Genomic DNA, 143,613 nt, shown 5'->3' with positions numbered 1-143,613 from the left:
AAAAAGGGGCATGGCAGACCACGCCTATCCCAGCTGCCAGAACAGACCCCTGGGGGCCATGGCTAGCCAATATAAAATAGAACTGCCCTGAGGATGCTCTCACTTGTGTCAGAGGGTCAAGGATCTAGGGGGGTTGCAAAAATAATTTAATGCAATCTCAATCTTTCAACAAGCACAGCATGGTCTGGGGTCTCATTTTCCTAGCCCACTGGCCGCAGAGGGATGCAAGAGAGACACACAAGAAAGGAAATAAATGTGGCTGATATGCTGATTTAGCCACACCCCGTTGACTGCACATGGCCAATGCCCCTTAATCCAGAGGACTAGCCTACACTGTTTCTCTGTTTTCTGTTTCGCCTCTCATACCCACCAGAGGTCGCTAGAGCTCTCCCATCCACAGCTGCAGGGGAGTGGCTCATTAGGGCTTGCTTGGACCAGAGTCAATGCAATGAACTGAAATGCCCATAGTTGTTCTGAGTAAATCTCAGACTCACTTCCACAAGCGCTGGAGATCACAGGCTGTGACCAGCGTTGCCACCTCTGAGATACAGGAAAAGCAGCCACTGGAACCTCTGAGAGGCAGGAAAGCCAGCCACTGGTCAGCCCTCACCCACCAGCAGAAAGGGGCCTCATGGTGATACAGCTAATTATTACTAAAGTGTTTTAGAGAATAATTGTACATACACACACACACACACACGTATTTGTGTGTTATTTTATCATTTGTCTTACCTTATCCTAACCTGGCGCCGCAGTCTGGACCATGGGGTGTGAATAAGGCTACGTTTTAGTCACGGGTATTTGTAGTAAAAGTCATGGACAGGTCATGGGCAGTAAACAAAAATTCACAGCCCGTGACCTGTCCATGACTTCTACTATATTCCCCTAACTAAAACTTGAGCCATGGGTACTCTGGGGGGGACGGTCCAGGGGCGCCACGAGTGCTGGTGGGGCGGGTGGCAACGCGCTGCCCGGGACTCCTGCTGGTGCTGGGGGAGGGAGGGCAGGTGGTGGCGCATGGCCTGGGACCCCTGCTGCTGCCAGGGGAGGGGGCCCGGGCAATGGTGCGCATCTCAGAACCCCTACTGGTGTTGGTGGGGGGCAGGTGGCAGTGCACGGCCTGGGACCCCTGCTGGTGTTGGGGGAGGGCGAGAGTTGGCAGGGCTGTCAGGCTCCCTACTGGGCTCTGCGTGTTCCTGCAGCTCCTAGGGGTAGGGAAGGCCAGGGGAGCTCCCTGCAATGCCCCTGCCATGAGCTCCAGCTCCTCAGCTCCCATTGGCTGGGAATCGCAGCCAATGGGAGCTGCAGGGCCGGTGCCTGGGAGCACGGGCAGCGCACGGTGCTCCCTGGCTCCTCTACCTATGAGCTGCAGGGACATGCCAGCTGCTTCCGGGGAATCTCCACAGAGGTAAGCGCTGCCATGCACCCCAACCCGCCACCCCAGCCCCAACCCCTTCCTACACCCAAACTGACCCCAAACTGAAGGATGTGGAAAAATTGGAAAGAGTCCAACGGAGGGCAACAAAAATGATTAGGGGACTGGAACACATGACTTATGAGGAGAGGCTGAGGGAACTGGGGATGTTTAGTCTACGGAAGAGAAGAATGAGGGGGGATTTGATAGCTGCTTTCAACTACCTGAAAGGGGGTTCCAAAGAGGATGGATCTAGACTCTTCTCAGTGGTAGCAGATGACAGAACAAGGAGTAATGGTCTCAAGTTGCAGTGGGGGAGATTTAGGTTGGATATTAGGAAAAACTTTTTCACCAGGAGGGTGGTGAAACTCTGGAATGCGTTACCTAGGGAGGTGGTGGAATCTCCTTCCTTAGAAGTTTTTAAGGTCAGGCTTGACAAAGCCCTGGCTGGGATGATTTAACTGGGGATCGGTCCTGCTTCGAGCAGGGGGTTGGACTAGATGACCTCCTGAGGTCCCTTCCAACCCTGATGTTCTATGATTCTATGATTCTATGACCCAGCAGCAGACAGTGCTGCTGGCCCAGGGGCTGACTGATCTGCTTGGGCAGCCACACTGGCCGCTGCAGAAGTCATGGAGGTCACGGAAAGTCATGGAATCCATGACTTTCATGACCTCCATGACAGACATGTGATTTGTAGCACTCTAATGTGAAAAAAACACAGCACATTGAAGCTTTTAACCAGCAAGGCAGTAAAAACATGGCCAACTTAGCTGTGACCAAGGGAAATATTCTATTTAAATTTTCAGTGGGGACATTTGAAGCAGGGGCTGTATGACAGTTAGCTGGAGACTTTCCATTGTCCTCATGAAAAGACTGTTTGCCAGGCTGGCAAGCCAGGAACTTCAGAAGTGGAAGCATTATTAAACAGCATCTGCGAAAGATTTGTTGTGGCTACTGCCCCTTTGAGCTGCAAAAGCCCAACAGGTCAGGGATTTATTCCATTAATCTATCTATTGTGCTGATGTATCTGAGTGCTTCACAATCTGTAATGTATTAACCCTCACAACACCCCTGTGAGCTAGGGAAACATTGTCCTCATTGTATGGGAGGAGGCACAGAGTAGCTAAGTGACTCGCCCAAGGTCACAGGCAGTCTGGGGCAGAGCAGTGACTTGAACACAGGTCTCCTGACTCCTAGACCAGTGCCCGCCCCACTGGACAACCCTTCCTACCAATCAGTACTAAGCAGAGTGATACCGACACGCTACAGCTCTGCGGCTCAGGCTGCCAGCAGTTGGTATTACAGCTGCTGCCTGCACAGCCCAGGGAAGGAGTGGGAGTCGGTTGGGTTATTTTAGTCCATCATGGTTTCATATTTGTTTACAAAGCACCTGAGAACCAGCCTAAGGAGAAGACTATCCTCTCAAGTGTCTACACCAGCGTGCTCCCCAGCAGATGATTCAATGCAGATACAAAGCATGGGGGTACGTGGGGGTGGCATCAAGGCTATAGCAGACTGGGGTTAGGATGGCTGCATTACTGATGCATGCTGAAGTCTGCATGTGAATTATGCAGATCCTCCCAGAAGTGCAGCATGGGCAGTACTCAGGCCTGGGTGAATGACAGGGCTAATGAACCACAAGGCCTCATGGCTAGAAATGGCGCTAAGGGAGAGTGACTAGGGGCTCCCATTCTAATGAGTGAAGGCATTTGTTCTAACCCCGACAGGTCATGAGATAGCAGGACTTAATTCTTCAGCATCGTGATTTATAGACAAGCTCGTTTAGAGCCTTTCTAGAGATTTAAATATTGATTAACTATTTCCTAGTCAGTCACTGCTAGTAAAGCTGCCGCCCCCTGCCTTCCTGGATGTTTTCCTATTTTCTCTGAGGCCAGTACAATTAGCTTCATGGCACTCAGGCAATTCGGTTTTATCAGAATTAGTATTAGTAATAAAAATACCCTGTACAATATTTCTGAACTAGCTTTTCTGAGTAGGGCTCACTTCAGCTGCTTTTTCCTATGTTCTTTGATCTGGCAGCTGCAGGAGTCAACGTGCAGATCATTGAGCAGACAGCAATGGAGAGCCAGACCAAGGGGTTTAAGATGAGTCAGAGCGCACACAAGCCTGATTTGTCTCTTACATTGGTGTTTCAGGAGCTGTGCTCAGAATGAATCACAGCCACCCCAGGGCTGGCTTAAGGGACCCCACTTGCCAGGTCTGAGGCCAGGCTGCAGCCCAAATGTCTACACTGCTATTTTCAGCCCTGCAGCGGAAGCCCCAGTCAGTTGACCCGGACGCTGAGACTCGGTGCTGGGGTTTTTTTTGCTGTGTAGATGTCCCCTGGGCCTACAGTACTGCAAGCCTCAAGAGACCAAATATCCAGAGTCAGACACTCAAAAATCATGAGCTTGCCCCCAAAATCATGAGGACTTTTTATTTTATTTTACTATTAAATCAAATCAGGTTTTTGCAGCCTGGCTTTTTAACTCCCTGCTAGTCCTCTGCCTGTGTGTGTGTGGGAGGGGAGGGAGGATTTCAGGCATCTGTAGTGCACGTCTCTCCCTGACTGCTCAGATGGAGACTTCACTTACCCTCCCCTCACCCCTAAACTAGGAGAACTGCTGGCCAGTCCCCATTATTCCCCGCACAGCAGCAATACTCCTCTGCCTCCTCCTGCCTTTGGACTTCTCTACCTGGCACCCAACACCACCACTTCCCTGACTCCCCTTTTCCCTGCTGCCCGTGGCCCCAGGACCCTCTCTGGGGGTCACACATGAAGGCAGGGCAGGTCTCTGCCCTCAGCCCCAAGGCTCTCACATAGCACTCTTCCTGCATGCCCAGCCCTGAAAATCGCAGGGTCCCATCATGTCATTAGCAACAGCTTCTCCAGCAGGCACTAAAAATCCCATGATGTATGATCAGTTCACAGGAGCTGACAACACTGCCCCCTACACCCTTCCTGCTCAAAGGGGACCCCCTTCCTCACCACTGCCTCCCTCAGCCTACCTCCTACCTCCTCATTCCCCTGCACCCCTCAGCCTTCCTCTAATCCCTACATCTCCCTGTACCCCCACTCAGCCTATCTCCTGCCCCCAACATCCCTCCAAACTTGATTCCACTCTTTGCTCTTGTCTTTCTATATAGGTTTTCAGACCATGGTAATCTCCATAGTAATGAGTGCCCGCTAGTAGTGCATTAAGTAATGTCTTGTGCTGTTTGTTCTCCACAGAGGGAGAAGCATGTGGAGTGGGATGTGTCATTTTGGGAGTGTTTGGGATGGGTTTTTTTTGTTACATACACCTGTTGCCATGTGTTTCTGTTAGAGAAGACGGTCAAAGAAATGCACCTTGCCCTGAGAGGAGAAGGGAAGGAGGCTTGCGATGGTCCTTAGCCCTTGGGGAAGTTCAAACAACAATCTTGGACTGGCCTCCGTAGAAAGTTGTGTCTAACACAGAGACGAGATTCACTCCTATTGCTGGGAGTTCCATTGGGACAGAGGAACCAAGCTGTCGACGATAGTCTTCATCCTGGAGCTTTAGATGGTCTTTAGGAAGCCACGGACCACTTTGAAGATAATAGCCATGAACTTAAACTTGATATTTAGCATGTGTTCAACTCTGTTGTTTTTATTAGGTTTTCTCTGTAATGCATTTACCTTAAGAATAAATGTGCTTGCTTAGAAAGCGCCGAGTGGTAACTTGTAACTGCAGGCAATACACTGTCCATAGCCCTTGGAGAGAAAGCAGCACACAGGCCCTGACCGTTGGGCAGACTGGCTTGCTGGGGATATCACAGCATAAGGCCAGGAGCTGTGCACCCTTAAAGCCCCCTGTCAGAAGGGAGGGGGAAAAGGGTCTCTGCCCAGAGACAGGTGATGGCTGGAGACCCAAGACCTGATGGAGCACTCCTGGAGCAGACCATAGACAGGTGCAGTTCCTCGGAAACTGCAACAACTGGGAACTGATGGGCAGGATTCCTTGGGAGGCTAATATGAGTAGCAAAGGAGACCAGGAGAGCTAGCTGTATTTTGAAGAAGCCTTATTGAGGGCGCAGGAAGAAACCATCCCGATGTGCAGAGAGAATAGCAAATATGGCAGACCAGCTTGGCTTAACAGACAAATCTTTGAAGAGCTTAAACACAAAAAGGAAGCTTACAAGAAGTGGAAACTTCAACAGATGACGAGGGAGGAGTATAAAAATATTGATTGAGCATGCAGAGGTGCAATCAGGAAGGCCAAAGCATAATTGGAGTTGCAGCTAGCAAGGGATGTGAAGGGTAACAAGAAGGGTTTCTACAGGTGTGTTAGCAACAAGCAGAAGATCAGGGAAAGTGTGGGACCCTTACTGAATGGGGGTGGCAACCTAGTGACAGATGATGTGGAAAAATCAGAAGTATTCAATGCTTTTTTTTCCTCGGTCTTCACAGACAAGGTCAGCTCCCAGACTGCTGCACTGGGCAACACAGTATGGGGAGGAGGTGAGCAGCCCTCAGTGGTGAAAGAACAGGTTAAGGACTATTTAGAAAAGCTGGACATGCACAAGTCCATGCGGCAATGCGTCCGAGGGTGCTGAGGGAGTTGGCTGGTGTGATTGCAGAGCCATTGGCCATTATCTCTGAAAACTTGTGGCGATTGGGGGAGGTCCTGGACAATTGGAAAAAGGCAAATATAGTGCCCATCTTTAAAAGGGGGAAGAAGGAGAATCTGGGGAACTACAGACTGGTCAGCCTCACCTCAGCCCCTGGAAAAATCATGGAGCAGGTCCTCAAGGAATCCATTTTGAAGCACATGGAGGAGAGGAAGGTGATTGGGAACAGTCAGCATGGATTCACCAAGGGGAAGTCATGCCTGACCAACCTGATTGCCTTCTATGATGAGATAACTGGCTCTGTGGATATGGGGAAAGCAGTGGACATGATATACCTTGACTTTAGCAAAGCTTTTGATATGGTCTCCCACAGAATTCTTGCCAGCAAGTTAAAGAAGTATGGATTGGATTAATGGATTATAATGTGGATAGAAAGATGGCTAGATTGTCAAGCTCAATGGGTTGATGTCTAGTTGGCAGCCAGTATCAAGTGGAGTGCCCCACGGGTTGGTCCTGGGGCCGGTTTTGTTCAACATCTTCATTAATTATCTGGACGATGGGATGCATTGCACCCTCAGCAAGTTTTCAGATGACACTCAGCTGGGGGGAGATGTAGATATGCTGGAGGATAAGGATAGGGTCCAGAGTGACCTAGACAAATTGGAGGATTTAGCCAAAAGAAATCTGATGCGGTTCAACAAGTGGAGAGTCCTGCACTTAGGATGGAAGAATCCCATGCAGTACTACAGGCCAGGGACCAACTGGCTAAATGGCAGTTCTTGCAGAAAAGGAGCTGGGGATTACAGTGGATGAGAAGCTGGATATGAATCAACAGTGTACCCTTGTTGCCAAGAAGGCTAACAGCATATTGGGCTGCATTAGTAGGAGCATTGCCAGCAGATCAAGGGAAGTGATTATTCCCCTCTATTTGGCACTGGTGAGGCCACATCTGGAGTATTGCGTCCAATTTTGCCCCCCCTGCTACAGAAGGGATGTGGACAAATTGGAGAGAGTCCAGCAGAGGGCAACGAAAATTATTAGGGGGCTGGGACACGACTTACAAGGAGAGGCTGAGGGAACTGGGCTTATTTAGTCTGCAGAAGAGAAGAGTGAGGGGGGATTTGATAGCAGCCTTCAACTACCTGAAGGGGGGTTCCAAAGAGGATGGAGCTAGGCTGTTCTCAGTGGTGGCAGATGACAGAACAAGGAGTAATGGTCTCAAGTTGCAGTGGGGGAGGTTTAGGTTGGATATTAGAAAACACTCTTTCACTAGGAGGGTGGTGAAGCACTGGAATGGGTTACCTAGGGAGGTGGTGGAATCTCCATCCTTAGAGGTTTTTAAGGCCCGGCTTGACAAAGCCCTGGCTGGGATGATCTAGTTGGTGTTGGTCCTGCTTTGAGCAGGGGATTGGACTAGATGACCGCCTGAGGTCTCTTCCAACCCTAATCTTCTATGATTCTATTATTCTAATATGGTAATAGTGTGTGTGGGATCTGTGACAGTGTGAATAAGTGCCAACAGCAGTGACAGCAAGTTCTGTGGAAGGAAAAGCCTAGAGACAAGTGTCTCAAATCTTTTCAGGAAAAAAGAATAGCAACAAGAGAGACAGGAGCAGGAATTAGGAACCACTGCAGAAAGAGCACCAATCGGAGGTGGTGGCTATGCTGCGCTTAACTGAGCTGAGCAGGGATGGGGTAGCCCCTCCAGACAAGGAGCAAGGAAAGCTCCCTTTTCCTCCTACAGGGTGTGCTGGGGGCTGAGGAGACAGTACCATGCAAACAGTCCAGCAGTGGTAGCCATGGTGGTCACTGGTTAGAGGTCCAGAGACATGAAGGCTATGTGGAGAAGGCTGCTTGTGCAGGAGGCAGGCCTGGAGCCACAGAAGCTTGGTGCCCAGGACAAAGGCCTCTGGCTCACCCAGGAGAAGAAGGTCAAGGCATACCCTGGGAGCTGGGAGGAAGGACATGGAGACGGTACCCTACCAGGGCTAGCAGGCAAACAGGTGTGGGTGTGGTGTACCCCAGCACTCTGCCTGTGGCCTGAGTCAATATGGCCGCCACAGACAGCTCTGGGATTCTGACTGCGGGAATGTGCAAGCCTGTATTTTGGGTTGTGTTACTATAAACCAAATCCAGCTTTTTCTCTGGGAAGGGCAGAGCAGGTGAATCAAACTCCCGCAGTGACTCCAAACATGCAGAGGGAGATGTCAGCCAAAATGCAAACAGAGAAGGGCAGGAGGGGAGTTGGATTTCCCACTGCGGGCAACATAGGAACCGAGCTCTGAGACAGCTGGGAAGGAGGGGGAATGATGTGGGGTGAGAACTCCTTCAGCAAGGGCCAAATCAGCCTATCCAATAAATGTGGGAGAGTGGGCAGCAGGGATTGTCACGCACGCACACATACATGGATGCTCACATGCACAGAGGATAGGCAGGACAAGTTCAGATATCAAACAACAAATCCCTCCAAAAATCACAATATAATCAGGTTTTTTAAAATTTCCTGAATTTTGGGCCAATCTCTTGATTTTTGAACTTCTGGGGTTAGCAATACTGTTAGAGTGGCCTGAAAAATGTGGGAGGCCTGTCATGACCCCAGCCAAAATACATTTTTATGCACTTGATACAGACAATTCACAATTGTATGTATACATTTATTACATAAGAATCACATTCAATTTTTACTGCATGAAAAAATTCATACCTATTTATTTTTATTGATTTTAAATGCAGAGAGAGATGGGCACCAGAATTTCCACTGAGGCAGGGTGAGCAGAAAATTCAGTTAAATTCCCTAGCTATAGATAATATTTTGTTTAATAAATCAGTAAGTTTTAAATGCAAAACATGTTTTGATAAATGTTTCATTCTTTTGTATCCAACGCATTTAAGAGTTTTATTTAACATTTCTAATTGAATTTCAATTTCCATCCAAATAGATTTTGATAGAAAACACAAGTAAAAAATTAATCATCATCTAGTAAATAAGAAATGCATCACATTTTGTAACATTATAAAAAATGTGAAAAATAAGAATCTGAATAAGTGTAAGTTAAGTTATATAATTTCTTAAATAAATGTGTATAGATATAGTGTACACTCCTGCGTAGCAAAAGAAGCATCAAATTTAGTGTTAAGGCTATATTTAGTTGCAAATCATTATATTTTAATGCTTACCAACCAATGAGAATTAACCTTTTGTTAGAAAAATAACTAAAAAGTACAAATACAAAATAAAATTAAAGTATTTATTTAAATCAAGGTTTCCTACTTGCTGATTAAAATCATTATTAAAATTGGTGATTCAAATGTCTTCAGCTTAAATCAGTCCACCCTGCAATGAGGTGATAACTAGTTTAGATTTTTAAATTTTAACCTGTTCTTGGCTAACAGTGGCGATTGTGCAACATAACCTAACAAAACAACTTCGAAAATTCTTCATGAGTAGCATTATTGTCCGATGTATTCTTCCATTTCATACAGTTCTTCTGAGCTGCAGAATGTCTTCCTTTTGCCAGACGTGGTTGAAAGCATGCGACAGGAGGACCATTAAGCTTGAGTCACCTGCAGGATGTCAGTATGCCAACATGAACTGATGATCTTGAAGAAGTACTTGTTCATAGCACTAAATCCACATTCACTGATGGCAGGCAGTAATTTCACACAAATTAAAAGGCTATTCAGAGCATCAAGACATAGTTTCACTCCAAAATCTTTGTAAGTTCAGGAGGCTTGCAAAATCTCATGAACATACAGCTGAAACTGACAGCAGAGTTCCTTTATTTCCTTTTCTCCATGCAAACCACTTTGTTCTCCAGTTGGCCAGAATACTGGATCGAGAACATTTATACTGGCTATGAGCTCTCTGTCCGTCTCTGGGCAAATTGTTTCTTTATGTTGATGGAAACTATTGGTAATATTGCATGGCATTTATTGATACATAGTGTGTCTGCTGCTTTCTGTGCTTTGAATAAATAATCACCTGGTTGTTCTTTCATGGCTTTAAAAATGTCTACTAGTTTAAGTAACAACTTGTGTGCAGTCACAATACTTACATCAGTCTTCTGTAAACCTCTGCTAGTTCCGTGCATTCTAGATGAGCATCATTCAACATTCCCAAGTCTTTCAAAACTGCATTAGATGTTATCTTTGTCTTAAGGCCATCATACTTGCTTCTCTCTCTATTGTCTTGAGACATGTCTTGGGGGGCTTCTTCAAAGCGCCTACATGAAGCTGAGTAGGAGTTCCAGGTGGCATTTGTGGTTCTAAAACTTAATGCCACCCAATGGGTGTCAAGAATTTTGCCAATCTTTGGCAATTCAGATCCAGTTTCACTGTCATATCTTTCAAGGGCTCTTTTGTCTTTTGGTGACAGGTTGTAAAGTAAATACAGAGATCCTACCAAAAATATGAAGTGGTTGACACCAGAAGTTTCATTAACTGTATCTTCAATAGCCACTCAAGTCAGTGAGCCAAACAATGCCAGGTAACAACCAAGATGGTTAATTCTAGCTTCACCAGACTGCTATTTATCCCCAACATTATGTAAGCTCCATCAAAACACGTTCCTACCCAGATTTCTTGAAGAAGAGATTTCTCTGTACCACAACTTTCAAAATATGCCAGGAGGTAACCTTTGATATCCTCAACTGTCATTTCACTAAGCTCAACCAAACCAAATAATATAGTAATTGGATTATCTTCATTTCCAAATAGGCCACACAGATAAATGATCGGCATAGAAGAGACATTATTGATGGCCATGCTTTCTTTTCATCAAAATAGATAGTTTCTTTCCTTATAGATAGTTCCTTTCCTTTCCTTATGTAGCTAACAAGTTTCTTTTTTATTTCTAGAGCAATATGACCAATAATGTCTACAGCATCGTGTTGCTTTGCAGAACTCTACCTATTTCAATTCCATTAGCCTCTTGAATACTACTAGTTTTGGATGATCAGCAAAAGTCAATTTATTGTTGAAATATAATATGCAGTCCTAAACACTTGGGTAGTTGTTTCTGCATGGCTGGAATTACTAATATTTACTGAGGTTTCTAACTTACTGTCCTGTCTTTTATCATAATTTCTTCTGCTGCAATGTGTGTTGTGCTACTGGATTATTTTTCAAAGCTGTTTCTGTCTAAAACACCTACCATTTGAGAAGATGTTATGTGTGTGTCAATCCACTTAGCCAAAAGTAATCCCTGAGGGAGCAGAGACAGAGACTGGGCACAGCATGACCGCATGCGCCAGGTCCAATACCATTCAAATTTGGCCTGGCTACTCCTCTGTCATGCCAGCAGGGAAGGGGCGCCACCATTATACTGCCAGCTCTGGTTACTGCATCCCCATTGGCAGAGGTGCGCCCCAATCCACCTTACCATCAGTAACGGAGAGGTGGTGGGACCAATGAGTGGTGTTGTGACCTGGTGCATGGGCTCCTGTGTTGTTCCTCATTGACACAGACTCTGGCTCCATCCCAAGCCACCCAGCTCTGGTTACTCCCTCCCCACTGGTGGAGGGGTGCCACTGTTGGGGGGCCTCACCAGAACCTGGAGTACTCCCAGCCCCCAGACAGTCAGACAGTGGGGAGACAGTACCTGGGGCTGAGTGGTGTGTGGTGAAGACGAAGCCTGTGTTGATGGGGAAGCAGAACTGACTCACTGAGTGGAGCAGTACAAGGCAGCATCCATCTGGCTCAAACATAAAAAAACAACCCACAGTCTGGGTCTGCGATCCCCTGTGAGAGCCCTCACTTTAATCACTGCCCATGTCTGGGTGAGAATCGGTAGCTCTGTGAGGCATGAACCCTGAGCCAGTAGCTCAGAGAGGCGTGAACCCAAAGCCGATAGCTCTGAGAGGCGTGAATCCAGAGCCCACAGATCAGAGAGGCATGAACCGAGAGCCAGTAGCTCTGAGAGACATGAACCAAGACCCGGTAGCTCTGAGAGGCATGAATCCATAGCTGGTAGCTCTGAGAGGCGTGAATCCAGAACCAGTAGCTTTGAGAGGCATGAACCAAGAACCGGTAGCTTTGAGGGGTGTGAACTGAGACCTGGTAGCTCTGAGAGAAGTGAACCGAGAGCTGCTAGCTCTGAAGGACATGAACCCAGGGCCAGTAGCTCTAAGAGGCATGAACCCAGAGCTCTGTGTGGTGTGAACCCAAAGCTGATAGCTTGGATCGGTGTGAACTGAGAGCTCTCAGAGGTGTGAGCGCTGAGGGGTGTGAACAGCCCTAGCCTCTCAAAGGCATATTAATGACACTCAGACATGGTGATGGGTCTGCAAACAGCAGTCCAACAGAGGACTGTGTGTGTGGCTGGGCATGGAGAAGCACTCCAGCTGCTGGGCTAAGTACTGGGGGCCTGCCTCTCTGTGAGGGGCAGGTGACCCTGCTGATGTTCCTAGGGGGAGAAGAGGGCTCTGGTGGGAGGGAGGAAGGCCACTACCCCTGCAGATGTCGGGAGGGGGACAATGCATAGGGTGGCACAGTGAAGCCAGGGGACCCCCCCACATCATGGTGCAGCGAGGGCCCTGAATTGCCTTACCCCAGCCCTGAGCCCAAGCACCAGCAGAGCTGCTGCCATGTTACAGCAGGATTGGTATCGATGCTCCTTTGCAACGTCTCAGTCCCTGTATCAGCAGTCACATGTGATGATCCCATTCAACCTTGCAGATCTGATGCCTTCTGTAATACACACAGCATCCCTGCAGCACAGACACAGAGCTCTGGGGCAGTTGGAGCAGCCTCCTCAGACAGACCCCTAGCATATAGGTAAATTCGCCACATACTGACACGCTAAGTCCTGGAAACACATGGCTGCTGAGACTGGATATAAAGAAACCTCCCCTACAACCTCAGCACCCCATTTGAATAAAACCACAGGAACCTTGGCAGCTGCTCTCTGTCTCACAGTGCTAGGCACAACTGTTATTAATCACCGACACCAGGCATGCCTCATTTTACTGTTGTCGCTAATCTTACAGCTGCTGGAAAATTCTATGCAGCGCAGCGTGCTTCTAACTGAGCGCAGCATGGATGCAGCTTGAGAAAGTGAGAAAGCCTATACATCTCCTCGGAAACTTTGGCTCTTCAAAGGTTACACTGAAATGTCATCAGCCTTTTGTCTTTTTTCCACTGTTAATGATTCTGTTGAATAAAGCACACACACCATTAGCTACCTCGTCTATATACTGAGTATAGGGCTCGGGTAATTCCCCAGCTCTTGTGAGTAATCCATCCGAATTTCCATCAGCGAGAGATCCATGCATGTGCCAGCTTCCCAAATGAGACACATTAGTTGTTAAAGCCCAGAACTGAGCATCAAGGGATCTAGGGTCTATACCCAGTTCTGCTACTGAAACACTGTATGAGCCTGGGCTGGTCACATAAAATGATCGGTGCCTCAGTTTCCCTAGCTGCAAAATGGGGATAATAATATGGATTTAGCCCACAGGTAGCAGGCTTTGGGGATTAATTCTTTAATGTTTCTAAATTGCTTTGAGTTCCTCATACAGAAGGTGCTAGAGAAATAGATCACATTAGCATCTCACCTAGCTCTCTCTGCACTAGCTTCTCTGCAAACAGATTATACAGGGAGAAAGAGAGAGTGCCTCTTTCTTGCACTGCTCATCTCTCTCCATCCCCATCTTTTAATATTATTTTTTTCTAACATTCAGCTGGGCACTTAAATAACCCACCAAACAGCAATGATAAACATGGACTCGAGTGCAACACAGAGCTGGTGGAAAATTTCTGCATTCTACTTTGTGAATGAAAAATATCATCAACATTTCAAATTTTAATTTAAAAAAAAAACACAGGGAACAAAATTCAGAAATGTTGGGAAATGTCAGGTTTCAGAGTAGCAGCCGTGTTAGTCTGTATCCGCAAAAAGAAAAGGAGTACTTGTGGCACCTTAGAGACTAACCAATTTATTTGAGCATACGCTTTCGTGAGCTACAGCTCACTTCATCGGATGCATTCAGTGGAAAATACAGTGGGGAGATTTATATACATAGAGAACACGAAACAATGGGTGTTACCATACACACTGTAACCAGAGTGGTCACTTAAGGTGAGCTATTACCAGGAGGAGAGCGGGAGGGTGCGGGGGGAAACCTTTTGTAGTGATAATCAAGGTGGGCCATTGTGATATATCATTGTGATATATGCCATCATGTGCCAGCAGTGCCCCTCTGCCATGTACATTGGTCAAACTGGACAGTCTCTACGTAAAAGAATAAATGGACACAAATCAGATGTCAAGAATTATAACATTCAAAAACCAGTTGGAGAACACTTCAATCTCTCTGGTCACTCGATTACAGACCTAAAAGTGGCAATACTTCAATAAAAAAACTCCAAAAACAGACTCCAATGGGAGACTGCTGAATTGGAATTAATTTGCAAGCTGGATACAATTAACTTAGGCTTGAATAGAGATTGGGAGTGGATGGGTCATTACACAAAGTAAAACTATTTCCCCATGTTTATCCCCCCCCACCCTCACCCCCCACTGTTCCTCAGACGTTCTTGTTAACTGCTAGAAATGGCCCACCTTGATTATCACTACAAAAGGTCCCCCCCTCTCCACCGCTCTCCTGCTGGTAATAGCTCACCTCAAGCGATCACTCTGGTCACAGTGTGTATGGTAACACCCATTGTTTCATGTTCTCTGTGTATATAAATCTCCTCACTGTATTTTCCACTGAATGCATCCGATGAAGTGAGCTGTAGCTCACGAAAGCTTATGCTCAAATAAATTTGTTAGTCTCTAAGGTGCCACAAGTACTCCTTTTCTTTTTGGGAAATGTGTTTACCCCCATTTTTCACACACCTCTATTAACTACCAAATCTGTGTGTTAATGTCTTTTTTCTTTTGCTTATAGACCAGCCATTTTGTATCCTGCCAAGATGCCAAGAGTTGACTTTTTTTGTTTTAGTTTTGCTTGCTTGCAACCAGCCATTCCTGCTGCACCTGAATTCAGTTTTAAGTCTTAATCTGAGTTGATATCAAGGGTTAGGTATGGTTAGGCAGGGCAGAGACCTGATTGGCTGGATGTTTTAAGTCTGAATTTTAGATAGTACTTTCACCTTGACTTCTAAAGTTGTTGAGTTGCGTCCTGTATTGGTCATATATTTAGCTGTCATTCCCTAATGGGCAATGGAAATATCCCCATCAGACTCTAAGTCTGCAGCATAAAGTCTATGACAACCCTTGGTGGCTGGTCTCTGTTATGCCATTCATTTTTCTTTCAGTCAGCCTGTCCTCCTCTTCAGGTGAAGATAAATGTCTGGAGACAGCAGCCACCATGCCTATTCTTTTGGTTTCTACTTCAGAACTGAAAATACATCTGGTGACAGATTGGGAGATTTAAATCCACTGAGTAACAGTTGCAAACGCACCCAAGTGATTTAGAAGCCTGACATCCTGCCTACTCTAGAAGGTTGTCTCACTTTAATGAGTTATATAGTTAAAGTGGTACAGCCCCCTGGTGTGGATGCAGCTGCACTGGTGAAAAGGTGCTTTACACTGGGTAGAGCTACTCCCATCAAGGCAGGGGAATGAGCTGTGTCAGGATAAGGCACCCACACTACAGCTTGTAACAGTATAACTATTTCATTAGAAAAATGACACCCTAACTGACACAGGAAGGATGCTCCAGTGATTAGTTATTCTGGGCTGGGTTCAATCCCTGGCTCTGCCACATCCTGTGTGACCATGTTCAAAACACTGAGCCTCTCTGTGCCTCAGCTGCCCATCTGTACAATGGGGATGAGAGCCCTGCCCTGCCTCACTGGGGTTATGAGGCTGTTGGAGATTGTGAGGCGCTCTCATACTACCCTGATGGGGCAACACATAAGAACCTCAGATCAGTAGTTATACTGGCAGAACGTTGAAGTGCCTAAGTCCCATTGACTCTCATCTCACAGATAAATTATTGTACAATTGTCAAACATAGAGGCCCAGATTCTGATCTCCCTGACACCGGAAGTACATTGGCTTCAGCATTTCTCCTCGTTTTCACTGGTACAAGTGAGACCAGAATCAGGTACATCTCACACACATCCACCACTTGAGAGAAACCCACAGGTCTGATCATCCTTTTGATAACCCAGCCAGTCACATTCCACCCTACTGCAATTTTACAGATAACCTCAGAAAGTGCCTGTGCACACTGGCACATTGCTAAAGGCACTCAGTGTTGTACCTGGTGGATCCCCTGGAACCAACCAATCTGAAATTGGAAGATGAAGGTGCAGGACTGAAAATCTGAGTGTAGGAACAAGGCTGCCTGAATAGCTGTCAGGAGCTCCAGCGGGCATGCAGCTCATAAAGGCAACTACCAGCTCTCTGCTGAAAAGGAGCCAGAGAATTGTGCTATGTGGTGCACACTCCATGCTGCAACTATAGCCACTTGGGATGGACTCCATCTCCAGGACCTGCTGAACATTCTAATACTTCAAACTCATATTGAACCCTTCCTCAGAGGATCTCAGAATGCTGCCCTCAGGATTAATCAAACCTCAGAATAAGCCTGTGGGCTGGGTCTATATGGAGGCATAAAGAGGTTACGTGCCTTGCCTCGGCTCCCAGAGCAAGTCAGTAGCTGAGCCAGACACTGAACTCATGAGTCCTGATTTGCAATCACTTGCTCTCCAGCTATGTAGCCCACACTCCCTCTCCACCCCAAAGAGATGCCTGAAAGAAACTGGAACAAAGGACTGTAACTACAGGGGGTGTGAGTGATTACTGGACCCAGGCCATAAGCTACAATGTTGGTCTGAAAAGGACTGGACCCAGACTAGGAAGGAGTCTAGTCTGTGAAAAAAGCTTATTGGGACATCTCTGAGGGTGAGATTTACCTGTATTCAGTTTCCTAATGTATTAGGCTTAGACTTGTGTGTATTCTTTTATTTTGCTTAGTAACTTACTTTGTTCTGTCTGTTATTACTTGGAAGCACTTAAATCCTACTTTTTATATTTAATAAAATCACTTTTGCTAATTAATTAATCCAGAGTAAGTAATTAATACCTGGGGGAGCAAACAGCTGTGCATATCTCTCTATCCATGTTACAGAGGGCAGACAATTTATGAGTTTACCCTGTATAAGATTTATACAGAGTAAAATGGATTCATTTGGGGTTTAGACTCCCAGAAATACTGAATACTGGGTGCTGGGAAAGTCACTGTTAACTGAGAAGCCCCTGGGCTATGTGAAACTTAGTTCCAGTGAATTGCAGAGAGATGTGGCCCAACCTCTGGGTCTGTGCTGAAGCTGACTGGAGTGTTAAATTCAGCAAGATGGGAGTGGAGGAAAGCCTTCTCTAGCAGGGGGGTTTGTTCTCAGTGATATCCCAGCACATCTAGTGACAGTCTTGAGGGAGTTTCTGTGACCAAACCTGTCACAATCCCCTCTGATGACTGAACGAAAACCAATGATATTTAAAAAAAAAGCTTTTTAATTACTGTCTCACCCAGCACAAGACATACATCTGGCTTCAGCCCAGGCTGATTTCTAGAGCAGCATGATTAATTCCGAGCAAACTATTTTTCAGAAGATTTGAGCCTCTCTGATTTCAGTGGGACTTGTGTAAATCACACTGAGCTCACTAGAGTTACTCCAAATTTACATGGGTGTAACTAAGACCAGAACCTGCCTTCTTTCCTGCTCGTCGACTATCTGTGGGCAGCTCATGATTTTCGTCAAATGCATTGGTTATTCCAAGGTTAGTAACGGGCATTGTTGGTGAGTTTAATCATCTCTGAGCAGTTCAGAAAGGTCTTTCCACCATCAGAATGACACTCACAACACTGACACTGCCTTGCATCCTCTCAGCCCATACCCATGTTATACCAATAAAATAAAAACCAGCAGGATGTTATTAAAGGGGAAAAGGCAAAATGCCACATTTATTGTGAATACAGAAAGAATCATAGTAAGCAGTTAGTTATAGCTATAACATTCCATTCAATTTCATATTTATTCACACATTCATTCATACACACACACACACACAGGTTCTGCAAGGTTGTTATCATAGTTACCAGCCTTAGAGTTGCTCATGCCAAGTCACTGGCCAGGTGGCCAGGACATGAGGAGGGAGCAGGGCCTTGTCAGATGCTCATCTAACGCTCCTGGAAGTTGGTTTGCAGAATCAGTAACACTTGACAGAACGATCGCTGGCAGAGTCGACATAAATGGGGCATGTACACGGCCAAAGCAAAGTCACTGACACGTGAGCAAACGCTGCCCAGTTTTTTCAGAAGAGCTCTGCATCCCAAATCAGGAACAGATTTTCAGAAGTGCTCAGCATGTCAGGTGGCTATTGCGTGCAGAGCTCTTTAGAAAATCTGGCATCAACTGTGGGTGCTGAACACTTGAAAAACTGGCTCTTTATTCTTGAAAATTTGACCCTTTGGGCTTCAGTGGTGCATCCATAAGGGCGTACGCTGGTGTGTTCTGCAGTACTCATCCAGCTGTAATTATTTCATTCTCATGAGGCAAGAGAGGATGAGATCCGCTGAAAGTTTTTCTTGCCTTTTTTTTTTTTAATAAAATTATTTTAGGTCCCAAGTCTCTTGCCATAGAAGTTCATCGGAATTTTGTCATTGACTTCAATGAGAGCAAAATGTGGCCCTTAGTTGCCAATCCAGAATGGAAGAAAACAGACATTTACAGAAGAAGGATGAGTATGTTTGCAGCACAGTCTCCAAAAAGAGTTTCAGAATGACAGCCACAGACAGAGCAATGGCCACCCCCAAATCGTAGAACAGAGCTGGTGAGTGAGAATAACTCTCGCCAGATTTAGCAGCTCAGAAATGACTATGCCTGTGCTCATGAAGGGGAAATGGAACTCAGGGTTTCAGTCTACTGCTGGAAACTTTTCTCAGAATGCAGAGAACCTGGGGCTCCCTTTGCCGGCACACACATCAGAGCGGCTTCCTACACATCTGTCCTAGAGTGGATCCCAGCCAACAGCCCCAGTGCTCTCGCCCTACTCAGCCCCTGAGCAAAGGCATTGGAGATGTGGCTACACAGCATGCTCTAAGTGGTGTCCGGGGTAGATCTGTATTCCCAGGCAGAAATAGAACAGTCACCTGCAACATGTTTATTATTTCCCTGGCATCCATTGTGATCTGCAGCACCCCTACTCGTCCTGCCCTGGGCCTCACACAGTTCTGCTACTGCACCTCAGTCCTGACTTGCAGCACCTTGTTTTCTTGTCATTGTCAGGGCGGGGCAGATATGGCCAATCATGCTGTCCTGGATGGTGACTTTGTGATGTGGAGAAATATTGATTGTAATCTCCCCAGGGCAAGGACTACCTTTATGTTCGGTATCTGTGCAGAGTTTAGCATAATGGGGCCCTGATCTCGGCCTGGGTTCCTCCAGACACTCCAGCAATACAAAAAAACAAACAATAATAATAGACACTAGATCAGCCAGCCTCAAACGCCCTTCTGTTTGAGAGAGTTAGAGCAGGTGTATGTCTGTGCGCACCCAAGCACTTAGTGTGTGTGTTTTAAACTAGCCTCTGTCAGTTCATACAGAAATTCTGGTCAAGGACAGGAAAGAAACCTTGTTAAATTGCCATCTCACAACAGCAGCTAATAAACCACAACCTGGGGCCTCCGGGAAGGTGCCTCCATCAGCTTTTCGTTGTGATTTGTAGATTAGTTCAGGGCTGGGTGTTTCCAGACATGAAGAAATCCTGCTGAGCAAAGGGGATAGAGGCATTTTGTCTCATTTTAGCAAAACTGAGGAGTCCCATCCCCCCAAGAAAGATGTGTCTAGGGACACAAAATTGGTTTCCTGCCTGTTAGAAAAAGCTAAAGGATGATATAACACAGCTCCATAGAGATCACATAGGGGCAGATTCCTTACTGGTGGATCCACTAACTTTGATAGAGTAGCACCAAGGGTGAATTTAGCTTGTAGATTCTAATAAGGCTGTTGCTGGACCATTATATCTTAATGTTTAAATCCTGTCCTTTGTTTTGCTGTAACACATTCTTAGGTGCCACTGAATGCACTTGACTTCTATAGAGATTGACTTGAAATGATGAGCTAAAAGGAAAGTGTTTCTCTCCTTCCAAGCTATCTCTGTTTTTCTTCTTACCTCATTTTAAGTTCTATGCCCTGGCAATCTCACTCTGGCAGCGTGGGCTGGGGAAATTTAATTAGATGGGGAAAATATAATGAACGTCAATTTTATGTTCGGAGAATGTGGTTCTCTAGGTTTCCTTAAGAAGAAATGAGACAATCAGTCATACTGTTTTACCCCAGCGGGAGCAGGGGACAGGCTTCAGGCAGCATGATAGGCAGTGTAGGCTAGTGGATAGGGCACTGCCAGGAGAATTGGGTTCCATTCCTGACTTGGTCTCTGACCTGTTATATGGCCTTGAATGAGTCCGGCCTTTGTCTCCCTTATTACCCCATGTTGGTCTTGTCGATCTAGAGTGAAGGCTCCTTGGATCATGGGCTGTCTGCTATCGTAATGAGAGAAAGCCTGGAGCACAGGGCCTGCCTGAACCACAGTCAGCAAAGCCAGACCATGCTAGGAGCCAAAGTCAGGCCCTGTCATAGAGCAGACGCTTGCTCACAAGTTCACTGACCGGTACATGAACTTGGCAAAGAACAGTTCAGCATTGCTAAAACACAGGCACTCCTACGAGGTGCTAGGCACTGAGTATTCATGTAAACACATTCCAGAGGGCTAGCACAGGCACATCCCACCCTAGAGTTCTCAAGTAACAGCATAAACACAATCCTGGGTGACTGTACAGGAACACACCGACCCCGAGCCACACAAGGATGGGAGGACAGGATAATGACTGGCAGGGGTGAAAGTGAGCTGGTATGGGCTGGTACGGCGTACCGGTAAGAACCCGCACTGGCCCGTACCCAGCCCACATTAAAGTGCTTTAACACCCCTGCCCCTTTTGCTCCCTCCCTCGGCCGCCGACAGGTGCGGAGGGGTGGGGGCAAAGGAAGCAGCTGCCCCGGGACCGGCAATTTAAAAGGGCCCAGGACTCCAGACGCCGCCCGGAGCCCCAGGCCCTTTAAATCACAATGGGAGCCCCAGGCAGTGCAGGCCAGGCGGCCTGGAAGGGCAGGGCTGGCTGAGTGATGCTGACCCTCCAGCCCCACCCCTTCCACCCAAGACCCCACCCCTTTGGGGGGCTGGAGCCAGCCCCCGCCCCAGTAAGGGTCCTGAGTTAGTTTCACCCCTGATGACTGGGGATGTTTTGTTCATACCAGCAGGTTCAAGGTATAGGGTGAGTAACTAACCACGTCAGGACTGTGATATGTAACTTGTTTGTATCATCGTATAAAAGAGCAATCACAGGAGGGGCATGTTTGTCCAGCTGAGGGAGCGGCAGAAATCCTGCTGCTGACTGAGCTGGTCCATTGATCGCGGGCACACGCATGAGTGTGCCTGTAGCACTTACGGGGCTCTAGGACCAGGCCTCAATGACAATAAATCTGGCTGAGCACCTTCACCAATAAACCAAGTCTGTGGTCTTTCTGGGTAGTACTATCGATGTCTGCAGAGCCAGCTGTCTGCAAAGCAGGCTATCTGCAGGGCTGGTACAGCATACGGCAAGAGCCTACACGCACGCCAACTGACAACATCTGCTACTATGTGTTTGCACAGCACCTAGCACAACTGGGCTTCCGCTCACTAGCGTCTCTAGGTTCTGCTATAATAACAATTGTTAATATTACTTGGGGCTGGGTTTCCTTAGGTCTATGGCACACAGAGCCCTGACTGTGTTAATTGGAGAAATGTCCTTTTTCTGCTTTATGTCTGCATTTAGATCATTTGCCATGTCTTTATCTTAAGGTTATTATTACTTGTTATTGGTATTATCGTATACCCAGGAGGCGCAGTGATGGACCAAGACCCTGTTGTGCTAGGCACTGTAGAAACACTGTATAACAAGACAGCCTCTGCCACCAAAGAATTGACTATCTAAGCATAAGACAAGAGACAACAGATGGATGCAGACATCCCGCAGGGGCCTGGAAGGAAACAATGACAACATTGGTCAGCATGCGGGGCAATGGTCTCAGCAAAACAGAACTTCAAGACCCTTAATGATCTGGGCCTAAGAGCTCTCCCACTCTGAGACGAGGCCCATTGCCTACTACTGCACTCTTCTGCATGACAGAGTTGTCTTTCACAAGGGTAAAGCCTATGTGAGCTTTCTCAGGGACTAGCCCAAAGGTATGGAGCTTGCTGTGAGGGGAATCTAACAACCATCACAGACATGGCCAGGTTCCGTTCCACCTGCAAAGAGCATGTCTCCAGAGAGCCTCACTCATAGAAGCACAAGAGCACATCAGGCATAATTCAGCATTTCAAAAGTCCTCACATGGCTTTTCCCCAGGGGGAGAGAGAGAACCACACGACAGCTACTAAACACCCCTTTAATGTATCTCAGCAAGATGTTCTGATACCACAGTGATGGACAAGATAAGAACCTGAATAGTTTCTCTGTTCTGAAAACTGCTCTATAATGACTTCACAGTCCATTATGCATCTGTTGATGTTATCTGGTTACGGTCATATATACATATATTTAATTATGTAACTTTTTAGTATAATTTAAATAAAAAAGCTAACAAGCTTCTGTATAAATAAATCTCCCCCCTCCCTGCCCCGCTCCGCGCCATTCTATGGTCTTGCACAATTAAAGGTGTTCAGAGGTTTCCAGTACCTTTGTCTGACAAATTTTCAATCAAGATGGGCTGTTTTTCTAAAAGCTCTGCCCTAGGAATTACCGTGGGGCAGGTCTCTGGTCTGTGTCACACAGGAGGGCAGACTAGATGATCGCAGTGGGCCCTTCTGGCCTTGGACTTGCTGAATCTATGAAGCACCCAGCATTGGCAACTGTTGGAAAAAGGATAATGGAGTAGAGGGACCATAGGTCTGGCCAATGTGGATTTCCCTATGCACTTCTATTCTTCGTAATGTACTATATTTCACAGGTAATCCACTCTGTACACAGGGGCAGAATACCTCAACAGAGGCATCACCAGCTACCTAACCAATGGCATTCTTATGTGTGACTCAGTGCTTATTAATCACTTAAGGTACATCTACACTGCAAAAAAACCCCACCAAAAACACACTCTGTGGCAGCCAGTTTCAGAGCCTGGGATGACAGGCTTACACTAGGGGCTAAAAAAAACCAGCGTAGATGTTCCCGCTTGGGCTGGAGCCAGGGCTTTGAGATCCTCCTCCCCCACTGGCTCTCAGAGCCCAAGCAGGAATGTCTATATGCTGCTCTTTTTAACCCCACAGTGCAAGCCTGAGTCAGTTAATGCGTACTTACAGACTCAAGAACATAAGAACAGACATACTGGGTCAGATCAATGGTCCATCTAGCCCAGTAGCCTGTCTCTGACAGTGGCCAATGCCAGGTGCTTCAGAGGGATTTAACAGGGCAATTATCGAGTGATCCACTTCATCCTCCAGTCCCAGCTTCTAGCAGTCAGAGGCTTAGTGCAGGGATAGTCAATTATTTTTTGTCAAGGTCCAAATTTCTTGGTCAAAGTATAATCAAGGTTCAGGCTCCAGAGAAAATAATTTTAAAAAATAACAATGACAATAAGTAAATAAAAAGAGTTTGGGGTCCATTCAAAAGCATCTTGTGGTTCGGATTTGGCCCACGATCCATCTATTGACTATTGCTGATTTAAAGACACCCAGAGCATGGGGTTGCATCCCTGACTATCTTGGCTAACAGCCAGTGATAGACATATCCTCCACGAACTTATCTAATTCTTTTTTGAACCCCATTATAGTTTTGGACTTCCCAACACCCCCCAGCAATGAGTCCCACAGGTTGTGGGAAGAAGTACTTCCTTATGTTTGTTTTAAACCTGCTGCCTATTAAATTTCACTGGGTGAGCCCTGGATCTTTTGTTATGTGAAGGGGTAAATAACACTTCTTTATTCACTTTCTCCATATCATGCATGATTTCATAGACCTCTATCATATCCTTAGTTGCCTCTTTTCCAAACTGAAAACTCCAAGTCTTTTTAATCTCTCCTCATATGGAAGCTGTTCTATACCCCTAAACATTTTTGTTTCTCTTCTCTGTACCTTTTCCAAATTCTAATAAATCTTTTTTGAGATGGGGCCACCAGAACTGCACGCCGTGTTCAAGGTGTGGGCATATTATGGATTTATATAGTGGCATTTAGATATTTTCTGTCTTATTTTCTATCCCTTTCCCAATGGTTCCTAACATTTTGTTTGCTTTTTTGACTGTTTCTGCACACTGAATGGATTTTTTCAGAGAACTATCCATGATGACACCAAGGTCTCCTTCTTGAGTGGTAACAACTAATTTAGAGTCCATCATTTTGTATGTATAGTTGGGATTATGTTTTCCAATGTGCATTACTTCACATTTATCAACACTAAATTTCATCTGCCATGTGCTTGTCCAGTCACCCAGTTCTGTAAGATTCCTTTTTAACTCTTCACAGTCTGCTTTGGATTTAACTATCTTGATTAATTTAGTATCCTCTGAAAACTTTGCCATATCAATGTTTACTCCTTTTTCCACATCATTTATGGATATGTTGAACAGCACTGGTTCCAGTACAGATACTTGGGGAACCCTGTTATTTACCTCTTTCCATTCTGAAAACTGACCATTTATTCCTACCCTTTGTTTCTTATCTTTTAACCAGTTACTGATCAATGAGAGGTCCTCCCCTCTTATCCCATGACTGCTTACTTTGCTTAAGAACCTTTGGTGAGGGATCTTGTCAAAGGCTTTCTGAAAATTCAAGTTCACTAGATCCACTTGTCCACATGTTTGCTGATCCCCTCAAGGAATTTGAATAGATTGATGAGGCATGATTTTCCTTTACAAAGGCCATGTTGACTCTTCCCCAACAAATTATGTTAATCTGTGTGTCTGATAATTCTGTTGTTTACTATAATTTCAATCTATTTGCCTGATACTGAAGTTAGGCTTATCAGCCTGTAGTTGCGAGGATTGCCTCTGAAGCACTTTTTTAAAAATGGGATCACATTAGCTTCTGCCAGTAATCTGGTATGGAGGCTGATTTAAACAGTAGGTTACAGACCACAGTTAGTAGTTCTGCAATTTCACATTTGAGTTCCTTCAGAACTTGGGTGAATCCCATCTGGTCCTGGTGACTTAGTACTGTTTAATTTATTAGTTTGTTCCCAAACCTCCTGTAATGACACCTCAATCTGGGACAGTTCCTCTGATTTGTCACATAAAAAGAATAGCTCCGATATGGGAATCTCCCTCACATCCTCTGCAGTGAGGACCAATGCAAAGAATTCATTTAGCTTCTTGGCAACAGGCTTGTCTTCCTTGAGTGATCCTTTAGCATCTCAGTTGTCCAGTGGCCCTACTGATTGTCTGGCAGGCTTCCTGCTTCTGATATACTAAACAAAAATGCTGTTAGTTTTTGTTTCTTTTGCTAGTTGCTCTTTGAATATTTTTTGGCCTGACTAATTATAGTTTTAAACTTGACTTGCCAGAATTTATGCTGCTTTCTCTTTTCTTCAGTAGGATTTGACTTCCAATTTTAAAAGCTGTTTTTCTGTATTGCTCTTTTGCTCTGTTGTGTAGCCATAGTGGCATTTTTTTTTGGTTCTCATATTTTTTTGTTTTATTTGAGGTATATGTCATAAATATAAAGGGAAGGGTAACCACCTTTCTGTATTTTACAGTGCTGTAAAATCCCTCCTGGCCAGAGGCAAAACCCTTTCACCTGTAAAGGGTTAAGAGGCTAAGGTAACCTAGCTGACACCTGACCCAAAATGACCAATGAGAGGACAAGATACTTTCAAATCTGCCCGGGGGGAACAAAGGGTTGGTCTGTCTGTGTGATGCTTTTGCTGGGAACAGATCAGGAATGCAGCCTTACAACTCCTGTTAAATTAGTAAGTAATCTAGCTCGAAATGCATTAGATTTCCTTTTGTTTAATAGCTGGTAAAATAAGCTGTGCTGGATGGAATGTATATTCCTGTTTTTGTGTCTTTTTGTAACTTAAGGTTTTGCCTAGAGGGATTCTCTGTGTTTTGAATCTGATTACCCTGTAAGGTATTTACCATCCTGATTTTACAGAGGTGATTCTTTTACCTTTTCTTTAATTAAAATTCTTCTTTTAAGAACCTGATTGATTTTTCATTGTTCTTAAGATCCAAGGGTTTGGGTCTGTGTTCACCTGTACAAATTGGTGAGGATTCTTATCAAGCCTTCCCCAGGAAATGGGGTATAGGGTTTGGGGGGATATTTTGGGGGAAGACGTCTTTAAGTGGGCTCTTTCTCTGTTCTTTGTTTAAAACGCTTGGTGGTGGCAGCATACAGTTCAAGGACAAGGCAAAGTTTGTACCTTGGGGAAGTTTTTAACCTAAGCTGGTAAGAATAAGCTTAGGGGGTCTTTCATGCAGGTCCCCACATCTGTACCCTAGAGTTCAGAAGGAACCTTGACATGGTGGCAGAGCGGTGGGATCATTTTGAGATCATTTTGAACCAGAAGCACAGCAGAATTTTAAAAGGTTTTGTAAAAGTGATTGCAGCTGTCGATTCTGTCTCTCCACCTGGGGGACAGAGCAGCAGGCATAACAAGAGGATTTTTCTGTAGGCTGAGAACAGCTATCAGAAAAAAAAAAAGGTTGTAGCACAGCAAAATTTTAAAAGCCAGTTTTTGTTTTGTTTTGTTTTCTTTCTAACTCTCGGGTGTAAAGTTAGTTAAAAACAGAGAGGTTAGGATGACAGACTGCACTGTTCAACAGAAGTTGGAATTAGCCAGATTTGAGGCTGAGGAAAAACAAAAGGAACATGAAAGACGGGTAGAACTCAGAAAGATGGAAATGGAGGCAAAAAAAAAAAAAAGAAATGGCAGCCAAAGAAAAAGAAAGGGAGGATGCCCACAGGAGAGCTATGGAGGCAAAGTTAAAAGAAAAGGAGGAGAAGAAAAAAGAGAGGAAGCATGCACTGGAGATGGAGAAGGCAAAGGCTCAGCAGAATATACCGAATAATCCAAACAATCCTTCCCCAACAATCCACAAATGGGAGTGACTATGTCCACAGTATGATGAATCCAGTGATATTGCTGAATATTTTCTCACCTTTGAGAGACTGTGCACACTCCATCAAATTCCTGAAGCTCACAAGATGACCACATTGGTTGCAAAATTGACTGGAAGAGCTCTGGACATATTCAATAAGATGCCTATTGAGGAGGCTTCTGACTATGGTAAATTTAAGGATTTGGTTTTAAAGCAATTTAAAGTTACACCTGAAACTTACAGAGTAAAATTGAGAGCCCTTAAGAGAGGACCTGGACTAAGTAATGTGGCTTATCTAAACCAGATGAAGGATCTGTTAGATAAATGGGTCAAAGGAAGGGGTGTAACTAGTTTTGAAGGAATGTGTGATTTGATGACTCAGGAGCAATTCCTGAATATGTCCAAGGAGGATATAAAACAGTGTTTATGTGATAAGAAAATGGACTCAGGAGAAAATGTTGCTTCTTATGCTGATCAATACGAGCAGTCCCAGACCTCCAGAGAGGCAGGGAAAACCGGAACAAAATGGGTGGAGGGAGGAGAGAGGAACAACCCTGGTCACAGTTGGAGCAGATACCAGAAGGGACACCCTCAGACCACACCATACTACCGGGAGCAGCCCAAGGCCCCAACTACACACCAAGGAACACTCCAGACACCTTATCATCCCGCCACACCGTTCTCCAGCAACCCACCTCGTCCCAGTGACCCATCAGCTGGACGATGTTTTAAATGTCACGAGCTGGGGCATGTAAAGGCCAACTGCCCCAAGAACCCCAACAGAATCACACCAGAGGTCCTCAGGCCCAGATACCTCCCAGATACCTCCTCAGAGCGGAGGGAAACTGTGAGTGTGGGCGGGAAGAAGGTCACCGCGTGGAGGGACACCGGAGCACAAGTGTCAGCTATCCATGCTTCCTTAGTGGACCCCAATTCAATCGACCCAGAGGTCCAAGTGATGATTCAACCCTTCAAGTCAAACTCTTTTGACTTGCCTACAGCCAAGTTGCCGGTCCAGTACAAGGGCTGGTCAGGAAAGTGGACTTTTGCAGTCTATGATGATTATCCCATCCCCATGCTGTTGGGAGAAGACTTGGCCAATCATGTGAAGCTAGCCAAGAGGGTGGGAATGGTCACCCGCAGCCAGGCTAAACAAGCTGTCACACCTAGCTCTGTTCCGGAAACTTCTACCAGGACCTGGTCAGAGGTTATGGAACTGGACCCCATGCCAACGTCTGCAACAGCAGTAGTGGATCCAGTCCCAGAGATCCAGACAGAGCTAGTCTCAAAACCGGAACCGGCGGAACAACCAGCACCAGAACTATTGCCAGCACTGAATCCAGTACTTTCAACCCCAACACCAGAGGGCCCCACTGAACCTGCACCGGCAGCAGCAGATAACCCTACACAAGAGGTTCAGCTGGAGCCTGAACCCCAACATAGTGCACCAGCGGAGAGCCATTCACAGTCAACGGAAACAACCATCACTTCCAGAGGGACCAAGCCCAGGTCCACAATCCAATGAGGAACTGATGTCTCCAGCATGGAACAGTTCCAGGCTGAACAGGAAGCAGATGAAAGCCTCCAGGGAACTTGGATGGTGGCACAGAGCAACCTACCACCTCTCAGCTCTTCTAATCGATCCAGGTTTTTTGTAGAAAGAGGATTTTATACAAGGAAACTCTTTCTGGTGGACGCCAGGAAGACAGGCACCTTCAGAGATAGTTGGTAGTTCCAACTAAGTACCGAGTAAAGCTTTTAAGCTTAGCCCATGATCATCCTAGTGGCCATGCTGGGGTGAACAGAACCAAAGACCATTTGGGAAAGTTGTTCCACTGGGAGGGAATGGGCAAGGATGTTTCTACGTATGTCCGGTCTTGTGAGGTGTGCCAAAGAGTGGGAAAACCCCAAGACCAGGTCAAAGCCCCTCTCCAGTCACTCCCTATCATTGAGATTCCATTTCAGCGAGTAGCTGTGGATATTCTGGGTCCTTTTCTGAAAAAGACACCCAGAGGAAAGCAGTACATACTGACTTTCATGGATTTTGCCACCTGATGGCCGGAAGCAGTAGCTCTAAGCAACACCAAGGCTAAAAGTGTGTGTCAGGCACTAACGGATATTTTTGCCAATGTAGGTTGGCCCTCTGACATCCTTACAGATTCAGGAACTAATTTTCCTGGGAGGAACTATGGAAAGCCTTTGGGAAGCTCATGGGGTGAATCCCTTGGTTGCCACCCCTTACCATCATCAAACAAATGGCCTGGTGGAGAAGTTTAATGAAACTTTGAGGGCCATGATACATAAATTCGTAAATGAGCACGCCAATGATTGGGACCTAGTGTTGCAGCAGTTACTCTTTGCCTACAGAGCTGTACTCCATCCCAGATTAGGGTTTTCGCCATTTGAACTTGTATATGGCCGCGAGGTTAAGGGGCCATTACAGTTGGTGAAGCAGCAATGGGTGAGGTTTACACCTTCTCCAGGAACTAACATTCTGGACTTTGTAACCAACCTACAAAACACCTCCGAACCTCTTTAGCCCTTGCTAAAGAAAACCTAAAGGATGCTCAAAAAGAGCAAAAAGCCTGGTATGATAAACATGCCAGAGAGTGTTCCTTCAAAGTAGGGGACCAGGTCATGGTCTTAAAGGTGCTCCAGACCCAAAAAATGGAAGCATCCTGGAAAGGGCCATTCACGGTCCAAGAGCACCTGGGAGCTGTTAATTATCTCATAGCATTCCCCATCTCAAACCAAAAGCCTAAGGTGTACCATATTAATTCTCTAAAGCCCTTTTATTCCAGAGAATTAAAGGTTTGACAGTTTACAGCCCAGGGAGGAGATGACGCCAAGTGGCCTGAAGGTGTCTACTATGAAGGGAAAAGTGATGGTGGTGTGGAAGAGGTGAACCTCTCCATGACCCTTGGGTGTATGCAGCGACAGCAGATCCAGGAGCTGTGCACTAGCTACATGCTGATGTTCTCAGCCACTCCAGGACTGACTGAATGGGCATACCACTCCATTGACACAGGTAATGCTCACCCAATTAGAGCCCAACCTTACCGGGTGTCTCCTCAAGCTAAAACTGCTATATAACAGGAGATCCAGGATATGCTACAGATGGGTGTAATCCGCACCTCTGGCAGTGCCAGGGTATCTCCAGTGGTTCTAGTTCCCAAACCAGATGGGGAGGTACATTTTTGCATGGATTACTGTAAGCTAAATGCTATAACTTGCCCAGACCACTATCCAATGCCACGCACAGATGAACTATTGGAGAAATTGGGACGGGCTCAGTTCATCTCTACCTTGGACTTAACCAAGGGGTCCTGGCAGGTACCGCTAGATGAATCCGCCAAGGAAAGGTCAGCCTTTATCACACATGTCAGGCTGTATGAATTTAATGTGCTCCCTTTCGGGCTGCGGAAAGCACCCACCACCTTCCAAAAACTTTTAGATGGTCTCCTAGTGGGACTGGGAGAATATGCAGTCGCCTACTGTGATGATGTGGCCATATTTTTGGATTCCTGGGCAGAACACCTGGAACATCTACAAAAAGTCTTCGAGCGCATAAGGGAGGCAGGACTAACTGTTAAGGCTAAGAAGTGTCAAATAGGCCTAAACAGAGTGACTTACCTTGGACACCAGATGGGTCAAGGAACTATCAACCCCTACAGGCCAAAGTGGATGTTATCCAAAAGTGGCCTGTCCCAAAGTCAAAGAAACAGGTCCAATCCTTCTTAGGCTTGGCCGGATATTACAGGCGATTTGTACCGCAATACAGCCAAATCGCCACCCCACTGACAGACCTAACCAAAAAGAAACAGCCAAATGCAGTTCAGTGGACTGAAGAGTGTCAGAAGGCCTTTAACCAGCTTCAAGCGACACTCATGTCTGACCCTGTACTAAGGGCCCCAGACTTTGTAACCATTCCTAGTAACCACAGATGTGTCTGAGTGTGGTGTAGGAGCAGTCTTAATGCAGGAAGGACCGAATCAAGAGTTCCATCCTGTCGTGTTTCTCAGCAAGAAGCTGTCTGAGAGGGAAAGCCACTGGTGAATCAGTGAAAAGGAATGTTACGCCATTGTCTATGCTCTGGAAAAGCTACGCCCATATGTTTGGGGACGGCGTTTCCACCTGCAAACTGACCATGCTTCACTACAGTGGCTTCATACCACCAAGGGAAATAACAAAAAACATATTCGGTGGAGTTTAGCTCTCCAAGATTTTGTTTTAGACATACAACACATCTCAGGAGCTTCTAACAAAGTGGCTGATGCACTCTCCCGTGAAAGTTTACCAGAATCAACTGGTCCAAATCGTCCTTAAGATGTGGAAAATATTGTCAGTCTTTATACAGTTAGTAGTATATTTAGAGATGCATGTGTCTTATTAACTCTGTTTTCCCCTAGAGCTCCAGCAAGAAATCACAGCCAGTGTTTCATCCTATCTGTGATTTGGGGGGGCGTGTCATAAATATAAAGGGAAGGGTAACAACCTTTCTGTATTTTACAGTGCTGTAAAATCCCTCCTGGCCAGAGGCAAAACCCTTTCACCTGTAAAGGGTTAAGAAGCTAAGGTAACCTAGCTGACACCTGACCCAAAATGACCAATGAGAGGACAAGATACTTTCAAATCTGCCCGGGGGGAACAAAGGGTTGGTCTGTCTGTGTGATGCTTTTGCTGGGAACAGATCAGGAATGCAGCCTTACAACTCCTGTTAAATTAGTAAGTAATCTAGCTCGAAATGCGTTAGATTTCCTTTTGTTTAATAGCTGGTAAAATAAGCTGTGCTGGATGGAATGTATATTCTTGTTTTTGTGTCTTTTTGTAACTTAAGGTTTTGCCTAGAGGGATTCTCTGTGTTTTGAATCTGATTACCCTGTAAGGTATTTACCATCCTGATTTTACAGAGGTGATTCTTTTACCTTTTCTTTAATTAAAATTCTTCTTTTAAGAACCTGATTGATTTTTCATTGTTCTTAAGATCCAAGGGTTTGGGTCTGTGTTCACCTGTACAAATTGGTGAGGATTCTTATCAAGCCTTCCCCAGGAAAGGGGGTATAGGGTTTGGGGGGATATTTTGGGGGAAGATGTCTTCCAGTGGGCTCTTTCTCTGTTCTTTGTTTAAAATGCTTGGTGGTGGCAGTATACAGTTCAAGAACAAGGCAAAGTTTGTACCTTGGGGAAGTTTTTAACCTAAGCTGGTAAGAATAAGCTTAGGGGGTCTTTCATGCAGTTCCCCACATCTGTACCCTAGAGTTCAGAGTGGGGAAGGAAGCTTGACAATATACATTTAGTTTGAGCTTCTTTCTGTTTTTAAAGTTTCCGTGCAGCTTGCAAGCATTTCACTCTTGTGACTGTTCCTTTTATTTTCCATTTAAATAGCTTCCTCACTGTTGTGTAGGTCCCCTTTTTGTAGTTAAATGCTATTGTGGTAGGTTTCTTTGGTATTTTCCCCCCTACCTGGATGATTCTTTCTCACACACCCTACTCGCTGCTGCCGGGGGTGGGGGGGTTTCAGTGCAGATGTAGCCTTAGGAAACCATGACACCATGGGGATTGGATTTTCAATGGGGTCTAAAGGAAATGGGTTCCTGATTCCTTTAGGTCTCTTTGAGACTCTCACCTGAGGAGATCGTGCCTAGCACATGTCCCAAGTGCAATTCACTTCCAGAAGATGGGCCCCATGTCTCGCACTTGCTGATGGAAGTGCTGTGAAAACCTGGCAAGGGAAGGTAAAGTACCTGATGATTTCATCTTCTGTTTCTGATGTTGAGTCAGGAAGGACCCCTTTGGGTAGCCCCCTTTCCCTGTCTTCAAGATCTCACATGCTAGAATAATTACACTGTGCTGCAATATGTTCTTCAGATGAAGCAACTAACCCCAGATTTCAGAACGAAATGAGGCCTGGTATCAATGCTGTGGGGATCAGTGGAAAAGGGCATTCCAACCACATAGCCAGGTGCCATTTGTACATCTGTGAACAAAGGGTTTTCAGAGAGGAAGGGGCAGACGGAGCAGAAGAGAAAGCCAGAGAGCAGGATGATGAATCAATTAGTATAGCATCTTGGGAATGCCCCTGTGCCTAAGGCTGAGATGGTGTTTTCACCCAAAGCCCCTACAGAGGGTTATGGAAAAGGAGTGTGCTTTTGTCGCCTCAAATATTGGGGAAGAGTCATGCATCAGTCACCAAACTCTCATCAAAACAAGGGTGTTAACAAAATGCAGAACAGCCAGGATTTTTCTCTTTTTCCCCTGTTTTCTGATACCATTTCTACCCTACCCCCTTCTTCCACAGAGCCTTCTTGGATTTTCCCCGACCAGCCTGGAGTTGGCAGGTATCTCCTTACTATGCTCCAGGGCTTACAATCTATCAGTGTTCATATTGCATATAACATGGGTGAAATCTGACTTCAATGGAGCAAGGATTTCACCCCATGTATCTAATCGGGAGTGCAACTTCAGAAGCAGATCAGATAGTCAGCAAAAGATGATAACAGAACCCATTACTCTAACCTAAAATAACCCCAAAATTATGGAGGCGGGAAGGGAATAAAAACCAACCAACCGTTATTATAAAACAGCTATTGAAACAACTCTCTTTTCACAGGTGATGGCAACACATAAAGCAGGTTCTGAAAAGCAAGTGGCTCCCTTTCCCCATAGGGAAACCCCCAATTTTCCTAGTATATTTCTCATACATTTGCTGCAGCATATTATAGCTTTGTGTAATGTATGCAAAGCTGGACTGATCTTGCGTGACGCAGAAGACAGAGAATGAAAGAGAGACATTTCCATAATAAGTTAGTGTTCTAAGAAAGAGATACTTACAATGTACATTCAACGTTTCCAGCTTCACATCAGATATATACATATACTAGAGAGAAAGTCACCCCCTCAGTTTGTCTGTCACTAAAGCTGTATGAGAAATGTGATTCAATCAGGTCTCAGGAACCACTCAGAGCCTTTCCCTTGTTTTTGCTTTGTGTGGATCTTTTCCTTAAGTTTCATGTTCAGATGGACCCACAAACTCACACTGAAACTCAGTCAAAACCATGAGTCTCCACTGGTTTCTATTGCAGGTGGGCCTGAACTAAAAGGCTGTATCTAAATTTACAGGTCAAACTATCTCTATTGGCCACATGGCCAAGTCCAATCACCCTGGCAGTGAACTTCCAACTGAGGGGCTGCTGTTCAGGGGTGAAGGTTCCTGGATTTGGAGCTAGGGTTTTGGTTTTGGCCCAGTTCCAGAGTCTGATCTCACTGGTTTTATGTATATAACACTTCAGTGATGTCAATCTTGATTCACACCACTACAAGTGAGTCCAGAATCAGATCCCCTGCACGTGGATAAACATATGGGAAATCTCCCTGTACACTAATGTCTTCTTCCCAGCTCCAGTATCATTAGCTACAAGACAAGCACTTGAGGGTGTAATTCATAGCTAGAGAAAGTCGTGATCTTAGTGTCATCAGCCTTTGGGTACAGCTCCCCACTGGGGTCATTGCTAAGCTCTGTGCGCTCTGGGAAGCCATGCTGCTCTTGGCTCATAGGTAGGTATTCCTGCTGCTCTACATCACTCTGACCCAACCTTGCCAAATCTGCTTTGTGGTCCTTCATTGTCTTATCAGCAGTGTGACTGTACAAGTGCGTGGGAAAAGGAGTAAGGTGGTCTTGTGTTTCTTCATTGACCTGCAGTTTCACAGAGCTGAGAGGAATATCAACCCAGTCCGTGAGTGGCCACCCTCTCCTCTTGCCATCAGTGTTCTTTTTAAGGTCTCTGAGGCTGAAGGTTGATGGTGAAAGACTGCAGGTTTCTGATACTGAAGGTGAGTACTTGCAATAAACCTGGAGGTGCAGAGGAATCTGAATCTCTGAGCAAGTCCGGAAGCCCCTGTCACTCATATAACCATCTCTGGACAGTCCTGCTGACACTGGAGATAGCTGCTCAGAAAACACCAACTGGCCCATAGGAAGCTGGACCTCCAGTGCAGTCCTGTAGTTCCCCTCACCTGTATATCCATCCTTCATCTGTCCTGCTGATGACAAGGGGGCTTCAGAGTCTACAGTGCCAGCAAACTCCAGCTGGCCCGAGGAACTGGAAGAGACCATGTTTTCACAGTAGTCTGGACCAAACCCATTGGCACAGTAACCTTCCTCCTCCCAGGCCTGGCAGCCTTCTGGAAGTAGCTGGATTTGGAGTCTTTCTTGCTCCACTGGGGAGTTATCATTGAAGGCAAGCCCAGCCACTGAGATCAGAGTGACAGAGGCACCCTCGAGGTCATGGGCAAGTGACTTGTTCCAGAGATTCACATTTAGCTCTTCATTCAGAATAGCCTGCCGAAAATGAACAACAAATCAATACAATAACAGAGACTCACATATGATGGAAATGAGCACCACAGACATGCTCATCAACACATGAATAAACTTCAGTACCTCCAACTGCAGAGAAGGGAACAATCCCGTGAGGGACTGCTCAGTGAAATCATAAACCACAAGGGAAACCTTTTGGAGTGGTTTGTTTGCTAAAGTGATTCTCTCATGGTTAGCACCAGTAACAGCCACAGCAATTCATTCCCATTCCCCTTTTCCTAGTTACTACACATGTATCAGTTTCAGCTAAAAAGACTCTACTTTCCAGCAGACACAAATGACTGCAACAATAACTTCCAGTACATAAACTGGCAGGGAACAGCAAAACAATCTGACACTGCCCTCTGTAAGGGACTGTCTCAAAATGAGGCATGGGTGAACCTGTCCTCCTGCCTAGTCATTTACACCACTCTTGTCACTAACATAAACGTAAGAACGGCCATACTGGGTCATACCAATGGTCCATCTAGCCCAGTGTCCTGTCTTCTGACAGTGGCCAGTGCCAGGTGCCTCAGAGGGAATGTTCAGAACAGGGCAATTATCGAGTGATCCATCCCCTGTCATCCAGCATGGATGCAGTTTGAGGAGGGGGTTGGGGGGGTATTGCCCCCCCCTCCAACTGCAAGCCTCGGGGCAGGTGTGGAATTTGCCCCTCACTCCAGGTCCTGTTGTCCTGGCTGAAGCTGCCCCCCTTCCCCCAATATAGACATCCAACTAGACCTATATCCAGTTCCAGCTTCTGGCAGTCAGAGGCTAATGCACACCAAGAGCATGGGGTTGCATCCCTGCTCATCCTGGCTAATAGCCACTGATGGAGCTATCCTCCATGAATTTACTAATTCTTTTTTTGAACCCATTATAGTCTTGGCCTTCACAGTATCCCCTGGCATTGAGTTCCACAGGTTGACTGTACAGTGTGAAGAAGTACTTCCTTTTGTTTGTTATAAACCTGCTGCCTATTAATTTCATTGGGTGACCCCTGGTTCTTCTGTTATGTGAAGGGGTGAATAACATGTCCTTATTCACTTTCTCCACACCAGTCATGATTTTATAGACCTCTATCATATCCCCCCTTAGTCATCTCTTTTCTGAGATGAAAAGTCCCAGTCTTACTAATCTTTCCTCATATGGAAGCTGTTCCATATCCCTAATCATTTTTGTTGCCATTCTCTCTACCTTTTCCAATTCTAATTTTTTTTTGAAGGGGCAACCAGAACTGCATGAGGTATTCAAGGTGTGGGCGTACCATGGATTTAGATAGAGGCATTATAATATTGTCTGTCTTATTATGTATCCCTTTTCTAATGATTCCCAATATTTTGTTTGCTTTTTTGACTACCGCTGCACATTGACTGGATGTTTTCAGAGAACTGTCCGCAATGACTCCAAGATCTCCTTCTTGAGTGGTAACAGCTAATTTAGAGCCCATCATTTTGTATGTATAGTTGGGATTATGTTTTCCAATGTGCATTACTTTGCATTTATCAACACTGAGTGTCATCTGCCATTTTGTTGGCCATGGTGAGTGATAAACAAAAGCAATAGTACTTTTCAATTCACTTCATACAAGTACTGTAGTGCAATCTCTATCATGAAAGTGCAATTTACAAATGTTTAACATAAGTAGTTAGCACTAGGGCTGTCAATTAATCACAGTTAACTCAAGCAATTAACTCAATTAATAAATTAATTGTGATTAATCACAATTTTAATCACACTGTTAAACAATAATAGAATACCAATTGAAATTCAGTATAAATATTTTTGGATGTTTTTCTACATTTTCAAATATATTGATTTCAATTACAGCACAGAATACAAAGTGTAGAGTGCTCACTTTATATAATTACTTTTATTACAAATTTTTGCACTGTAAAAAAACAAAAGATAGTGCAATCTTCAAACCAAAGCATGAAGAGGCATACAAATGTTTAGCATAATCTGGCTCGTAAGTACCTTACAGTGCCAGCTACAACAGTGCCATGCGAACGCCCGTTCTCACTTTCAGGTGACATTGTAAATAAGTATCAGGCAGCATTACCTCCTGTAAATGTAAACAAACTTGTTTGTTTTAGCAATTGTCTGAACAAGAAGTAGGACTGAGTGGACTTGTAGGCTCTAAAGTTTTACATTGTTTTGTTATTGAGTGCAGTTATGTAACAAAAAAATCTACATTTGCAAATTGCACTTTCACGATAAAGAGATTGCACTACAGTACTTGTATGAGGTGAATTGAAAAAATAGTATTTCTTTTGTTTATCTTTTTACAGTGAAAATATTTGTAGTCAAAAATAATAATATAAAGTGAGCACTGTACACTTTATATTCTGTGTTGCAATTGAAATCAATATATATTTGAAAATGTAGAAAAACCATCCAAAATATTTATAATAAATTTCAGTTGGTATTCTATTATTATTTAACAGTGTGATTAAAACTGTAATTAATTGTGATTAACTTTTTAAAATGAATTAATTTGTTTTGAGTTAATCGCATGAGTTAACTGTGATTAACTGACAGCCCTACTTAGGAAATATCTCAGCTTCACCCACTTTGTTATTCTCCACTCTTCCCCTCTTGAATTGGCTCGTTAGCACTGACCCCCCACTTGGTAAGGAACCTCCCATCTTTTCATATGCTGTGTATTTATACCTCCCTACTGTATGTTCCACTCCATGCATCTGATGAAGTGGGTTTTAGCCCACGAAAGCTTATGCCCAAATAAATTTGTTAGTCTCTAAGGTGCCACAAGGACTCCTCGTTGTTTTTGCTGATACAGACTAACATGGCTACCACTCTGAAACCTCTTCCCCTCGTGTCTCCTTCCCGAAGCTCCCTCCAGTGCTCTCCGTTAGGTATGGCATTCACTCAGTGATTCCCTAGTCAATCACTGTTCATCCCGACCAAACGTATCCGTGTAAACTCACAGCCCAGCAGAGAGAACGAAGAGCTGCCAGTTCCAGAGCAGGAGGCATGCTCTGTAAGAATTAGAGGGGTTGGGATGTCCAGCCAGTGTACAGCCTAACTGCTGCATGGCCTCAGCAGTGTAACAATAAAGTGCCATTTACTGATGCTTGACAGGAGTTGTTGCTCACTCACCAGTGTTTTGGGGAAGGGCATTTCTGAGACGCTTGAATACATGTAGAGCTTGAGGAAATAGAAGCCAACGGCGGTCAGCAGAAGCAGCAGGAGGAGGGCAACCAGAGCAAGAACAAGGTCCCAAAGGAAATCTGAAAAGAATTAAGAACAGTTCAAGCAGGGGGGAGAGAGAAATGCTCACACTGACCCACCTTTCGGGGCCTGATCATCTGGACTGCTACATGCCACATGGAGGTCTTACCAAGCAGTGCGAGTTACCCCCATCACTTACACCAAAGGAGGTGCTACCTGCGCCCTCTCATCAGCCAGCTGGGGCCTGGTCAGTGACTGAAAGGGTGCCCTTGCTGCACCACCGGGGGTGGTGGAGGGGGGGCGGGCTGTGAAGAATGAGGGGAGAGGGAGAACTGCACTCCCCCTGCTCCTCATTATTTTAACTCTGGACATGTACCAGTTCACTGGTGTCCAGGTTCTCTGAGCAGATGTAGCAACGTGCACCTCCAACCCCATCTCCAACGAGGGCAACTGGTCCAAAGCAGCTCTAGTGGCTGAGCCATAGGCAAGTCGTTCATGAGAGCTGTGCTCCTCTTGGTGCCTGCAAGTCACTCTTGCATCATGCACACTTTGCTTTCCTTTGCGGAGGCTACCGGAACACGCCCACAGCTGGGTCTTGTTCAATGGCAGACATGCTACAGGATGGGTGGGAGGACATTAGCACCTGAGTGCTCTTTGCAATCTAGGTAAGAGGGGCACAACATGCCATCTGTAGTTAACTCCATATCATCTCTAAGTGGCTACCCTCAGAAACAACATAGTTTGGAATGCTTAGCAAAACTCCAGCCATGTTACACCGTGGGAGCAATGACTCTCTATGCTCATGTGGCTCTGCAGATTCACCAAATTCAATCACACGGCTTATCAGGTCACCCTCCTCTCACAGACTCGGCTCTCTGTCTCTGTTGTCCTTGATGGCCATGGCCCTGACCAATCAATCCATCCCCAGATCTAAACCAGAAGTCTGAACAGGGAATACAGCAGTGGCACTGCCCTGTAGCTGTCTTACCTGCTGGACTGTCTGGAGTCTTGATACATTGCACAGACACCTTGCTTTGCTGTCTGACCACACGGGCTGTGACACAGTAATTGGTGTTTGGTTTCAGGAACTCAAATGTGTGCGAAGTTATCTTGCCCTCTGGCTGAAGGGACACCTTAAGGAGAGAGGGAGACATTGCCATGATAGCACCTGCCTAACAACTGCACCATGGAGCAAAAATTCTCTCATGTCACCCTTGTGAGGTGTCTATGCTTCCTGACTCCTGAGGGATATGACACATCCTTCAGCAGAAAGCTACTGTCATTTTAAAAACAGAGGGATTGCCAAAATAGATCAGACCAAGCGGTCCATCTAACCCAATATCCAGGGACTAGTACCAGATGCTTCCAAAGAAGGTCTAAAACAGGAGTGAGCAAACTATGGCCCATGGGCTGGATCTGGACCGCGAGCCTCACCATGCAGCTCAGCCGCACTCCGATGCTCCAGCTGGGGCGCTGGCTTGGGGGCCGCACCTTGAGGCTTGGTCCTGCTCCGATGCTCCGGCGGGGCGCTGGGTCGGGGACTGCACCACACGGCTCAGTCCGCGTCCGGTGCACTGGCTGGGGCCGCACCGTGCAGCTCCCGGAAGCCACGGCACGGCCCCGCTCCAGCTCCTATGCACTCCAATGGGGTGGTGCCTGTGGATGGGGCAGTGTGCAGAGATGCCTGGCCACGCCTCTGCATAGGAGCCGGAGAAGGGACATGCCACTGCTTCCGGGAACCGCTTGAGGTAAGCGCTGCTCGGAGCCTGCCCCAGCCCTGATCCCCCTCCCGCTCTCCAAACCCCTCAATCCCAGCCCGGAGCACACTCCTGCACCCCAAACCTCTCATTCCCAGCCCCACCCCAGAGTCCATACCCCCAGCCAGAACCTGCACCCCTTCCCGCACACCTGCCCCAGCCCAGATCCCCCTTCCACCCTCCGAACCCCTCGGTCCCAGCGCAGAGCACCCTCCTATACCTCAAACTCCTGATCCCCAGAGCCCGCACCATCTCCCGCCCCAATTTTGTGAGCATTCATGGCCCACCATACAATTTCTAGTCCCTGATCGGCCCCTCCCCCCGTCTAAAACCTCCCCAATGGACAAAAGGGCAAAAAGTTTGCCCACCCCTGGTCTAAAACCTCCCCAATGGATAATTCCACAGTAACATGGCTGTGGGATCAGTTTCTTCCTAAGAAGAGGTAGTTAGTGGCTGGTTTATGCAGGTTAATATCCATGTGCATTTTTATCTTAGCTAATGTAATTTCAGTCATTTTTCTTATCCATGAACACAGTAGCACAATGTCTAATGCTTTCTGGAATGCTGTCGAGCTGTTAGCTTCAGTATCTTGTGGCAAGGAATCCAATATGTTCATTATGCAAAAAAGCCTTTTTTTATGTCAGCTTGAAACTTGCTGCCTTTTCATTCCATTTAGTGTCCCCTTTGCATTAGGAGAAAGAGAAAATAGAAGTGTCTGATTTATCAGTCCCTCTTATTCATTACTTTATATATCTCCGTCACATCCCCTCTTCCACAACTCTTCTCTGACTTAACTACTCCTGCTCTGTCAGTCTCTCTTCATTGCCTTTCTCTGGACCTTTCCTGACTGCATTTTGCTCTCTGCAGCTTCCTGTCAGCTAGTTCCAGTGCAGATTATGTTACACCATCACTCAGGGGTTTCTAATCACCTCTAATAAGTACTTTCCATACCTAATCCATAGTTCAGTCCGCATTTCTGTTCTTGATGTCTTCCCACTTTACACATGCCATTTAATGGCTTCTAAGGCATTCCACTCTCTCTGCCCTTCACTTACAAGAGTTCCCTCTCCGTCTCCTGATTAGGGATGGGTGAACTAGTTTGGAAAAATAAGAAACCACCCCTATCCTCAAGCCTTTGCTAGAACCCAGTCCTAGAAACAAACTCAATCCCTTTTGAAATGTTCGCAGGAGTAGTTTCTTGCCCATCTCCAAACATCTGGGTCCCAGAACTAGAGGTACCAAACCACCAACAGGAAGGGTGCCAGCAGGACCGGCTCTAGTCCACCAGGAAAGCAAGCACGTGTTTGGGGTGGCACAATTCCAGGGGCAGCATTCCAGCCACCCTTTTTTTTTCCCCCTTGGACAGTTGCGCTCTCAGAGCTTGGGACGGCAAATTTTTTTGCTTGGGATGGCCCTGGGTGCCAGCTGGGATCAGAAGTTGAAGGACCAGTAATCCTGATTCTCTAAGATTTCCAACCCAAATTTGCTCAAAATTTGCCCAATTTTGACTCAGGAAGCTCAAATAAGCATCCAAACTTTGACATTCTTCTAGCCAAACCAAACCAAACCCAACCCCTGCCCCTTGTGAGGTTCACCCAGCACAATATCTGATATCACCCACCACTCTGCCCAACCTCACATCACACAGAAGTGTGTAACCTCCTCTTCTCCTCCCGTCACACTGTGAATGTTGCTTACGTTGTTGATGTGAACGCCCTTTTCGGAAAGGCTGACCCGGTACTTCCAGTTCGGTAGCACTTTCTGGACTGACTTGTAAGTGCCATTTCTCCTGCGGTAAGGGGTGAGTGGCATGGACAGATTTACGGTCAGATTCTCTTTCACCAATATAAGAGTCAGGTTAGGGGGACCCACAATCGCTGTGAAAATCAAAGAGAAAAGGCACAACTTGTTTCCTTAGAACCAATCACCTTCTTTTTGTAGATTCCTGTCCTAGAGTTTGGTAACTTCATCCGCTGTCATGGTAGGTCTGGCAGTAGTGCTGCCGGGTGGTGACATATGCCATGTCTGGAAGCTACAGAAACTATCGCAAATTTTCAGTTGGCTACCGCCCATTAGCACCTGTTTCCTGCTAACCTGCTCTGTGCTTCTCAGCTTACACGCATCTCAGGCCTCATTAAGCCTACTGCTGCCTCTAGGCAGCCTGAAAGTCCAAGGAATTTAAGTCTCCAAGGAATTTTTGAATATTCCACTGGAACTCTGTAGCTCAGTGGCCACCAACCGCTCAATCGCGATCGACTGGTCAATCCAAGAGGATCTCCCAGTCGAATGCGATCTCTGGCAGTTCAGTGGGGCTGCTGCTAAGGCAGACTCCCTGCCTACCCTGGCCCCACGCTGCTCCCAGAAGCGGTCAGCACAGCCCCGTGGCCCCGGAGGTGGGGGGGCAGGGGTCTCCCTCCTCGTGCTGCTCCTGCCTGCAAGCACCTCCCCCACAGCTCCCATTGGCTGGGAGAGCAGCAGGGGTGATGCTTGCAGAGAGGAGTGGTGCATAGAGCCACATGCCCACGCCACGCCCACCCCCAGGGACCACACCTTCCGGGAGCAGTATGGGGCCAGGGTAGGCAGGGAGCCTGCCTTAGCCTTGCTGCGCCCGCCCCCGACCTGGAGCCGCCAGAAATAAGTGCTGTCCAGCGAAAGGCTGCATACCAACCCCCCTCCCAAAGCCAGCACCCCAAACCCCTCCTGTACCCCAAGCCCCAGCCCTGACCCCCCTCCCAGAGCCAGTTCCTTTGTACCCCCTCCTGTAACCAACACTCTGCCCCAGCCCAGAGCCCCCTCCTGCACCCAAACTCCCTCCTAGAGCTTGCATCCCTCACCCCCTCCTGCACCCCAGCACCCTGCCCAGGCTCAGCCCAGAGCCCTCTCCCACACTGCAAACCCCTCGGCCCCAGCCCAGACCCTGCACCCCATCCCGAACTCCAACCCCCTGCCCCAACCCAGTGAAAGTGAGTGAGGGTGGGGGAGAGCGAGCGACGGAGAGTGGGGGGATGGAGTGAGCGAGACGGGGCTTTGGGAAGGGGCAGGGCTTCGGGGAAGGGGCGGGGTTGCCCCTTAGATTCCAAAAGTGATCTTGGGTGTAAAAAGGTTTCAGACCACTGCTGTAGCTCATGGCCTTGCTGGGCAAAAGAGTTAAGCGCATTTTATCTCAAGAGCCAGATGGGCTGGCTTTTCCCAGCAGGAATCTACAACTCAGACTTGGAGTTATAGTATGAATTAAATCTTCAAGTAGAGCCAAGGCTCAAACTCTGGCTGCACATAGACACCTGAGATGGGACTTGGGCTTCAGGACTGCTCAATCCTGAAGAGACACCCAGCTCCTGGGATGACAGGATTTCAGTAGAGTAGCTTTGGAAATAATTTTTTCCCCAGTGTATCATTTCAATGAAATTGATTTTTTCCCCCATTTTCATTGAAATTTTTCTACATTTTTTTTTCAGATTTTGGTAGGAAAACTGATAATCCCAAACTAGAAACGTCTGCAAAAAACTGTCAGTTCATCAAAAAGCAATTTTCAATTGGACTAACCCTAACCCTAGACTTTTGCAATAGAAAACTTTAAATTGTGTCTAGAATTCCATCTTTGTGTTCATTCACTGTGTCAGTCACAAATCCTCAGCCTTCGAGCAAGAGGGGAATTTACTCAGTCTGGGTAATCAGTCAGTACCTCCATTACTCAACCAATGAATTTCAGCCTTGTCCTGAGCAAACGCTCCTAAGGGGGAAATCCAGTCCCTGAGTCTATTCTGTGCTATTCTGTTCCATCCTACCTAGGACTTAATACTGTTATCCCATCCTGGGCTATTCCACAAATCACGTGGAAGGACTGCGTGGCCGGCAGAAGATCCAGTCTCTATGGCTCCCTCACTGCTCTTAGCTTTGGTTTGATCTGGAGAGTTCAACCCAGCACCGTTGAAAGGGGAGCGAATCTAGCTCTCCATCTCGCACTCCCTTGCACCATTGTCAAAGCTCAGTAGGAGTTTCAGTCAGTAACAGAATCCTTTAACTGGGTTATTTTCAGCCAGTGTGTTTCAGTCCATTTATTCCAGCTCTTTTTCCCCATTAAGTCACGAGTTTTACAATGAAACAAGAAGTTCCCAAAGCGACTACACTTTTGTTTCACTTGAACATCAGAGACACTCAGAGTACAATAGTAGAAAGCTTGGAACAAAGGAAAGAGGCATTAACCCAGTTAATAGTGGCACCAACCACTTTTAATCCCCAATCCCTTTGCCATTCCTTCCCAAACAGCGATGCCCCTGTCCTCAGTTAATCAGCCCTATTCAATATGCAGCCTTTACACACACTACACATACCAACCAACATGCAACAATGTGAGCGTGCTCAGTGCAAATATACAGCAAGAGTGGCAACTACAGTGCTAACCATTGTGTTTCAGCTTTTGCTAATGTCTTAACCAAAACCAACCAACGGGAACATAATGCGGGACATGGAAACTGCACACTCAAAAGCCACTGGAGAGATTAAAAACACAGAAATTTTTTTAAATGCTAAGAAATGGCTCTAGTCCAGAGATGTCCCTGATTCTGCTTGGCAGTGTTCTCTGAAACATTTTCTGCTAAGTACCATAACACTTCCCTTTCACTGAGATTCACAAGTTCATAATTTTTATAGGTATTTGTGCCCACGATTTATTAATTATTATTGGTATTACTACAGTGCTCAGATGCTCTATTCTGGGATTGGGGCCTCATTGTTCTAGGCACTGTTGTAACACTGACAGACCCCGGTAGGCGGGATCAAACCTGTGACCTCTATAGGTTAGTGAATGAGCCTCTACAGCATGAGCTAAAAGCCAACTGGCTCTTAGCTAAGGCTGTAGAGGAGACTCATTCATCTCTTTCTCTCTCTCCAAGTGGTCTCGATGCCACTAGAGTGGATGGAACACCACACCCTGGAGGTGTGTGGGTTACACTGTACATAATGGAAAATTGGTCTGGGCCCCAAAGAGGTTACAATCTAAGTCTGTCAAGGATTTTCAGGAAGATTGGCCATATCTAATTCTGTCTAGACTGGACACAGAAAAGACACTGCAGGTTGCCCAATCTTCTTCTCCAGCTAGACTCCAAGGGCATCATCCTCTATTGCCAGGATTCCTATGCCCTTTCCTTTAAAGATAGTTGAAGCCATAAATTCCAACCTTATGCTCTTCAAGAGCTCCTTTTACCGCCCCAGATAGTTTCCTGTTCCAACTCTTTCTAGAAAATAGAGAGGCACTTCTCCACACAAATATGGCACCTGGCACCAAAGGGTGGCACCCGCTTCCGCACATTTTCAGAGAGCCTTCTGGATGACCTGCCAGCATTCACAAATCCTGAAGTCACTTTTGAGGCCCACGAAAGGCCATGTTGTTGCAACACTGTGTCACAGGATGACATTCTCCCTGCATCCAGCCATGATGATGTCAACATGATGATACAACAAACCATCATGTTTCACTGCAATGTGCCTCACTACGTCATGACAACAGCTGAGTTTTTCTACTGTCAGACAAAATCCCTCAAGTGGCAACTCCAGACTCTCACTCCCATGTTAAATTTACTCAGATTAAAAGGTAAAAATTAGAGTATTATGGCTGCTAACTCTACATATTCACCTTGTATCTGAAAACCAAGGTGTCTCCATCTACTTGATATACTATCACCTACAAAACTTCTGGAATCAGAATTTAGCTGTCCGGGGTTACAGGATTGGTAATTTGCAGTGTTGTTAGCTGTGCTATTCCCAGGATATTGGAGAGACAAAGTGGGTGAGGTAACATCTCTTATTGGACCAACTTCTGTTGGCAAAAGAGACAAGCTTCCAAACTACACAGAGCTCATCTTCTTCAGGACCTGAACACAAGCTCTACGGAGCTCAAAAAGCTTGTCTCTCTCACCAACAGCAGTTGGTCCAATAAAAGATGTCACCTCGCCCACCTTGTCTCTCTAGGATTGGAAATGGCTTGCACCCTGTCTCATCCAGGTTGCTGTTTTCAAATCAGGATCAGGTTGACAGTGGGTGACAGGGGTTATCATTTGACAGTTGATGAACAGCCCATATGATATGAGGAGGTAGTCTCAGTCCAGGTCCTAATGGTGGGACATACATCAACCATGTAAATCCACCATTCCAAACAGCAATATCAGCAAATGGCCAAGGAATGAATGGGCATGGAACTGAACTAACCTTTCACCCTTCAATGGGCTCCCTACAGGTTACAGTGAAGGCATTTTGGCTGGGCAGTTCTCTACCTCTAATTTACTTCTCTGCAGTCAGAGAATGAAGCCATGCAAGGTGAATCCATGTTCAAAAATGCCCCAATTCACCTCTGGCTGGCCCTAAAATGCATCTAGAGGAACACCTGAGATACATGCCTTCCCTGAGAGAGCTGGCACAGCAGAATGGCTACAAACAGGAAAGCACCTGGAGAGAATGGCTGGAGTAACCAGCTCTCCCAGAATTGACAGTGAGATATGAGCAGGTTGTGACCTCAGAGAGGATTACAAACAATAAAAGGCAGTTACATGGAAGAATCAGAAAAAAAACTCCTCCCCCAGCCTCCCCTGCTGTGACTCAGGCAACCTGCTATGCACAAACCCTCCTCGTTCACTCCTCCACAGTGATATCCTTGTGGGGTGTGGGAGAGGCTCTGGGACGCAGAAGTATGGCTTGGAAGACACTTGGTCCTTCTCTCTGTCTGGGACTCTGCATAGTTCTGCTAGCAGCTAGCTCCTTTCTGGCAGGATGACTCTGCGTGGACTCCTAGGTCTACCGCTGCCCAGCAGCTGTTTTTTGTGTCCCTGTCTAGCTGTCTGCTCTGGTCACCACTGGGGCATCTCAGCACTTTCAGTCACACTCAAAATGTGAATCTGCATTAGTGTAGAGAGAGGCATCCCCATCTTTCCAGAGAAAATGTTCCCTGCCATGGACTCTCACCCCTCCCCTCCCCAGGATCTCATGGGATTCATCAAGGACAAGACACCCAGCCAGCAAGAACCTTCTCCCACCCAGCCTTCTCCTCCCCACTTGCCCAAGCTCCCTCCTTCTCCACCCCGTCTCTGACTCAGAGGGGTATTTTTCACTATCCACTTTTAATCTGTAAACCTGCCCCCTTGACTCCATCTCCTTCTCACTTCTCAAGCTCCCACTCTCAGCCCTTCTCTCTCCCTCTATTTTCAATCTCTTGCGTGCAGGGCTTCAACATGTCCTCATTTCACCTGCCCCCCTCTGACCACTCCATCCACTCTCACTACTGCCCCATCATCCCCTTGCATAACTTCAAAGAGTGTAAGGCCAGCTGGGACCATTACACCATCCAATCTGACCTCCTGAATAGCACAGGCCATTAAATTCCACCCAAACACACTGTATTGAGTCCAACAACTTCAGTCAAACCAAAGCATTTCAGTCCTCAGGAGACTAAACCATTGTGAGGCCAGGCACTAGGAGAGAACAAGATGCCATCAGTGCCTGAGGCCCTTCCATGGCAGGGAGTTGATCAGGTGAGACATTGCCCCATGCTGCAGCGGAAGGCAAAAACCCCCAAGGTCTTTGCCAGTATGACCAGGGGCAAAATTCTTTCCTGACCCCTAGTCTGATGATAAGTTAGATCTTGAGTATGTGAGCAAGACACACCAGCCAGGCATCTAAGACAGAGGATTCTCTGTACCACCTCGGAGCACTGGTCCACCCCAACCAGTATCCTGTCTCTAGCCATGACTGATCTCTGATGCTTCAGAGGAAGGTGGGGAAAAAACAACAACCAGAACACAACTGTCTATCAAAGAAAAAAATTCCTTCCCAACCCCTGAAGGCAACCAGCTGAAGCCCTGAAGCATGAGATTAGATTGTAATGATTGTCAAAGTGTTATGAGCAATTAGGCAATCCTCTTCTCTGCATGGCCCATGAAAGAATGGGATGAACAGGGAGATTCACAGATTCCAAGGCCAGGTGTGATTGTGACCACCACCACCATCCAGCCCAACCTCCCCACCCCGAACACACACACAGAGGCCTCAAAATTTCTCCCAAAAGTTGGATTTCATCTTTCCTGTACTCCCCAGGCCCTATTCAAAACACTGCGACCTAAATCACTATCCTCTTCCAGCCTGGTAGATCATTCCCACCTTCTCGGAACCCCGTTGTCTTCTCCATCAGTGTCGACCATCCCATAATCCCTTCCCATCTTGCTCCCCCAGTGAGCACAGGAACCCATCTCCAGGAACTCAAACCCATGGGGAATCTCCCTCCACACAGTCACTGCTATGCCCCTCCTCCTGCCCTTGGGCTCCCAAAGGTCCTTACTGTCTCTGTAAGGTTGCAGTTCATTGGAAATGGCCCATTTGGACACCCAGGCTCCATCCATGGCTCTCACTCTGGCCCAGTACATTTTGTGTATGTCTTCGAAGTACAGTTTGCATGTGTGCGATGATCTGGTGCTGTTCCTCCAACAGGTGTCCACTTTGGTCCAGTTAGAAGAGCTGCACATGGAAGCAGCCACAGTAATGCAACAAGAAGGAGCCATCAGCACCCCTTACCCACCACCTCCTCCCAGCTCCATTTAATCCCCCCTCAGACAGGGAGACTCCAGAAGGAAAGACCTTGCTCAGGTGAGTCAGGTGGGAATCTTGTGGACTGAAGAGGGAGCAGCCAAGACTGATCCTCTGCTCCACCTCCACCCCATCTACTGCCATCTTGGCCCATGGAAAGGGACAGAAAATATGCTTATATTTTTACTTAATTAAAAAACAACCCTCTGGCTGCCATAGTGCCCTCCACTTCCTGCTCCGTTCCTCCCTTTCTGGTGGGAGGTTCACATGTCTGCTGTTGGTCGGGCTGCTTGGGCCAGATAAGACTTGGGCAAAATGTTTCAGACAAATAGTTAATTCACTGAAAAATGAAGTTCCAGTCAACCTGAAATTATTTTCCAAATTGGACACAAACTGTCTGAATGGTTTCTGCCCAAAGTTTGTTATTCAGGACTCAGACGCCATTCAGAAAATGGCTGCTGGTGGTGCCCTCCTTATAAACTTCAGCCCTGTGGTTAGGACACTCACCTGGGATATGGGAGACCCAGGTTTAATTCTTCCTTCTCCACCTCAGGCAGGGGGATTTGAACTTGCGTCTCCAGGAGAATGCTCTAACCACTGGGCTCTGGGATAATCTGGGGCAAGTCTCTCCTGTTGAAGCTGTTCCACTTTGAATAAATAATTAGCCATTGGAGGACAGACTTGAACCTGGGGACATCCCAGGTGCATACCCTACACATTATAAGAAGGGCACCACCACGCTCCAGGTTGTGAATCTAGCCCTTCAAAAATGTTTGAAAATATAAATTTTGGGTCAAATGAAACATGTCTCATTTGACCCAAAATGGATTTTTTTCAATTTGTAGAAAATGATCGCAATCCTGGATTCGGTTTGGATTTAACTGAATTCTTGTTTGATTTTTCAAAACTGCCATGGAACCTAAAAATCATTTATTCGCCCAGGTAAAAGAGGGAAGCCAGGCAAGGGTCCAGAAGGGTGGATAACCTGACCGTTAAGAAACTAGAACCCTAGAATGCAGAGAGGTTAAAGATGGGCCTAGGAATACACAAAACTGGCTGGAAAAGATTCAGTCTGCTCACCGCTGTAACATACCGCTGGTAACTTTGAACCTCGTATTGGGTGCCATTGCCTGAGCCGGAACCGGGCTCCCACACCAAGAGAATATGGAAATTTTCACATGTTAGCGTCACATTCTGTGGAGGAGACAGCATCCCTTGAAATGAAAACAAAGGAAAGCAGATTAATAGCATTATAACCCTACAAGAAGAGAGTGCTGCTTTCCTATTGGTCAGCTGCAGCATATGAAGGATGCCCAAAGTATAACATTTCAGCATCTAAGGAGGTCATTGCAGCATGTAGATTTATCCTGCACAATTGTCTTATTTCCTCAGCAACAACAGTACTTAGCATTAGTTCTGCTCTTAGTTATACCCATGCAATCTGAGCCCTGGTCTACACTACGAGTTTAGGTTGAATTTAGCAGTGTTAGATCGACTTAACCCTGCACCTGTCCACACAACAAAGCCATTTTTGTTGACTTAATGGGCTCTTAAAATCGATTTCTGTACTCCTCCCCCACGAGGGGATTAGCGCTGAAATCAACATTGCCAGGTCGAATTTGGGTTAGTGTGGACGCAATTCCATGGCATTGGCCTCTGGGAGCTATCCCAGGGTACTCCATTGTGACCGCTCTGGACAGCACTTTGAACTCAGATGCACTGGCCAGGTAGACAGGAAAAGCCCCACAAACTTTTGAATTTCATTTCCTGTTTGGCCACCATGGCAAGCTGATCAGCACAGGTGACCGTGCAGATTTCATCAGCAGAGGTGACCATGGAGTCTCAGAATCACAAAAGAGCTCCAGCATGGACCGAACAGGAGATACTGGATCTGATCGCTGTATGGGGAGATGAATCCGTGCTATCAGAACTCCATTCCAAAAGACGAAATGCCAAAATATTTGAAAAAATCTCCAAGGGCATGAAGGACAGAGGCTATCACAGGGACCCGAAGCAGTGCCACGTGAAACTTAAGGAGCTTATGCAAGCCTACCGAAAAACCCAAGAGGCAAATGCCCGCTCAGGGTCAGAGCCCCAGACATGCCGCTTCTATGATGAGCTGCATGCAATTCTAGGGGGTGCCCCTACCACTGCCCCACCCCTGTACGTGGACTCCTGCAACGTGGGGGGTCTTACGCAACAGGGATGAGGATTTTGGGGACGAGGAAGATGATGAGGAGGGGGAGGTTGAAGACAGCGCACACCAGGCAAATGGAGAAAGTGTTCTCCCCAACAGCCAGGAATTGTTTATCACCCTGGATCCAATACCCTCCCAACCTGGGCTCCCGGACCTTGAAGGTGGAGAAGCAGCTCTGGTGAGTGTACCTTTGTAAATATAATACACGGTTTCAAAGTAAGCGTGTTTAATGATTACTTTGCCCAGAAGACTTGGGATGCATTCGCGGCCAGTACAGCTACTGGAAAAGTCTGTTAACGTGTCTGGGGATGGGGCAGAAATCCTCCAGGGACATCTCAATGAAGCTCTCCTGGAGGTACTCCCAAAGCCTTTGCAAAAGGTTTCTGGGGAGGGCAGCTTTTATTGAGTTCTCCATGGTAGGACACTTTACCACAGCAGGCCAGTAGCACGTAGTCTGGAATCATTGCATAAGAAAGCATGGCAGCGTGTGGTCGCAGTGTTTGCTGGCATTTAAGCAACATCCGTTCTTTATCTCTCTGTGTTATCCTCAGAAGAGTGATATCATTCATGGTCACCTGGTTGAAATAGGGGAATTCTATTCAGAGGACATTCAGAGGTGGCCGTTCCTGCTGGGCTGTTTGCCTGTGGCTGAAAAGAAATTATCCCCGCTATTAGCCACATGGTGGGGGGACGGGTGAAGCGATCATCCCACAGAATTGGGTGTGGTGGGGGGTTAGTTGGGTTTGTACTGCATGTTAAACCGAAAACATCAGCCCCTCCTTTTAAAAGGCCAATGTGTCTTTTTCAATTTTAATCTCCCTTTTTTTCCTCCCACAGCTGCAAATGTTTCAATGCTGCCACTAGCATCTCCGTCCCAGAGGCTAGCGCAGATAAGAAGGCGAAAAAAACGCACTCGCGATGAAATGTTTTCTGAGCTCACGCAGTCCTCCCGCACTGAAAGAGCCCAGCAGAATGCGTGGAGGCAGACAATGTCAGAGTCCAGGAAAGCACAAAATGAAAGCGAGAACAGGAGGGACGCGCGAGAGGATAGATGGCTGGAGCAACAGGAGAGGTGGTGGCAGCGTGATGAGAGGAGGCAGGCTGCAATGCTGAGGGTACTGGAGGATCAAACTGATATGCTCCGAAGCATATGGTTGAGGTGCGGGAAAGGCACAGACCGCCACTGCAGCCCCTGTGTAATCAACCGCCCTCTTCCCAAAGTTCCATAGCCTCCTCACCCAGACACCCAAGAACACAGGGCGGGGGAGGGCCCTCCAGGCACCCAACCACTCCACCCCAGAGGACTGCCCATGCAACAGAAGGCTGACATTCAATAAGTTTTGAAGTGCAGTGTGGCCTTGTCCTTCCCTCCTCCCCTACTCCACCCCACCCGGTGCTTCCCTCCTCCCCCATCCCTCCCGGGCTACCTTGGCAGTTATTCCCCTGTTTGTGTGACGAATTAATAAAAAATGCATGAATTTAAAACAACAATGACTTTATTGCCTCTGCAAGCGGTGATCAAAGTGGGGAGGGGAGAGCGGTTGGCTTACAGGGAAGTAGAGTGAACCAAGGGGACGGGTTTTCATCAAGGAGAAACAAACAGAACTGTCACACCGTAGCCTGTCCAGTCATGAAACTGGTTTTCAAAGCTTCTCTGATGCGCAGCACACCCTGCTGTGCTCTTCTAACCGCCCTGGTGTCTGGCTGCACGTAATCAGTGGCCAGGCGATTTGCCTCAACTTCCCACCCCACCATAAACGTCTCCCCCTTACTCTCACAGATATTGTGGAGCACACAGCAAGCAGTAATAACAATGGGAATATTGGTTTCGCTGAGGTCTAAGCGAGTCAGTAAACTGCGCCAGCACGCTTTTAAACGTCCAAATGCACATTCTACCACCATTCTGCACTTGCTCAGTCTATAGTTGAACAGCTCCTGACTACTGTCCAGGCTGCCTGTGTATGGCTTCATGAGCCATGGCACTAAGGGGTAGGCTGGGTCCCCAAGGATAACTATAGGCATTTCAACATCCCCAACGGTTATTTTCTGGTCTGGAAAGTATGTCCCTTGCTGCAGCTGTTCATACAGACCAGAGTTCCTGAAGATGTAAGCATTATGTACCTTTCCCGGCCATCCCACATTGATGTTGGTGAACCGTCCCTTGTGATTCACCAGTGCTTGCAGCACCATTGAAAAGTACCCCTTTCGGTTTATGTTCTGGCTGCCTTGGTGCTCCGGTCCCAAGATAGGGATATGGGTTCCGTCTAGCACCCCACCACAGTTAGGGAATCCCATTGCAGCAAAGCCATCCACTATGACCTGCACATTTCCCAGACTCACTACCCTTGATAGCAGCAGCTCAGTGATTGTGTTGGCTACTTGCATCACAGCAACCCCCACAGTAGATTTGCCCACTCCAATTTGATTCCCGACTGACCGGTAGCTGTCTGGCATTGCAAGCTTCCATAGGGCTATCACCACTCACTTGTGAACTGTGAGGGCTGCTCTCATCTTGGTATTCTTGCACTTCTGGGCAGGGGAAAGCAAGTCACAAAGTTCCATGAAAGTGCCCTTACGCATGTGAAAGTTTCGCAGCCACTGGGAATCATCCCAGACCTGCAACACTATGCGGTCCCACCAGTCTGTGGTTGTTTCATGTGCCCAGAATCGGTGTTCCATGGCATGAGCCTGCCCCATTGCCACCATATGGCCAAATTGCAGGGGCCCGTGCTTTGAGAGAAGTCTGTGTCAATGTCCTCATCACTCTCGTCACCGCGCTGCCATTGCCTTCTCGCCTGCTTTTGCAGGTTCTGGTTCTGCATATACTGCATGATAATGCACGAAGTGCTTACAATGCTCATAACTGCCACGGTGATCTCAGCGGGCTCCATGCTTGCCATGGTATGGCGTCTGCAGGAGAGCAGGAGAGCAGAGTGGCAGCGGAAGCGGTCGTTCAATGACGATGGTTTGCAGACCTACTGCACTGTCTGCTGCCAGGACACAACAGCTGAGCAGGCTGCATGCTTGCCGTGTTATGGCGAGACAAGAGCAGCCGAGCAGAGTTGCAGCAGAAGCAGCCCTGCGAGACTACCAAGAGAGCAGGAGAGGAGAGTGGCAACGGAAGCGGTCGTTCAATGATGATGGTTTGCAGATCTACTGCACTGTCTGCTGCCAGGACACAACAGCTGAGCGGGCTGCATGCTTGCCGTGTTATGGCGAGACAAGAGCAGCTGAGCAGAGCTGCAGTGGAAGCAGCCCTGCGAGACCACCAGGAAAGCAGGAGAGGAGAGTGGCAGCGGAAGCGGTGGCTGATGACCTGCGAGGTGGATTCATGAGAGCAGGAGAGCAGAGTTGCAGCGGAAGCGGGAGCCCATGAGACAACATGGAGAAATTGGCTATCGAGAGAAGAGCAGGAGAGCAGAGTGGCAGCAGAAGTGGTGGTTCGATGACAACGGTTAGCAGTCCTACTGCACCATCTGCTGAAAGCAGTATGGTGCCCGCACGGAAAAAAGTGCAAAACGATTGTCTGCCATTGCTTTCACGGAGGGAGGGGCGACTGACGACATGTACCCAAAACCACCCACAACAATGTTTTTGCCCCATCAGACATTGGGAGCTTAACCCAGAATTCCAGTGGGCGGCGGAGACTGCAGGAACTGTGGGATAGCTACCCACAGTGCAATCCTCCGAAAGTTGACTCTAGCCTCGGTACTGTGGACGCACTCCACTAACTTAATGCGCTTAGTGAGGACACACACAATCGACTGTATAAAATCGCTTTCTAAAAATCGACTTCTATAAATTCGACCTAATTTCGGTTCAAGCTGAAGTTCAAGCAACCTAATATTCTATTGTGCCCAAGCGCACACGGAGTGATTAGACAAACCTGCAGTGTTCAGACCAGTCTTAGGCTATGGCTACACTATGCAACTTTTAGCAACATGGCTGTGCCGCTACAGCCGTGCCGCTAAAAGGTGCACAGTGTAGCTGCTGTTTGTTGGCAGGAGAGAGCTGTCTTGCAGACAAAAAACTTCCACCCGCCACAAGCGGCAGCAGCTTTGTCAGCAGGAGAGCGCTCCTGCCACAAAGCGCTCTTCACAGAGGCGCTTTTTGTCAATAAAATTTTGTTGTTCGGGGTGGGGGGAAGGTTTTAACACCCCTGAACGACAAAAGTTTTGCCAACAAAGTGCCAGTGTAAAGAACATCTCCGTCTAGAGCAGTGTCCCTGCTTCCTGGCCTTGCTTTGCTGGCCTGCACAATGAACTAGAAGTGTGTGGGTGGGGGAACCTAGTGCACAGTCTGCCTAGAATTAGAGCTGTTTGAAAAATGCTATAAGTTTTGTGTTAAAAAAAATAGATCAAAGTATAAAACATGCATTTCGTTTGAATTTTTTTGCAGAACTTTTAATTTTTCCCAGCAAAATTAAAACCTGAAAACCAAAAAAAATTGTAGGTTTTCTTTTTTTCCTCTTTTTTAAAAAAAACCTCCTTTATCTTTATCTTTTTCTACCACTGGAAAAAGGTGGAAAAATAGGAGAGAAAGGAAAGTAAAACCCCCAAAATGAAAAAAAATGATTTTTTTATTTGGTTTTAGTTTTCTGGCCAAAAAACCTGCAAAATTTCAACCAATCAAAAATTTCAATCCAAAGGAAATGTGTGTTGGTCAAAAAGTTATTTGCACAAGAAAAAAAACCCAGTTTGACAAAAAAAATTCTGTCATCTCCTTCTGGAGGTGGGAAAAGATTTCACTGTGTACACATCATGCATGTAGGCACACCCTATAACGTATATAATCCATATGTACACAGAGGACTCTATTGTTATTCAGTTTCTCCTTTCTGCTTCCCACACAGGTGTTTAATTATAGTTTCAAACTGCCCATGGACGGTGATGTTTGGGTTCTTTATCTCATCAGCCACACGCTTTCATCGAAGCATTTTTTCCCTAATAAATTCTCAATAGCTTATCAGTAACAAGGTTCTAAGCTATGCAGAGTTTTGAATGACTTGTCCTGTTAGGATATTAACAAGGCAGGCTGTCAGAAATCTTTTGTTTTGCTTATAGCAAAGGTCAGCCTTTACTTGGACTCTTCAGTAGCAAAGCCACTGCACTGTTCACTGAGCTTTTACTTTTAGGTTTTCCAGGTATTTGACAGAGGGAGATCCTATGGGGCCAACACTGCACAGCTGTCCCGAGGCTACATAAACATTTTTGCCAAGGATTGTGAATCCTTTAGTGCCCCATAGCCACCCTCTTCTTGCCAGGTCACAGTGTCACAAGGGTGCTTACCCAGTAGGAGGATCTGACGAAAGAGGAGCAGAAGCACACTCAATACAACACGCATGGTCCTGCACTGCTACCGGCACAGCCACGTCCATCTGTCCCTGTGTCCTACATGCGCGTCCTGGAGCCAGTCACCTGCAGGGAGGAATGGAGAGAGAAGAGCACAACACTCACTTGGTTACTCATGCCAAATGCAAATATCTGAGAGAACTGGAAACCAGGACTAGTGAAACACAGCCAGAAAAGAGCAAGACGGCTGGGGAAGGCATGCCCATGTCACGTGCCTCTGTGTCTGTGGTTGCCACCTACCCCCTGCAGGCACAGGGCTCACAAACCAGCAAGCCATGGTGAGGAAGCAACCACTGGTGGTGAGTGACTCACCGACTGGCTTGCCATGAGTCACACACACAGGTCCGCAGCAAGCACCCTTGCTGCTGTGTGTCACCCAGAGGCAGGCTAGCCTTCAAGCCACACGGGCCCAGGGATGGCTGATGTGAGGCCAGACACATTCCAGCCCTCACCTTTGTGATTTGCTACGTGGAGCCTGCTCCTGTGTGCCTAGAGCTGCCCATAGGACAGAAAGTGTATCCTAAGGAAGAGACGGGCAGTGTGGAGTCTGGGCTGCTGCTGAGTCAGGTATGAGGTAGCATGACAATCCTCAACAAACTTCTCCAGGTGGCCTGCAAATAGTTATAGCAGAGGGGAATTCCCAAGCAGCTCAGGGTTGGGCAGAGCTAAGGTTTTCCCATACATAACAATGTTACAAACCAAAGGTTTCTCTCTCAGGACCTGCCAAAGCTAGAAATAGGGGGTGGAGAGTGGAGTGCAGCGGGGAAGATACTGTTGTATGCAGTTGGGGCTCTGGCTGCTGAGCTGGATCCCTGCAGCAGAGAGGAGCCTTGGGCAGCCACATTCCCCATCATTTAGCATGCTGGGGGCTGAAGCACTAATCACCATTGCTGCAAACTCAGCAGAACCAGTCCTGTGACGGGGATGCGAGTCTGCAGTGAGCTGGGCACGTGCTGGGGAAATTGCTTCCTCCTTGCCGAAGTGATGGTTCAAAGGCAGAGCAGAGCTAAGGGGAAGGGAATAAAGACATGAGACCCCCAGCCCTGTGATGGCTTCATGACACATCCCCTGGTGCAGCGACACACTTTGGAAAAGGGATTCGGCTGTTTACACCACACAGTGCGAAAGCAAAGAAACCACTTCAAGCCAGGGGGTGTGGCAGCACCCCCCCACCTCACCCCCCGCACCTATGCCCCTGCAGTATGTACTACACACATTTCCCCAGGTCTTTGGAGAACAAAAACAGCTCTGTCAAAGCAGGACCTGAGTTACTGGCAAGACAGTCCTTTACATCTGGCTCCCTCCCTCCCCTCACATACCTGAGGACAGATCCTCCTCTGTCTCATCTGTCTCTCTTCCGAGTGAGCAGCCCCCACGGCTGGGCTCTGAGAGGCTTTGGGCGACGACTTGCCACAACTGCGCCGAGTGACTTTTGCGGTTCATGTCCTTTTCCTGGTTTCGTCTCTCTTCTTTTCTTCCTTCCTTGTTGATGGTTTCATGCACGGCTCAGGCGGACAGAGTGCTAATTCTATCCACACCATTGCCTCCCTCTTCTGGGTCAGCAGTGCCCTCAGGAGGTGGTGAATCAATACAGCCTAGCCTAACATTCTTTGTTGTATTTGTCAAATCCAATGGTGGCTGCCAGTTTCACTTGCTAATCTGGCACACCTCTCAATAGCACTGTAAGGTCAAAGCAAATATTTATGGCACATGCAGAAGGCTACAGCACAGCAAATCCTCAGTCTATTAACTCTTTAATACTGCCTAACACTTGAGCATGCTTGAATGTGTCCAAGCAGGCATTCATTTGGAAATGCATCTTCATTCTAAAGGTAAACGACATTTTTTTATTTTATTAAATTTGTGTGTTTAACAAGACAGAGAGTTTTCGGTTGGACCAGTGAAGAGTTTACAATACCTTGCTTGTGATTCCTGGCCAAAACCATTCTAAGAGCTGTCCAACATTTTTTGCCCTTAAAATTTGCTGTATGGTGTTGCTGCCCTGTTCGACCCCAGAGATGGCTGTGTAACGGACTCACAGGTCGTGCCCATTCTTGGCCCCATACGGTCCCTGGTGGGAACCCCCTTCAGTGTGACAGCCCCTCCTGGGGGTCCACTCTCTCTCAGGGGGGAAGCCCCTCCGCCTCCTGGAACCACACCACTCTGAGCCTTAGCACGCCTGTCTCTCACTGTGTGCCCCCTCAGGGAGTCCACTTGCTCTGGACCCCTGGGGCCTCCACTCCCAGAGGGAATAATGCAACCCTGATCTCTAGATCGGAGTGACTCTCAGCCAACTTAAAACAGGAGGGTTTATTGAGCATCTGAACCCAGCATAGGAAACTCTCAGAGCCCTCAGACCTGGCCTCCCACACCACAGTACATCTAAGTCTCCCCTGCATTCAGGTAGGCTCTGCCTGCTCTCTCTCTCTCCAGTCCCGAAACCCTGCACTTTCCAGCTGGGCATCCAATATCAGGGGCCCCAACAGCTCCTCCTCTGTCCTTTGTCTTCCATCCCAGGTAAACAGGTCGCTGGGGCCCTCTCTTCCATCCTTTGTTCCCCTCTGGCTCCAACCAGTTGGTCAGGTCACCAGGGTCCTCTCTCCTCATCCCTTTGTCCTCCCACTGGCCAGAACTAGCTGACTGCCAAGCTAGGGTGGGCCTCTTTGTCACCAGGTCACCAGTTGTTAGGATTCTCCATAGCCAGGCCATTGTCCGGGGGTCCCAGCTGCTAGGTGAGGTAACATCTGGTCCTCTACAACAAACCTTCTCCCACCACCTTGTTAAAACATGCAGCACACAGGGAAGCTGACGCGCACACATGATATTCATGTAAAACACTACAAAAATCCCCAACTTCGTCACAGGTGGCATTTCAGCAATACTGAGGAATCCCTATATATTCACAGGGCTCAGCTATCCCTTTGTGAGGCTAAGCCATGCTGTGGAGGGGAGGAGGTGGTCTAACAGCCCAGCGGAGATGGTCAGCAGGCATTATAGCTTAGCAAGGCATAACACTGTCTGATCACTGAGGGCAGTGTGCTGGGATGTGCCTATTGCTACACTTGACCAACAGGTCTGGACAGCACTACCCATGGAGAAAGGATCCTATCTGCACCCACATCCCACCCAGGCATGGCCCCTCCACTCCCTCTCCCCTTTAGACAGAACCAAAGGGCAAGAAAGCTTCCTACACCTTCCCCACTGTAGGACACCTCTAAAGGTGGGGCATCATTTGGCTGACCGCCTCTGACTTTCAGGGGACTCCTTCAGTACGAGACACCATTATTAGCACAGTAATACCCACTCATCTCTGCTCTTATTCAAAGAGTTCAAAGAGCTTCCCAGAGTCGTATTAATGGTACCGGATTTATTGGCATCGTTACAGGACCATAAACCATAGCTTGATTACTGTACCCTGAGGGCAAGCAGCCTCCCCAGTTTGCATCTAAAAACCTTGCCAGTTTCACAATGAGAATTTGCACTAATGCTTTGGGATCCTTCTGTATAGTCCTGACTTTCAAACCAATAAGCATGATTTTTTTAAAAATGGAGTTACTATAGCCTTGAAAACTTGTCATGAAAACTTATGAGCCCACACATTTAACATGATGACTTATATAAGGGGGGAAAAAGCTGTTCCACTGGCCTTGGGGTAGAATTTTGCAGAGATATCACAATATCTGCCTTGTCTAGGGGTTTTCTTTCGAGGTCATTAAACAATGGCATGATTTTTCTACAATAGGTGGAACAAGCAGAACCCAAGAAGTTTCTATTGTGAGACTCTGTGCCCCAAAGCAATAGCCTGGTGCCCCCATATTCAGCACTGTCATGTAATTAGGATATGTTTTGAACAAAGTATGTCTTGTGGGGTATCATTCTAAAAGTTTTGATCTGCTAAACATTAATTTCTCATTGACTTGTATGTGTTATCATTGTATGTGAAGTTTTGCTATGTGTGTGTGATGGGTTCAGTTACAGGAGATCCCCTTGGGACGGTCACTTGATGTGCTGAAATTACTTTTAGGCCCATTTTCTGTGCCAGCTTGGGACTCCAGAACCCTGCCTTGTTGAGCCAGACACGCTAGCCTGCTGCAACACAGACCCAGCTCTGGTCCACGCCTCCAAAGCTGCAGACTTTAACCAAAAACAGCTCAGCAGGTTACCTCTCCAGCACCCAAACACCCAGTTCCCAATGGGATCCAAACCCCAAATAAATCAGTTTTACTCTGTATAAAGCTCATACAGGGTAAACTCATAAATTGTCCGCCCTCTATAAGACTGATAGAGAGATATGCACAGCTGTTTGCTCCCCCAGGTATTAATCACTTACTCTGGGTTCATTAACAAACAAAAGTGATTTTATTAAATATAAAAAGTAGGATTTAAGTGGTTTCAAGTAATAACAGACAGAACAAAGTCAGTCACCAAGCAAAATAAAGCAAACACACACAAGTCTAAGCCTTATACATTAAGAAACTGATTACAGGTAATATTTCACCATCATAGATGTTCCAATAAGCTTCTTTCACAGACTAGACTCCTTCCTAGTCTGGGCCCAATCCTTTCCCCGGTACAGTCCTTGTTAGTTCCAGCAGACATCTCAGGCGGTAAGTAGGGGTTTTCTTATGACTGACAGCCTCTTTGTCCTGCTCCACCCCCTTTCATAGCTTTGGCACAAGGCGAGGATCTTTTGTATGCGCTTGGCCCCCACCCCTCCTTCTAAATGGAAAAGTACAAGATTTAAGATGGATTTCAGTATCAGGTGACATGTTGAGACCTCATTCTTCATTACCCACAGGTTGGCCCACACGTACACAGGAAGGCTTGCAGGTAAATAAACCCATTCACAGTTCACTGATTCTGAAGCATCCTTAATGGCTTCCACTTAATATGTTTACATCATATGTTTATGCTCAAATAAATTGGTTAGTCTCTAAGGTGCCACAAGTACTCCTTTTCTTTTTATGTTTACATCAGTAATACAAGTTTATATCTTATGTTTCTTAATTCAGAAACAGAAATAATACATGCAAACAAATAGAATGAACACACACAGTAGATTACAAGCTTTCTAATGATACCTTACAATGGGTATTTAGCATAAAGCATATTCCAGTTATGTCATATTCACATTCATAAGCATATTTTCATAAAGCATATAGAGTGCAACGTCACAGTGTGTGTTACTGAAAGATGTTGTGAAGTTAGAAACACTCACAACAAGCCTTTCAGGTACAACAATGAAGAAGCTAGACCAGGGGTAGGAAAATTATGGCCCACGGGCCGGATCCGGCCCCTCAGGGCTTTGGATCTGCCCCGCGGGATTGCCACCCCCATGGCACCACGGCCAATGGGAGCTTCGGGGGAGGTACCCACAGGCAAAGGCAGTGCGCGGAGCCCTCTCCCCCCGGGGCTGCAGGGATGTGGTGCCAGCTGATTCCCAGAGCGGTGCGGGGCTGGGACCAGGGCAGGCAGGGAGCCTGCCTTACCCTTGTGCGCACCGCTGCCACCCCAGAGCCACTCCAGGTAAGCAGCGCCAGGCAAGAGCCCGCACCCCGAACCCCTCCTGCACCCCATACCCCAACTCCCTGCCCTGAGCCCCCTGCCACACCCTGCCTCCACCCCAACCCCCTAGTGCACCCCACACCCCAACCCCCTGCCCTGAGCCCCCTGCCTGCACCCCAACCCCCTAGTGCACCCCACACCCCAACCCCCTGCCCTGAGCCCCCTGCCTGCACCCCAACCCCCAGTGCACCCCACACCCCAACCCCCTGCCCTGAGCCCCCTGCCTGCACCCCAACCCCCTCCTGCACCCCAACCTCTTGCCCTGAGCCTCTTGCTGCACCCTGCACCCCTTCCCTGAGCCCCCACACACTCCACACCCCTCCTGCACCTCAACCTCCTGCCCTGAGCCCCCTCCCACACTCTGCACCCCTCCCTGCACCACTGCCCTGAGCCACCTCCTGCACTCCCTCCTGCACTCCAACCCCCTTCCCTGAACCCCCTCGTAAACCTCACACCCCTCCTCTGCCCCAACCCTTTGCCCTAAGCCCCTTCCTGCACCCGCACTCCCTCCCGCACCCCAACCCCCTGCCCCAGCCCTACATTCATGGCCCTGCATGCAATTTCCCCACCCAGATGTGGCCCTCAGGCCAAAAAGTTTGCCCACGCCTGAGCTAGACAGTGCTAACAGCCCATCAGCAAAGACAATGGACCATGGAAAAGGTTTGTGCTCGCCTGGATACCCTTCAGCCAGCCTATGAATAATGGCTGCTATGACTCAGCAAGGCATGCAAGGGCATGTGACCAGACCACATGACACTGAACTCCATTTTGGTACCTGTATTTTTCCACAGACTGGGCTGGGAACTTAGCTTGGACAAAGGGTTCCTGCCATAGACAGTGACTATATAAGGTGGGGAAGTGACATCATGATTTGTCTTCACTCCCCTGCAACTCAGCACCTAGAAGAACCTCTAAAAGACAAAGGACTTGGAATGGGCGAGGGGAACCCAGGCTGCACTGCAAAGGCAGCCTATGCCTCAAGAATTCACAAGCCTGCTTGCATCATCAGTCAGGGTGAGATATTGCTAATTCAAATCCTATCTGTCTAGTATATTAGGCTTAGTTTGTGGTTTTATTTCCTAGGTAATCTGCTTTGATCTGTTTGCTATCACTTATAATCACTTAAAATCTATCTTTCTGTAGTTAATAAACTTGTTTTATCTTAACCAGTGTGTTTTTGAGCGAAGTGTTTGGGAAAATCTCAGCTTGTTCCCCACATCAAGGGGGAAGTGGATTAATTTAATGAGCTTGCACCATACAGATCCCTGTGCAGTGCAAGGCAGTATAATTCTGGGTTTATACTCCAGTAGGGTGCAAGGCTGGAGAGCTGGTGCTTCCATAGTTGATCCTTAAGTGGCTTTGGTAAAGCACCCAGGTAACTCAGTTGGATGTTTGGCACCACCTGCTGTTGCGTTGGGTGACAACAGGGCCTGGAGAGGCTGGCTGGTAGCAGCAGCATGGCAGTGTGAGAGAGGCCAGCCCAGATGAATTGATAGGGCACACAGTGGTTCCAACGGCTCCCAGACTGCACCCTGGGGGTAACAACATGTCACACCTATGTGTAGCTAAGTAGCTGGGTATGACCAAAATTAGGTCATTGGGTTAAATAAAAAGTGAAGAGCATGTGCACAGAGTACATGATCTGCAACATTTAGCAATTTGGACTCTCAAACAAATAGATACTGCTGACTTGTGACTGAATCTAAACATGGTAACCGTCAAATACCTGAAGCAAGATTTTAAAAAGTGTTCTGTTCAATAACAAGGGGAATAACTAAAGGAGACACTCATCAGGGAGTGATGGCTGATTTTAGTTTGTTTTTTCACAACTTAGAAATATAACCAATTTTTTTTTCTACCACTGAAATGCCGCCACCTCTGGAATGGTGGGTGATAACTATACTCCACAAACACCACAACAGAACAAGGGTTAGGAAGAAGACATAATGAAAAACATGGACTGAGTTCACACACTGATGTGATTGTACGTGCTGGAATTTGGATAAGCTAGCCCTCGACAGGAGTGCGTGCACACCATGGGACCTTTAACAACCACAACTGGAAACGGCTTCAATTGACATCTCATGTGAAATACAGCACACCACCACGATGCTGGGACGTGGTTCAGGGGAACAGCGCCCTCAGTTTTCCTTGGAGTCTCCTGTACAGGAACATACTCAGCGCAAGCCATTTAGTTGGTGACATCCAGTGAAACCACAAAACCTGGAACCATATGGCAACGACTGCAAGCTTTCAACAATGAGGACACAGTTATGCCATGAACTGGGGGGATGCAATCTCTTTAATACCAGATGAGTTATTTACATTTGATAAACATACACCACTGCTCAAAAGAAACAGCTGGTCGCCCACAGTGCTTGTGCGCGCCCTCTTGGGGGCCACATGAAATTAGGGCCCAGAGCCAAGGGAGGACAAAATTCTACATCTAGCAGTACTGTTACACTTTTCTGAAGGGAGATGACGGACAAGACTTAGGCAGCTTAGTCACAATCTACTGTCCCAATGGAGTGAAAAAGAAAGGAAAAGCTGGAGAACCCATCTAGGACTCTAGGAGAAACATCTTCTCCCCTTTTCTGGTGCAATACTGATCCCAGCAGAGCAGATATCTCACAGCAAGAGTTTACTCTGAGCCCAAACCCATGGCTGGCAGTGTGCAGGTCAAAGGCCAATGGTTCCTTTGCCCCTGAAGGAGCAGCTGTGCATGAAGGACTGGAGCTGGTGCTACCAGCCTGGGCGCCCTGCCTTCGGCGCTAAATGCTTTAAAGCAGAAACACACCACATGCAACCCCTTTCCCTTCTGCAGTTAGTGGGGGAAATACAAAAACCTGTTCACTTGGACTCAGCTCAGCTGGGCTGCAGGTAACCAGTGACTCTGTTGTTCATGGACAGTTAAGTTAGGCAGCGAATGAGAAAGCAGAGCATCCCAGCTGCACAGCAAGCAAGTTTACACATTCATGGGAGTTTTGAACATTGCTCTCCAGCAGGCACCATGCTGGAAGATTATTCCCTAAATAACCCTTTAGTACCCACGGTCCAGCCTGCCCCTTCTACCTGTCCCTTTCCTTTGTCTTTAAGAGGCAAACATAACAGAGAAAGAAAATAACTGAAAATAAAAAGTAGTGGTCTCACAGTGGCAGCCCACCTAATCTGGGCACATGCTACCACCTCCCCCAGCAAGGGCATGAGCCTTCCATTCAGAATCCATGAGAACTCTGAGGTTCCTACAGAAAGAAGCTGGTAGGGGATACTCACTCGCTCCTCTCCCATCATTGTCTGCCGGAAGACGAGAAAATTCCAGTTGAAAACATGAGCTCGCGCAGTAGCACCTGGCCACTGATTGGAGGAGAATGAGCACTTGGTCCTGGCTGGGTTAGCCTGCCCACGCTGCTCCAGAAAGGAGCTTGGGTTGTATGGGAGGGAGCATTACTGTTCTGATCCAAACAGGCACTGATGCCCATTGCTAGCTTTTAGGAAAAGGATTCTCTCCATGTTCCTGCCATGAGGGGGTCCTAGGAATTCAGCGTTACGATTTTCCAGGGCAAGCCCAGCCTCCAAAAGCCTTCTCCAGGTATCGAGCCATAGCCAGTGTCAGATGGTCATTGTGTGGGCCTGCCACCACCTGAATTCCCAAGGGAAGTCCCTCACTGCTCAAGCCCAGTGGGCACTGGGTGACAGGCAAGCCCAGGACATTGAAAACAGCTGAAAGAAAGAGAAGGGCAGATCAGAATAGACACAAAGTGCTCCATCCTTGGTCCTTCTCATCCACGTCACTTGCTGTGGCCTCTGGAGAGTTCACAGGGTAAGCAGTGAGTTTGACCCAGTACAGACTGCAAGGACAGTTTGAAAATATTTAAATCAAGATGGATGTTTTTTCTAGAAGATCTGATTTAGTTCAAACGGGAATTAATTTAGGGAAGTTCTCTATACTGTGTTACACAGGAGGTCAGAGTAGATGATCACAATGGTCCCTTTTGGCCTTAGAATCTAGGAATCTGCCCATTTTAATGAGAAATCTGCATATTGGAGCCTCCAACTAGCAGTGGATCTACAAGTGCCACTAAACTGTTTGTCTCACAAGGTCAAACTACTGCATCACATGAGATACAACAGTCACGCAACATCACCACAGTGCATCAAAAGATCTTGACCTCGAGAGGCCCTTTTTCATGATGATGTTCTATACAGTGTCAAGTTATTCCAAAACCACACTGCATCATAGTGCAGCACTGAGACAAAGGGACTCAAGACTTGAGAAAGCCATGCAAAGCATATCAATGGGGCAAACCCTGGAAATCTCAGGATGGGTGGCAACCCCTGGATGTTCGCTAGAAAGGGGCACATGTGATACAGCTTTAACACCCATCCTGTAAAGAGGATGAAGGTGACCAGTTAGGTTCCCTGATATGAAGGTTCCCATGCTACTGCAGTCACACTTCAGTCAAATGGCCATCACCAATAGGAGGCCCAGAAATACCACATGGATTTAAAGTGTGGTTGTAGACACTGTCCATCACTTACAGGGTGGTGAGAAGCACCTGTCACAGGCTACAACCCCATTAGCAAGGTAACTGCCCCAAATTAAAATGTCTTGTAGGGTCATCCACACTGCTCTCTCCACCCATGTCAACCTGGATATAGTGTTGTGTTCAGATAGCACTTACATGGCTCCTTTGACACAGAAGCAAGAACTCAAGAGTTCATCCCAAACATAAGTGGGTTTCTGTTCCCACTCTTCTAGAAGTTTACTCTTCAATTAATGGGCAGATGCCCCTGCAGAGCATCTGCATAAGTCTCCTGATGTGCAACCAGAAAAATCACATCTCAGAATGAACTCTACAGTAGCATCTACACTACTGTAGCCCCTAAGCAGCACGCAAAGGAGTAAAACAAAAACAGACCTGCTCCAGAGAGCTCCCCATCTAGGATTATGGGCCAAGAGACCACCAACACAACCATTGCTTGGTAGCAACTGCTTTGCAGCACAAGTGAGAGGCACAGTGCATCCCGCTAGAGGCTATGATTGCCACCTCTCGCATTCTCCAGGGTGAGACAGCAGATGGCTAGACTGCTCTCTCGAACCTGTGAATACATTTCCCCAATTTTTAAAAGGAAAGATTCTCATGAGACCCACCCCTCATTTTGATATGCTTTCACTACTGGGAACAGGCCTTTTGAGATAGTGCTATGCTATCCGATTACTTCTGGCACAGCTGAGATTGCCAGCTTGTCTCCCACCACTCAAGGGCTGCTCACCTGTATACGCGAAGTTGAAAGGCATCCCCAAGGGAGAGTAGTGCTTAGGTGCCACTATGGGGTGGGAAGGGTACAAAAGCATCCCATCAGTCCCCAGCAAGTTCATCATCTCAGTCCGCAGGCTGTGTCCCATGCTCACCAGCTTGGCATTCCCACCAGGGTTGAGTTTCATCAGCTTCTCTGTCAGTGCCAGGGCTATAGAGCAACAGCAAACACACATGTGGTATTCCAGAGAGGCAAACAAGAGACAGCACATCACACAGTGTAGTCTCCTTTACAAAGCACCTTGGGAACATATCCCCTTCTTAGCGAGACTAGACACGGGAGCATGGGAATTGCTCCAGGAGCAGGTGGGAGGAGACGGTTTCCCTCCTGGCTTGCATGTGGCTAGAGCAAGTGCTGCCCATACATGCAGGATGACTGAATGTGACATTCCTCTCCACAGGTTTCAGAGTAGCAGCCGTGTTAGTCTGTATTCGCAAAAAGAAAAGGAGTACTTGTGGCACCTTAGAGACTAACCAATTTATTTGAGCATGAGCTTTCGTGAGCTACAGCTCACTTCATCGGATGCATTCATTCACCGATGAAGTGAGCTGTAGCTCACGAAAGTTTATGCTCAAATAAATTGGTTAGTCTCTAAGGTGCCACAAGTACTCCATTCCTCTCCACGTTGACCAAAGAAGCTGGGAAGATTAATATTAACTCCTTAATGTCTAAGAACCACATTTGTTACATGTAATAGCAAAGAATTCAAGGTTGAAGGGGTTCAAACAGCTCTATGTGAGGCACCTGAAGAGTTTGTTTGTTTGTTTTAAAGAGAAACATTCCAAGTCTGAGTCAGAAAGAAAATACTCCTGTCTTCTCACAGCGTCATCAGGAGCATGTCATCCCCTGCCCCTCGAGATGTGTTCCCAGAAGCATGGACTGACGCAGATGAGAAACTAGAACAACCAGATCTTTTTGTTCTATAATTTCTAGAAGGTTATTGGTATTTTCTTCCCCTGTGCTTCCCATAAAATCTGCCAGTATGAGACCACACCCTACAATACATTGTCCAATGTTTTATCTGATATAGTTTTAAATGACTCAAGCAACGAGGTTTCCGCCATTTCCCTCAGGAGATTATTCCATAGCCAGATAAACCTCATGACCTCAGCATTCAGAAGTTTTTCCTAATATTCCACTTACATTTTCCTTTGCAAAGAATCACCCTAAATAATTCCTCTTCATCCTTGGCATTTGCATACTTCAAATATCTGCACACACTTACTGTATATTATTAGAAATAATTTTACCTGCCTTGAGCCCAGAGAAAAACCAAACCAAAACTGGAACGAAGAGGGAACATTCCAGTAAAAAGCTCAAGAGCCAGAAAACAGAACTCCCACCCAACTCCATACCATAGCTCCCAATATTTTCTATTCAGTCATATGCCACAAACATACATATTTTACCTCCTTCAAGTGCTACATCACTTATAGCACTGTATATGCTATAATATGTATACAATCACTCATGCCCTGTTAAATGCAGCCATCTTTTGGGTGGAATGTGGCAACTGTGTATAACAGCACATAGCTATTGTTTAGGATAGGATGTGAAGAATACCTTTTCCAACTGGAAGAGCTGCGTAAGAATTTAAGGAGGCAGAATGTATTTACCCAAGTTGGAATCTGACCAAACACTGGCCAAACTATCATAATCTTACAAAGAGAGCTTCTTTCATAGCCACAGGCTGTAAATTAGGATTATAAACAACTGCAAATTCATTTTAACTTGGGTTTATTTATTTTTTAAACAGAAAGCCCCATTAAATGAGATGGCTTGACTTTACCGATGGCTGGGATGGTGTGCAAAGACATCCCCAGGAACCATTTCATCAGCTCCCACAGCGGCCATACAGGCTTCCCATGATCCCCAAGCAGGTCTGTGAACAGCTGTGCTTCCTGCAATTAACACACACATCACATCAATGCTGGCAGGGGGTTGTAGTTAATATGCAGTGAGTGACAGGATAAGAGAAAGCTCTGAACCCCTTATTACCAGCAGCATTATCACAGTCACCAGATTATCTGCATTCTCTGCGGAGCAGGGTGGGGAGACCACATACTGCACCAAAAGTGACCAATCCCCATCCATAGCTGAACAGAAAATTATTGTTAAATACAAGACTCACATGGGGCGTTGGCAGGTTTCCCACGCACTGCTAAACCAACTGACGGGCACACCACATCCGGAAGAAAGGAGGAACTGAGGAGGTATATTTTCAGCTGGCAGGGAGATTTTGTACTGGTTGTCGGGAAATCCTCATCAGCAAGGAGGGTGCTCAACCACTGGCACTGTCTACTTTTGATGGTGTACCCCGGATAAGGCAATAAGAGGGGCAGAAGTAAATATTTTTTTAGGGATGTTCACCATTTTTACATGAATGTTAGTGCTTTTCTCTCTGGATCTGGAGAAGAGGAAGATTGATGGAATGGGACATGGCAGGGCTGCTTGGGATTGTATCTTTCAGGGAGATGAGCCTTTTTGCTATTTGCATATGTAGCCCATTAAGTATGTTATGGGATGCAGACATGAAATACTGTTGTACAGTGCTTGGAGGTCAGGACAAACACTAAAAAGAGTCAGAAGTAATAAATAAAATGAGTGAGAGAGAAGAGGGACACCAGCAATTTAAGCAAACCACAGAGCAGGTAGGTATTGTAATACAAAAGCTGTATAACACAGACCTGCCAATGAAAATTAACACTAAATTGCAGCACTGTTGACCACTATATGCTGGCTAGTACATACATCATCCACACATATACACATGAGTATGCATTAAGCACAAATAGCGTTAAGAACAAATATCATAGCAGTTATATAACCTAACTTGGCTTATACCTATACTATAATCCTGTTCACTTATGGTAAGTATCCCATAACACCTTGCATTACCTGACGTAAACCTTAGCTTAGGTAGATAGGAAAGCTGTCAGGATCAGTATCTATGAGGATTTTACCATAGTAACAGATAGGGAGTTATTCTCATGGACAAGCACTGGAATGTACAAAGGAAGAGGACAAGACATATGATTGTTCTACCCAGGTGCAAACCAAGAAGGTACTTTCACGAACCAGAACCTGGAATGCTAGTATCCAAAACAAAGATAACGAAAGGAACAGAACAAGGAACTGTGACAAACTGATGGGTTGAATTTTAGTGACATCTAAAGGAATATAAAAAGAAAAAAGAAAAGGAGTACTTGTGGCACCTTAGAGACTAACCAGTTTATTTGAGCATGAGCTTTCGTGAGCTACAGCTCACTTCATCGGATGCATAGCATATCGTGGAAACTGCAAAAGACATTATATACACACAGAGACCATGAAACAAAACTTCCTCCCACCCCACTCTCCTGCTGGTAACAGCTTATCTAAAGTGATCTTCAAGTAGGGCCATTTCCAGCACAAATCCAGGTTTTCTCACCCTTCCCCCCCCCCCCCACATACACACATACAAACTCACTCTCCTGCTGGCAATAGCCCATCCCTCTTTGAAACCTCTCTTTATAATGCGCATGATAATCAAGGTGGGTCATTTCCAGCACTAATCCAGGTTTTCTCACCCCCCCACACACACCCCCCTCCAAAAACCACACACACAAACTCACTCTCCTGCTGGCAATAGCTCATCTTACAATGTGCACAGCAATAATCCAAGTTTAACCAGAACGTCTTGGGGGGGGGTTTGTAGGAAAAAAAACAAGGGGAGATAGGCTACCTTGCATAATGACTTAGCCACTCCCAGTCTCTATTCAAGCCCAAATTAATAGTATCCAATTTGCAAATGAATTCCAATTCAGCAGTTTCTCGCTGGAGTCTGGATTTGAAGTTTTTTTGCTTTAAGATAGCGACCCTCATGTCTGTGATTGCGTGACCAGAGAGACCGAAGTGCTCTCCGACTGGTCTACGAATGTTACAATTCTTAACATCCGACCTGCGTCCATTCACTCTTCTATGTAGAGACTGTCCAGCCCGACCAATGTACATGGCAGAGGGGCACCGCCGGCACACGATGGCATACACCACATTGGTGGATGTGCAGGTGAACGAGCCTCTGATAGTGTGGCCGACGCCGTTAGGCCCTGCGATGGCGTCCCCCGAACAGACACGTGGGCACAGCTGGCAACGGGCCTTGCCGCAAGGACAGGCCCCTGGGTCAGTGGCTCTGCCGCGTGGCACGTGGCCGCTGGTGAGCATTCGCCCCAGGCCGGGGGGCTGTCCGCAGGCAAGGACCGGCCTTTCTCCCAAGATCTGTGAGAGTGTTGGGTCATCCCCCAGGACAGGCCATAGATCCTTAACAATGCGTTGGAGGGGGCTCCAGTTGGGGGCCGAAGGCGACGGCCAGCGGCGCTCCGCTACTCTCCTTGCTAGGCCTGTCCTGCAGTAGGCGACCTCCGGGAACTTCCCCGGCTCCACCAATCTGTCTCTCCACCTCCGCAGGTGGGTATTGCAGCTGCAAGAATGCTTGATAGAGATCTTGCAGGTGCCCGTCTCCGTCCGAGGGGCTGGAGCAAATGCGGCCGCATCGCAGAGCTTGGCTGTAGACGATGGACCGTGCGGTGCGGCCAGGGTGAAAGCCGGAGGCATGCAGGTAGGAACAGCGGTCAGCAGGTCTCCGGCACAGGGCGGTGTTGATGCGACCATCGTCTACTAGCACTGTAGTGTCCAGGAAGTGGACCCCCCGCGCGGACCGGATCAGGCCGAGGCCGATGGCGGGATGGAAACTGCCGAAACCATGGTGGAATTCCTCAAGGGCTTCCCCTCCATGGGTCCAGATGATGAAGATGTCATCAACACAGCGCAAGTAAAGTAGGGGCGCCAGGGGACGAGAGCTGAGGAAGCGCCGCTCTAAATCAGCCATAAAAATGTTGGCATACTGTGGGGCCATGCGGGCACCCACAGCAGTGCCGCTGATCCGAAGGCACACATTGTCCCCAAATGTAAAATAGTTATGGGCAAGGACAAAGTCACAAAGAAATATGTAACTTGTAAAATCATCCTATAGATACTAACCAGCTGAAACATGTAACTCTGGAAGCAGACTTTCTGAGTAAGGTGACTGTAACAATGCTGCACGGGTCTGCTCCTGGAGACCAGCATCACATAGAACCCTCTTACTGTACTGTATTATTATTGGCTCACAGCAATAAACCTGACTGACATTGGTTATTTGGTCTCAAGTATATTTCATAACAAACCAAAGTGTGTCAAGCAATTGACTATAGAATTTATCAACAGCATCTTTAGTTTCAGTCCTGCCCATCTCCACTTCCCAGCAGTGTTAATGCACCTCAGTCCTGACCTGCATCACCCCGCTGCTGCTGACAGCGAAAAGAGTGAAAAGAAAGCAAAACTAGCGAATTAGAAAACCATCTGCTTAGCTGAGTCTGTAAGGACTTGCACAGAAAAGGCCAAAGCAAGAATGCTAAAAGGGGTCCCTCATCTGCTAGATCACTGGATTTACAGTCACCTCCCAAGTGGCTGACACAAGAGGATAATGCTTAAAGTTACAGGAAGATAGAGGTAGAAGTGGGGAGCGAGACAGTGGAAGAAGAGAGGAGACATGCAGCTGGGTCCCAAACCTATCAAGCATGTACATGTTCCCCTCTCTGTCTACTGACAAATGACAGATTCCTCTCCGCTGCAGTATGCTTGTGTTCTGATCAGAATCAGACGCACCTGCCCATCACTGTCCCGGGAAGACATCATAGCAGACCAGATCTGGAAAGCGTACTTCATCTTGTGGATTGTTACGTGCTGAACTTGGACCCCAAACTGAGTCTCCAGGTGCTCCACCACCTTATGGAAATACAAGGGGAAGAGTGTATCCATCATGTTATGTGATACTTCACTACTCTCAGAAGCAATGAGAGATTGGTGGGTCTGGGTAAAGCTAAGGTAGCTAAGGCCAGTGGGCCAAACACAGCCCACAGAGTTGTCACACAGGATGTGGACCCCCCTGCCCCCATTTTTATTACGTAGCTGGGTACTACAAGTCCAAGGCATGCAAGTCTCCATATTCAAGGCCATCAGGTAGAGTCTGCTCCATTTTATGACGATCAGATGTTCCCTAGAAAATTTCCATTGCAACTGTCAGCTGAACAAAGTCAGGGTACCCCAAAGCTAGCATCAAGGGGACCAGAATAGAACAGGACTTTTTTAATATAGCATCTTTCATCATCAGGTACAGTGGTAGAACGCTCTACTGGGCAAAGACTGTGAGAGCAAAAGGGGAAAGGCACTCTACACACAGCTGTGGCCCAGATCCACCCTTGGATTTTATAAACGTTACATTTTTATGACTAGTATTATGGCACTTTCCCTTCTAAAAAATCCCAAAGAATCTCCACAATATAAACAAGGAGACTTTTATACAGGTAAAATATAATTATCCAAACTGGAATTTGGCAAGAACATTGAACAACCTATTCTTGTGTAAAGAACTCATGGCTCACTCTGCATGTATGACTTGTCCAAAAGCTAGACATTAGAACTGTTAGATCTTTAAGAGTCCACATAAACTGGTACTAGATATAAGTAAAAAGACCTCAGTTTAACGTCTCATCTGAAGGACAGGACCTAAGCAGCAGTGTCCTAGCACTACAATTTCAGTTTGTAATATGCCCTGGCTATTTCAGTCCTGCTCTCCTCTGTGCAGATATTGACAGTGATGCAAATTATTTGGTAGTTTTATAATTTAATTAACTCCTGGGGGAAATCTGTGCCAAAAAATTAAAATTTTTGCACATAATATTTTAAAATTCCTCAAAATTCTGCATATTTTATTTGTCAAAATAACACAATATAATCATACCAGTATCAATTATTTTGGTAATTTATTTCAAAATACCTGTCAGCCAGTATGTCTGTAACAATAAGACCAAAAAAAAAAAAATCTCAATTTTTTTGACAATTAGATTCCTTACTAGGCATATTAATGCAGAACTTTGAGTAATTCATTTAAATTACAATACAGAACTGTCAGGGACTGTCAGGGGTAATGGAAGAGCTGAGGGAGAGGGAAGGAGCCTGGAGTGAACCTGGAGGGTTGTTGGGTGTGGTTGGGAGAAGCATGGAATGGGTTTTTTTCAGGGGGCAGGGGCAGGATTGTTCGGAAGTTGGGGAGCCTCCCCCATGCAGACCCTGGCGGATCCCAAGCCTCTCCCATTCTGTCAGGCACATCTGCCCCTGTCCCCGCACCCCACATCCCGATGGGTCTCTGCAGTTCCCCACTCCCATTCAGCTCCTGGCTCAACGCTGTCACCCAACTAGCTCCTGAGCCCACGCCCCAGTCTGTCCGCCTGTCTACACATTCTGAACTCTAATCTGTGACCCCCCCTAGCAGCCCCATATGCCCCACTCTGTCCTAACAGGCCAGGTGCTGTGATGGACTTGTACTCCTGGAGGAATTTCGTGCCACTGCGCGCATACAGAATTTTTTTTCTTCACAGAAAGTGCTGTAGTTCCTCCTTTTGCCCACCAGAGGCCACTGAGACACCAGAACAACCCACTGCATTCATACTGTTGGCTGTTCTGGTGCCACAGTTGCCTCTGGTGGGCGAAAGACCGAATTGCAGTATTTCTGGAGCAGAATGTATTTTCTGCAGAAAAAAATAAAATTCTGCTGGACACATGAATTCTGCACATGTGCAATGGTGCAGAATTCCCCCAGGAGTATATAATGTGAACAAACTTCCACTGGAGATTAGACAGTCAACCGAACTCATCTGGTTTATGACTTACATCATAGCTAAGGCTGCTAGTTGGTCATGGAAGTCACGGATTCCGTGACTTTCCGGGACCTCCGTGACTTCTGCAGTAGCTGGTGTGGCTGGCTTGGGGGCCGCCTGAGCAGCTTGGACAGCCCCTGGACCAGCTGTACCAGCCACTGCTGGGGCAGTCTCGGGCCACCGCGCCACTGCCCCCGCAGCAGCAGCAGGAATTTGGGTGTGGGAGGAGGCTCAGGGTTAGGGCAGGGGCACGGGAGAGGGTGAGGGCTCCGGGTAGCACTTACCTTGGGGGCTCCCCGGGAGCAGCAACATGTCCCTCCCTCAGCTCCTACGCTCCCTCAGCTCCTAGGTTCCCGGCCAATGAGAGCTGTGGAGCCAGTGCTTGGGGCAGAGGCAACACGCGGAGCCCCCTGACTGTGCCTCCGCCTAGAAGCCAAGGGACATGTAGCTGCTTCCGGGGAGGCACACGGAATAGGTAGGGAGCCTTCCAGCCCCAACCCCTCTCCCACCAGCACCAGTGTGGGTTCTGTGGCACCCCCCCACCCCCCCCCCGAGAACCCACGGTGCCCTCCCGCCAGAGCACTCAAGATTTAGTCATGGGTAAAAGTCATGGACAGGTCATGGGCTGTGAATTTTTTTTACCACCTGTGACCAGTCCATGACTTTTACTAAAAATACCTGTGACTAAAATGTAGCCTTAATCATAGCTAATCTCAGGCTTCCTACCAGCATGCTCTTGATTCAACTGATTAGTATCCCATTCAAAAATACTAGCATATAAGAGCCATGATAAACAAGAGATGGAACAGACATAGGTAGAGCAGGTCATCTCTTATCCAACTGACTCTCTGAACCTCTCCCTCCAGGTTTGTCTACCATGCTTCTCACCATGGTATCCGAATGCCTGAATAACCAAGTCCCTCTTACCTTTCTCTGGGCCTGAAGAATTTCCCTGTCCACAGGGGACACGAAAACTGAACCCCCATCATGCTCCATGCAGTAGAATTTTACTTTCTCCAGTGACACTTTTTCATCCAGCTTCAGCCTGCAGTGGAAGGAACAATACCTGGGTCACAAGTCTCCATCTCCTGCTGTTCCCTAGATGGAAACACTGCTCACACACTTGCTGAAGTTCCTCAGGATGTTATACTACATCTGTCATGTTAGAAAGGAGACAGTTGCTACTGACATACAAATAGCTAGGTGCTGGCATTAAATATATCTGGCTGCTTGCCTCAGTGTCACACACAGTCACTGGGTCAGCAGTTTCCACATTTCTTTTCTGTTTTAAGAAAATCTTTGTCTCCCAAGATGCCCCTCCATATTAGATCGCTCAGCCAACAGCAAGCGTTAGGAACAACATTCAGCATGTGCATTGGACAGCCAGTGCGGAGGTAGACACAAAGCTGAACACGGACATGTAAAGGACACATGTGCAGCAATAAGCCAGTAAAGGGGCAGAAGCAGGGTAGAAGAACCTACAAGATTTCCCCCTGTTCTCACCACTAGTGCCTCTGCAGAAATAATTGTGGTCAGTTGGAAGTCTGTGCTTGTGTGCTGTCAGACTTTCAGTCTCTTCTCCTCCATACAGGATAGGGAGGCCTCAGGGAGCAAAAGCACAGACCCCCAACTGGCTAGTGTGCTTTTGTCTTCTGGAATGAAAGGACTACACTTGAATGTGCTGAGGTAAGGGCAGGGGGAGGGATCCAAGAGCAGCCAGTAAGGGTCATGATGGCTGGGATGAGGTGGAGCGGCTGTAAGAATCTAGCCAGGTAGGAGGGAGAAGTAACCTATAAGATACTGTACAGTGACTTTGCATTTATTTTAAGCCATTTCCCACGTTCTGGGCCCTGTGAGGAGAGCTATTCAATCAGTATAATTCACTCCCTCCAAAACTCTGCAGCAGAGGACTCACTGTGTGAAGCTTCAAATAGACAGAATGTATACCACTCACAAGGGGGAGGGATGACTGCCTGTGGGGAGTCAATGCCTATGGCACCTGCATACAGGAGATCCGATACAGAGACTAACCCCAGTGTCAGGTGCCAAGCTGGCACCGCTGCTGAAGAAGCAAATCTGTTGTGCAAGATGCGGCACATTTGTGTCCCTGAGTTTCCCCTATGAAGACTTAAAGATTTCTGCAACCTGAATTCTAAGACATCCTCTTTTGATAGACTAGTTTCGAGTCATCAGCCAGGTTGGACCAGTTACTTAACATATGGCACATGAAAGGAGTAATCAGAAATAATCAGATATATGCCTTGCTGGCCAGAAAGTGGTTGAGATCAACGATGAGTTTCACAAAGTGATAAGAGCGACCTACTTTCTGACTCCAGGCCCAGCCATGACCCTCAACATGGGCTCCAGGTCCTCAGCATAGCGACACATGGGACCCGTGCACAGGAACTCCGTCCGCACCCCCAGAGCATTGGGGAACTGACCATCATTGGGGACCACCCCTAAAAGTGAAAAGGCACACGAGTTAGTCGTTACATGGCAAAGTGCATCCTTGCAAACACAACTTCAGCCAAGGTGATTGTCAGAGAGGAGCTGCCCTTTGGATTTCCCCATATGAGAGCGCCATTCACATGCTCATATGATTCACATGCCACTTGGGGAAAAAAAGTGCTCAGCTGACACAGACCAGAGCAGCATGCCGCTTGGCTGCCTACAGTCCAGCCACACTAGGTCGTCCAGCCACTAAGTTACATGGTAATGAGAGGCTCACAGAATAATGACAGGCTGCGACTACAAGAACACCCAGCCATTTTGTTGCTGAGTCAGAAACACTGACCCTGTCAATGTCCTATTGCAAGGATTTGGTATCTAGTGTGTCAGGTCTGATGTCACCACACTTTCCCTGAGTTTAACTCATAAGAACAGCCACACTGGGTCAGACCAATGGTCCATTTAGCCCAGTGTCCTGTCTTCCTACAGTGGCCAATGCCAGATACATCAGAGCAAATGAACAGAACAGGGCAATCATTGAGTGATCCAACCCCTGTTGTCCAGTCTCAGCTTCTGGTTCCTAAAATAAAGGAGACAGGGTCAGCTTCTCTAACTTCTCAGGCCAAATTCATCTCTGGTGTAACTCCACTAGCTTCCAGGGACTTACACTGGGGAGGAATTTGACTTCCAGCATCCAGCAATAGGCTAGTACTGAAAATCCTCTCTCAAAAAGATACACACATGTCACAAGGGGGCACACAGAACACCTCCCCACACACCCACACTGATGCCTGTGGTTACCCTGCCAGTGGGAAAACATCCAGTGTCATGTCTGACTCGGGGGGAGAGAAGATGCAAATTCTCAATCCTGGACACTTGGTACCTGTGGTGGGTTTATGTCCAAAGATTCCATTGAAAAAAGCAGGCATCCGAATGCTGCCGCCGATATCTGAGCCCACCCCGATTACGGAACAGGCAGCTCCCAGGACGCAGCCCTCACCACCTGCATGAAAACAAAAATCAGAGACTTATCACTTTTCCCTATGTCCACTGCATAACGAGCTGTGGCAGCCAGCTAGCCTGTGGCAGAACAAAGGAGCTCTGCTTGCTCTCCCTGCAGAAAGTCGCAGAGTTTAAGGCCACAAGGGACCATTAGATCTGGCCTCCTGCTTATCACAGGCTGCTAACTTTGACCCAGAAACCTCCATGCTGAGCCCTATTACTTTTCTTATTTCAGTCCTCAGGAGACTAAACTGCTGGTGCCACAGGCAAAGACCAGGAGAGACCAAGGTGCCACCAATGCCCGAGGCCCATGTGAGGGCAGGGAACTGATTAGGTGAGATACTCTCAGATGAGCCTAGCAAGTGATCCACCACCTCATGCTGCAGCAGCAAGATAAACCTCCCACGGTCCCTGCCAATCTGACCTGGGGGAAAATTTCTCCATGACCCCAAATCTGCTGATCAATATGACCCTGAGCATTTGGGCAAGACACTCCGACCAGGCATCTAAAAAAGCCGATTCTCTAAACTTCAGGGCACTGTCCAACTGGCATGGCACCAACGAGCCGGTGGTACAGAGGCAGAAGCAATGTAGGAGAACCTGCAGATTCCCGCCCCGCCAACACACACACCCCTGTTCCATCCCCTGGTGCCTCTGCAAAAATAATTGGTCAGCTGAAAGTCTGTGCTTGTGTGCTGTCAGACTTTCACCCTCTTCTTCTCCATGAAGGATAGAGAGTCCACCCAGTCCAGGTGGTCCATTTCCACCTAGGAAGAATCTCTGATGCTTCAGAAGAAGTGGGGGAAAACCCCAAACAAAACTAGAATGGACCAACTGCACATTGGAGGAAAAAGTCCCTGCTGATCCCTGCAGGCAACTGGCTGAAGCCCTGAAGCTTGAGACCGGATTATAGTTATTTAAATGCAAAACTGCGAGTGTTATGAGTATGCTGAGGGCAATGCAGACAATCCTGTTCTCCCCAGGAAGAAGGGAATTAACATGGAGACCCAGATTACCAAGCCAGAAGGGACCACAACTGTCCACCACAAATCCCATGAACCTAGCCGCAGAACATCTCCCAGCAGCTGAATTAAAGCATATCTTTTAGAAAGACAGCTAATATTGTTTTAAAGACTCCAAGCACTGAGGAGTCCACCACTCCCACCAATCAGCTGTTCTAACCACCCTCACTGCTATAGGAACTTCATCTTCCAGATGCTGGATCTTGTTATGCCTTTGTCAGCGTGGCTGAAAAGTCCCCCATTCTCAGACTTCTTTTCCATGTGTAAGTACCTATGCACAGTGACCAAGCCACCCCACTAACTTGTCTTCGGGAAGCAGAATAGACTGAGCTTCTTAAGCCTCATATTGTAAAGTTTGTTTTCCAGCCCCTGGATCACTTTTGTGCCCTCCTTTGAACTCTCTCCAGTATTTCCACAGCCTTCTTGCAGTAAGGATCCTAGAACACTGTTCTATTCTATTCTAGCAGCAGTCTTACCAATGCTGCATACAGAGGCAAGATCTTTACTTCTACGTTATGTTTGTCTTTTTATACATCCCTAGATCACATTGGTCCTTTCTGCACAGCACTGCATGGAGACCTCATGTTGAGGTGATTATCTACAATGACCCCTAAGTCATTCCCTGAGTCACTACTTCCAAGACAGTCTCCCATCCTGTAGATGTAACTCACATTCTTGGTAGCCAGATGTATTATGGTGCATGTGGCTGTTCTGCATCCCCATCTTCTCCCATAAGTCAGCCACACTGGATCATTCATCCTTGGCTCCACCACTCTGACAAGCCTTACATGTGATTTTTCTGCCCCAGCCCCACCTCCAAAAGAGTCCTGAAGACAAGGATTTCTGGGGTTATCATTACCATTGTTACATATATTACAGCAGTGTGTATCTGCCCCAACCGAGGACAGGCTCTATTGTGCTAGGCGCTGTACATACACAGAGTAAGAGAGACTGCTTCTGCTCGTAACAGCTTCTCCTTCTCTCTTCCACTCAGTGACTTTCTCTTCACTCTTTGCTGACATCTCCTTCCTGCCAGCCAGCACTCCCCCATCTTCCATCTAAATTCACTGCACTCAAAACCAGACACTAGCTGATCCTGGCTTCATGCCCTAAGCTATTGAAGGCTAGAAGTTCTTTCTGTTGAGGCAGCATGTTCTGCCCCCACAGACATGAGGAGTTCCCCTGAAAGACATTGCGTCACTCAACACAACCCCTTTGGTCAGCTCTGAATGGTACTGACCACGCTCCAAATACAGTCTTGTCTACACCTGCTCAGCCAGAAGGAGGGGGGCCCGACTGTGGGCCAGAGGAGTGAAAGATAATAAGGTGATCTCTCAGGACTCTGCTAGAACCTTTCTGGCAGTGATAACCAACCAACCGAGTGGGGAGCAATCGCGCACACAGATGGAACAGGAGCCTCCAGCTACACACGCACGAGGGGACCAGTAGGAGAAGAGCAGCTTCTTGCCCATGTGATTTGCCCAATTTGTGTAAATATGTCAGAACTACTCAGTGATGTCAGCATGAAGCTACTCCAGCAAGGAAGCCCTGAAGTGACACTAGATGAGAAGTAGAGGAGATATCTGTCACTGTTCAGTGCAACAGCACCTGCATCTCCCCTCAGTTGTGCAGAAGGACATGCACTCTCAGGCTTTCAGCTCCCCGTTTCTTTACATAACCCTTAATTTGAGTTGAAACCTCAGCACAGGTCATGTCCCCTTTTTTCTGATCTCCCTGAAATCTTATCCTACACATTGTAGGGGTCAGCTCAAACCTTTGCAACAATTATAAACTCTATAGTCCTTCCTTCCCATAAGGGTAAAAGTGTCCACGGCCTTTGTCCCGGACAGCAGAGGAGCCAGGTGTCATGTCCGCCTTCCCCACCTTATTCAATTCACACTCCTTTTCAAAAGGATGTAGGATCCACATCACCACACTCCCTATGTCGAGCAAGTAATTTGGAGACTACACCACCCATGGGGACAGGTAACTGGGGACTGGCTTCACCTACTGGACTATGGTTCTGCTGGAGCAGTTTCTCCAACTCGATCTGATATTGGTGCTCGCTGTCCTCTTCTCTCACCTCATGCTGCTTCTCCCTCTTTTCTCTCTCACACTGATGCTGCTGCTACCAGTCTGCAAGCTGCTGGTTTCCAGACACACTCAATCCCTCTCTAGCTGGAGCTTGCCTGGCTCCAGATGTTGGGCTGTTCACCATTCCTGTTGCAGTGTTGTTCTTGGTCTGGACAGAACACAGTTGCTGTATCTGTCAGTCTCATCCCTGCTTCTCTCCAAGGTGTTGGCTCCAAGACTCTCCCCATCTGCTAGGCCCTCCGCCAGCAGGCTGGAGGTTCTCTTTGAACTTGGCATTGTTTCTTGACTGGTCATGGGAATAGAGCAAATCAGACATAGGTGAGAGGTTTTTCGCAGGAGTGGGTGGGTGAGATTCTGTGGCCTGCGTTGTGCAGGAGGTCGGACTAGATGATCATAATGGTCCCTTCTGACCTTAGTATCTATGAAAACTCACTAAGAGTTTGTTCTGTCTTCAGGCTGATCTCCCTTTCTCTGCATCGCTGAATCAGCCCATTTGTCTACAGCTGTTGACAATTCATTTTCCCATCTCTCTTTTCACTATTCCTTTTCCCAAAAAAAGACTTTTTTTCCCCTCTGTGTTTTTCCTTCTATAGAACTTACTTTTACTGAATTTAAGCAGGTCACACTGTTACAGTTTCCATCACTGCCACCACAGATGTCACGGGTCAGGGCAACTGCCCCTGTATTTCCCCTCTGGGGTCCAGTGAGGGCATCCACTCTCAAGCTTTCAGCTCCCTAGAAGTTGCCTTTCTTCAGTGGAGACACGTATCTCCCTCCCTCCTGACTGGGGCATCCAGGGTGAACAGTTCCCTGCCTCCACTGTGTATTTCCCAGCACAGTCAGTCAACCTAAAAAAACCTGCTTGCTTTCTCTTCAGAGACTGATAACTGAGGTACTACTACAGATATAAGTTATGACACAGCCCTTCCTATGCAAATCTACTTTATTCTTAAGGCAAAAAGCAATACAGAGAAAACATTACAATCAATAAAAGAACCTTCAGGCCTACTAATAAGCTTACCAGTGATCACCCCACCCTCTGGGTTTCTTTGTGGTTACAAGTTCACCAGAGCTTCAGCACAGAGCAAGCACACATTCTTATAAGGCCTCAAAAGAACAAGTCCTTCCAATCCTCCCTTAAGGGTCCTGGCCATTTGTTGGATCAGGCAGAAGGCCCTGAGTCATTTAAAAATCAGGCTTGTATACAGAAGTCTTTTCTTTGTCTGTTCATCGCTGCAGTTTGAACCACTATACAGGGAGTCCTCGGACTTACGACACAATTTGTTTCTCAGAATTGCATTGTAAGTCGAAACCGCTTTTCCCAAAGGAATCAATAGTATAAAAGGGGACTGGTTCCTGAACCAAGGCTTGATACACTATTTTCACCACAATAACCCAGATTTTTGTACTAAATGAATTATAGAGGACTAATGTAGGAATATCAATGTATTTATTTGATAAACAGCATTCGAATAAATGTATAAAATCACATATGCTTTGACTTTCCAGAACTTTTTGAAGGGCTCTTGGCTGGGGGCTTCTCTGAAGTCTGGGCTGCAGGTTTCTCTGGAGTCTTCTCTGGAATCTTAAAGAAAGTATCTCAGGAAGTTTGGACAGATGTTCTCCTCTTCTCCTTGTAAATTTCTCTGTAGCAGCTGTACATGTTGTATATGTCCCTATTCACAGACGCACTGCGTTCAGTGATGGGAGACAGGCTGTGCAGACAGCAAGGGAGGCAGGCAGCAAGGCAGGCAGCTGCTCAGAATGCTGGCAACATACTTTGCAGAACTGGGCTTGCTTTTTACAGAATTGTTTGTAAATAACTTTGTGGTCATATTATAATGAATGGAGCTGGAAGAAGGTCCCTTGCAGTCGCTTGTCTGATTGGCTTCCCCGGCCAGGGTAGCTTGTTGCCGGGTAGCCTTGCTGCTTGTTTTTGTTTGGCTCCCAGCCCCGGGCTCAGCCAATCAGAAAGCTTGAACAGTGAAACTGTGATTGGCTGAGGCTCAGCATGTGATGTGTGCTGTTCTCCATGCTGGCTTTCATCATAAGGGCGAAACAAGCGTCATAGGGGTGAAACAGGCTGAAAGTGAAAACCTTTGTAAGTGGCGTCTGACGTAAGTCGGGCATCATAAATCCAAGGACTCCCTGTATGCATATCCCCTCCAGGGGTGCGGGTGTTCTTCAAGGGCTGATGCCAGAGGAAGTTCATTAGCATACCCTCTCCCTACTAGGGAAGGTACATATAATGCCACACACCACATACACGGTTGCATTTTTAATACAATATACTCGAAAGTTATTAACCCTAATTCAATATGGTTTAATTTAATTCAATAAACTTATCTTATATACTGAACAAACATTATGGAATTTACAGAATATCATCAGTCCGTCACAATGCCCAACAGCCAAAACGTTCTCCTTTGAATTCCCATTGTATCAGATTGCCCACATGCTATATGACAGCTATGTGTGTGGCTAACCAGCTAACCATCTGCAGAGCTTTTAAAGTACAAAGTGATCAACAAGAGGAATTTGGCAAACTCATCTGTGCACTGCAGTATTGGCTTCCTGCCAAGAGGCACCGGCTCACCTGAGCTGCCACCCACGATCCTTTGCAGGTCATATGGGTTGTTCGTTCTGCCGTACACATTGTTGCTAGATTCATACCACATGCACAGCTCACTGCAATTGGTCACACCCAGTGGAATTGCACCAGCTTGCTTTAACCGCGACACCACCAGAGCATCTGACGTGGAGATCAAGTTGCGACGGCTAACCAGGCCAGAGGTGTTGGGCATCCCTATGGTAACAAGATAAAAACCAGATATAGTGGGTCAGAGATGCAATAACAATCCCCTTGAGATTACAAGCTATGCCAGTGCGAGATCCTATGGATGGGTGATCATTCCATATGCTGCCAAGATCCAGAAGGAGGTCTCATCCCCAAGAAATAACAAGTGCCTCATCCTACTTCCATCCCCAACAGACCAATAGTGATTTCTAGGCAAGATCACCAATTCCCCCAACCCAGAGAGAGCATGCCTGGTACCCCCAAATCCTGTAACAGTGATGCTTGGATCCACATCCTCCCACCCCAGAGAGAGGAAACTTTTCAAAAATCCTACCTTTGCGCTCCACTGGGAATAAGACTGCTATGCAAGCTGTGTCACAATCCTGATGCAATTGGGAGAGCACACAGAAGTACATCTCCTTCCTATGAAGGGCTCATCAGCAATAAGATAACCTTTCAGAACACTATCAGGACACCAGATAGTAACCTTCAGGGAATGTCTTTGCTATTTATTTTGATTAGTAAAAGGGCACCTAACCCTGAGTTCTTACATTTCAAACAAAACAACTGTAAAAATATGAAAAGATCAGAATGAAAAACAAAATCTAACTAATTGGCAGCCTACAGAATGTAAACAACAAGACAGCTAAGCACACTTAACAAAAATATGCCACCCCCGCACCATAACACTGCTGCTTCTATCCAGTGAAGAAACTAGTTAATAATCCGCTAGACAATCTCCACTTCAAAGGGGTTCTGATCTCCTTACATATAATTGGGGTGCCTTGCGCACTTCCACGTTCCACGCATGGAAGGAGAGCAGAATGGCCTGGAAGACATCTACTGTGCACACTGGAGACGATAAATGCAATAACTCTTAGGGAAGCAAGTGAGCTCATTTGTGAAGTTCAGCTACATGGGTATTTTACAGTTATTTACAGAACACCTGTAAAACCAAAGTGCTGGGCAAGGGATACTATCCACTGATCAAGTATTTTTAATGTGCCCATCTAGTATTAAAAAGAAAAAAAGTAAGAGACCAATGATCAACAGCCATGACACAGACCTGACCTGAGTGGCCAATGACTAGCAAATGAGAAATTAGGCTACAACCTCAATGCAGCTGAGCAGAAGGTATTGAGATAGCACTGAAAGTGATGGATTAAGAGGAAATGAAGAGTGTTCTGGGACGTGGTCCAGGGAAGCTCATGATAGGAGGGAGAAAGCAAATATTTAGGGAGCAATGACTTAACTTCAATGAGTCAGTTAACATTCCCACACAAAGAAAAGGCGTACTTGTGGCACCTTAGAGACTAACAAATTTATTTGAGCATAAGCTTTCGTGAGCTACAGCTCACTTCATTGGATGCATAAGCTTTCGTGAGCTACAGCTCACTTCATTGGATGCATCCGATGAAGTGAGCTGTAGCTCACAAAAGCTTAGGCTCAAATAAATTTGTTAGTCTCTAAGGTGCCACAAGTACTCCTTTTCTTTTTGCAAATACAGACTAACACGGCTGCTACTCTGATTCCCACACAGTGGGTCTAATACAGTGCCATGCAAAAGGGAGAGGAAAGAGACTGACAGGCAGAAGTTGTCTGCAGTGCTGTTGTAGCCATGCGGGTCCTAGGATGTCAGAGACACGGAGGGTGAGGTATTCTCTCTTATTGGACCAACTTCGGCGTAAGCTCGAACAACAAAAGTGGGTCTAACAAGAGATATTACCTCCCCCACCCTGTCTCTCTCAGGAGGCAGTTGAATTCAGTTTAGCCAGCTCCACTACTTGGCCTCCCTGCAAAAGCCACGACTCTCATGAGAAAGGAGCAAACTGACAACAGGCTGCAGAGTAAATCCAAACAGCGCCTGGTAAAGCTTGTGTGTAAACGCACCATGCAGCGCGAAGGCCTCCTTGACGGTGAAAGGAACCCCCAGGAAGGGAAATTTTTCCTGCAGGGAATCTTCATCTCCATGGCCTTCCGAGAGCAGTTTGTCAACATGGTGGGCCTCCTGAAGGGCTGCATCAAACCTGAGGAGAATGGTTGGGAAGGAGGGGGAGGGGAGAGAACACTGATCAGTCTCCGACTGGACTCAGATGAACCCCCAGTCCATTTCTAACCAAATCCCAACCAACATCTGAGTGGGCTGAAAAGCCCTTTAGATGGGGGTGGTCAAAGAAAGAGAAGGACTTGGTGAAAAATAAATAGGTTAAAGTGTGAAAAGCAGATAGATTGTAAAGGAAACAAACACAAAGCAACCCATTATTCATTTCCCTACCCCCATCACTAATCCCTTCACCATGGTGAGCCTTTCTCTGGCCAGCTCCTGAACAAGGGAGGGGGGTGGTGAGTGAAGACAGGACCGGGAATCAGGAAATCTGGGCTCCATTCCCAGCTCTGCCCAAACTCACTGTGTGAGCTCGACCGAGTCCCTCATTTGTAAGACAGAGGAGTTGGGGCATTAAGTTTATTAATATTTGTATAATGCCTTACGATTCTCAGACGAAAAGAGGCATATGAAGTATAAGGCAGATTGCCAACTTATTTCAATACTTTTACAGTTATAGATCAGGCTGCTCCCACACAATGAATGACAGACACACGCCAGAAATTGGTAACCTAACCAATTCTACTTTTTTCCGAAAATAATTGAACACTGTATATGTCCTATCTACGCAACATCTTTAGGGCAGACAGACCTGCAATTAAATGCATTCACCACTAGGTGTGATTGGTCCCCAAATACCATAACACCCATTCATCAATAGCTAGCGATGGATTAACCCAAATGTCTGTGTTTCTTCTGCATGTGAGTCTGCAAAAGGGATGAATGAACTAGTCCCAACAAAGTAAGAACCAACTTGAACACAGACTCAAACCCTGAAATGAATCAGCTGCCTCTGTTTCCTAAAGCCACTCAGAAGCAGCAGAATACCCAGGAGACATGCCACGTTCATGGCATTTCCAGCCTCATGGGAATTAGAAAGTACAGTATTCTCATCTAGAAGCTTGTGTTTGCAGGACTTCTGTGACTCAAGTGACACAGAAAAGTTCTGTCCATCAATACTGTAATGTAAGTAATCATTCAATTAGAATAGAAAATTAAGATAATTTACAAAAACACACACACGTGTCACAAATTTTAAAATGACCAGATTGATTTAAAACTATTCTAGATTCTGCCTGTGAATGGCAAGAAAAAATTATTCATAGAATCATAGAATATCAGGGTTGGAAGGGACCTCAGGAGGTCATCTAGTCCAACCCCCTGCTCAAAGCAGAACCGATCCCCAATTAAATCATCCCAGTCAGGGCTTTGTCAAGTCTGACCTTAAAAACTTCTAAGGAAGGAGATTCCACCACCTCCCTAGGTAACGCATTCCAGTGCTTCACCACCCTCCTAGTGAAAAAGTTTTTCCTCATATCCAACCTAAATCTCCCCCACTGCAACTTGAGACCATTACTCCTTGTTCTGTCATCTGCTACCACTGAGAACAGTCTAGAGCCATCCTCTTTGGAACCCCCTTTCAGGTAGTTGAAAGCAGCTAGCAAATCCCCCCTCATTCTTCTCTTCTGTAGACTAAACATCCCCAGTTCCCTCAGCCTCTCCTCATAACTCATGTGTTCCAGTCCCCTAATCATTTTTGTTGCCCTCCACTGGACTCTTTCCAATTTTTCCACATCATATTTTTAGCCTCTTCCTTGTTGCAAAGGAGTACAGGGGAAATGGAGCAGATATAAATAGCTGCAAGAGGCTCAGTGAATTCAGGGCTGGAATAAAAAGGTATACGGTTGATAGCCCTGAATCCTCTATTTATCCATGGAAATAGTGAGAACATGCTGTGAACGTTAATTGTTTAAACAGTTCTCACTGTGTTTTATGAACAGAATGGGCTCTGTCTTGTATTCCAACACTTTTGATCTGGAGAATGATCATTGATAGGTACATATTACTGGAATATGCATGATTCATTAAGGGCACAATCACTTGGTCAAGTTTAATTACTTGCTAGGTGTATATTGCTTATAGTTACAGAAGATGTCAGCAAAGAAAGTATGTACTATGAGCAAGAAGAACAGAGCTTCTCCACCTATCACAACCTCCCCAGGAGTCAGTGACAATTACTTTCACCTAAACTATGGGTTAATCTTGCAATTCTAACAGATGGTTGAGGCATTCAGCACTGATTCGTTGCATAAGTCATGTCTGGTTGACAAGTCACTCGGTCCTGACGTACCCCCTCCCCCAGCAAGCATGACATGGCGGGGGGTGGGTGATCACATTTGGAAAGGTGAAGAACCTCGCATGGAGGCTGGTTATCTTGCCTTGTTGCCGATGATGGCTTTTAACAGCTGCTAAACTGGACTATAGAAAAGTCCATTTCCCACCTTTCCCCTGGCTCACCTGTCCTTGACAACTGCATTGACAAGCGGGTTTATCTCCTCGATCCTCTTGATATAAGCCTGAACAACATCAGTGCATTTTACCTGCAAAAGACAACAACAACAGATACTAACTAGGTCCGGGTGGCTGGACAGAGGGTGAGTGGGAGGCTGCTGGTCACCAGGATGTTTGGGTAATTAGAGATTTGAGAAAAAGAGAAGAGGGACCTAAATTACTGCTCTCCTGGGACTGCCTTTCGGCTCCCTTGAGCCCCTATATATTACAGTTTGCAGGGTGGCGGTCACTTACCTCCCTGACCACTTCACTTCCCCCAAAACACCCATATACCCCCATAGCCATTTCCCTGGAATTCCCATTCAAATGAATGGAAAGTCACGATCTCTCCATTGCAAATTCAATACGTAGGGATCAGCTAGCCATTATAGAAATGCAGCCACCACAGCCCCACAATACAGATCACTTAGCAACCCTACACCACAGATCAGGATAAGAAGCATGCCCAGCGTAAAATGGCATGGGGAATTGGTAGAATGAAGTGACAAGAGCTGGAATTTAGCCAAGACACTTGTGTAAACTGTGCCAAATGTGCCACAGAATCTTTCATAAAAACTAATTATGTTTCCACAGCACACTTCCCACACCTTTGCCCAAAGGCTCCCTGGGGCGGAATGCGATAGCTATACTACACCAGCCACATTTGCAAAACGGTTTAGGACAAGCAATGGAAAACACCTTCACCTAATGACAGCCACAGTTCACAGCCTCAGTTTGATATTTCATCTGACTGACAGCACGTCCAGTAGCACAGCACCCCTATTGTTGTTTAAGAAAGACATTGCCTTCAATATTGAATAAGGGTGAGAATGCCCCCTACTGATTCACCACTACCAAAAATATATTGCTTTGCATTATTAGGGGTTTACTCAGTTAAAATTTAAAGAGGCCCTGACCAGAGATCTATCTGATACTAGAGCAGAGCAGGCAACTTGATTTTATCCTACCAAATAAGACTACTCTATAGTTTGGCCACCCTTTTTCATATGTGATTATGCCATTCATGTTTTCATACAAGGTATAAAAGTTTTGGTACAAGGAGGATTATGACCTATGGTGATTTTGTAGGAAGAAAAATGAAACAATGACATTTTTTAAATATATGGAACATTATTCCCTATAAGTGTTGTTGACTTAATTTTCAGTTATGCAATTATAGTATTTAGATTGTAGGCTTTTTATGGCAAGAATCTGTCTTTTCAATTGTCTGTGAAGTGTCATGCAAAAATGTATAGTACTATAAATGTACAGAGAATATACATTCAGTTGGATATTAGGTAAGATACACAAACAATTACATGGACTCCTTGCTCCAAAGACTTTTCACTTTAAAGGCAAAAAGGTACAGTACAGATAATAGAAAAGGAGTGACAAGTCACTTCCATGCCTAAATAAAATCTATCATGTACCAATGTTGGTACAGAAAGGTAGCCATATTCTACTTCAGCACTGGCTCATTTCAGTATAGGCAAGTAATCTAAACCCTGCACAAGCAGCTCATAAAGTACTTCAGGATGATAGGCATAAATGTAGTATTTAAATCTAAATGTGCTGTGACTTTACAATACACCTACTATCTCCTTAGGCAATCACATAACACTGTTATAAATATCTATCCAAGTATTTCTCCTCATAAACCTGAATGACTGCTTCACAAAGTACACATAGAAATAAATAGGACTAGTTACACAGGAAACCAATTAGCCAAATGCTCTGCTCTCTCACAAACACATATACAACTTAAATCTTTTTTTGAAAAGATTGGCGTTTGCTGTGTCTGAGGAATTTAGACTCCCCAGAAGAATGCTACCGCCATAGAATAGACCTTCTGACCTCTGCGCAGGCTCTGGACTTCCACTTTCAAAAGCACAGACGCAACTATGCACAGGATCAACTACACAATTTTTTACTAATGGGAACAGGACAGTTTTGTTCTTTATCAGATATTACACAACATGCTGCTAGATCTCTAACTGCACCTACTGCAATAGGGATCATAATGTGTGAAAGAGATGCAGCACAGATTGTATTAATGACTGGAAATTTCTAACTTCTAATCCTAGCTCTGCAGAACGGGACAAGCCACTTAGCCTGTCCAGATCTGAGTTTCCCCAAATGAAAAACATTTACTCACCTACCCTGCAGGAGTGTTGGCATAATTAATGTTTCAACTGTGCTTTGAAAGAGTAGTGTTATACAGCTGCTCTTAATAAATACTATATTATTACTGGCAGGTCTGTACCTTGGGAGATTATAGCTATATTGCAGGAACACAGCAATGGATCAGCCAGTGTATGCACTGTTTAAGATTGCATGACTCCTTACCTAGCACAAGGTGAAAACGCATGCATTCAATGCTTAATTTGTGTCAGTGCTGAGCCCCAGCACCTCCAGGCTTGGCAGTTCATAGCCCCAGCACCTCTGGGCTTGCCACATCAGTTATGAAAGTAAAAAAACTGCTTGATCTCCGGCACCTCTTTCATTACAAATTAAGCACTGCATGCATCACTATTTCATCTTAGGATAGTGGAAAAACATCTCCCTCTGAAACAATATACTGATCATCCACCTCAGTATAAAGCGCTAAAACCTTCATCTCACCCACAGCCTAGTGAATGACAACAGAAATGTAAAATCTCAGAACTGTGTACAGACAACTTTTCACATGTTAGGAAAATCAGACATTCGTTACACCCCAACTGTTACTGACATGGGTTTTGTCATGCATTAATAAGGCATCCAGTGCTCAGTGTCACAACCTTCCTAGAGGATTGAGAAACATGAGACTGATCATAAAAATGAGGAGGCTGCTTTCACACCAGATTGTGACCCATGGCAACTTTAATACAGCAGTGTGGCCTAAACCAACTCCCAGAAAACAATGCTGCATAAAGATTAATCTTGAACCAAGCGGAAGTCATATTAATGTAGATTAATACCCATTAATTGCAATGTAGACATTCCCATTGCCTCACTGGGTATGCCACCATTGCAATTAAACACCTGTGATTCAGGCTTGCAGGGCTGGGGTTGCAGGGCTGTAAGATGGCAGTATAGATATTAGGGCTCACACATGAGCCTGCGCTCCAGGACCCCATAAAGGGGCTGGTCTCAGAGCTCAGGCTCCAGTCCGAGCGTAGGTAGAATCTTCACAAAGTGCTACAGCTGCACCACTGCAGGGCTGTAAGTATATACCAGTGTTTTTCAACATAGGGTCCGCAGACTATGTCTAAGGGGTTTGCAAAAGGTGACTATGAAAATAAAGTTTCAGATCCCAGAAAAGGCATTCCGTATGTGAATACCCTGACCTACAGCAGTGTTGTCATTACCGTAGAAGCCTGCAGTTTAGCGCCCTTTCTCACGTTGCATCAAATGCCATGCCGAGCAACGCAACATTTATAGATGAATTCTGTTCAGTCAGTTTTCAGTCTAAGATTTCTATGATAGTGATCCGCAGACCACAGGTTAAATTTCCAAAGGGGTCCGCACCTCCATTCAAAATTTGTTAGGGGTCCGCAAATAAAAAGAGGTTGAAAACCACTAGTGTAAACAAGCCCTTGGATCAGTTTAGAATATATGCCAGGAGCTGCAGTCTCTGGAAGCTGCACTGCTCGTTACGGTGGACTTGTCATTTCTGCATTGTATGTTGACACATTCCCCCATCAAGGCTTGCCTCCACTGAGAATTATATGATAGTTACTTCCTCTATATAGAATTCCCAAAGGCCCCCCGTCTCTCAGAACTGCCTGTATTTCAAGGATTATTATGCCCAAATGGTATTACATAGTGTCCTTACCAGGAGAAAGCGATGGCTTGTTTTGCCAAGGACAATCAGCTCATTACTAGAGGAAAGGAGAGGTCTAGCTGGGAGTTTATGGAATTCATATGTTCCACAGGATCAGCTCTCCAGACATCCTCTCCTCCCATAGTATTGAGCCAACAGACTCTGGTCATGTCAGCCAGGTCCCTCTCTCCCCAGCAGATGCTCAGGATGATCTATCAGACAAGAGGAACAAGAGAGAACTAGTCCTTTCCCATAGGAGAGTGCACTTAGAATGCCTCTGGATGGCTCCTGGCCAAGGCAGCCTGATCAGGGACCTGGCACCCTTTGGGTCTATATCCTCTCCTGGTGCTGAGAGAAGCCCACAAAGGGAAGAAATGGGGTTGCCCTCACCCAGCACACATATATCCCATCCCACCGCACACAGCTGGCACTGGGACTCCCCCTGCTACCCACAAAGTGCAGCACCAGGTATATAGAGGGTGCCCCCCACCCCAGGCAGGCACGATGTCAAGCTATAGAGAGGATGTCCCCCATCTCTGGGGGCAGAAAGGTGCAGCAATGAGTGCATGTAGGGGGTCCCCCACACACCCGGGGGGTGGGTCGCAAGAGAGGGCGGAGCGCACAGCGGGTCCTCTCCCGCACGCGGGGACTCAGAGCCGGGGGCCGGGAGCGGCCCCTTCACTGCAGCGCACAAAGCTAGGCAGGGAACCCAGGAGTCCTGCGCTAAAGGCGCCGCTCCTGGGAGGCGAACTACAAATCCCAGCAGCCCCCGCCCCCCGCTCTCACCTCCCGGCGGCGGATGCGCCGAGCCAGCTGCCCGGCCGACAGCTGCAGCAGCGGCTGGCCCGGCGGTGGCACGCAGCGCGTGGGGGGCGCCCCGGCCAGCGGGGGCAACGTGCGGGGGCCGGGGGCGAGCGCCGCGGAAGCGCGCGCCGCCAGGCTTAGCAGCATGAGGAACGCGCGCGACAGGAGCCGCAGCACCAGCACGAGGCAGCGCTCCGCGCGCGACAGCGCCATAGCGAGGCAGGGTCAGGAGGGGGACCCACAGTGCACCTCGCGGAGCCGCTGCCGCCGCCTCTACGATCCGCAGGCTCCCTCCTCCCCGCTGGCGAGGGAGCTGGAAATGGCACCGCCCCGCAGGGCGGGGCAATAGGAAGCGCGCCCCCTAGGGAGGGGCGAGCGCTGGGGCACTTGCGGGGGGGAAGGGCGTGTCAGAGGCTGGTTGAGGGAAGGAATCCCAAGCCCTGGGCAGCACTCACTGGGGAGCCCGTGGCCAGCGACACGCCCCCCCCCCCCCCCCCGCAGCCAGGGACAGCGCTGCCAGGGCAACCCTCCCCCTGCCCACCAGAGACAACACTGCTGGGGCAACCCCCCCCCCCCCAGCTAGGGTGATCATATGTCCCGTTTTTATACAATCTACCTTGTACTTGCTGACAGCCGCATGAGATACAAGGAGCATATCAACATTACAGAAAGATAATTAGTGACTTCTGCCTGCTGCTGACAGGGAAAGCTTGTCCCAAGTTCTTGTGAACACAGGAGTTAGAGCTCCTGTTCAGATACCTGTTTTATAGCAACCTTCCCACCCCGTGGTCATCACCAGAGTTCAAACCCAAAACCTTCTGCACTAAAGCTTAGAACAGTACCACTTGAGCTAGAAGAGCAACTCCAGTATCAGCTAGCAGTGGTAGGTTATTGTCTTTTGGAGTAGCTACTGGAGAGCAGACATGGTTTAATTTATAAGCATGTTGCACAAGAGACTGACATTCAGCAGTTTCCTACTACTACCAGTGGGATAGTCGTGGTGGAGACTGCATGCTGTGGCTAGTCCACCTTTCCCCATGGCCATGTATCTGCTGAGGGTCTAAGCAAGTGATAAGAATACTGGCTGGACAGTGACAGAGACAAGCTTGTGAACGTCACCATGCTTTGAGAAAATGAGACAGGGAACTCTGCACACAGCATCCAGCCTTAGAGCAGAACAGATGGAAGTGCTGAGAAGCTGAACCTAAATGTGCCTCAGCACGTCTCATGTGGCAATTTCTCTCTCGTACAAAGGGGTTTTCCTCCCTCAAGAATGCTGAAGGAGACAGTTTCTCATTTTGAAAGCTCCCTGGGTGCAGTAAGCCACCTGTAGGAGATCTGGCTAGTCAAGGCATTTATCTAACACCAATAACGGCAACCACCTGAGTCAGTAGGCACTGACCCTCATCATATGCCACTGGTGTAAAACCTCGTGGAGCTGGCATATCCTGTCCCAGTGGATAATGTTACAGCACCAGTCACTATAGTATCTAGGCATCAAGCCTTCCTCCCTTACTTCACTCCATACAAGTAGAGTATGTCTCCTCCCCATGACATTTTAAATATGACAACACAGGCTTTTCCCTGATCAGATTGTACAACTAACCGAGATAATCTGGTTATGAAGTGCCAATACCTGATGCTTCTTATGTAGACCATTCTCATGCAGATTCTCGTGCACCTGGCCAAGCATGCAGTGCAGTATATGGGGTGATGAGAAATTGCTTCCTGATCCCAGCAGGTAATTGCCCTGAAGCATGAGAGTGGATGCTCTCATTATATTAGCTCATGCATCGGTGACTGGTATTACGCATAATGCAAACTCAGTCAAGATCTCTAGTGTAGATAGATCCGTAGTTTGATCTCAGTCTGGCTTCTCTTGAGCAAATTTCCACACCACAATTGGCCCTCTTGTTAACCATCCCAACAGCCAAGCTAAGGACTGCATGGGCCATGGAGACTGACTGCCTCAACCCTAGAGGGGACTCCTCCAAGGTAGCCCTAAACTCAGCGGAAGTTTGCACCATCACAGCTTATGTTGCTCTGTGCAATAAGGGTGCCAGTGTCCAGGGCTATCATTCTAGCACCTTCTATCAGCTAGAAACCAACACAGTAAAAAACCTGACCGATTGTAAATAGCCCCCTCCCCCCCCTTTCCTTTTCCCTGTTAGCTTTAATGTAATAGCTGCATTCATTTTTTAGCATAGCTGGGGCACTGGCCATTGGAAACCTTTAAATAATCTTTGGATGCCCACAGAAAACAAGTGGGCTGCAGTGAGCAACATGGGGGCTTGTTCTATTCACATGGTCTGTGAGCTCAGCTTCACCCAGACAGTTTATGATGTAATCAGGGGCCTCCTATTCTGTGGCTCTTCCATTGTGCTATTCTCCCTGCACTTCTAAGAGCGGGGCTGGGCCCACCATATGCGGCCTGCCAGCTACCTGAGCTCTGTTTCCTTTCAGCCAGGGGGTGGCTAACAACCCCCACCTCAATGAAACCAGGATAGTCAGACTTAAGGTGGGGGGGGGGGGGGCATGATTTGTGCTGCTGAGTCCCAACAGAGTAACACAATCGGTCTCTGGCCAGATGAGTGAACAATCCAGGGAGAGAGAGAGAGCAAAAGGATCAGCTGACTGTGCACAAAAGCCCAGGTTCAGACAGGCTGGGACAGGGAGCTGTGTTTTGCTTCTGATTGGTGGAGTGGTTGATGAGTCCTGAATACCAGTCCAAGACCCCAAATTGCACGCTTACCTCTGAGAAAGTGACAGCATCATGTCAGGAGCTCCTTGCAGAGCCTTGAGGGTTGAGAGGAAGTGGGAACCTCACCATGCATAGCACTGGTCACAGCTACAGAGTGAGTTTTCCAGCAGAGGGGTCTCTCTTCATCAGGGCTGTACAGTGTCACCCGGCCCTCAGCTGTTTATATATGGCTTGGATTTATCTGGGACTTTTCATCCCGAAGGGGCCCAAAACACTTCACAAATGAGACAGCTCATCAAGATCTAATAGGTGGCCACCTTTCCTCTGAGCCTGGTTTTTGGTTAAGACACTGGACTGGAAGTCAGAAGACTTCTGTTCAATTCCTGCCTCTGCCAGAGACTGTGTGTGACCTGGGGCAAGTCACTGTATCCATGTCTCCGCTCTCCATCTGTAAGATACCGCCTCACTTGTCATATCTCTTTAGATCAGGGGTCTCAGACTCAATTTACCTTTGGGCCAAAACCACTCCTCAAATCCTCCCAGTGGGCCAATAATGTCACTGAAGATGGTGTTCAGAAAATAAAACATTTATATTGTATTTTTATTTATAATTTCTTATAAATAATAAAACTGTCATACAACTGTATACAATTCTTCACCTGCCAGAGTTTTTAGTGTTTGCCAGACACCTGGCAACACTTCAGTTCTGTCAGTTTGTTGATGTTTGGCCTCAGTGACTGAGCAGTTGAAAACTTCACGATTGCAGCAAGGTGTGCATCAGATAGTTGTGTTCGGTATTTTGACTTGTTTACATTCATTGTGGAAAAAAGTTTCTCACAAATGTAAGGTTTCAGACTAACAGCCGTGTTAGTCTGTATTCGCAAAAAGAAAAGGAGTACTTGTGGCACCTTAGAGACTAACCAATTTATTTGAGCATGAGCTTTCGTGAGCTACAGCTCACTTCGAGAACTTTGAGACCCCTGACCTATATAGAGTAGAACAGAACCCCAAGCATTCAAAAATCATGATTGGTTTAAAAATAATAAATCTTAGGTTCTTTTTATTGGTCTTTCGGTGTCATTGTGACACACTCTATGTGACTTTGTGCAGGTATGCTGATGAGTGTGAATGTGATGTGGCTGGAATATGCTTCATGCAGGGGGTCTCTTCTGGGGTATCATTGTGGAGCTTGTAGTCTACTGAGCGTGGTCATCCTATTTATGTGGATGTATCACACTTGTATCTGGGACTGGAGATATGGAGTGTGGCTCTGAGGGCCTATTGTAATTATGCAACGTGTGAGCCATTGGTGGTGGTTTGGAAACTTGATGGCTCTCATCGACCAGGACAAGTGACTGTGGATGGCTCTGTTTGCAGGCAGGCCTTCCTGTGAGTCAAGCTGGGAGGAATGAAGGCTTGGGGTCTCAAGGACATGTGGTCATGTCGCCTGAACTGGAATCCATCTTTAACCTGGTGTTTTTCCATTGAGAAGGAGGGGTGGGAACCCAGAGGGACAAAGGATTCCCGTCTTGTACAAAAGATATATAAGTGGGTGGAACGGACCAAGGGGGAGCCATCATGAGGAATCCCCTAGCTACCACCTGAGCTGGAACAAGGGCTGTACCAGGGGAAAGGATTGTGCCCAGACTAGGAAGGTGTCCAGTCTGTGAAAGAAACTTACTGAAACATCTCTAAGGGTGAGACTAAATCTATATTCAGTTTTTATTACTGTACTAGACTTAGACTTGCGTGTTTTATTTTGTTTTGCTCGGTAATTCACTTTGTTCTGTCTGTTACTACTTGGAACCACTTAAATCCTACTTTCTGTATTTAATAAAATCACTTTTTACTTATTAATTATCCCAGAGTATGTATTAATATGGGGGGGGCAAACAGCTATGCATATCTCTCTATCAGTGTTATAGAGGGCGAACAATTTATGAGTTTACCCTGTATAAGCTTTACACCGGGTAAAACAGATTTATTTAGGGTTTGGACCCCATTGGGAGTTGGGCATCTGAGTGTTAAAAACAGGCACACTTCTGTAAGCTGCTTTCAGTTAAGCCTACAGCTGTTAGGGGACGTGGTTCTGACCTGGGTCTGGGTTTGCAGCAGGCTAGTGGGTCTGGCTCAAACCAGGCAGGGCACTGAAATCCTAAGCTGACTGGGCAGGAGAGCAGGAGCAGAAGTAGTCTTGGCACATCAGTTGGCAGCTCCCAGGGGGTTTCTGTGATCCAACCTGTCACAGTCATATCCACTAGAGTTCACATCTTCAAGCTTTTCTCCACAATGATGAGGGCTAGGAACATTTTTAAGTGCAAGCTGAGATTCTCACATAATCACCTGAATCCAGGACCTGGGACTTTGAGCATCAAATATCACAAAACACATGGAAAAAATCACAAGAGTTGGCAGCAAGGCAAAGAGGTCCTGCCTTCAAGTATTTGTTTTGTATTTGCATCGACCAGCTGTATCTCTTCACTCTGCTTGTGTCTCTGGCGGAAGATTGGGAGTCAAAGGACAAAATTCTCAGATAGAGCTTACAGAGCCAAGGGAAAACCTTGAAATGAAGGGGAATTCATTTCCTTATCAAGCTGTTTTTATGGCTGCAAACTCCATAAATCAGCATTTGTGCAGCCAGTAATTCACAGGGAATACACAGTGGGAGAACACCAGGGTTTCATGGGACAAATGTAAACCTCAGTCTCCCAGGAGGGATAGTCTTCATCTTGATAAGAGTCTGCTAAAATGTATCTTAGAGACAAAAGCCTTGCCGTGCTTAAGGTTTTGAGATATGTGATGCTGTGGAATGCTTTGGAAACAGGATATCCAAAGACTATAGTATCAGCTTTATAAATGTGATATGTAGCTTTAGTGGCCCACTAGGGATTGTAGTCCTGGCACATTGGATGAGCTATAAGGTGTGACATTATCTGATTAAAATATGACCACATAGATCATTGTTACTACCACTGTTATATAATTGCAACAAATCTTGTACAAAATGAGGCATGTAAGATGTCTATGGAAAGGTTATGATTAGCTGAATATGATTATGCTATTTGTATGCATGTATCATTTTTGTACTTCAAGTTATGAGTATTGGCTCTATATCTGGATTTCAAATGTTTGCTCCTGGGGTAACACCCACAAAGTATTTCGCAAATTAAATGGCTCATCAAGGAACACTTAACTCACAATGGACCATGGGAGATGCCTATCTACAGATAATAGATTTTCCTGCTATGACTAAGCGAAGTCATGCATGGACATGTGATTTGCTCATGTGACTCCAAACTCCATCTTTTACTGATAATTTTCCTCTAGCTGTGCTGAGGGCTTTGTTTGAAACACTAGGTTTCCCTCCACATGACAGAAGCTATAAAAGGACCTGGAAACATCTCCATTTTGCCTCTTTCTTGCTCAAGCCTCAGGACTGTGGACTTATACTAATGGGAGCATATATTGTATGTATTTCATAGAATCATAGAATAGAATATCAGGGTTGGAAGGGACCTCAGGAGGTCATCTAGTCCAACTCCCTGCTCAACGCAGGACCAATCCCCAACTAAATCATCCCAGCCAGGGCTTTGTCAAACCTGACCTTAAAAACCTCTAAGGAAGGAGATTCCACCACCTCCCTAGGTTACCCATTCCAGTGCTTCACCACCCTCCTAGTGAAATAGTTTTTCCTAATAGCCAACCTAGACCTCTCCCACTGCAACTGGAGACCATTGTTCCTTGTTCTGTCATCTGCCACCACTGAGAACAGCCTAGCTCCATCCTCTTTGGAACCCCCCTTCAGGTAGTTGAAGGCTGCTATCTAATCCCCCCTCACTCTTCTCTTCTGCAGATTAAAAAAGCCCAGTTCCCTCAGCCTCTTCTCATAAGTCATGTGCCCCAGACCCCTGATCATTTTTGTTGCCCTCCACTGGACTTTCTCCATTTTGTCCACATCCTTTGGGGGGCCCAAAACTGGACACAATACTCCAGTTGAGGCATCACCAGGGCCGAATAGAGGGGAATAATCACTTCCCTCGATCTGCTGGCAATGCTCCTACTAATTCAGCCCAATATGCCATTAGCCTTCTTGGCAACAAGGGCACACTGCTGACTCATATCAAGCTTCTCGTCCACTGTAATCCCCAGGTCCTTTTCTGCAGAACTGCCTCTTAGCCAGTCGGTCCCCAGCCTGTAGCAGTAAAATGGGATTCTTCTATCCTAAGTGCAGGACTCTGCACTTGTCCTTGTTGAACCTCATCAAATTTCTTTTGGCCCAACCCTCCAATTTGTCTAGGTCACTCTGGATCCTATCCCGCCTCAGCTTAGTGTCATCTGCGAACTTGCTGAGGGTGCAATCCATCCCATCATCCAGATCATTAATGAAGATGTTGAACGAAACTGGCCCCAGGACCGACCCCTGGGGCACTCTGCTTGATATCGGCTGCCAACTAGACATCGAGCCATTGATCACTACCCATTGAGCCTGACAATCTAGCCAGACTTGATAGTCCTTTCGTCTGATCCATATTTCTTTAACTTGCTTGCAAGAATACTGTGGGAGACCATATCAAAAGCTTTGCTAAAGTCAAGGAATATCACATCCACTGCCTTCCCCATATCCACAGAGCCAGTTATCTCATCATAGAGGGCAATCAGGTTGGTCAAGGATGACTTGCCCTTGGTGAATCCTGATCACCTTCCTCTCCTCCAAGTGCTTCAAGATGGATTCCTTGAGGACCTGCTCCATGATTTTTCCAGGGACAGAGGTGAGGCTGACCGGCCTGTAGTTCCCTGCGTTCTTCTTCTTCCCCTTTTTAAAGATGGGCACTATATTTACCTTTTTCCAATCATCTGGGACCTCCCCTGATCTCCACGAGTTTTTAAAGATAATGGCCAATGGCTCTGCAATCACATCAGCCAACTCCCTCAGCATCCTTGGATGCATTGCATCCAGACTCATGGACTTGTTCTTGTCCAGTTTTTTTAAATAGTCCTTCACCTGTTCTTTCACCACTGAGGGCTGCTCACCTCCTCCCCATATTGTGTTGCCCAGGACAGCAGTCTGGGAGCTGACCTTGTCTGTGAAGACTGAGGCAAAAAAACTATTGAGTACTTCAGCTTTTTCCACATCATCTGTCACTAGGTTGCCTCCCCCATTCATTAAGGGTCCCACACTTTCCCTGACCTTCTTCTTGTTGCTAACATACCTGTAATATACCTCTCACCTTTCTTTCTTTCTTTCTTTCTTTCTTTCTTTCTTTCTTTCTTTCTTTCTTTCTTTCTTTCTTTCTTTCTTTCTATAAATAAACCTTTAGATTTTAGATACTAAAGAATTGGAAACAGTGTGATTATTGAGTAAGATCTGAGTTATATATTGACCTGGGTCTGTGGCTGATCCTTTAGGACCAGAAGAACTTTTCTTTTGATGAAATTGGTTGTAAAGAACCACTCATCTTAAAGTCTAGTGTTTTTGGTGGTGATAGAAGGACTGGCATACCTAAGGAAACTGCTATTGTGATTTCTTGTTAGCCAGTGTGGTGAAACAGAAGTTTACTTTTGTTGCTGGCTTGGCATATCTTAAGGGCGAATAACTTCCAGTTTGGGGGTGTATCTGCCCTATTTCTCAGCAGTTTGTCCTGAATTTGGTATTCTCAGTTGTGACCCACAAACACACGGTGACATAGGGTTTCCTACATGAACTATCAACCCAAATCATCAAAGGGAATCAATGGAAGTTAGGTAGCTAAATACCTTTGAGGATCCAGGTCTAAAGTCACTGGGGGATAATTAAAGTATATCCCTTCTACAGGTAACAAGTTCCACCCCCTGGAGAAATACCAGATCTTTGGTTTGATCTTTTTCAACAAAGCTAAGAACACAAAGGATTTGAGACTGCATAAAGTAACCATCTTGTATAAGGACACTCACACTCAGTACATGATGAGACTGTGACCAAGAGGGACAGGCCCTGCACAAATGGACTGATGTACTTTAGTTCTTTCAGGGTCTCCACATGGAGGATGGGTGGCTGCCTGGTAAAATAAACCTGCCTAAAGGCTATTTATTATTTTATGGATGTAATTGTTTTTTCTCTGTAATGCTTTTGTTCTAAATAAATAGTACTTTACTTTAGGAAGTCTGGCTGGTCATTGGATAACCCTGTCGTTGTCCCTGGGAGAACAAGATGGCAGGTGCAACTGACCTGCTGAGAGTATCACAGTGGACTGCAAGAGGCTGCAGCCTCAATTCCTCGTCTGGAGGGAGAAGATTGAAGAATCCCACTCCAAGAAAAGTGACAGTTGCAGGCCTGAGACCTAAGTGGAGTGCCTACAAGGAGGCCAGGAAGAGGTCAGAGCTACAGTTCTCAGCAGTTGTGACAAGTATTCCCCAAATTCTACTTTTAAGCTCCCTCTCCTCCACAAAAACCTCCAAATTATTCAAGACAAATGGAGGAATGGGAATGGGCAACAGGGGATAGATCACTTGATGATTCCCTGTTCTGTTCATTCCCTCTGGGGCACCTGGCACTGGCCACTGTCAGAAGACAGGACACTGGGCTAGATGGACCTTTGGTCTGACCCAATGTGGCCGCTCTGATGTTCTTATGAGGAGAAATATTAATTTAGGGTAGATTAGACAACATGATTGAGATTTTGGACTAAGACAAAATAAAAGTGTCATTCACTTTTGGAAAACTCTTTACCATCACGGCCTAGGAATTTTACATTTGTTTCATTCAAAAGTCTTTTATGATATCTGTTGCACAGGATTATTTTTGAGGAGTCAGGATGCTGACTTTTGGCGTTAATTTCCTTAGCCATTGGAATGGATGCAAGCTTCATCAGCTGCTAGCAAGCTTTAAGGCACTCACAAGAACATGTGGCAGAATTTCGGAAATTCATTAAAGTGATCCAGGTGCAAAGGCTAAGCTTTACAATAGTCTCTCATTCCAGTCAAAATGCAGGGAAACTTCCACGTTCTATTGATTTTTCCAGCCCAGCTTCTGAGTTACGCACATGTTCTTGCTCTCTTTCCTTCCCCCTACCTTTTTTAGTGCACTTCAAATGGCACTGAAATTATTTCACTGGCGAGAGTGGGCAAGCTAAACAGTCAGGCCTTGAAAAATTCTCCCTGCAGGTAGTCCACATGAGCCAATACATCCTAGAATCATGCCTTGGCACAGGTTACAAGATCTGCTAGCCCCAAAGTTTAGGTTTCTTAGATTTATAGACCCAGATTTGGGGTGTGACTGGTGCAGAGTGTAGGTCCTGGTGTTGGTGGTGCAAAGGTGGCTTAAAGCTCACCTTTGCACTTTTCTAACTCTGCTACAGCATCTGTGCTGGCCACTCTTTCCTAGGTTCTTATCTGCCTACCCCCACTCAGTAATATCCAAGCAGTAATGCAACCCTTAGGTTGCTCCAGCTTGCAGCAACTGTAAACAGTTCCAAGGGGCTAAAAACACAACTGAGGACTGATGCGGAATACGAGGATCCTGGCCCTGCCACCTTACCTTCAACCACATTCCCTTTTCCCTGCCACACTGGCATCTGGGGCAGGAAAAAGTAGCTGGAGAACCCCCACTGTTGGCTGTACACTACAGGAGGAGCATCCCATACGGGTGATCCTCCTCGGGCCAAAGCAGGCCACCTGCCTAGCACAAATCAGCCATATAGTGGGGAACTTGGCTTATTAAATCCTCCAGCAGATCTGATACCCCTTCAAGCTCTGCTAGATCCACAGCTCCAGCTGGGAACATTCAGGTATTAGATAGAATCTTACAGAGTGTTGTATATAAGAATTAGAAACCACTTTGTTCACCTGGTGTTAAGGGCTAAGATTGTAAGTAACTTGAAGAGAAAATAAAATGTTCTCAATGTAGCTGTTGTTGTGAAGAGCCAGTTTCACTATTTTACAGTTTCTTATGTTCCACTTGTCCCTCCCCCACGCTGTCAGGCCTTGTGCAGAGAGGGATTCAGGTGGTGAGCAGGTTGAACTAGAACTACCTCTTTTGTGATGAGCCACGCAGATAGTCTCTGGCTCCTCCGTGCTGCATTTAAGCCAGAGTCTCCCTTAGTCTTTGTTTGGCAACTTCAGCTTTAAAGAGCAGAGCTTTGCAATTCACACCAGATTACATGTCACTTCCTTAGCACTAGTGAAATGCAGTTCCATTAGGCAAGATGTATGTTAATACTGTCCCAGTTAACAGCTATTACTACTCAGTCAGACTAACTCAATGAATGATCTGGAGTCATCCCAATAAAGCAGCTATTCCAGTTCACTACGTCCCAGTAAAGCAAAGTACATTTGGATATTTTTCATTAATTAGCACCTTTTATTCCACAGCATTTTACATGTTCTGTAAGTAAGTGTCAATACTGAGGGGAAAACAACTGCATTTTATTTATTTATTTTAAACATTAGAAAGACAGTTAAATGGGAAGCAGTAAGTGGGGAGATTATTTTACCTTGGTGAGACCACTACTCGAATACTGCATACAGTTTTGGTGCCCACATTTTAAGGAGTGTGTTGAAAAATCAGGGAGGATGCAAGAAAGAACCACAAAATTTAATTGAGGGCTGAAAAAAATGCCTTACAGTGAGACATGGAGGAACAAAATCTGTTAAATTTATCAAACAGATCAAGAGGTGACCTGATTACAGTGCCTAAGTACCTTCCTAGGGAGAAAATACACAGTATTATAGGGCTCGTTAGTCTAGCTGAGAAAGCCATAATAAGAACCAATAGCTGGAAAATGAAGCCAGACAAATTCAAGTTAGAAATAAAGGCACACATGAATGGTGAAGGTTAATTGGCACCAACTACAAAGGGAGGTGGTGGATTCTTCATTTTGGCTGGAGACTTTGAATGAAGACTGGGGCCCAAATCCTCAAAGATATGGATGTTCCTGACTTCCACTGATTTCCATGGAGCCCTCCCTCACTGTTCCACAGCACCAAGTCCTTTTCTAAGCGTTGATTTCGATGGAAGTTAGGGGCCTAAATACCTTTGAAGAGCTGGGCTTGGATGCCTGTCTTTAAGATGCTTTAGCCAAACAAGTTATTGGGTTCCATACAGAGGTAACTAGGTGAAATGTAACTGCATGATATACCAGAGGTCAGACTAGATAATCTAATGGTCCCTTCTGGCTTTAAACCCTATGCTTCTATAAATCTAAAGTGCAGGTTAAGTGATAAAAATGCAACTGTGGAAAGTGCATGTGATGTTTCACTCCATATTCTTTATGAAAATATGCTTATGATATGAATATGACATAACTGAGTTATACTTTATGCAAGATGGGTCTTGTAAGGTATAATTGGGAAGGTTATGATTTACTGAATGTGTTTATCCAATTTGTATGCATGTATCATTTCTGTATCTAAAGTTAGAAATATGGACTTTGTAATAGTTACACCTGGGTGTGTACTGGGAAGACACCCACCAGACAACAGGCCATCAAATTTGATGAGCCATCAGGAAGGAACAACAAAACCATGAAGATCTCTCCCTCCTGGGAGGCATCCGGAGACCTAACTGTGACACTACTAGATCAGGTAGTCTTGTCACCTGATACTAAACATTATCTGGGACTTCTTGTAACTTTCCACTGGAAGGGAAGGGGGGGTCAAGTTTGGGAAACAAAGAATTCCCACCTTATTTAAATCCTATTTAAGGGTGGGGAGGAAGACAAATGGGACTCCTCCTCTCCATGGCCTGTCTGCCCAAGAAGAGAGACCGCTAAAGCCACCTGAAGGGAAGGCAAAGGGCGGGTGTCCAGACTGAGACAGGGGTCCAGTCTGAAAAGAAATATAACTGGAACTCTGAACCACAGAAACTTTGCAACCTGCGTAAAATAACATTTAGGGTGAGAATTTACATTTTGTAACCTGTTTATTAAGTATACTGAGCTTAGCTTGGGTATTTTGCTTTATTTGGTCAGTGATCTGCTTTGTTCTGTCTGTTATCTCTTATCTTCACTTAAAATTCACCTTTTGGTAGTTAATAAACTTATTTCTTGTTTATAATATAACCCAGTTTATGTAATTCCTAACTGGGGTGTGGGGGGGGGGAGTTGTGCATATCTCTCTCCACATTGAGGGAAGGGGTGAATTTCATAAAACCTTTGGGTTTGTACCTCATAAAGGGAGTGGGCATCAAGGTGTTGGGGCAAGCCTCTAAGGCTGAATCTTTCCAGAGAGGATCTCTGTATCTCTGTGCAGTTGGGTGTGGCCCTGCCTGTATGGGAAGAGGCTTGTGAGCCTAGCCCAGCAAGGCCAGGTAAAGGGGACCCAGACTGGCAGAATAGGCTGAATGAGTGGCACCCCAGCACATCAGGTGACACCCCAAAAGGCCCAAACCCATCACAGTGGCGTAGTCGAGCAGGATAGTGTGCACAGGTTTTTGCCCTGAAACACTGGTGGTGATTTTGAGTGAGTTTTAAATGTGGTGACTGGATAACAGACAAAGTGGTTACTGGTTTGTTATTTTCTGTTTGCTTATTTCAGGCAAGAGAAGTAGGGACAGGAAAAATAGAAAAATGAGTGAAAGTGAATCTACCAAAATGTTGGAGCTCTGCAGATTTCAGGCAGCGGAAAATGAGAAAGAACATAAAAGATGTATGGAATTATTGGAAGCAGAAAATGCCGGGCAAGAAGCAGAAAATGCCAGGGAGAAAGCAGCCCACGAGAGAGCGATGGAGATCCAGAAACAAGCCCTGGAATTGAAAGACAAATAAATTGAGGCCCAGAAGCAAGCCATGGAACTGAGGCAACTCGAGGCTGAGGGGGAAAGGGAAGCTCAGAAGCATGAACTGGCTGTAATGGAGTGGAGGAGACAGAACCCCACACCAGGGGGCTCCACCTCTCCAAAAATCCATAAGCGGGAGCAGTTGTGTCTACCATATAGCGAATCTGGTGACATTGCTGCATATTTCATAACCTTTGAGAGACTGTGTATGCTCTATGTGATTCCTGAGGATCAAAAGATAACTACTTTGGTTGCAAACTTGACTGAGAGAGCTCTGGGTATATTCAATAAGATGCCACTTGGTGATGCTTCCAATTATGGTAAATTTAAGGACTTGGTTTTGAAACAGTTTCAGATTACACCTGAAATTTAAAGAGTAAAACTCAGAAGCCTTAAGAGAGGGGCTGGATTAAGTAATGTGGTTTATGTGAACCAAATGAGAGATTTACTGGATAAGTGGGTGAGGGGGAAAGATATTACAAGCGTTGAAGGAATGTGTGATTTGATTGCTCAGGAACAGTTCCTGAATATGTCTAGTGATGATGTAAAACAGTGTTTATGGGATAAAAAGGTGGAATCGGTCGATGAACTTGCAGTTTTTACAGATAAATATGAGCAATCCCAAGCACCCCATAGGAATAAATCACAGGCAGAGGAGTTAAATTTTGGTGGGAAACGAGGTCCCTGTTTTACCCCTGGGAAGGAGGGTGGATGGGAGGCTGGGCATTCACCTCCCCAGGTTCACTCCTCCAGTCCTCGTCCCAAATCTCCTTTAATATTGTCATTGCTGCTTACAGCGTAATAATGCTCGAGCTTGTAGCACAGTAGGGGTGGACTGGTGTGCTTTGCTTGCGAATAATGCAGCCATCTCAAAATCATACTAATGAAACCAGCGGTAGGAACAACAGAGGAGGGGCCTGGCTGGCCAAGACCCCAGAACGATGGTTCGGCAGCCACTCCGTCTATGTCGACACTCCATGGCACCAAGACTCAGAGATCAGCTCAGCTGACTCAGGCTGGTGGGGCTAAAAACAACAGTGTAGACATTTGGGCTCAGGCTGGAGCCCAGGCTCTGAGACCCCCCTCCAGTCAGGGGCCTCAGAGCCTGAGCTCCCCCACAACTTGGACTATCTAGGCTGCAATTTTATAGCCCTACAGCCTGATCCTTAGTTGCTGACCCATGCCACCCATGTGACTTTTATTGCAGTGTCGACATACCCTTACTCCCTTCAACCACCTGGGTCAAATAGCCCTCCTCCCCCCAACCCCAGGAAGCACCTTCACAGCCTGCGACTGCGGACATCTGGCAAGCTAATCGCCTTCAGAGAAACACCTTAAGAATGGGAAGCAATGACTTTGGGATGGGAGGTTAAGGGAGTAGCCAAGTGCTTAGAAAATAACGTGGTGCTGGAGGGGTTAGTGGAGATTGATTTTATAACTAATTTTGCTAAATGTTGTGGGGAAAAGAAGAAGGCAAGAGAAATATAAAAATTAAGGATTTTTTTAAGAGGAAAAAACCTCTAACAAGCTGTGCAATCTCTCTCTGATCATTTTGATAGAATGCTGCATCCTATTCTTCCAACTTCATCTGTCTTTATAGTATAAGCTCCTCATGGCAGGGACCATTTCTTTCTATGATGCAGACCTCTGGATGCTCCCATTATAGCAACACACAAACAATATCATATATCTTATATGTAGTAAATGCACTCTCAGGCTCCTGTATTCACCACCTTTGTTTGGATCTCAACTGGTGACTTACGCTGATTGTACAGAGCAGGTTCTGTCCATAACCACATGGTGGCACTGTTGCTTTGTTTCAACCTGGACTGTGTCAGATAACCTCTCAAACCTTTGAATTTTGTATGTTTAGGTTAAGCTAGAGGATCCACAAGAGTGATGATTAATTAACACTTTGAGCATGAGGTCTGAGAAGACACCATGTGAGTGCACTGGTGTGCATTATGGGGACCTCCTGATTTTATATATCTATGGTTTCTGTAGATCAGGGGTTAGGAATCTTTTCTTCTATCCGGGGTCACTGACCCACACAAAAAATCAGGTGCAGGCCACACACCGTGGGGGCACAGGGGCTCAGGGCTTCCCCCTGCAGTGGGGCAAACTGGCACTCGCGACTCCAGCCCTGCGGGGGGTGGGGGATGGGTGGGAGTGTGGAAATTGCTCATGAAAGTGAATAAATATTAATTCCATATTTGTATATTCAGGTACTCCTGATGGAATTCTGCACCAAAAATTAAAAATTATGTGCCAATAAATTAAACATTATGCACACAATATTTTAAAATTCTGCAAAATTCTGCTAATTTTATTTGTCAATAAATAAATGTGGCTCCAGTATGGCAGTGGGGAGTACAGGCCACTGGCTGCATTGAGATGGGAGATCATCCTGAAGCCCTCACTTCCCCTGGTATAGGGACTCTGCAGTGAGACTGCACCTGACCCTGACAATGCAAGGGCTGGGCCTGTCCAAGAAACAAGCTGGGGCCCTGTCCCTCTTGCCAGGTGCACTTGATGTGGGTGAGCAGGTCCAGCCCAGCAGGATCCAAGCATGGAGGGGCTTAGTGTGGGGGGATCCAGGCGTGGGGTGAGAGGTTCCTGTATGGGGCATTCTGGATGCGAGTGGCTCATTGGGAGATCTAGATGCACAGAGGCTTGCGGGGGCAGTTCCAGGTGCAGGGGCAATGGGACTCGGCAGGGGATCCTGGTGAAGGTGGTTGGCACTCAGCAAAGGGGTCTGGGTGTGGGGAGATGGGGCCTGGTGTGGGGGGCTGAGTGTGGGGGGCTCAGTGGGGAAGTCCAGGTGCTGGGGGAGTGGAGCTTGATGGGATGGGGGTCCAGGTGCAGCTGGTTGGGGATCAGTGGGGTGAGAGTCCGAGGGGGCTCCTCAGAGGGGTCCAAGTGTAGGGGGGTAGGAATTGTCAGGGTGAGGGGCCTATGGGCCTGCTTAACGGGAGAGCCCCAGCTGCTGCCAAGGGGATGCTGCATGCTGGGCTCCCACTTTCCCCCTGCAATTCCCCTATCCCCTTTTCTTCTCCATCCCCCTCCCCTCACTCCCACATTCCCTTCCCCCACCCTGTTCCACCGCCCCTTCCTTCCATACTGTCTCTTTCCTCCACCCCCACTCATCCCCCTTCCCTCATTTCCCCCCACCCCCCCTTACCCAGCCCCACTGCAGTCACTCATTGTTGCACAGAAAATAGGAAGGCTTCCAGCACACAGGAGAGGAGCATAACTAGCACTAGGACCCAGCTGCAGTGTCAGCAGAGCCCAGGCATAGCCTCCTTCAGCTGGGCAGCTCTGTGCTTGCAGAATGAGGGGAGCAGTGGCAGGTAACCCCATGTGCCGCCCCCATGCCTCGCCTCTGTTTGGGGGGGCAATCCCCACCCCCAAAAAAGTGCACCCATGGACATCCCCTGCCCCTTGCACAGTTTCTGGGCTGTTGTCTGCAGGAATTCTGCGGGGGGGGGGGCATTTTCTGCGGGCGCACAGTCCAGCAGAATCCCCCCAGGAGTACACCAGGTAATTTGGCCTATTTCAGAGGCCAAATGAAAAAGTGGTGGTACTAAGCCATAGGAAGATTTTCCGAGATTTGGCCTGTATGTGAACCAAACACATTTCAGAAGAAACATTCCAACTAAGTTGTCAGTACAAATCCATAGAATACAGTCATTTATAAACATGATCTACTGTGCAAGCTGTAATACTGCAAAAGCTTAGCTGGATACCTATCTCAGTTGTAGTTGTGGGCACCTTGACAACTCAACCTAGGTAAGACAATGTATGTCCTAATAAAAACCCATTCACCCAATAGTAAGACAATTATTGCTTACAGTATTTTTTGACAGTACATGTTGCCATTAAGCCAAATCCTAAGTTTTTCCTCCCTCTTGCCTTGGTTTGTTTGTTTGTGTGTGTTTTTTGGGGGGGAAGCATTTTTATTATTGACATAGGCTGGAAGGAATTCAGGCATAGAAAGGCTCATACTATTTCAGGAATGTTTGCTTTGCAGCACTCCCTCTGCTTCATCTGCTGTGCATGTTAGCTCCACAGGGCTTAAACTGCAGTGCCTGCCTATTTATATCCCAGACCTTTACAGCTCTGACCTCTCTTCATACGCTCTAGTGGCTATGTCATCTGAGCCATTAAAGACAAAGAAATGTATATGCAAGTTATTTCTCTAATTTATTCTTCTTTGCATCAGAAGACATTCTGCACTGTGCAGCCACCGAAAGGCAAGATGTAGCAAACTCTGCACAGTTATCTTCTCCAGGAGCTAGTGGTCACTCCTAAGTCACATGGAATAGACAAGTCTTTAAAAAACCCAAGCTCTGTATGATTTCTTACAGCACCATGTGTCAAAATTGTATCAAAATAAAAGCATGCTTCACCTCTTAACTAATACAAGTCACTCTCTACAATTCAGAGAAAACTGTCCTGTATAAAAAGGGAAGGGAAAAAACCATGAGATGACTGAGAGATTAGCTGGCTATTTTGATGAGCTATAATCCATTTCTCTCTCCACATTCCCCCTATCACCTTAATGAGCATCCAGTTCCAGATCTTCACACCCACCTCTTTCATTAAGGCTTGTTGATTTCTTGCAAAACTTGTGTTTCAGTGTCTTAGAACAGGTACTCTAAAAACCCCAGTGGACCCAACAACCCTCCTCCCTTCCCTGCCCATCATGTTCTGGTCCAGTCAATCTAATGATAGTCCAGTGATCTGCTGTGGCTGGCCAGCTCCTCTGCCCAACCCTAGTAGTAGGCGTCCTCGTAAATATCCGTGCGTAGGCAGTACAGGATGGCTGCACCCAGCATGAAGATAACGGATCCCCAGCCCAGGCCGTACCCCCAGTTGAACTCATGGTAGCTCTTGAGCATACTGCTGTCGATGAATTTGATTGGATAGAGAATCAAGGCACACACTTGGAGAACCACTGGAAATGGGGAAAAGATATCTGGTTAAAGTCTAGAAGAGGAAAGAAGTAATGCAGCAAGTTCATGCAGCAGCTGCTAGTGGCTTTATTGGTCTTGGTCACACAAATCTCCCAACCTCCTTCCCATCCAGCTTGTCTCTTGGGCAAAGTACAATCGCCCTCTTTCCCTCAGGTGTGCCTAGCCCAGTGTAAATGGTACCAATGCTGTGAACTTCTTCACCACAGTGCCGTCAGCCTGATAGGATGCCAGCAGCGTAAGCATCCTCCAAGCTCAGCAGCTATCACTGCTTGCTCTAGCTCACTTGTCAACTCCCTCACAAGAGTGTCCTGCTCGTGATAGCCCAGCATCACCGCACTTCTGCCTCAAGCCCTTTATCTCAGAGCCTTGATGCTGGAACCCTGCACCAGCACTTTTCCCTGTCTTACTCAGTAAAGCCACAGATAGTGCTGGATTCTTTTTCAAGCAGTCTTCCTCCACCTCACTTTCCATATGGGATGAAATTTAACATTAGTACGATATTAAGGCACTTGCAAGATCTAGAGCAGAAGTGTGCCATGTAGAGTTTAGACCATCTCTATTTAGATGAGAGTGTAACTTGGGGCATTTTTTGGTATTGGAAAGTCTTGGTTGGGTTTTTGGCCATGCAACAGCAGAACAAGGAGGGGTTGATTCTAAATGCTATTTTATGCACGTTCCCAGCCCAGATTTTGGAGAAGGAGAACAGGTGGGCTAAACACAGTAATATTGTGCCATTAAAGCAGTTCAAGGCAGTGTCAAACCCCTTTAAAAAGGAGCCATAAGAAGAGATAAGGAGTTCAGAATGGACTTCTACCTTAAGTGAATTAAAATGCAAAAGATTTTAAAATTCTAATTTCCTCTGCTCTCTGATGTTTTCTTTTTGCACATCAGTCACTGGAAGGGGTGAACCTGAACAGGCCAGCTTTGCATTATAGTCCTTTCCTAATCATTTTACAGCATAAGCACAACCCTGCTGCTGTGTTCGGGTTCACAGCACTACAGGGAATTTAAATCTCAGTTTCCACGGAACATTTTAGAAAAAGAGATCATTTTTATTCATGCACAATGAAAACTGGGGCCCTAAACTAAACTGCCGCTTCCCCCTGCCACTGCTCAAACAGTAACATTCTGCTTTTCAGTCCATGTCAGATTTATTTTGCCTTATGTAGACAAGATTCATGAATCTTGTAGCCACATCCCTAACAAAATACTCCAGTGTTCTTCAGTGAAACCCAACACACTACAGCTTATCACAGCCACACTGCAGTTTCTGGAGAGCCTGCTAGATAACAAGAGTGCATGGTAAGGAATTTAAACCAAGTTCTTTGCATCTTATGGGGACATGCTATGGCTAGCTGTTGGCAGCTAGATAAAGTGTGACCACACCCTGGTGAGGCCCCTACTGGTGAGAAGGAGGCTAAGGGCTGCACCTAAGGGGGGCAGACTAATGCCGCTGATCTTTAATGCAGAGTTGCAGCCCAGAAAGGCTGCAGGCCCCAAGAGATCCAGAGTTCCCATCTTGAGCCAGAGGGCCACACCTCTGCATTAAAGATGAAGCAGGTTTGGATCACATTTCACAATTCTGCAGATCTTATTTAGTCTGTAGGCTCCAGTTTTTGGAGCAATCTGATGGCCAAATCCTGCTCTGCCCTAGGATTTCAATGGAGTTCTAGGAGACTCAAGTCAGGAGAGACTTTATCCTTTAAAGTAGCCAAATTTGTATTCTCTTTCTAGAGCAGTGACTTATAGGTACCTGCAACCAAGAGGAGAACAGCAACAACTCTGTAGTACCGCCTGGGAGTGCCTAGGCAGAAGGAAACCAGGGAGGCGAGGAACGACAGGAAGGTGATAGTGGCTGCCGTCAGGATTAACACCAGCGTAGCCACTTGCCAGTCTAGAAGAGGAAAGGACACAATTGGGGAAGAACCCCTCGTTAATGAGGAAACAGCCTCAGACTCTCAGGCTGCAACAATAAAACATCCCCACACTAACCCCATCCTGAAGTCTGGATTTTCCCATAATCTTCAAAAATCCTAATGCCCAGCCACTGGTTTCACAGTACTTACAATCTACCAAGCATAGCACACATATTATAGATTAGAGAGCATTAACATTTCAGAAATGCAATTCATGGTGGGGGAGGTTTGGTGATGGTGACCATTTCTGAGCCTGGAAATCTGACACCAAGTGAAACTGAAGGAGGTCACAGAATGCTCTGCAGAAAAGCAACAGAAGAAGACTTCCAGGAAAAGTAGGGGGTAACTACAGACAAGGAGGGACTAAGACATTATGAGAAAGTTAGAAAATAGGGACACAACTAGGAAAAGGAAAGATTTAAGAAGCCCCTTGATGCCTCATATCTTGAATTTCCAAAGGGAACAGAAACTACATTTTATGGGTTCATTGTGGGTTCACCATTTTATGGTAGCACCAAAATGATCAACGGAGAGTTAAATGCAGTTCTTCTTATGATGCCTGAAAGAGTCACACAAGAACTGTAGTGCCTCTCAAAGAGACCATGGACCAAATTAATGGCTGACACAAGCAGGTACAGCAATTCCAGCTACTTCAAAAGAATGGCCCTCTGACCCCAGCCTGTGTCTAGATCTGACCTCTGTGTCTAGCAGTTTCATCCTGAGCACCTGGTCTGAGTCACATTTTATGTACCTTTAGTAATCAAGAGATGAAGAGTTAAAAACCCTTCAATCTAGTCCATGTGATTTCTCCCCATAAAGGAGCTGTATGAGGATAATTAAAAAAAAAATCTTGCCTTTTTCAAACTAGTTACAAACCACTGGGGTTAGAGCTTCCCAATTGTACTGGAGAAAAAAAATATAACTTTAGAGACACTGATATCTCAAGGTCAGCCATTAGTATCACTCTGGTTCCACCATGTCTTGCCTGACAGTCAGGAAACTAGGGAGTTTGCCTTCTTTTTAAAAATGCTCCTAGATCAGGTCTCAAACACACCAGAGCACATCTGGTACTTTTAGGTGAAACATAAATTTAAACTCCCACCCTGGCCCTTCTGTTCACCGCAGTGCTGGCTTTGCTGCAGAGGAAGGGGCTGCAAAAGGGTCCCTAACTCTCTCTGGAGAATTACTATCTTTGCTATGTTCGGTTCCTTGTTGTTTCAGGTGGTGTGTTTGTTTTGTTTTTTTGTTTTTTGTTTTTTTTGCAGTTTAATAGCAAAGTCTATTGTTCAGATCAAAAAAATATGTATATACACAGAGAATGTAAAATTAATCCAGGCCCCCTCAAAGTCTGGCATCAGGGGGATGCTGCCCATCTTTCCCTAGCCATGTCCCATTTCCTGCCTCTCTCTTCTCAGAGCAAAGGATAGAACCCAGGACTCCTGACTCCCATTCCCCCTGCTCTAATCACTAGACCCCACTCCCCTCTCAGGGCTGGGGATAGAGCCCAGGAGTCCTGACTCCCATCCCCCCCTGCTCTAACCACTAGACCCCACTCCCTTCTCAGAGGTGGTGTTCAATCCAAATGGCCAGATGACAGCAGAGTACTGGGAACTGATGAGTTTCTCTTCCGTTTCCCTGATGAGAAAAGGACTTTGGACCACATTCTTATCTCAGAGGGGGTGATCTTGAGACATCCTGACAACATGCAGTCATCTGTATGCAATCCGGCAGCTCTTGTGGGTGTATATTGCCATAGACCAATGTACGCAGATCCCACCAACATCGGTACGAATTTTGTGCAGATACGAGCCCTGCACTCCAGAACTTACTGTTTGTTTTCTAGCCAGAGGATAACGAAGGGATTTCTCTCACAATGTGGACCACAGGAATAAGTTTCTTTGCAACTGTTAATATTCTGAATGCATACCTCTCATTTTCAGGTTTGGGACAGTCAGTATCTTGCATGTCTTAATAGGTCAGGCAAGCCCTAACTTAGTCAGTTACACTCAGCTTGCCTTGCCAGTCCGCTCCATTTGGGCAGGAGACAAGTTTGGGTGGAGCTGTTCTCACTAAAACATCCAGCTCCTCTCCTGGTCTCAAGATCGTGTGCATTAGAAGTTTACAAAACCCAGAAGTTAATTGCTTTGCATGTTCTAAACATGTTTTACTGCACCAATTCCACATCACAGAGTGTTACTTTGCAACATTACAGTGATGACATCACTGAATCCTACTGCAAGGGCTGGTGAATTTAGTCTTGTTTCTGTGCTAGAAACAGGGACCTTACTCAGAAGGAAATGGGATCCTGCAACAAGACAGGTTGAAGCTTGTAGAGCAGGATTAACCAAAAATAAATACTTTCAGAACTACGTTGGCAGATACATTCTACCCCTCTCGGAACAGGGCTAACTCATGGTATGAGGCAGCCAGAAGGAAGACTCCACCTTTGCTAGAGATCTTCCACCCTCATAGGACTCAAGCAGGGTTTGCAAGTCATAGAATCATAGAATATCAAGGTTGGAAGGGACCTCAGGAGGTCATCTAGTCCAACCCCCTGCTCAAAGCAGGACCAATCCCCAATTTTTGACCCAGATCCCTAAATGGCCCCCTCAAGGATTGAACTCACAACCCTGGGTTTAGCAGGCCAGTGCTCAAACCACTGCGTCCATGCAGTGTGGACGTGCAACCATGCCCACTATATTCCTAACTAAGAACAGTAGGACAATGGAACAGATGCCTAGGGAGGTTGTGGAAGCTCCTTCACTGGAGGTTTTCAAAAAGAGGCTGGATACCCATCTGTCTTGGATGGTTTAGACTGGGGCGGACAAACTTTTTGGCCCAAGGGCCACATCTGGGTGGGGAAATTGCAGGCAAGGCCATGAATGTTGGGCTGGGGCAGGGGGTGGCGGTGTAGGAAACAGTGCGGGGTGTGGGAGGGGGTGCGGTGTGCAGGAAGAGGCTCAGGACAAGGGGACTCACAGAAGGGGGTTGGGGTGCAGGAGGGAGTGTGGAGTGAGGGAGGGGGCTCAGGGCAGGGGGTTGGGGTGTAGAAGGGGTGTGAGGTGCAGCAGGGGGCTCAGGGTAGGGGGTTGGGGTGCAGGGTGCAGCAGGGGCTAAGAGGGGTTTGGGGTGCAGGAAGGGTGTGGGGTGTGGCAGGGGGTTGGGATGCAGGCAGAGGGCTCAGGGCAGGGGGTTGGGGTGCAGGAGGGCGTGCAGAGTGCAGGAGGGGGCTCAGGGCAGGGGTGGAGGAGGGGGGTGGGGTGCAGCAGGGGGCTCAGAGCAGGGGGTTAGGTTGCGGGGTGCCGCAGGGGGTTAGGGTGCAGGCAGGCTGTGGCAGGGAGCTCAGGGCAGGGAGTTGAGGTGCGGGGTGCAGGCGGGATTCGGGGTGTGGGCTCCAGCCTGGTGCCGCTTACCTGGAGCAGCTCCAGGGTGGCAACAGCATGCACTGGGGCCAGGGCAGGCTCCCTGCCTGCCCTGGCCCTGGGCCACTCCGGGAAGCGGCCAGCACCACGTCCCTGCGGCCCCTGGGGGAGGGAGAGCAGAGGACTCCGAGCGCTGCCCTTGCCTATGGGTACCTCTCCCAAAGCTCCCATTGGCTGCAGTTCCCCATTCACGGTCAATGGGAGCTTCGGGGGAGGTACCCACAAGCAAGGGCAGAGTGTGGAGCCCTCTGCCCCCTCTCCCCCAGGGGCCACAGGGACATGGTGCTGGCCGCTTCTGGGAGTGGTGCGGGGCCCGTGGTGCCACAGGGGTGGCAATCCCGTGGGCCAGATCCAAAGCCCCGAGGGGCCGGATCCGGCCCGTAGTTTGCCCACCCCTGGTTTAGACACAACCAATCCTGGGCAAGGAGTTGGACTAGATGAACCTTCTGGTCCTGTCTAAACCAGCCATATTAAGCTCTTCACCCTGAATTGGTTGCATGTGCAGGGATAGAAGAGAGCTTGTTTCTCCAGGGCCAAGAAACAAACCCAGTCACAACAGGGCATTTCAACACAGCTATGTCTATCTCGAGACCCTGGAGGGCTAATCCACTGCTGCTCTGCACCTTGCCTTAGGTACACCAGTGCAGAGTGGGTGTGAAACTGACTGTAAAACTCTGCCTAATCAGAATGTGGTTTCTTCTTTCACTCAGCACCGGTGTACCTAACACAGGGTGCAGGGCAGCAGTGAATCAGGCACTGTCTTTTACAAGACTGGGACAACAATCCTGAAAGGAAAAGGATAGCGGTTGATGGCAAAAGCTGCCCAAGGAGAGGTGTGGGGAGAGTAAATCCTGTGCTAGGAGTTCATTCTAAGCCAGGCTGCAGCCTGTGTGAAACACAAACAAATGAAGCATCTGGAAATGTTGGGCTTTTCACTCATCTTTTATTGCCACAACAAAGGACTTTCCTGAACTCCTATTCATCAGCAATTACTAGCAGGGCCATGTCCCAAACTCCCTCAGCCCCATGTCAGCATAAGCCAGATGGAGCTGCAAGGACAGAGGAGCCTGGGGGAGGGAAAGGGCTCCTTGCATTACTTGGGGAAGAAACAGCCTGCTTTTGGAGAACAGTGCTGCAAAAGCAGGGGGAGGGGAAGAGCCCAATGGCCGATTGTTTACATAAGCAGGACTCTGCCATAGCTCCACAAAAGCTTGTCTGGCCCTTTACCCACCTCCTTCCGCAAGAGAATGCTTGCTATTGACCTGCCCTGGTACAGCGCAAGGTCCCTCCCTCCCTCCGGCTCTTGTCCTGGCACTTTCCAAGGGGAAGGGGAGCAGAGGGGGCTCTCCTCCAGCTCAAAATATTGAGCCTCTAAAGCTCAGTTTAAAGTTCAGCCCTTGAACAGTTAGGCCAGGTCTACATTAGAACTTTTCCTGGTACAATAGTGTCAGGTGTGATTTTTTTTTTTATTTTTTTAATAGTGTTTCTATATTGGCAAAAGCCCTAGTGTAGATGCAGTTATTCCAGCATGAGTCCCTTCGCAGGTATAGCTCATTTTGTCTCCCACAATTCTACAATCCTCATCTGACTCATTGCTGTCCCAGTCTTACCCCTCCTCCAGCTCTGCTACTGCACCTCAGTCCCAAAGCACAGCACCCTTTGCTGTTAATGGCTGACCTGGGGCACCCATTAGCATGGCTGGGAACTGCTAAACATTGTGATTCTGTGGTGTGGCAGGAGATGGTGATGACCAAATCACTTTTGACCTCTGGCCACCAAAGATGTCCAGATAGGCTAATGCCCAGCCTACCCTACTGCCTGCCACAGGCCCCAAGAACCTGCTTTTCATGAGGATCCTTTTAAAGTGCCTTGCAATAAACTGGCTGCAGGAAGGCAGCACACACTGCAGCCCTGTGAACTGGAAGTCCTGTGGGACACACGGTTAGTCCTGTACCCTTGGCAACTGACTCAATGAACTCTCAGTAGTGATTCTAACGTCCTTTGTAAAGCAAGCTGTGGGGCAGGTGAACTACAGTCACCACACAGAGCAGACCTACAAACACACACCTCCCTTGCTGTACCTACTGAACACATACTTCTTTGACAATTAGAAGCTGGGCAGCCATTTAGGGTCTGTCTTCACTGCAGTTAACCTGGGCTCTTACCTGAGCATTGCCCTGAACCCCTCTCCAGTCCGTACACATAAACCTTGGACATAAGTTTTGTGATGCTTTCAACCCAGGCTAGCTGGCTCATCTGGGGCTAATGCCTAAATAAGGCTTTCATTCAGGCTGGTGAACCACAATATTTACAGGGAGGATGCAGGTGGAGCCACTCATGTGCTTATAGACCTCCCGGTTCTCCCCATGTGCTGAAAAGGACAGACAAGCTCCCCTACAATTCACTCCAGGAATCAGAGCAGCTCAGCTTAATGCAGCCTCAGAAGTCCTAGCAACACATGAGGAGGCACCAGTGAGGACAGTAATTCTGGCATGGCTTTACAGGGTGGCTGCTCATACCTGAGCTAGGCTAAACTGGATATTCAGACCCAGGTGCCTAACACTTGAGTTAAATCTGCAGTGAAGACATATCCATAGAGGTCAAAGTACGAGACCGGTGTCTCATGCCAGAGAGGAGTAGCAAATAGGCACAGCTGCAACTGAGTTGGCAGGGTGGAACGAACTCCCCTGCTGCATAGGACCTACTGTGTCTCAGGTAAGGGAATGGCAAAAAGGGGTAACCTCTCAAAGAGTCTGACACCCCTAGGCCTCCTTGTGGGATGGCAGTTAAGTCATCCCATGCCAGGCCAGGTTCACTGGTCTGGAAGGAGAGCAGCAAGAAAAACAAATCTGAGGGATTCACCACAGACTGAGATGGAGGGAGGCCAACAGACCGAAGGGGACTCTGCAAAGTCTCAGCCACACAGACCAGCTGGAAAGAGGGAAACCAGAGGCCCTATGGATGTCGCCAGGGAAACCAATTCTGGGTTCCCAGAGGGGCCTATTGAGCCAGTTCTGTCATGAATATCAGGGACCCCAAAGAGACTGGTGGAATAGGAGATCCAGAATGGATGCAGCAATTTTGGCTCCATTTAATGAGGCCCAGATGTGAGATGGGGTGGGCAGCTGTACAATAAGTGTCATGCGCAAGGAAAACAGTCAGTCCTGTCAGGGATGGAGGAGAGGAGTTCCTTGGAAGACGGCTACACAAAGCTCTGGAAGTACACTGTCAAGGAGGCAATGCAGATGTGCTGTGCGTGGGACGTGCAGCAGGGAGAACAGGAGTCATTTGATGTAGATTGCCTTTCACCAGAGATGTCGAGACACTTTGCAGAGAAGGTTAGTATCTCAATTGTGGGTGAATTGAGACTGAGGGGGACACTATTTACTGCAGGCCACACAGGTCAGTAGCAGAGCTGGGAACATAACCAGATGTCTCGATCCCTATCCACTAGCCCCACCTGTCTTAAAGCATATGCAATATTGCAAGGGTGGCCAAACTGCGACTTTTACTGTGAAAGTGCAGCTCGTGGAGCTCCCCACTACACGCCACACCCTGCACCTAGCAGACTGAGAGGAAAGAAGCTTGAGGCATCTACCCTGCTGCAGGGCTTCTGCAAGAGACAACTGCTGCCTGCTGAGTGGGAGCACAATTTAAAGGTTCCCCTCCCCCCAACAGCTTGAGTCACACATCCCAGGTATGCCCCTCCTTACCCTCAGCAACCCCTCCCTGCAGCTCCCAGGTGTTCACTCCCTGGGAAGAGGCAGTGGCAAAAGGCTGAGAGCTGCAGGACGGGCTGCTGCTTTTGCTCCACGGCTCTACCTACAGCTCCTAGCTGTTTGCGCTGGTTCTCCCCATGGCCACAGCTCCCAGCTTGCCAGCTCCAGCAGCTGCCATGCAGGGAGGGGGCTCTGCAGCACCATGTAACCAAGCCGGGCCAGCAAACCCTGGCAAAAAAAAAAAAAATCTATGGGGGACAAGTGACCCCGTGTGCCCCCCCCACATCACCTATAGCTTCTGCCCAGTGGGGAAGAGGGGGGCTCGGGCCTCCAACCTGGTAGGGCATGCTAGTGTAACCCTTCTGCCTGCCAGAGTTGGCAGCAACAAGGGCCGGGTTCAGTATCTAGGGGTTCCGTTCCAATAACGCAATGCAAAACCGACTCAAGCCCCCACCCAGTGACCTGGGACAAATATATACTACCACCACTGGGTGCCTCCAAGAGGCAATACTTCCCCTCTCGCAAGCACATAGTCTGAGTGTAGCAAAAAAGCCTTTTAATAACAGAGAGAAACAATGTGGCATTATGTTGGGGAAACACAACCCATGAGCAAAAAAACCCACCCCAAGCAAATTGGGGTGTGTCCTTTCCCTTGGGTTCTTGAGTCCAGCAACCAAAATCACCCAAAGTCCCAAATGACCCAAAAGTCTCTGTCCCTGGTCAGGGCAGCCCCAGAGTTCAAAAGTTTATCTGCAGAGTTTTACCTCCCAACCTGGGTAGAGATTGGGGGGGCGGTGTTAAGGGGCACCTTACATGGTCCAAAGCTGATAGCCCCACCTCTCCATGGGGCTCCGCTCTGCCAGCCGCCCCATGAGCTGCTCTAGGCAGCTGACAAACTGCTGTGCTCTGCTCCACAAGCTGCTCTGCTCACCGTCCCACAAACTGCTCCATCATATATCTTCAGGCTCCCCCCACTACTTAACACGACACTCAGTGATTTCAGCTCTCAGTAAGTTTAGCTCTTTTGTGATTTCAGCTTGTAGTAGGGGAGCCTCAGTGCTGGTGCACCATTAGCCCAAAATGAATTCAGCTCAGCAGCCTGTAACTAAACTCCTAATGGAATCAAAATTAGCTCTGATATTCCACAGTGGAGAAAGGAAGAAGTGCAATTAGCATGTAAGGCCTTCACCAGGGGGCCCATACCACCAAGTATTAATACCTATCCCCAACCTCTCTCAATTCAGAGTTTTGGAACCCATGTCCCTTGCCTAGCGAGTGCTACTTAGTTGATGGCAAGTCCCTCCATCATAACAAAAGGCCAAGTACAGTTCCACTGTCCTTGATTCCCATAATCAGGGTAACAACAATTTATTCTTCCTGCCCCCGTAACAGAGACACTGGGGATCCCACAGCAGCCAAAGTGACCATTTGGGCAGCTATGGACTCATTCTAGGCAGGGTGGGTGTGCCTATGCAAATGAGATTGGCCCCTGAAGTTCTTTTCCACAACTTGCCACACCTCACCACCAGATGTCAGGGTGGAGCTCATCCTGACTCTGCTTACACTAGCATGGCTCGGAGCTTCAGCAAGAGCAGGGCTGAAGTCCCAAGTCCTGGCAGGCATGCCCCAGCAGCCGTCAAACATCTGAAGACTGTTGTATGTGGCTCGGAAGGTCTGTAAGTTTGGCCACCCCTGTAACATTGTATAGAAGAAACTCATTCCGAGTGTAAGACCTGCTGGAGGCAGGGGTAGGAGTGGGTTTTAGCTAGAGTGAGAGCTGTGTGAGGGGAGAAGGTTTCAGTGTGAGCACATCTGGGGGTGTAGCAGAGAAGAACTATGGGGGTCACTGCAGGAGTGAAGCTGGAAGGAAACAGCTCAGCAATGTGTAAGGGGACTGTTGCCCCCTTACTAACGTTCAGTGGGGGTGTTTTAGTTGCTAGCTCCCAGTACTAAAAAGGGGGAAGGGTCAATGGGGAATCAGGACCCTGAGACTGACAGCCCCCAGGAACAATGGGGAGAGGCCAATGCTCCACATCAGCCTGAATGACAGGGCGAGCAGGCTAATCAGGGAGTCAGGGGGCCAGGGAGGTCCTGTCCTCCATGACAGCTGGATTTGCCTGGGTCAGACAGAGTGGGGCCAAGCTCAGGAGAAAGCAGGGGCTCAAGCTGAACTGGGGAGCAGAGCTGTGCCAGATCCAGAGGGACCAGAAAAGCAGCCCAGAGAGAGCAGACCCTGTCCTGGGAGCAGAGCTGCAGCCCCAAAACCAGAGGCACAGCCCAGAGAGAGCAGACCATGTCCTTGGAGCAGAGCTGTAGCAACCAGAGCCAGAGGGGCCAGAAAAGCAGCTCAGGAAGCCGGTCAGTGCTGGGAGCAGAGTCACAGAAGCAGCCTGCAGAGCAGACCTGTTCTGGGAGCAGAGCTGCAGCAACCAGAGCCACAGGAGCCAAAGAAGCAGCCCAGGGAGCTGGAGGCAGAGCAGCAGCAGTGCAGAGACCGAGTGGTGCAGCTGGGGAGACCGGGCTGGAGCAGTCTGTAGCTGAGTGCGGTGAGCAGCTGGGGAGAGCGAGGCGGACCCTGGGCAGCGGGCCCAGCACAGGGAGACGCCTCAGCCAAGAGGCTCTGCAGGCCAGGCTTGGATCGTAACCCCAACAGGGCGGGGGTGACACTGGGAAGAAGGGTCCTACCACTTAGAGCCTGAGAGCGTGTGGCCACCACCAGAGCAAGTGTCCAACCCACAGCGTCCCTGCGGCAAAGCCAGGGCCTGAGAAGAAGGCCTGGGACTTACAAGGAACAGACTGTGAACTGCCCTGACATTCCAGAGACACTGTTTGTGATGTTCCCTGCCACAGAGAGGGTTGATGTGTTTCCTTTAACCTTTCCCATTTTTCCTTATTCTTTTTAAAATTAATTGTTGATTAAATAACTTGCATTTGCTTTAACTTGTATGTAATGGTCAGTGGGTCAGAGAAGTGCCCAGTGCAGAGAGAGTACCCCGGAGTGGGGACACCCTAGCCCCTGTCCTAGGTGACCACAGCAGGGTTGGGGGTCGAGCCCCCCAGGAATCCTGAGCCTAGCCTTGTTGGGGTTACGAGGACTCTGCCAGACAGGAGAGTGGAAGAGGAGTCCTCAAGGGCAGGGAGGCCACTGGGTAAAGGAAGTGGGAGCGAGGACTCAGATCCTTTTGCTAGCCCACTTCACTGGGGTAATGCAGAAGCTAGGAAAGTTCCCCACAATAGTGGGACTATTCCCCCACTTACAAATGCAGGAGTGGAGTCTGTATGCTGGGGGTTGTAGTTCCATCAATAAAACTTGGAGCGGGGGTGTCACCCGTTGTGCCTGGGGTAGCCCGCACTGAAAATGCCAAGGTCAGGGCAGGATGCAAAAAGGAGAGCAGATTCTCCCAAAACTGATGGTTAATACTGAAGTTAGACTCACCCCCCAGTCACAAACTGCTCCTGATCCCCCACACTGGTTATCAAGAAGCTAAAAAAAGAAATCACACAGCCCCCTTATTGAATTCCAGTTCTCTGGCTCCCAATCAGCACCTAGGTCCAATACAGTAAGAAGTTGTTTAAAAACTCTGCTCACTATATGACATGTTCTTCTGAACCCCCAAGGGCCAGTCACGTTGCCAGGTCAATATTAGGTTGGATCTTAGCCAAAATACTATGCTGCGAGCCAGTCCGTTAGTGTCTAAAACGAAAGGTTTATAATAAAGAAAAAAGAAAGAACAAGAAGAGAGCTGTTAAATGGTAAAGTAATTAAATACATTAAGAGACTTCAAAGTCCATATATCAGGTTCTTAGCAGTACTGGTGAGTTTGCTGGCTTGAAAGTCCTTCTGGAACACATCCACAGCTTGGATGGGTCATTCAGTTCTTTTTTCAGAGCTTCATTTATAGAAAGGTTACTCCAGAGGTAAGAATCATAGGAACTGGAAGGGACCTCGAGAGGCCATCTAATCCAGTCCCCTGCACTCATGGCAGGACTAAGTATTATCTAGACCAGGGGTGGGCAAACTTTTTGGCCCGAGGGCCACACTGGGACTGCAAAACTGTATGGAGGGCCGGGTGGGGGAAGGCTGTGCCTCCGCAAACAGCCTGCCCCCGTCCCCTATCTGCCCCCTCCCACTTCCCTGCCGCCCCCCTTACTGCCCCCCTCAGAACCTCTGACCCATCCAACCCCCCTGCTCCCTGTCCCCTGACCCCCCCCCAAACCTCCGCCTCATCCAACCACCCCCTGCTCCCTGTCCCCTGACCGCCAACCGGGACCCCCTGCCTCTTATCCAACCCCCTCACCATGCCACTCAGAGCGGCAGAAGCTCGCAGCCCCGCTGCCTGGCCAGAACAAGCCACGCCGCCACGCTGCCCGGCAGGAGCGGCGGGCCAGAGCGTTGGCAGCAGGGTGAGCTGAGGCTGCGGGGGAGGAAGGACAACAGGGGAGGGGTCGGGGACTAGCCTCCCCGGCCAGGAGCTCAGGGGCCAGGGAGGACAGTCCCACGGGCTAGATGTGGCCCACAGGCCGTAGTTTCCCCACCTCTGCTCTATGCCATTTTCTAAATCATTGATGAAAATATTGAATAGAACCGGACCCAGCTCCATGCCCTTCCAGCATGACTGTGACCCACTGATAACTACTCTCTGGGAACAGTTTTCCAACCAGTTTTGCACACACCTTACAGTAGCTCCATCTAGGTTGCATTTCCCTAGTTTGTTTATGAGAAGGTCATGCGAGACAGTATCAAAAGCTTTACTAAAGTCAAGATATAAGAAGCAGGAATGAAGACAAAATGAAGAAGATGCAGCTGTCTTTTATACCTTTTGCCATGTCCTTTGTCTTCTGGGGCACCTGGCATTGGCCACTGTCGGAAGACAGGATACTGGGCTAGACGGACCTTTGTTCTTACCTAGTATGGCCGTTCTTAGGTTCCTATGTCCCAAACACAAGCTTCACAGCACATGGCATTGAAAAGCCTTAGAGTTCTCTCCATAGGCAGGCCCCCCTACATGTCTTGCTGACTCATCAGGTGTAGTCCCTGGCTTTTTTCAATGGGTTCACTGTACAGCCAATGTCCCTTAATGGGCCATCAAAAGCAGGCTAGGCAGTGCTGATGCCAAGCTGTCTGGGGGTGTCACCCAGAACCACAGCACCAGTGTTGAAATACAGATATACCATACATATCTATAACTCACAATACAAAGGTGATACAAACATATAAACAAGATAATCATACTAGGCAAATCGTAATATTTTCAAAGATACCTTAGATGACATATCTGGTCAGATTCCTTGCAATTTTATAATACTGGTATCAACAATATCATAAAGTGTCTCCCAGATTCCATACAGCATCACGGGGGGGCTGTTCACAGACCTGCAGGAGTAGGGCAATACTCATGATCTCAGGCACCTCTGACATTTGCAGCAGTCTGATAGTTTGGCCAGAAGGACAGCCAACTGCTTCTCTGCTATTGTTTAAGAATCCGTCTAAGACAACTTACTTCTGCTTTGAATCTGACATCCTGCACATTCTCAGCTTGTGTTTCACAAAGGGAGAGGTCCAAAGAATGTTTGGCATGGGATCCAGCTTTATTGGCCAGCGGACCAAACTGTCCCATCTCCAGAGCAGCCAAGTCAATTAAGGGAGCAGTGAGTCAGCCACCAGCTGAAATCTACTCCCAGTGTACCACCCTGGCACAACCAACCTAACCGTTCCACCTTTACGAGAGTCGGCTGCAGTTTTCAGCTGTCCATAACTCCCAGATAAAAGCCAGTACTGTGCACTTCTCTAATGGCTTGAAAGATCCCAAACCACTTTACAAGCGATAAGAATAAAGGATTGCTTCACCCCAAACTGAAATGCAACCACCTCAGGTGGAGAAGCTGAGTGACATTACTTTGTTTAGGACAGGAAGTGAACTATAGCCAATTAAATTCCCTCTGCAGTTTTTCAGCAGACAGTGCAGTTACCCAAACTGGAATTTGTCCAGAACACTGGGGTTCATTCCCCTGCTCTTGCAAGAAGTGTGATGGGAACTTTAATAGCCACAAAGTGCTTCAGCATCTCAGCTTCAAATCTCACCCAGAAAGCGATCTCCCAGGAGCTGAGCAGCCATTGGAGCACCTGTTCTGAACCAATTCAGAGGGAAGTCTATTTTCTAGAAAGTACCAACTCCTACCCCAGCTCTAAAGCCTTTATAGGAGGGCCTGTTTGAAATTCAGGAGACTTTACTAGATGATGCTGAAAAACTGGAGGTGATGCAGAGAAGAGCCACAAAAGTGAACACGGCTTACAGTGAAGGACTGAGCTCCCTCTGTTCATGTTATGATTATGAAGGATGAAACTGAGATTGACTTGATTATAGCCTAAGTACCTTCAGGAGGAGAAGACTCTGGGTCCTACTGGCTTTGTCATCTCCCGGAGAAAGACAGAACAAGAACCCATGGCTGGAAGCTGACACCAGACAAATTAAAATGAAGGCACAAGTTTTTAACAGTGAAGGTAATTAACTTTGGGAACAACCTCCCAAGGGAACTGGTGGATGCTCCATGTCTTGGAGTTTTCAAATCCAGACTGATGTGTTTGGCTAAAGCATCTTCCAGAAAGCCAAATTAATAAGCTCAATAAAAGGGTAACTGGTGGAGTTTAATGGTCTGTGTTATACAGGTCAGACTAGATCTAATGCTCTCATCTGGCCTTAAGCTCTACAGTGCTCTAGACATGAAAGTCAGGCAAGTCCATGAAAAGAGAACGAGCCTTAATGCAGTGAAACTTCTTGTGGGTTGAATTCAGACTCTTAACAATACAGAACAAATAAGTGTAGAGCAAGGGCTGTGAATATGGGCCAGCTAGTGTTGCCCAGACAATTCAGATGGCTGAGCACTAGTTTCCAGGGCTGAATGAAGTACCAGTGGGCAGCCCCAGAGAAGTTACTCAATTCCCAGGCTCTGACGTGGTCTGGAGTCAGCCCCATAAGGTCCCCTGTTCACACCCACTGCTGTCCTGTCTGGGAGGAGCAGCAGCTGCCCAGTTGCTTTGTGGGACACTGAGGCAGACAGTCAACTGAAGGCCTTGGTATAAATCACAGGGGTAAGTTCAGAAGAGAGGAGGTAGCATAATGAATGGCACACATCTGCTTCCCCCTACCTTTGACAGTACAGCCTCCTTCCTTGAACAGAAACAAATGGACACACTTTCCTCCAACCCCCTTCCCCATTTTTCCTGGTTGAGTTGCTGCTAACAAAGAGCAAAAGAAAAGAGGTTACACTGTGAGCTCCCCTTCTGCCTCCCCCTTTCATTGCCTCAGTGCCACAACTCCTGTCCTGTTGTTTCCCCTCTCCAAGAAAACAGACCCCGGGGTGGGGAGCTCAGAAGCTTCCTCCTCCCCTGCCATTCTCCCTCCCTTATACAGCCCAGCTGTTCGTGGTAGATAGCAAAACTAGAACTTCACTATGTAGCTGTATATACATCTAAGCAGCTGATCATCTTCACCCAAGACCATAAAGGAAGGGAAAGTTAAGGCAATAGCCAGAATAGCCTGGCTTGATCTCCACAAGAAGGGGGAAAAGAGATCATATACAAGCACCTAGACTGGAGCTGATATCCCCCTCTGTGGACAGATTACAGGACTATGAACTCTCCTGAATTCTGTGCTTGTTCAGAGGTAAAGATGCCTTCTTAGACTTTAAGGCCAGCGAGGACCATTATAATCTGACCTCCTGCCCCACACAGGTCAGGGAATTTCATGCAGTGATTTCTACACTAAGCCCAGTGATTTCTACACCCTGTAAAGCTGTGCTGAAGTGAGTCATGCTAGTCACTCACTCAGCAGTTCTACAGCCATCTTCCCCCTTTCACCCACTCCCTGCCATTTGAAGCAGGAGAGCAGCAACAGGAACAGCAGGGAGTTCCCAAGGCAACTGCAATGGAGCTTTGGGGATGTAGCCAATCTTCTCTGGATACAGCAAGAGAAAGCCAGTCTCCAAACCCCTGGAGCTCTGACTGTGACCCCAACCCTGCTCAGGAGACTTATTTTAAGCCAGGCTGGTTGGCCCAGCAGAGCCAAGTGCTGACGGAGAGGATCTGGGAGACAAAGAAGCTGAGACAGAATGCATTAGTACACATTACTACATATATTGAGACCTCAGCTATGCTTCCTGCCTGCCTGCACCATCACTCACAACTTGACCTGGTTTATGCTTACTTCATTTGCAGGAGGCTGGGGCCCCTGAGACTCAGGGTAGTGAGCAGAGGAAACCCAGATGAAACATTTTTAGCAGATGGACAATGATCCCTGCATGTCATTTGAAGGCCAGTTTTGATTTCCTCCCCCAGAGGTAACAGCTCCATAAAATATTCAACTAGGGACCTCAAGATAACCAAGACCTATCATGGCTGTAAACAGAGAGGTGTGCAGACACCAGAGACTAGAGTTTGCCGCCACCACATCTCTGTTATCCTGTCTTGCTTTGGGATAAGATGGCTCATGCTGTGAATATCTGTTCACACCTACAACATATGAATTCCTATATTGCAAGATCAGTGTGGTCCGTTTAATCTGTCTGGTCATGCCCAATGCCAGATTCTTCAGAAGAAGGCATCATACACCTGCTGTCCCATAAGGGTCATTTCTTCCTGACTCCATCTGATCAGCTTCTGCCCTGAAGCACGAGGAGTGAGAGCCCTTGTCATTTTATCCCACCTAGTGTCACTGTAGTGAATTCTATTCTTTGTCAGATAAACATGCAGGGCTTGACACTTCACTGCTAGACTGGATGTTCAAAATGGACGTAAAATGCCAGCAAATCAGAATTTTCCACTCTGTGTTTTACATCCACATTGCACAGGTCTCAGTGACAACAAAAGGTGAAAGGCCAGTGGAGAACCAGGCCTGCAATCTGTTTAAAGGGACATTTTCAATGTCATGAAACTTACAAGACAGACTAATGATCTCTGTAACCAAAAGATTTGCAAAATACTTCTTTATTGTTACTTTGTGTTTTCAGTTTCTTCAGAGGAAACAGCAAGGAAACAGATTCCCCTGTTTGTGTAGGTTTTACACAGCTACAATGCAGCCTCCTGAATGGACCATCCATTCCACTCAACACTGATATGGAAAATGCTGGGTTACACTTTCTCTCCCGGGGCACTGTCTCAGTGCCAAGTTATAGGATGGGCTGGGCCAGGAGCCCAATAAACCTCTGCTGATACTAATCAGTAACATTTCTCTTGTGAGCCAATGGCAGACCTGTTTGGCCTGGAGTTACCAGTGCAACCTCCTTGTAAAGAACAGGTGCTGTTCTCCCCTGCATTGGATGCCCTACAATAGGTGCAGTTGTGTATGGAGTCGCTGGCCAGCACAGCTTCAGGAGTTTTCCATGATGAAGCTCCCACCAAGATCTATGCCCTGTTGTGTGGGGGAGTCCCATCAGAGAGGGCACTGCACTCTTGAGATGCATTATTTCATTGCCCAAAACCTTGACAGCCAATAAGTAGATTCCAGGTGCTTCGACTTCAACTTATTCAGGCCAAGGAGGCACCCTCAAATTGGATTCAGGCACCTCACTTTCTCATTTAATCAGTGGAGCCCAAAGCACTTTATTAAAGCAGGTCATCCCCATTTTACAGATGGGGAAACTGAGGCACCAAACAGTAAGCAACTTGCCTAAGGTTACCCAGCAGGCCAGTGGCAGAGCTGGGAACAGAACCTAGGTCTCCCAGGTCCCAGTGCTCCATCCATTAGGCCACACTCCCTTTTACAACTTTTAAGTTGAGGTGAGTGAGGTTTGATCTTCTCATGAATTACTCTGCTCCCACCCCGGAGCCTCCCATCCCTTAGTTACCCCCTTCCTCTAACACTGGCCTATCCGCCAAGAACTCCATCATCTCCTCAGGCACCACATGATCACCAAAGGCAACCCACTTTACATCATCCCCTTCTCCCAGCCACCACCACAGTCTCCTTCCACGCTTCTTCTCCCTGTCAGGTGACTCATGCATGCCCCGCTCTCCCCCTGTGCAGGACCCAAGGCGCAAGGACAATCTCTGGGCCCCCTTCATGCCTCCGCACTCCAGGATTCATGGTGCTGCCATCAGTTCGGAGTGACGATACCCAGAGGGCTCCCGAGAGCAGGGCGTTTACACGGTTCCAGCTCCGGATGACGTAGCCCACAAGAATACAGCCCACCAGCAACTGTTAGACTGACGAAGCTCGTGTTCGCTCTGGCTTGCGCCACAGGAGACTGGCGCAGCGTCTTACAGACACGCTGTCAGTGCCACTTAAGCCCATTTACACAACTGCTGCGAATCTCTCAATCCAGCTCCCCCTCCACCCCGATCTCTTTGGGCCAGTCTCAAAGCGAGAGCCAGGCTGGTGTACTCTGGGGACGCACTTCCTGTCCCGTCCCCTTCCCGGGGGCTGTAGCGCCTAGAGGTGGCCGCAGCAGCCAGCCCCGCCGCCCTCAGCCCCACTATAACCATTGCAAACTGGGGCCAGGCTCACCCCGCGGGCAGCTCTCCCCCCAGCGCACAGCCAGGCAGGAAGGTGCAGGCGGCCAGGGAGCGCCCCCTGTCCCAAGCGGCGCTGCCCCCGGACATGCCCCCCGCCCCAGCTAGCGCCGAACCGGGGCAGCCGGCCGGCCCGGCTCTACCTGTCCTCAGGGTGCTGAGGCAGTGCCACACGTCCGGGGCCCGTTTACATGCCTCCCACAGCGACAGCGAGCCGCGCTGCGAAGTGACCCAGGCGGGGCTCAACAGAGCCACCACGTCCAGCGCCAGGGCGACCAGCAGGCAGAGGAGGGCGATGAGCTTGAAGGGCCGGAGGACGCGAACCTCGCCCGTGGCCATGCTGCCCCCCGGGGATCGGGGTCCGTGGTGCGCCCCGGCCCGGCACCAGGGACCCGCCGGGAGCTGGGCAGTCCCGAAGCGCACAGCCCAGCCCCGCGCTCCGCCGCTATTGGGGCATGCCAGGGCCCTCGGGGTCCTAGAGCCGCCCGCACCCAGCCCGCCCCTTCTCCTGGGGGCCTCCTCCTCTCCGAAGCTGCTATTTCCACCCTGTCCCCCACCCGCGTTGTCTCGTTCCATGTACCCCCCCCCCCCACAACACACACACACCTACCTGTTGTGTCGCATCCTACACTTAGATTAGAATCTCTCTGGGCAGTGCTGAATTTGTGGCAGGGCTTGCCAGGCTGAGCCCCAGCACCTCTGGGCTTGTCAGTTCAGAGCCCCGGCCAGGTGTACACCCCCCCCCCCGAATTTCCCCAACACCCCCCCCTAGGTGTTGTGAACTAGTTACATGCAGTGTTGCCAATTTAGTGATTGTTTGGAAATTTGAATTGAAATTGAAACATTAATACACACTTTAAAAGCATATAAAATATATTATAAAATATGTGTATCTGAAAAAGTATAATAGATTTGAAAAGTATGAACATAGACTAGCTTCCTTATACAGCTGTTTTTTATGACAATGTCAGTGCAATGCCCCTCTGCCATGTACATTGGTCAAACTGGACAGTCTCTACGTAAAAGAATAAATGGACACAAATCAGATGTCAAGAATTATAACATTCATAAACCAGTCGGAGAACACTTCAATCTCTCTGGTCACGCGATTACAGACATGAAAATTGCGATATTACAACAAAAAAACTTCAAATCCAGACTCCAGCCAGAGACTGTTGAATTGGAATTCATTTGCAAATTGGATACAATTAACTTAAGTTTGAATACAGACTGGGAGTGGCTAAGTCATTATGCAAGGTAACCTATTTCCCCTTGTTTTTTCCTACCCACCCCCCCTCCTCTTGTTAAACCCTGGATTTGTGCTGGAAATGGCCCACCTTGATTATCATACACATTGTAAGGAGAGTGGTCACTTTAGATAAGCTATTACCAACAGGAGAGTGGGTTTGTGTGGGGGGGGGGGTGGAGAGAAAACCTGAATTTGTGCTGGAAATGGCCCAACTTGATTATCATACACATTGTAAGGAGAGTGATCACTTTAGATAAGCTATTACCAGCAGGAGAGTGGGATGGGGGGAGGTATTTTTTCATGCTTTGTGTGTATAAAAAGATCTTCTACACTTTCCACAGTATGCATCTGATGAAGTGAGCTGTAGCTCATGAAAGCTTATTCTCAAATAAATTGGTTAGTCTCTAAGGTGCCACAAGTACTCCTTTTCTTTTTGCGAATATAGACTAACACGGCTGTTACTCTGAAACCTTTTGTTTTGTTTAGTGACCACTACAGCTGAAATCACTGATAATCGGGTCTAAGCGCTGAGACCTGCTGTGGGACAGGGTTTCTGTGGAAGAGATAGCCCAGTCTGCACTAGCAGCGAGGTTCCCTCACTGAGAGCTCAGCTGAAATCACTGAGAGCTGGGTGGAACCTCAAGAGACCAACTCGCAGAGGTCACAGTGGTAGGTGGCAGCAGAAGGTGACAGCACAGGGCCATTGGCAACAGAGCAATGGAGTGAACGGTGGCACAATGAACAACAGTGGCCAGAGCGAACAGTGAGCAGCTGGAGGAACGAGCAAGGTGCCTTCTTGCCCCCCATCTGGGACGTGAACTCATGTGAAAGCACCTCTGAACTCTGAGTCTCCACTGACCAAGGACAACACCGGTGAGTGTTAATGAGGCTGTTAAGAATGCTGGAGACACAACACAGTTCATGCGAACAAACATGGCTGTGGCATCATACTTTCTATTTAAGAAGAGATACCACACACTACAAACTGGAGGCCAATGTTAAGTTCATTGTCACTTGTTCATCCTGAAGTTGAACACTGGTTCTGAACAAGACCAGCAAATGCTCACTATCTTTCTGCAAGAAACTCAACTGACTGGCTAGAAGCATGTGGTGCAAGAGTGAAAGACTCAACAGTTGAATAAGTGAAGAACTCTCTCACCACATTCAAAAAATTTGCATACATGGCTGATGAATGCGCCGATGCAAATGAGCATCAAGTATTAAGTCATTGTGTACGTTATCTTGATGTCAGTGGTAGGCCAGTAGATGCATTTCTAGATATTCAAGTTATAGAAGACACATTGGCTGCATCTGTGACAACCCACATCTTAGAAGAGTTAAATGCTTGTCAATTGGACCCCAAACAGATGGCTGCTTGTGCATTTGATGGAGCTGCAAACTTCTCTGGAAGACATGGTGGAGTAAAAGCTTTGCTCAGAGAAAAGTGTAACCCTAATCTCTCCTATACACACTGCAGAGGCCATCTACTTCAACTAGTGCTTGTACAAGCTGCAGACTCTTCAAAATACATTTAAAAAGCTGTAAATTTAATGTCTTCATTATATTCTTTTTTTCAGCAAGAGTCCAAAAAGACTGAATATCATGGAAAATATAGAAGATACACTTGGGACTGAAGTTCAAGTTAGTCCAACCTGCGAAAACCCTCTGGTTTTCTCATGAGCAATCCTTGGCTGTTGTCTTAAAATTACTCAAACCGTTATTACTGACTTTGGAAAGTATCTGCCAAGATGGGTTGGAGCTAAGTAGTGAGGCTGGTGGATTACTTTTGCTACTATGTTCAGAGAAGACTATTGCCACTGTCTCACTTGTAAGTCTACGGTTGAAACCACTTGGGTCATTAAACAATGCCATCCAGGCATCTGCTACAACAGCAATAGAAGCTACATTTGACTCAATCAGAGAAATATCCATTGGAAAAGTACTGGAAGAAGCAAATACTTCAGTCCAGAAGTAGACTAACAAAGGCATTTATACCGAATCCTTAAGTGAAGAGGACAAGTAGTGTTTGTTAAGACAACTGAAAAAGTACTGTGACGAAGCTCCGACCTTGTCTCAATGGGTCCCGCGCTTCCTGGTGGATTACGCTAGCCTCAGAGGCTCACTGTGACCCTCCACATAGCCCTTCTCTCTCTAGAGAGAAGGGTCACAGCCTACTGAGCCATTTTCATCATAAGCCAGCAAGGGAGGTGAGGAGAAGTTATCCTCCTTTGCACAGTCTCTGTTGTCTCTTAGTCTCAGTGATTAGTCGGGGGGGGGAGACCGGGCCTGCCCTTTACTCCAGGCTCCAGCCCAGGGACCCTGATAATAGCAGCTCTTGGTAGCTGACTTTTTGGAAACAGGACAAGTACGATTCCCTGGGCCACTTCCCCACAGCAGCCCCCACTCCCTCAATATCTATGTCACCCTTACCTCAGGGCCTCCTTCCTTATGCCTGATAGGGTTTGTACTGCTCCATTTCTCCAGCAGCATGGCTTCCTCCTACAGCTCCTGGCTCACCTGACTAACTGGGAGGCTTTTAACTAGTTTCAGCCAGCCCCAATTGGTTTCAGGTGTCCCAATCAACCTAGCTGTCTTCCCTGCTTTCTGGAAGGATCTTAATTGGCCCCAGGTGTCTTAATTGACCTGGAGCAGCTGCCACTTGCTTATCCTGGTAACAGGGATTTGTTTAGCCTGTGGCTACTATCTCTGTCTCCCACTCCTTTACTATAGCCCTCTGGCTTGGAGGGAAGCTGCTGCTGCTGTGAGGGGAGCCCCCTCACATCACTACAGGGACTGGTAGCTCTGGCTACCCTGCTGGCTGGAGCTCTCCCCCTTCCTGAAGGACTACTGCTGGCTGGCTGGCTAGTGGGCGCTCCCCTCTCTGGAGAACTGCGGCTGTGTGGGGAAGGGGGGCCTTGCCGGCCTGCCACCCCCCCCCATCCCTCCGGAGGGAGAACCGAGGACCCAAACAACGCCACTACTGCCACCACTTCCACCTTTCTTGCCTGGGTCCTCACCTGGCTGGCTGCTGCCTGCTTGCTGCTGCTGACTGCTGCTCCTGAGCCTGATGCCTCATCGAGGAGGAGGAAGACCGCTGTGGAACACTGTGGAGGGGATTGGTTGGCATTATTGGATGGAGTGAATCTAACACCTGTGCTTCTGGGGTGGTGGTAGCCTTTGCTGCTGTAGGGGACTGGGGAAGGGTGTGGAGCCCTCCCCCTAGCCCAGCTGCCTCCCTCCACACTTTCCACCACCACCACCACCTCCCCCCGCTCCCCCAACCAAGCTAACCACAGACACCTGCTGCTTGCCCCTCGATGGGGCCATTTGCTCCTCCCCTTACCACCATCTGGGACAGTACCTAGCAGCGAGCAAGCAAGGACTAGAGTGAGCCTCACAAGCGCTCATGGGTGCATTCCCCGCACCCTTGGACTTGGCCTTGCATTGGGCCAGGGGCTGGTCTTCTACCAGGACCTCCTTCAGACTTGGAAGCTCCTTTCAGTGACCAGGTCCGTTATAGTCACCGAGGGGGCGGACCTCTTCGCGGAGACCCTGCTACACAACCCCAATCTACGTGTGCAGGTGGTGGAGTCTCCCTCGGTGCACCGGAGGTTGGTCCTGGCAGAAATTACCAGGGTCGGAGACCTCCTGGACTACGACAGGGGCAACTGGGTGGATCCCCATGTGCTCGGTCGGCGCATGGGTCTCTCTACCCTGCAGCTCTCTACCCTGTCTCTACCCTGCAGCTCTCTACCCTCTCTACCCTGCAGCTGTTTCGTTTCCAAACTGCACCCAGGGACCAACTGTACACGCTTGTGCTTCACACGTTGGTTTTCCTCCCCGATACCGGCTTCAACAGGGGCAACTGGGTGGATCCCCATGTGCTCGGTCGGCGCATGGGTCTCTCTACCCTGCAGCTCTCTACCCTCTCTCTACCCTGCAGCTCTCTACCCTCTCTCTACCCTGCAGCTGTTTCGTTTCCGAACTGCATCCAGGGACCAACTGTACACGCTTGTGCTTCACACGTTGCTTTTCCTCCCCGATACCAAGTGGTGGGACTATTTACCACCTGTGGAGGGTGAGGAGCCTCTGTAGGCCAGCCTTTATTCCACCTTGGTCCGAAGGTTCACGGGGGACTTCGGTTGGCGGCTCCTTCACGGAGCCGTGAGCACAGGCATGTATCTGTCGCGGTTCACCCCCATACCCGAGGCCTGCCCCTTCTGCGGTGTGAGGGAGAACCTGGCATACGCTTACCTCAAATGCGCCAGGTTGCAGCCCCTATTCCGGCTCCTCCAGAACCTCTTGTTGAGGTTCTGTCTGCACTTTTCCCCACACCTGTTCATTTTCGCACACACTATCCGAGGCCCCAGAAAGTCGCGAGACCTCCTCGTCAGCATCCTCCTGGCTCTAGCTAAAGTCACCATCTGTAACACCAGGAGGAAGATGTTGGATGAGGGGGTGCTCTGCGACTGTGGGGCCTATTTCCATTCCTCCCTGGTCTCACGTCTCCAGGCAGAGTTCAACTGGGCAGCATCTGCTGGCTCCCTAGAAACCTTTGAGGAGCAGTGGGCGCTGTCCGGGGTCCTCTGCTCGGTGTCCCCATCCGGCACCCTTGTTTTGAACCTGTGACCATCATGCTGATCCCTGTTTTTCATTAGTTGTCCCCCGTATTCATTTTGTTCCTGGGTCCAACGGTCCCTCTCGCTAGGCTGGGGGAGGGGCCTTTAGAAGTGGGTGGGCTTGTGCCCGCCCATCTCCTGGGTTTTCCAGTAAGTCCTGCTGGTGCTGCTAGGCCCTGGCTCTCGCTGCTGCTGCTGCTGGTGCTGCTCCTGCTCCAGCTACTCCCCTGGCTGGGCCAGACAACCCCCGCCGTCTCTGCTACCTGGCTGCTAGACCACTGCCCCAGTTGTTGCTACTCCTGCTGCAGCCCCTTGAGGGGGGCCTGCTGGCCCACACCCCAGAGGAGGGGAGTGAGGGACCCCAGCCCCAGCCATTGCTACTGCTGCTGTGGATACCACCACTACCTGTGAGGAGTCCTTCCTGCCTGGCCATCAGACTGTCTGCTGGAGCTGCTGTTGCTGCCAGGGAGCTGCTGGAGCCTCGAGGAGAAGGAAGAAGGGGACCTTCTGCTGCTGGGGGAGTGCGCACAGCCTCTGCAGACCACTGTGGAGGGGGCCTTCTACGGACTGAGTAACTTTCGAACTGTGCTCTTGTGGTGGGGGTCTTGACTGTGTTTGTGGGGACACAGGGGGTGTGGTGTGGAGCCTGCCCCCTGGTCCACCTGTGTCCCCTCCACCAACCCCACTGGCTGCTTACCATCTGCCTCAGCTCCTGCCTCTGGACTCAGCTGCTTACTTGGCTTGGCTTGGAAACCATGCCCTGTTTCCACCATTTGAGCCTGCAGCAGCCAGCAAACGTTGACTTTTTTTGCAAGCTCACATGGGTGCACGTGCCCCTCCACTTGGACTGAAACCTCCCCACCCCTGCAGCTGTCTCCCCCTCTCCCCTTGCAGCCCTTTGCTCCCCTCCTTTTGCCCCAGCCCCTCAGCAGCTTTCCTTTGTTTGCCTGTCCCGCCCTTTTCCCTCTGCAGTTTGTTTACCTGTTTGCCCCGCTCCAGCCTCTGAAGCTAGCCCCTTGGTTTCTCTGTCCTGAGTCCAGCCTGGTTGTTTCCCCCCGCCCCCCCGGCCCACCACGGTTCCCCTGCCCTGATTCTCCCCTTGCTTCGTGCACCCATGCCCCCTTCCCATGCCCTTGTGCCCCTCCCCTGTTTCGTTTGAACCCCTGTGTCACTGCACTCCCCCAATGCTAGTATAAAATCCCCCTCCCCTAGTGCAGCTAGAGGAACCGGAATCCCATCCTGTATCGGTGACTGAACCCCCCAAGTCCTTGATAATGCCCCCCCATCCAGCCTTCCCCTCCCGGTACCCTCCTCCCCTGCCTGCAGCCTAGCGGGGAGGAGTGGTTGCCCTGTTTCCCCCTTCCCTCCCACCCCCTCTGGTGTCTGTCCTCCATCTGTGCTCATTATGGCTGGGGACAAGGTGGGTGGGAACCCTCAGGCAGCCCCCACTGCCCCTCCTCCACCTGCCCCCCATCATCCCCTGTGGCTCCCACCTCAACCGCCGCTGCCAAACCACCTGCTACCGCCCCCACTGGGGCACTGGCAGTGGCGGGCAATGGGGTAGACTCCACTGCTGCTGCATCCCTCACCCACTCTGACTCTGGCGGGGGGGCCCCCAGCCAGCGGGAAAGGCCAGGAAAAAAGAAGGGTAAGTGCCAAGCCAAAAAGGCAAAGCCCTCCATGGTAGGGGTTGCCCCCTCTGCTGTGGCCCTGCCACCAGCTGCGGCATCCCTCCCCGTTGCTCCTTCCACCAGTTTTGTGGGTGCCCCTCTCCTGGCCCCCGGGGCGTACACTCAGGTGGTGGCGACCCCCCCCCCGCCCGCCGCTATGTCACTTCCCCCAGCCACTGCCTCCGCTTCCATCTCTGGTGGCCGGGGCCCCTTCCCCACCTCGATCAGGAAGCACAGCATCCGTTGCCTCCTGGTGCCCTCCTCACCCCATGTGGAGACATACGTGCAGGCGTTGGCGAGGGTGGTGGGGCCCACAGCCATCGTGGTGGCCTCCAAAATGTATGGGAAGGTAGTCTTCTTCCTGGTGTCGGAGGCCACCGCTCAGGAGGTGGTAGAAAAGGGCTTGGCGGTGGGGAGCGTGTTTGTCCCCCCGGAGCCGCTGGAATACTTGGGCGTCCAACTGGTCCTGACCTCCATCCCTCCCTTCATTCCCAATGCTGCCTGGCTACCCGCCCTCTCTGCCCTGGGGAAACCCCTCTCTGTTGTGAGCCCTCTCCTGCTGGGCTGAAAAGAACCCGCCCTCCATCACGTCATCTCATCTCATTCCGCCAGCAGGGGCAGCTTCAACTGCCACTGGCAGCACATGACGGAGAGGCACTTGAGGGGTCTTTCCTGGTCCCCTACCAGGGGACCCTCTACTGGGTGCATTATTCTACGGGGGAGGCCCGGTGCTACCTCTGCTGGGCGATGTGACATGTCCAGAGGGACTGCCCCTTGGCCCAGCACGGAGGAGTGTCTGGGACCCCCAAGCCCCAGAGGGTGCTGGCCCTGTCATCACCGGTGCCCCTGGCTGACTGGCACCCGGAGCCACCCCTCCTCCTTCCCAGCCCACCACTGCTCCCGCTTGGGCCCTTGTGGCACCTCCTCCAGTCACTCAGGGGGAGGATGACCCTCTGCCAGCGGGCCTCGATCTGGGTGACCTCACCCCAGCCCCCCTTTCCCCATGCTCAATCCCCCTAACCATTGCTTCTGCTCCCGCCTCTGAGGAACCCCAGGACTCTTCCACTAGCCCTGCCACAGATGGCCCCACGCTAAAGGCCGCCGAGCTTATTGAGGCGACAGCCAGTGCCACACGACCAGGACCTGAGTCACCAGGGGCATCCCTCGTTGATGCGGAGCAGCCGACCTCCTTCCCGGGTGGAGGCCCCATTGCTGCTTCCCCACCTATCAATGCTGTGGCCACACCTGCCTTGGAGCGCGAGCCCGGTATCATTGAGGGTCCCTTCCCACTCCACGGACCCCTGAGCCCGTCCAAGGGGTGCCGCCCCCCAGTGGCTCGGCTGCTGGGGCCCACAATCCCACTTCCGGCCCTCTCCCCGACCCTACTCCTGACTTCTGCCCTGCCCCTGATGCCGACCCCGGCCCCCTCCCCTCCACCTCCCATGCTGCTGCTGCCACCCCTGGAGCCGTCCCCTTCCCCTTCCCAGACGATGATCCCCAGGGAGCGGCCTTCGTGTTCCCCTGTCCCGACCCCCTAGAGGCTGCTATTTTCCCTCCGCCGCCCCATACTGTGCCAGGGTCTGAGGTGGGCTGCGTGGCACCAGCACATCAGGTGCCACGCCAGGGGTCCGCCACCTGCCTGCCTGTCTCGGCAGGCCACACAGCTTCGACAGGGGCCCTGCCTCCTCCCCCCCCCGATAGGCTGCGAGAGGAGCTGCGAGAGTTTCTCCAGCACACCCGTGGGTCCTGGAACAAGGTGCAGCTCGCTCTCCAGCTTTGTGGGGACTTTTATCAAATCCTCCGGGGCCATAAGGGCCATTCTGGGGGAGGGTAAAGGGACCGGGAGGCAGGCTGCTTCGGCCTAACAGCAGGCCTGTGGCTTCCGTGACTCTTTGCTCACCTACAGGGTAGGTCCCGGTTTGCTGTGCGGCCCAACGGGGGCCGTGAGCGTCCCTGCCAGTAAAGATCGCCCCCAGCCCTCCTCATGGCACCGATCATCTTCGCAACATTAAACACCCAGTGCTGTAGGATGGGTCTCCACAGGTGCCAGGTGCTCTCCTTCCTTCAGGATGGGGGGTACTCTGTGATTTTCCTGTTGGAGACCCATAGGGATCCAGCTGCCGAAGCAAGTTGGCAGCTGGAGTGGAGGGACAAGGTCTATTTTAGCCACCTCACAGTTCGTACGGCTGGAGTGGCGACCCTGTTCTCCCCCGACCTACGGCCTGAGGTGCTGGGGGTAACCGAGGCTGTGCCGGGCCGCCTGCTGCACCTCGCGTTCGTATGGAGGGGCTAGTGGTCAACCCCATCAATGTTTACGCCCCGACATCAGGCCCGGAGCGGTTGCGCTTTTATCAGCAAGCGTCCACTTTTCTCGGCTCTTTGGATCCTCGTGAGCGCCTGGTCCTGGCCGGGGACTTTAACACCACCCTGGAGGAGCAGGACCGCTCAGGGATCGAGAGTTCTCAGGCCGCTGTGGGCGTCCTCAGGGAGATCGTGGATCATCACTCCGTGGTGGAGGTCTGGCACAGCCACCACCCAGTAGACAATACCACCTTCACCTATGTCTAGGTGGAGGATGATTGGTCACGCCACTCCCAGTTGTACCAAATTTATTTCTCACATTTCCATCTGGCACGGGCCCACGCCTCTGGCATCCAGCCAACCCTGTTCTCGGATCACCATTTGGTGACTGTGATGGCCTCTCTCAGTTCAGCGAGGCCAGGGCCGGCCTATTGGCATTTTAATAACAGCTTGCTGGTGGATGTGGGCTTTGTGGCGTCCTTCTGGGAGTTCTGGCTGGCCTGGCAAGGGCAGAGGCGCGCCTTTCCCTCAGCGCGGCGGCGGTGGGACGTGGGGAAGGTGAGCGCCCTGCTCTTCTGCCGTGACTATACCTGGGGCGCCAGCCAACGGAGGGATGCGACGATGGAGCAGTTGGAATGAGAGGTCTTAGAGCTGGAGAGGTGTCTGGCTGCCGGGAGAAGTGGGAGGAGCTCTGGGCCCTGGAGGACCATCGGGCCCAGGGTGCCTTTGTTTGATCCTGCATCCGCCTCTTTTGGGAGATGGATCGCAGCTCCCACTTCTTCTGCGTCCTGGAGAAAAAGAGGGGGGCCAAGAAGCACGTCACTTGCCTCTTAGCAGAGGACAGCACCCCCCTCATGGATCCGGAGGAGATGCGCGGGAGGGCCAGGGCCTTCTACGCGGGCCTTTTCTCTCCGGATCTGACCTATCCCAACACTTGCAGGGTGGTCTGGGAAGGACTCCCGATGGTCAGCGTGGGTGACCGTGACTGGCTAGAGCTGCCTCTCACTCTGGCCAAGCTCATGGAAGCCCTCCGTCATATGCCCACCAATAAATCCCTGGGCATGGACAGGCTGACTGTGGAGTTCTACCACGTGTTCTGGGACGTCCTCGGCCCGGACCTTGTCACCGTCTGGGCCGAGTCCTTGGCAAACGGGGTTCTCCCCCTGTTGTGCAGGTGAGCCGTGCTCGCCTTGTTCCCAAAGAAAGGGGACCCCTGTGACCTTCGGATTGGCGTTCTGTCTTGCTCCTCAGCACGGACTACAAAATTGTAGCAAAGGCCATCTCGCTGTGGCTGGGGTCCGTGCTAGCATACGTGGTCTTCCCCAACGAGATCTACACCATCCTGGGCCGGACCATCTTTGACAATCTGTATCTGGTCCGGGATCTCTTGGAGCTCAGGTGTAGGGATGGTCTGTCATTTGCCCTTCTGTCCTTGGATCAGGAGAAGGCGTTCAACAGGATGGACCACGGGTATCTCCTGGGCACTCTGTAGGCGTTCGGCTACGGACCCCAGTTTGTGGGCTTTCTCCAGGCACTGTAAACTGAGGCAGAGTGTCTGGTCAGGCTCAACTGGACCCTGACCAAGCCGGTCAGCTTTGGGAGTACAGCAGGGGTGCCCCCTCTAGGGCCAGCTGTATGCTCTGGTGATTGAACCCTTCCTCTGTCTCCTCCGCTGGAGGTTGACAGGGTTGGTGCTGCGAGAGCCAGAGCTGTGGCTGGTCCTGTCGGCGTACGCTGCCGACGTGCTCCTCATGGTCCAGGACCCGGGCAACTTGGCGCGGGTGGAGGCTTGCCAGGCTGTCTACTCAGCAGCCTCCTCCGCCCAGGTCAACTGGTTCAAGAGCTCTGGCCTGGTGGTCGGGGACTGGTGGCAGGCGGGCTCCCTCCCACCTGCACTTCAGGCCATCTGGGGGAGCACGGGTCCACTGCTTTATCTTGGTATTTACCTTTCTGCCACGAATCCGTCTCCACCGGAGAACTGGCAAGGTTTAGAGGACAGGGTGGTAGAGCAGCTCCGGAGATGGACAGGACTGCTCCAGTGCCTCTCCCTCCAAGGGAGGGCACTGGTGCTCAATGAGCTAGTCCTGTCCATGCGCTGGCACTGGCTCAACACCCTGGTCCCGGCCCCGGACTTCCTGGCCAACCTCCGGATATTGGTTCTGGAGTTCTTCTGACCAGGACTGCACTAGGTCTCTGCAGGGGTCCTCCACCTGCCCCTGGAGGAGAGAGGACAGGGCCTGA

The 143,613-nt window shown here is 48.0% G+C and overlaps 3 protein-coding genes across 4 annotated transcripts; all 3 read right to left on the bottom strand.

The window, feature by feature from the left end:
* Positions 1-33,991: 33,991 nt before the first annotated feature.
* LOC141993503 (interleukin-20 receptor subunit alpha-like) lies at positions 33,992-57,941 on the bottom strand. Its single transcript, XM_074963045.1, has 8 exons — positions 57,835-57,941; positions 56,453-56,581; positions 50,061-50,181; positions 48,723-48,898; positions 42,098-42,276; positions 39,631-39,775; positions 38,571-38,701; positions 33,992-35,432 (listed from the first exon to the last, which is right to left on the bottom strand). The coding sequence occupies exons 2-8, from the start codon at positions 56,505-56,507 to the stop codon at positions 34,506-34,508; spliced, it is 1,734 nt and encodes a 577-aa protein (XP_074819146.1). The 5' UTR covers positions 56,508-56,581; positions 57,835-57,941; the 3' UTR covers positions 33,992-34,505.
* Positions 57,942-62,618: 4,677 nt separating this feature from the next.
* FAAH2 (fatty acid amide hydrolase 2) lies at positions 62,619-93,755 on the bottom strand. Its single transcript, XM_074962646.1, has 11 exons — positions 93,525-93,755; positions 88,901-88,983; positions 86,389-86,525; positions 84,298-84,507; positions 78,467-78,586; positions 77,459-77,594; positions 76,063-76,180; positions 73,085-73,204; positions 69,189-69,300; positions 67,355-67,549; positions 62,619-65,800 (listed from the first exon to the last, which is right to left on the bottom strand). Exons 1-11 carry the CDS (start codon positions 93,753-93,755, stop codon positions 65,625-65,627), a joined length of 1,638 nt encoding a protein of 545 aa, XP_074818747.1. The 3' UTR covers positions 62,619-65,624.
* Positions 93,756-110,890: 17,135 nt separating this feature from the next.
* LOC141993502 (transmembrane protein 47-like) lies at positions 110,891-131,986 on the bottom strand. Of its 2 annotated transcripts, XM_074963043.1 has the most exons (4): positions 131,677-131,986; positions 128,174-128,263; positions 113,723-113,863; positions 110,891-111,950 (listed from the first exon to the last, which is right to left on the bottom strand). In XM_074963043.1, exons 1-4 carry the CDS (start codon positions 131,870-131,872, stop codon positions 111,769-111,771), a joined length of 609 nt encoding a protein of 202 aa, XP_074819144.1. In that variant the 5' UTR covers positions 131,873-131,986; the 3' UTR covers positions 110,891-111,768. The 2 variants fall into 2 exon arrangements, with proteins under 2 accessions (XP_074819144.1, XP_074819145.1); XM_074963044.1 differs by lacking the exon at positions 128,174-128,263 and having other exon boundaries at positions 110,893-111,950; positions 131,677-131,975.
* Between the last annotated feature and the right edge of the window lie 11,627 nt (positions 131,987-143,613).

This window comes from Natator depressus, chromosome 9 (assembly GCF_965152275.1).
Source record: "Natator depressus isolate rNatDep1 chromosome 9, rNatDep2.hap1, whole genome shotgun sequence".
NCBI classification, from domain to species: domain Eukaryota; kingdom Metazoa; phylum Chordata; order Testudines; family Cheloniidae; genus Natator; species Natator depressus.
Note: the sequence above shows the minus strand (reverse complement) of the source record. Positions and strands in the feature narration are given on the sequence as shown.

Bases quoted from the DNA above. Each gene is read 5' to 3' on its own strand.
- LOC141993502 (XM_074963043.1), bottom strand. From the start codon at position 131,872: ATGGCCACGGGCGAGGTTCGCGTCCTCCGGCCCTTCAAGCTCATCGCC. The intron at 128,264-131,676 runs GTAGAGCCGGGC...GCTCTTTGTTAG, and splicing joins CCTCAGCACCCTGAGGACAG to CAGCAACTCAACCAGGAAAA. The intron at 113,864-128,173 runs GTAGGGGGAAGC...TTCCTCTTCTAG, and splicing joins AGGAGGCTGTACTGTCAAAG to ACTGGCAAGTGGCTACGCTG.
- LOC141993503 (XM_074963045.1), bottom strand. From the start codon at position 56,507: ATGCGTGTTGTATTGAGTGTGCTTCTGCTCCTCTTTCGTCAGATCCTC. The intron at 50,182-56,452 runs GTAAGCACCCTT...TTTCATTTCAAG, and splicing joins TCGTCAGATCCTCCTACTGG to GGATGCTGTCTCCTCCACAG. The intron at 42,277-48,722 runs GTAAGGACCTTT...TGATTTTCACAG, and splicing joins ACTGCAACCTTACAGAGACA to CGATTGTGGGTCCCCCTAAC.
- FAAH2 (XM_074962646.1), bottom strand. From the start codon at position 93,755: ATGGCGCTGTCGCGCGCGGAGCGCTGCCTCGTGCTGGTGCTGCGGCTC. The intron at 88,984-93,524 runs GTGAGAGCGGGG...TGTCTTTTGCAG, and splicing joins GGCGCATCCGCCGCCGGGAG to GTAAAATGCACTGATGTTGT. The intron at 77,595-78,466 runs GTACCAAGTGTC...TTTCACTTTTAG, and splicing joins TGGACATAAACCCACCACAG to GGGTGGTCCCCAATGATGGT.